General features: G+C 42.5%; 3 protein-coding genes across 15 annotated transcripts; 1 reads left to right on the top strand and 2 right to left on the bottom strand.

Annotated features, from left to right (window-relative positions):
- Positions 1–43,064: 43,064 nt before the first annotated feature.
- Positions 43,065–48,037, bottom strand: BAMBI (BMP and activin membrane bound inhibitor). The gene is made up of 3 exons (XM_072854543.1): positions 47,653–48,037; positions 44,298–44,588; positions 43,065–43,852 (listed from the first exon to the last, which is right to left on the bottom strand). Exons 1-3 carry the CDS (start codon positions 47,726–47,728, stop codon positions 43,434–43,436), a joined length of 786 nt encoding a protein of 261 aa, XP_072710644.1. The 5' UTR covers positions 47,729–48,037; the 3' UTR covers positions 43,065–43,433.
- Positions 48,038–78,236: 30,199 nt separating this feature from the next.
- Positions 78,237–141,499, bottom strand: WAC (WW domain containing adaptor with coiled-coil). Of its 2 annotated transcripts, none has more exons than XM_072854529.1 (14): positions 141,388–141,499; positions 140,578–140,614; positions 138,954–139,149; positions 115,007–115,113; positions 114,108–114,223; positions 113,537–113,649; positions 111,748–112,056; positions 101,366–101,611; positions 99,201–99,323; positions 98,019–98,167; positions 92,517–92,635; positions 84,642–84,828; positions 80,869–80,996; positions 78,237–78,457 (listed from the first exon to the last, which is right to left on the bottom strand). In XM_072854529.1, exons 1-14 carry the CDS (start codon positions 141,402–141,404, stop codon positions 78,388–78,390), a joined length of 1,917 nt encoding a protein of 638 aa, XP_072710630.1. In that variant the 5' UTR covers positions 141,405–141,499; the 3' UTR covers positions 78,237–78,387. The 2 variants fall into 2 exon arrangements, with proteins under 2 accessions (XP_072710630.1, XP_072710629.1); XM_072854528.1 differs by lacking the exon at positions 141,388–141,499 and adding an exon at positions 140,752–140,886.
- LOC140648481 (microtubule nucleation factor SSNA1-like) lies at positions 140,681–143,339 on the top strand. 12 transcript variants are annotated; one of them, XM_072854538.1, is made up of 3 exons: positions 141,268–141,406; positions 142,261–142,419; positions 142,734–143,339. In XM_072854538.1, the coding sequence occupies exon 3, from the start codon at positions 142,801–142,803 to the stop codon at positions 143,143–143,145; it is 345 nt and encodes a 114-aa protein (XP_072710639.1). In that variant the 5' UTR covers positions 141,268–141,406; positions 142,261–142,419; positions 142,734–142,800; the 3' UTR covers positions 143,146–143,339. The 12 variants fall into 12 exon arrangements, with proteins under 12 accessions (XP_072710642.1, XP_072710643.1, XP_072710639.1 ...); XM_072854536.1 differs by having other exon boundaries at positions 141,330–141,469; XM_072854533.1 differs by lacking the exon at positions 141,268–141,406 and adding an exon at positions 141,560–141,699.
- The last annotated feature ends 840 nt before the right edge of the window (positions 143,340–144,179 follow it).

The raw sequence follows: 144,179 nt of genomic DNA, 5'->3' as shown, positions 1-144,179 counted from the left end.
TCCCAGCAGTGGCACGAAATAACTTATGAAAATGTTTTATCTGGAACTAAAACTAAATCTGGAGGTGAAAAGACAATCAAAAAAGCCATAACGTTGAGACTCCTGAAATAGGAAACATCTGTCTGTGGAGGAGGCACTGCCTGCCCTGATAGTGAGCAGTGGTGCGAGGAGGTGCGTGCCCGAGCCGTGGCTCTCTGCAGAGGGCTGGGGACACAAGTCACCTCACTTGACTTTATATTTTCTCTTCCTTATTTCCCTGGAATCCTATACATGCATGACTGTATGTACAGTGCTCTACATAGTCCACCAGGACTATACATGCCCAACAGAAGCAGAAAGATGGGAAAAATGAGAAGGTGCCAGGTAGTTATTCGGGAATCCCATCAACAAAATCATTATTCAGCATGGGAAAGTGGTTTTGGTGTTTGGCTGTGGTGACACATTGGAGCTAGGGGGAGCTGGGGCTTCCAGGTAGGCTACAAAGAAAGCCGGTCAGAAATAAATGGATCTTCAGTTTATGATAGGCAGCAGGAGAAATGGTTCAGCTGAAATCCATAAGGTTTGGAAGGCCCTCAGCTGAAACTGAGGTTTTCAGAGGTGCAAAGAACATAAAAGCAAAAAAATCATGCAGAATAGGCAAAGGAACAAGAAGAACATGATAAAGAGTGGAGAGGGGAAAGCTTATGCAGAAGGAAATGGGCAAGTTTTATTTTTGGCTATATGTTTCACTGTAGAGAGCAAACACTACATAATGGACATGCTAGTGCTCCAAAAACCACATCTCAGAGATACCATTAGCTCAGGACGTTCACAGCATATATAAGCTGAAAAAGACAAATATATACTTTGTGTAATCACGGTCCGAGTAAAGACTGCAGAGACCATTACCACACCAAAAGGATAACCCAGCCAACCACAGTCTCCTAGGTTATAAAAAACTGCATTCAAGAAAGTAAATTAGGCTCCATAGAGCTCTTGAAATGACAGAAATGACAGAAAAGTGAAAGCATTTCTGAACTGAAGGGCCAAATCCTGCCCCGCCAGTCGCACAACGCAGTGTGAGCTATGCATAATTATCTGAGAACAGAAACATAAAGAACAAGAAAATAATGCTGTTTAAAGCCAGTAATTGTTTCCTATGGTTCCACAGAGCTGTGCTGAATAAAATGCATTTGTTATATTATGACAGTGGGTTACAGAAACCATAGTAAAGGAGGAAAATGCAAGAAGATTATATGTTGCAAGAAGACATAGCTGCAGTAAAGATGAACATAAAAAGCAAAACTGAATAGAGATCTAGAATTTCTAAATTACCCTTGGCCCAAATGTCTGGCTTACCACTGAAATAGTATAATTATAAAGCTGGCATAAAACAGGACATGGATCTAGTTACTAATTTCTTACTAGCAATAGCAGCAAAACAGTTTCTGCCAGTAGCGGGTCTCTTGACAAAAACCTTGTGTCTTCTACATGATGTGACCTATGGGGAAAACTGGTTTTAATCAGGCAAATCTATAAATGGTATGCAGTTGTGGTCGCTCCTCTCAGATGTCAAAAGGAACAGAGGAGAAAGTGGGGGAAAGGGAGGGGGGATCTTCACTGTAATTTCTGGTTTAACACTTTGCTTTCTCTGAAATGCACAGTGGAATTTGTAGATTTAGGAGATGGCCTTTGTCATGCAGGCCAGTGATGGCAGCAGTGTCACCTCACAAGCCAGGTGAAAAAAACATAATAATAAAATAAAAACTCTTCCTAGTAGTATTGGTTTAGCCCCCATGCTCCATTTAAGTTTTGACTGCAAATACAGGGGTCTTTTCATGGCTGCAGTTCTGAACTCAGTCACTCTAATCTCTGTTTTCCAGCACACACTTAAGCCTAAGCACATGAGCTACACTACTAAAGTCAATGGCACAGCTCCTGTGCCAAGATGTTAAGCATGTGTTCAGGTGTCTCACTGGGTCTCTCCAAAGAGCTGGGACAGAAAATAATCCCAAATAGTTTTCTTTCTCTGTGGTAGGCATCCATGAAACAGCAGTCAGTGGAATGGTGTCAGTGAATTAACATTTAAATGTCTTACACCATATCATAGTCTATACACAGTTTAAGGTTGTGTGGAGATTTTTGTCTAGCCTTTTTACCAGTGAAAAATTGTCTTCAACAAAACTGGCCTTTTTTGCCATGTTTCTGCTTTCTACTGAGATGTTTGAGCTTTTGACAAAAATCTGAACCCCTGAAAACCTAATAACTTGGCCACACTGAAGAGTGTACAGATTATGGTTAAAAAAAGCTTCTGATCTTCTGATGAAAAGACAAAATTTTGTGCGGAGCCAAATCCCAGTCATTCAACTATTGAGCTGAACTCATTTCCTCGGGCAACACACAGCAATCAGATTAGTATTAGAAAGGCATAGCCCCTTTCACATCAAGCAACCCAGTTTTAACCACAGTTTTGCAAACCTGTGATCTATGCTTGTATTTAAAATGTTATTTATTTATGTGTATGTATGCATATTGTGTATGTATATTTCCCCGTTATTCTGCCTTGTGTATGGTGAGGACCCTGCACTTGCCCGAGAGCTGCCAGGGTGCTTCAGCATTTATGACCTGTGATCCAGAGTGGGTCTGAAGGTCAGTAAAGGCTGGGTGAGGAAGCGGTTCACGTGACAGCCAGTTTGCCATGATTGCTTGTTGTGCTGTAAAATATTATGAAACCTCCCCATTAACTCTTCTTCTCCACACAGGGCCTACAAGTGGTGGTGAAAGCAGCTGTGTCGGAGCACGGGCGCAGGCAGCACTTGTCCCTCCAGCTTTTCCAAATGGTTTTCTGAGTAATGTCACAACATTGCTGCAATGTTGAAAAAAGGTCACCAAGGCTGACAGATAATGATTTTTCAAAAGCAAACAAAACCCAGGAGTTGAAGAAATGCTCTTGCTCTTAAAAAAAATTCCACATGCACCTCCACAGCCTTGCAATAAACGAGGTCATTGAACTGTGCTTCGCTAGATGATGGTATCTTGCCAGGCTGATGGACAAAGGTGATCCATGACTGCCTCCTCCCTCCTGCGGTGAACAAAACAGGCAGAGGGCATTGCAGAGGTCCAGCAGTGATCACCCCACACTGCCTGCATGTCCCATCCCACTCTGGGTAGGGTTCTAATTTTGTCAGGACAGGCAAATTAATTTCTTCTAGATATTATTGGCAGAGCCTTGCCCCCGTGGTGCCCATGTGCCTGCAGCCTGGGACTGTCCATTTACAGTGCACCAAGCCCACAGCCCGCTCCATATCATCCTTTCTTCCAAAAACCCTCGAGCCTGTTACAGACATGCATCCATAAAACAACAACAACAAAAAAGTAGGTATCTATCCCCCAGCACTCGACACAAGTGAGAGAGAGGAATTTGCTTCCACGTCTCATCATGTGGCTAGGCACAGTGTGTCTAGCAATAAAACCTCACACACGTGACCTGTTGCACATGCATATTCTCACCGTAAGACCAGAAATGCACTGTAATGTGATCAAGGGCGTTTGGGTTTTGGTGACACAATAAATACAGCTGTTTGCATGACCAAGAAAAAGAGGAAGAAGGAAAAAAGGCTCTGGTATAAGTCTCAAGTACTTCCAGAAAAGAAAGCCTTGCTTGGCTCTTCCTCTCTCGTACCTACCCCGAAACAGAGAAATAGGCAACTTCACAATAACTCCTGAACTGGAGCACAAACAGCAGATCAAGAGCTTGTTTTCTTTATACAGCACTGATTCCTTAATTCTTACTACAATGCTCTATCACCAAATCCTGCCACAGACCTACGGAGCAGCAGCCTAACCCTTGACTGGTCCCACTGCAAGTTACTGTCCCCCATCAGGCATAATAGCAAAGGAACGAGTGGGATTACCCAGGGAAGAAGACCTTTTGTGAATAAAAGCAGCAGAATCTAATCTTTAATACAGATCCCCCAGGTGGCATCTGCTCCCTCTCATCAGCTGAATTCTCAAGTTTGCAGTCTGTATAAAAAAGGCATCTTTTCAGTCTCTCATTCGTTTGCCCAGAGGTGTCATTCACATCATTGCAAAGACCAGGTTGGGAGTCTTCAAAGGAAAAGGTTTGTTTAAGCAGAAAGACATCTTTTTTTGTCCGATGCTTTCAGATAAAGTGATTGACATTTTTGGCTTCTGCTTAAAGTGGAACTTCAAATCAGGGAAAGAAGATTATAGAAAACACACTCCAAACAGTCAGTTTCTAAAAGATCCCCTTTTTATTTATTAAACAAAAGTAACTTTTTACTTTTACCCAAACCTAGTATGGAGTCATTCTGTGTACCATTGAAACCAATCAGACGAAAAAATACTTTCTGCCAGAGCTGGAAAGTAAATTCAGCTCACCAAGAAAAGTTTGTTTCCACAGGCTTTTGAGCCTCTTATAAGTTACATTCAACCTTCCCTCTCCAATTATTATAGACATAAATTACAAGGTGAGCTAAAACATGTAGTCCTTTTTTAGAGCAAAATGCTGCGGTTAGCTCTCTTGGTTGCTGCTGAAGAATAAATTGTATCATTATAGCCTTCTTCTGGGTCTTGTTATTCTGACTTTTTGACTCTCGCTAGCTGCAGTCTATACAATGCACAACTGTATTTGTTCACAAGGAATGCTTTGGTTCCTTTTGACTTTTTCCTTTCCACTTCCTAATGGTTTACATGTAGAAGCAGAGCTTTTGAAAAATTACCTAACACATACTATGTTTAATGAGTACTTTTAAACATACTTCAGCTACAAATCTTATCAGCTGATTACTTAACCTTTGTGGATAGGCTAAATATTTTCTTCGACACTTAAATAAATATGATACATGGTTCCCGTGGAAAGCCTAATGAGAAGGAAGTTGGTTTTAAACTTAAGTCAAGACTTTTCCTTTAATTTATTTTATCAGTATTTTTTTCCAAGTGATCAAAGCAAGCAGTTTGTATGGCAGACCTAAATTGTTAAAAGAAAAATTAAGTACTAAAATATTAATTCTGCTGTACTTTATTTGGGGGATGGGAGTTGCATGCCATCAGGAAGGACAGTCAAGAATTTGCTGCACACTGAAGCACATGGTATGAGGTGAGAAGTCAAAATCCTGGTGTCTCTCAAGGTGGTTTTAAATAGTGAAAATCAAGATGTGTGTATGTCTTTCAGATTTCAATAACAATAAAACATGTATATAAAATGCCTAGCGGTTGTCCTGGCTCCCCTGAATGCCTTATGAACAAAGCCTCACTCGAGAGCATCAGCCTCCATGCATCAGCTTGAGTGGCTGGCAGTGGGCAACCAGTCTGTCAGGGTCACGTAAAAGGTACATGTGCACCTGTGGTCACTCAATAGACACGGGCTGCAGCGCTTGCAGACACTTCAGATGCGGCGTGGGACCACAGCATCCCTCCTGGTCCTCTGCTCCAGCCTGGAGCAGGGCACTGGTGCTCCACAGACACATGAGATGCAGGTGCTGCAAGGTGAGGGGTGGCTAAAAGCACCTCCTGCCCCACATCTGAGACCTAGGTACGTATGACAAATGCACTCACATGCGTACACCACCACATATATCACATGGTGGATATCCACATAACACTCGCAGTGGCAGGAGAGGGGTGGCCCAGGGCTCGCCAGAGCAGGAGGCTCCTTTGGGGCACAGGTCCTTTGATGGGGGTTCGCAGCCCTGCTCCCCAATGCAGCAGCAAGAACTATCAAAACCATCCATGTCACGGATCTTCTTTTCTGCTTGAAACCAAAACACAACACACACGCAGAAATCACCCGGAAAGCACGCAAGAGGAAACTTGGGCTTTATTCTGGGATGGAATGAAGAAGAATGTGAAAACGCACTGACGTCATGAAAGAAAGAAGTTGAATAGGTCAAGAAGCAGAGATGTGAGCTTAAGGAAATGGCAAGGCACACAAGAAAAGATAAGGGAGATTGTATAAATAAATAAGCACACAGAAAGTAGCTGAGAGCACTGTGAACAAAGCCTTACTCATGAGCTTGGGTTTGTAGTCCCTTTTCTGCCTGAGAGCCCCTAGAAGGTTTCAGAGGAGAAGTGGACCCTTTTAGAAATTTCACATAGGGACATCGCTGTATAACACCCACAAATTTGTTTTCCTTTGTTGCCTTTTGCAGATCAAGCAGAGGGGGCATGCAGGCATCCCCGCTCTCTCCCCAGGTGCACAGACCCTCAGCTGGAAGGAGTCCTACTTTCATAATTAAAAATGAAAAGAAGCAAAACAGCAAAAATGAAAATAAATAGTACAAGCGAGGCTGGCTTAGCATGCCTTTTGTACCCCAATCTGTTCGGAGGAGAGAAAACAGAGAGATAACTGAAGTAGTATTAGTTCAGTTGTTACTGGCAGCACATGTCACCTCAGCTGAGAAGCTGAAAATTAATGAGCGTACTTACAGAGTTTTAATTACTGTTCTTAACTCCTGAGTGTAAACTTCATCTACCCACAGGGAATCTTCTCTTCACGGCTAGAGATAGCTGTTAGAGGCATGTAATAATCATGGACTAGGTTTGTATCTTTTCTACTGTGGTTGCTTTAATTTGCAGTGACATTTGTTAGATCATGTATTTAGAACCACAATAATTTTTACATCCTGTGTGCCAAAAGCAGATACATACATTGTACCTGAAGCTAGGATGGTAGTGCAGGCTGATGTATCCCAAACCCGTATACTCACTGTGCTTTATCATTACACTGAACTTGATCCAAGGAAGTAAATTAGAAGCCAGTTCATGTTTATTTATAGTGGTCAACTGAAAGATGTGGCAGCAGAAAAGTCAGCACAGACTCTACATCTCACCAGTGTCAGGTTGTGTTGGTGGTTTGCTGGCCCATATGTGTGCCTCCACAGCTCCTACTCTTTGCATTAGCTAAAGTCTGCTTCATGGACAGTCCAAGGGAAAGTACAACATTCTAATTTGCCCTACCTGACTCAGAAAGTATAATGAGGTGCAGAAGTGATTAGTGGGTGGTATTCTTGGCCTCGCATCACTAGTTCTTGGTGTTCACCCATAGAACAAGAGGGCCTTCATGTGCCCCTGGGAAGAACTGTCAAGCTGCAAACACTTATCAAAATTCATTCTGCAATGAGCTTGCAGGCTCAACAGAAGCAACGCGCTATGTTTCAGGTATATGGAAATCAACATCGTGGCCTTAGTAGTGCTGGGATGGGACCTGGGCAGCAGATTTTCATTGCCCCTAATTTGAGACAACCCGGGTTGAAAAAGCTGTCCCCTTGCAGGCTACAAAAAAGGTTATGTGTGTTATAAATGTCTTCCAAGCTCCATGGACTAAATCCCTGGTTTGGAAGTATTTTGAGGGAAGGAACAACTGAAAACATAGAAACAAACTAAAACTGGAACAAAATGCAACATAACCCTAACAAAGGCAGCTTCTGCCTGTCTACCAGAATACTCTTATCTGATTTAACAGACAAAGGAAGTATGCGAAGATGTCATTTATCTGGACTAGAATAAAACATTTGATACCCTGCCAGATGGAAACTATTAGTTCAAGTAGAGAAAGTGGGGATTAAGATAAGAATTGCAAAGTGGTTAAGGAATTGGCTAAAGGGGAGGTGACAACAGGTTGAGCTGAAAGGAAGAAAATCACTAGCAGAGTTTTGCAAGAGTCAGTACCAATCCTATTTATTTCTTTAACAATTTTGGCACAAAAGAGTGTCTAATGAAACTTTCTGATGACTGAGGTTGGGGAGCCTTGTCCATACTGACAAGCAGCAGAATTTTACCTAAGAAGAGCCAAATAGTCTTCAGAAAAAATAGACATGGGGGGAAATTTTACTGTATAAGGTAAAATGGTGTGCGCTTAAGAAATCATGAGTAGGAGCTTGTGTTAACCATGTATGTGATGACAAGCCAGCAATGTGGCCTGACCACTGGAAAAGGTAAATGTCACCTAGAATGAAGTAAAGTATTTCCACTACAGGAAGGAAAGTATTACTGAAATCAATAAATGCCAGGCACTGGCAGGACCTCATCAAAAAGACCATGCCCAGTTTTGGTCACCAAGGCTACGTGGGTGCTACTAAAAGAAAACATGCCAGGGACTGCTCTCTGGCTTGGAGGCCAAGCAGCATGGCACAGAGCATGTCTAAACCTCTAAACCCTCCCATCTTCTCAAAAGAGTCAAGCTCAAACTGCCTTTTAGGAATGGTCCCTGGCCTTTGCTAGCTCCAAAATCAAGCCCAAGTATTGCCTGGGAGAATGCTAACTAATACAAGCAAAAAACATGCAGACAGTAGATCATGTGAAGGTGTCTTTGGCCTAATGCCTTGCTCTGTTTAGTCTTCTGGAGTGGACCTCCCCCAGTGTGCCCAGGATTTGTGCTGGATTAATGCAAGCTGAAGAGGACGGCTACTAGGATGAGGGGAAAACTGGAGAGCATCTTAGAAGAGATGAGAAACACTTGTATCATCTGGCAACACAGATGCTGAGAAAGTAGATGATTGGCATAAATAAGAACTAGGAGAGAAATATTTAAACCAAAAGACAACACTCGCCATGAGTAGATTAAGAGAGGCATAACAAGCTTATCCATTCCTCCAGCAGAGCAGAGTGCTGGAGCAGCCTCCCAGAGGAGATAGATTTGAATTTTAAGAAGGAACTTGTAAAGTTTTTTGTAGCAGATATCCACAGCAATCCAAAGGTATATAAAGGTGATGCATGCTGTGTCATGATATATTACAGTTTTGCCCTGCTCCATGGTTTGAACTCTCGTTGCCTCCCTCTAATTTTCATACATGCACAAAACAAGTCACCAGTTAGAAACCCTGGTACGTCTCTCAGAGATTTCTGAGATGAGTGAAGATAAACTAATCCATATTCATTCTGCCCACTTCTGAGTTTGCACCCTTGTACCCATCCCGTGCCACTTCTTTACGTAAACACAGATCATTGCAAGCAGAAATACTAGAAAACAGGTCTTAACAAGGAGATCCACAAAAGCTTTAGTTGTGCCTTGTTGACTTTGTTCAGCTAGTCCAATTTCACTAAAGAGCAATTAAATAGAAAGGGAGCCTAGGGAAGCTTATCTTCTTCAGGAAGCATAGCACACATTTTTTATGAATCTCTCAATGGTAAGTCTAAAACCAGACAAAGATAAACAGGAGTGGGGGAAGCTGTACCTAATGGCTCACACATTAATTCCAGCTTTGTCTTGTTTCACTTATATATAGATACAGCTGCATAATCTACTCATCAGCTAAGCTGAGCCTCTCCTTATATTTCTAGAGGTCATAACCATTAGTTATTCCCATATCATAACTTAAAGTAGCTGTAAGCTTCTTCTAGGCTGAAATTTGTAGATCATCCTCTGCTAAGTTAGCAAACTGACTCTGGACTTCCAAGTGATGCTCAACCATCCCATGTATGAAAAGACATGGAAAAATATAAGGACTACATAATTACCCTGACTGGAAAGCCACAGTCAAAGACCACGTGGAGAGCTGGGCACAGAGCTCTTCACCTGCCTGGTGGCATGTTTTAAGTCTCAGCAGTGTTGTGGTTCCTCAGAAAAACAAAACTTTTGTTATGTCGGTCAGGGGCAGGGGAGGAGGCTGGAGCAGACTGCCTGGTCAGCCAGGCATACACACACAGAGGAACACCTGTGTCTCAGAGCAGCCACAGAGACTGAGGAAAACCCAGGTGCAGCTCCTTGCCCTTCTTCCATCGTATCCTGGATGTGTCCTCTCTCTCCAGAGTTCTTCTGTGGCAAAAAACTAAGTACATAAATCCAGCCTGGAGCTGAAACACCTTCTGCTTTTTCAGAAGTATCACTGAACACAGTATATTCCCATTAAAGCAAAGTAGTTTCAACAACAAAAACAGAAAAGATTCAACAAAAAAAAATCCTCTAGCTGCCAGACTTTTTCCATTCACCTATAAAACCCATCAGGGAAAAAAGTTGCTATTTGACATTTAAATAAGAACTCTTCCCCTGTGATGCACTGTGGTGCAGTTACAAGGGTGTAGTCAGACATTTGCTAAGTAGGCTGTAGTTATAATTTTTAATTTCCTAGAGGCAACATTCCCCTTCACCTCCCCCAAACCCAAGTCTCCTGTATGGCAGTGTCATGGGCTGTTGCCATGCCACCAGCCAGCCACTGATCTTTTTTGAGAACAAACGTGTACTTATTATGAAGATTAAACTGGTGACACCATTTATCCACATGCCAGACACTGAGGGTATAGCATCCCCACGTTGCTTTTGAATGACATTAATCTGACCTGGCCTGACCACACTCTTCATAACAGCACAGTTTCTCCCTAGCCAGAACTGGAGCTCGGATGAATTGCACTTTATTCACTATAAAGCCCTGAGCCTCCATCTCTCTGCACAGAACTTTCTGAATATTTCCTCTAAGTTTACGAAATGTTTCCTTGTTCCCAAGCCACAGAGAAGCTGGTGGGGAACAGGGGGGTTGCCGGAATCCCTATGGCTGCAGCCTCCAGCGCCCTGTAAGGATGACTTCTCATGCTCTGTGATCCTGACCAAAAACCTTGCCAGGTTGGGAGGTCTCCCTCAAGACCAGTGGATTTTGGACCTGCACCTCACAATGTTAACTGTGGAAGAGGAAAGTATTGTCTGGCTAACAGAAACAAGTATAGGGCTATGTTTTGGATTTGTGCTGAAAACAGGGTTGATAATACAGGGATGTTTTAGTTGCTGCTGAGCAGTGCTTACACAGAGTCAAGGCCTTTTCTGCTTCTCACCCCACCCCACCAGCGAGGAGGCTGGGGCTGCACAAGAAGCTGGGAGGGGACACAGCTGGGACAGCTGACCCCCACTGACCACAGGGCTATTCCATACCATATGGCGTCATGCTCAGTATATACAGCTGGGGAAGAAGGAGGAAGGGGGGGACGTTCGGAGTGATGGCGTTTGTCTTCCCAAGTAACCATTACACGTGATGGAGCCCTGCTTCCCTGGAGATGGCTGAGCACCTGCCTGCCCATGGGAAGGAGTGAATGTATTCCTTGTTTTGCTTTGCTTGCACATGCAGCTTTTGCTTTACCTGTTAAACTGTTTTTATCTCAACCCACGAGTTTTCTCACTTTTACTCTTCTGATTCTCTCCCCCATCTTGCTGGGGGGGAGTGAGCGAGCGACTGTGTGGGGCTTAGTTGCCGGCTGGGGTTAAACCATGACAACGGGGCAGAAGGAAAAGGGAAGAGGCAACAAGCCAAGTTACATAATGCTCAGATGCAGTTTCGCATCCAGGAAATGTGAGATCCTCCAGCCACAGGGCTGACAACATTGCAACAGAAGCCACGCATCCTAATACAAATGTTAGACAACGTGTTTCTATGACCTAACTTTCTTTCAGTCTTCCCACAAAACCACAAAGAGTAGGGGGAGAAGAGTTAACACATCCTCTTTTAGGTTTCCTTTAACAAATGTGACAATGCATCACTGACTGAGAGGCAATTACAAGTGTGATGGATTGGTTCGAGAAAGCCAAGCCCTGTATCTGTCCTGTCTATCTAAGTCCCACAGAGCCTCTCCTGTGCTAAAACCTGTATGGAGAAGCATTAGCTTCCACAGGCATCAATCAGGATCCTGCTGGGTGAACTGGACCTGAAGCAGCAACAGCAGTCCCCAAGTCTGACACTACGTGTCTGCATGAGAAATCAGGGGCTGGTTCCTCCTGCCACCAGGGTGGAAAGGAAGAAGAGACATCTAGCAAGCCCCGCAGAGAGGAACAATGTGCTCTCCTGGCTGCCCTCCATTGCCCACGCCTCGCCGGAGGAGCACACTCGCTGCCCTCCCCACCAGTCACACAAGGGAAGGGACAAGCCGGTCCCCAAGGTCCAGCCTTGCATGCAGTATCAACCCCAGGAGTTATTTATAGTCCCTCGGGAAGTGACAGGGGACGTGGATGTGAATGGGAGGGAGATTCAGACCAGATGTCCGCAGGCCCTTTCCAAGCAAGCCCGCATAAATGTGCAGCACAGCTCGCAACTGGAGCTGCGTTGTGTCAAACCACTGTGGTTACCCGAGGACCAGTGTGATAGCGTCAAGCCAGCAATGGAGCAAGAGAAAGGATTCTTGCTCGCTAATTGAATAGGGGCCTCGACCAAAGGAGAACAATGCGCAGCGCTGGGGCGGCGGGGCTGCATTGTGAGAGCCTCTGTGAGGAGCGGCCACCGCTGCCAGTCCCATTGTTCGGCGCTATCTCCATCTGCTCGCGGGCCAGAGCTCCTCACCCTCGCCCGGACCAGCCATACACATCTCCACCGGCCACCTCTACTGAGGGCAGCGAGTCCTCGCCAGCGATGCTGCTGGACCTGGGTGCTGATGGAGGTAGAGCGCTCCTTCGAGCAGGGGATGTGCTCCTTGTGTTTCCAACATCGCCAGTGAATCCAGAGCTCTTACCACAGCCTTATTGTTGCTGTTACTATGAGACCAAGTCCACAATAACTGCATTTTTCCAGTGCTGGTTAGAACAGATGCACTTTGCCAGCAAGGGATTTTGGTTTTTTCTTTTTAAAAAAAAACTTTGCATGTGTTAGATTTTGTTCAATGGAATTAGAGGAAGGTCCTCAGCTGTTGAAATCAGAGTAACGCCACTGAAGTCAACAGAGTGCACGCTCATTTGTGCAGCTGAACCCTGGACTAGAGTTTTACCAATGAGCAGCTGATCAGCATACCATTAAACCGATCCTAAACTTGAAACCAAGAGACCAGTTCCTTACTAACGAACAAAAACAAGCAGCAAAAAGTAAAACAGGGAAGTGAAGGGAGCCAAAGGAGGGGAAAGGAGAAGCCTGCTGAGATAGGAAAGCCTGGAACCACCTTCCAAAAACAACCCACAAACGATGCTAAAGAAACTCCCCTGACATGCAGCTCTATCACTCAGCCCCTTTGCTTTTTCGGTAAATCCTTACCCCTGACCCATCTCAGCTGGTGAGCATAGGCTCATTGGGGCTGCCTGGGCTGGCGTGAGGTGAGGCACAGGATGAAGAGCAGTTGCTCAGCTACACTGGCTCAAGACAATGAAGGACTTTATGCGACATTCAGTTACACAAAACCAGGATCCTGGAGTCCTTTCTAAAGACCTGGCATTTAGCCCATCTGTCACACAGTTTCAGGACATATTGGAAAGCCCAGATAAAATTTTATTCTTCAGATAAAATAAGACATTTAGAAAAATGGAACTGAAAATTCAATAGAATAGGAGATGTTGCAGAGGTTTGGAAAAGTTCCATCTGCTTCATGATCTTTTCTAAATTTTCATGCAGCTCTGCACTGCCCTGTTAGTCAGATTCAGAAGCAGAAAAGCCTCCTTAAAAAGGCTGGTTAATTACCATGTATCTCACAAAGAAATCTGTTCTTTCCCAGCCAGTTTCCAGGTAGTAGAATTAAATTTCTAAATTTAGTTAGAAATGTATCTACATTTATTGCAAGCTATGCCTAATTTTGCTTCCCCTTTGAACAAAATAATTTCCTTCCTTAGAGTAGCACTTGCCTGTACCCAGGACTAGGCAGACATGACAGTTTTGGCTGAGTCTTGGAATTAATTCAAAGCTGATGTGAGATACCAAAAATGTAGATAAACAGAGACTAAAAGAATTAAAAAGCTAATGCTCTTTGCAAGGAAGCAGCTCCACGTTGCACCCAAAGACTCTGAGGTTCCCCCATCCCTACTGGTTATGCAATCTGGTTTGAAGAAACAGTCACAGGCTTGGAAGGAGATGGTTTAAATAAAGCAGCTCTCCACTTACAGGTGTTAGTTCTTCCCATTCATGTTTTGCATTCTCATTACTCAGAGGAAAAGGTGAATTTTCCTGCTGGAGAAACCGCAAGGATTAGTGCCAAATCCTGTCCCAGCAGGATCTGGAGCAGGTGCCCCCAGGTGAATGCAGGATTCCTGGGTAGGGGGTCACCAGGGGGAAGCAGCAGGAGACCCCCTGCCAGCTGAGAGCAAGTCACTCCCTTCACCTCTCATACACAGCTGCTCATATTCCTTATTCGTTTCCACCCTGACTGTCCAGATCCAAACATTTCCATCCTGGAGAGTCTGAGTATCCCCTGGAAAACGTAATCCTCCCATGCACCCTCCTAGCTCAGCACCTCAGCAATTCCTTAGAGCAGTAAGCTCCAGGAGGCCGAGTATCATTTTTGTACCGAAGTGTTTCCCTTGTTAGTTTTATAGCTGTTGCCCTTTAGATTAATTGAGTGCCACTGGTCTAATGCAAAGAAGCAAAATGGGAGTGAACTAAGGAGGGCTCTCAAATGGTCTTCTCTACAAATTCACTCTAGCCACTCTTGTCCTCATTCTTTCAGTCCATTTACAAGCAGAAAAGGTGAAAGCCCACCTATTCTTTCATCCTCCACTCATGTTTAGAAACTGCACTCATCGTAATGCTTTGCGAAGTGACCGTTCCCGTATTCCTCTCCCCCCCGCCCCAGTTGCTTTCTCAGAGGTACATTATACATTCAGGGAATTCAATTACCTTTTTCCTGACTGCCTGTTACAGCAGTTGTAAACGTAAGTTGTAAAGGGGCACTCTCCAGCCACCGAGCTTCAGCCTGCTTCGGAGGTGTCGGGGACCAAGGTCGGCACGCCAGGCAGCTCGTGCAGCCGCTCGGGACACCGGGCCGCAGGCAGTGCGGGCCAGGGCAGGACAGGGCCGTCCGCACCACCTTGTCAGCTGGGGACAGCTGGCTGAGAGGAACCAGCACTACACATTCAAAAAATGCTGTAAGGGGGACATTCATCCCAGGTTCCCGTTTCCTGATGGTTTACTTCAATCTTTTGCTGGCATTACCTCTCTTTTAACTAGCAAATCAGCTAATGAATGGATCTTTCCTGTGTGTAGCCCCATCAGCTCATTACACAGCATATACCCCAGTTATGTTTATCCAGCTTTCCCTTCCGGTCCCATTTGTACTGATACTTTCCTTCTTGGAATAACAATTATTAAACCACTTGGTGCCTTTCATGGTTAATTATTTCCTTTCTTTAACACAGTCTGTCTTCAAACTGTAAGCTCGGTCTTGAACACACCTCAGCATCCCCATTTTCATTTCCTATGAGAAATAATGTTGAATAGTCCTTATTACTGAATTACAGAACTCTGTCGCATACATTTCTTCTGCAAAGTTTCATCATCTAGCAATTTTTAATGACCAGTATAAGAACATTTTCTGTCTTTTTGACCTGCCTTCCATGCAGGTAGATTTCCTTGGGTTTTGTTATGTTTCTCACCTACAAGTTAGAAGGTTGCTGCACTGAGTTTCCTGTCATATAACTGAAGCAGGTAGGATAATCACATTAAAGAAATAACTGTTATGAAATGTGCAAAATTTGAATGTGTTTTTTGGCCCATATTTCATTATTTCATTATTTTTACGTATCAAGTACCGTTAAAAATTAACCTGTGTTTACTGCCCTCCCCCCAAAAAAAAGATGTCTCTCTCAAAAATTCTTTGCCGTATACAGTTTTTGTCTGCTTCAGCTCCAAATATTACAAAGAAAGAACCGAATCCTGTCTTCAGTTATCTCTGTGTGATACAGGGCAACAGCACATTCCTTAATTTAATAAAATAATATTGATAAGTACTGAGATGGTGTACCTATTTTGCAAAGTTATGCCTAAGGCTTTGATCCATTTTAGTCAGATGAAGTGTGTTACACTAACATGCTTAAACCAACAGAGCCTGTTTACATTTCCAAGCTGTAGGAGGAAACTCTAGTAGCGCAGAGCACGTTTTTATAACTGCAGTCATATTAGTCCCAGAGACACACACGCACACTTGAACTAATGCAGAAACTTGTGTAGATATGACCCAAGTAATCGCTACTACACAAATTTTGACACCAGCATTGCTCTATGTCATAGGAATAACAGGCCAATCTCTTACCCACTGACCAATGTATAGTCCACAATGGGAAGAGAAGATACACTTGTCAACCCATTATAGTGCAAAAGTTACACAGAAACGGAAAAACTGGGATGAGTTTTCCAGCATTTGGAAGTAACTCTAGATTCTGCTCTAAGTTAGGAAGGATGATGTGCATATGTTTACTTGCCGCTCTTCATCTTGTTACCTCTTCCCCTACTGTGTGCTAACATTAGGCTTTCTTCTGTAGGAGTTTCATTTATCACATAATCCAAGAGGTAATAAGAGAGGAGAAAAAAAGATGTCCATATAGTCTGTAGCCTCTTCAGCAAGACTTCAAGAGACACTATTCCTCATTACCTTTACAAAGAGGAACTTAATGGTATGCTATATCCTTCCCAGGGGATAATCCCATGCCAAGGGCAAAGCTGAAGGCTGCAGTACATCACACCCACCTCTATTTCTCTGAACAGCAACCATGTGTACTAGCACTTTTCAAAAGGGGGCTGCCTGACAAATGCACTTCTCACCGTTGCATTTCTTCAGCTTCTTCATATCAGAATTTCCAAATACAAATTTCAGCTAAAGACCCTCTCAATAGCTACTTCACCTGGCTCCAGGCATTCACTTAGAAGGTGCTTAGCACCTTTGGGTGACCGAATCCTTCTGCCAATGGATTTTTTTCAGTTTTATTTCACAGACCATCTCATCAAAACCAGTGGAAAAAAAAAGATGTACTGCACAAAGGACAATGGGACAGGTGAACACACCAGCAGAAAATTCAGCTTTCTTTTCTGAGAGCTCTCAGCTCAAAAAGGTGCCACGTACTGGAGAGGTCATTGTAAAGGAAGGATAAATCTGGCAGCCAGTGCTTGCAGTCATTCTCCACAGGCAAGGGGATGTTTGCCCTTCAAAGGAAGGAGTTGTTTGTAAAGAATCCTGCTAATGACACCTAGGATAATCAGTGCAAACAGGTCTTTCTACTTCTGGGCTCCATGCCATCCGCTCATTCAGAGGTCGGATAGCTGAAGGCAGAGCACTTGAGGGCTTTGCTGCTTTGGAAGGTTCAGGTGGGAATATACCTCAGGGATGGGAGGATTTATGCTTAGGGAGAGTGATCCAACCTCTCATTTGAAAAGCATGAATTTAGCAAACCCGGACTCTGTGGTACTGTATGTTAAGTAATGACTGGCTGCAGCCCTGAATTTCTTAGGAAGTTTCCCCTCAGACCTCTCTCAATGAGTGCTTGCCTGTGTGATAATGAGGTGAAAACTGGCTGATGGTCCACTTCTGCTGCTGAGCTTGTAAAGGTCCAGTGCAATGGGGTCCTGACCTGCTTGATTGGTATTTCCACAACATATGTTCCTAAAAACAGCCTCCCTTCTCCATGTCTAGTGAGCTAGGTGCTACACAGATTAGTAACCGTGCTCTCAGCGGTACTGCATGATTGTGTGTCTCCAGGGACAGTATTGTCTACTGATGTTCAGAGCCATGGACTGCTCTCTCCTGTCACTTCATTGCCACTCATCTGGCACTGTTTCCTGCTAAATGGTGTGTCTGTGCTGCAGGGGTCAAGTGCTGTTGGTGGCCTCACATTGAAGAACTGTATTTGGGCACCTGAATAAAGGCTCAGAAGACTGACTGGGCACACCGGTTGTGAGACTCTTGAGCCTTTGATTTCAGGCTCTTAAGGCTGAGGAACTTTGTTTCCAGGGTCAGTAAAGCATTTTGGAGCAAGCAGGGCATGGAGCAAATTCCCAATAATGGAGTATAAAGCATCCGAGATATAGTGATATCAAGAAAGACAAAAGAATATCTTTGTTAAGATCAGGGATTTAGTCCTGAATACCAAAATCCTTTGGGAAAAAAAAAGCAGCGTAGCTGCTCTTTGGACCTTCTGGAAGTGTTTTACTGGTGAGAGCAATTCCAGACTCCAGGCTACATCAGAAAATCCTGGCCCTTCAACTAAACTAATTGACTTAGTATTTTGGCAATGTGTTTACTCCCCCCTCCTTCCCCTCTTTTACTACCTTTTCTATTTCAATGCTGTAAAACTCAACTAACTTCTAAAAAACAAATTCACTTTTTTTTCCAGTGTTTGTTAGACCTTCTCCACCTAGTTAATGACTGGCTGGAACAGCAGCAAGGCCAGGAATGCTTCATGCTCTGGGCACTCACTAATTGGGTTGTTAGCAGAGTAGAAAGACAGGAGGAGATGGGGAAAAGCACTGCTATTATAAGCCAGGGAGTGTAAAGAAAAAGAAAGTGAAATAAATATAGAATTGTTATGTTAGGGAAATTACGGTTCTTAACGCCCTATTTTTCTAAAAAAATAGCTCCCTCGGGACATCTTGCAAGCACTAAAAACAAAATAGACCAGAGGTATAACTGGCTTTATTTTTTATAGCAAACTCAGAAGAAAAAAATACATTTCCTTTTATAAAACAAATCATCAGCCCCAACCCTCCTGCCACTTGGCGACGGCTGACACTGAGGCCGTGAAGAACCACTTACAGCATCCAGGCTCCGTTTGGGTTAACCGGGAACGCTGACCAGCAGAGCCCTTCCAGATGCAGGGCCAACATCAGGTTGTCTGTACACTCTCACCTGTAGTTCTTACAGGCTGAGTGACATGGTGCAGGGTCCAGCCTGTTATTTTTGCACTCCTAAGACTCAGCAGCTTCTTGCAGATGAAGGAGCCATGCTCCTGCATGCCAGCCAGGGCCACAGCAGCATCTGCATGTGCAGTTGCAGGAGAAGAGGTTTAAGCTCTTTGGAGAAGGGGCCACAAGAGCCAGCAGAGCAGCAAGAGCCGGCGGTGCAGGGGATGGGTGAGAAGGGTGCAGATCTGCCGTATTTGCAAGCTGCCAGCACAGTCACTGTGAAAACGCATGGCCGCAAGCAGGTGCCTTGGGCTGGCACTGCTGGGGAGACACCAGACAGGACGTGTGTAAAACTTCAGGAGTAAGACAGGGTGACAGATTGGTTCATGCCACAAGAAGCACACAGCACCACGGCGCTGCGGAGCCAGCTGTTGGAGCCACCAAACCCCCTTGCCCACTGCACCACCACCCCCCCAAGCTGGGGTCCTTCGCCCCGAGGGAGCCAGCCCTGGGGCAAGCCACGCATGGCCACCAAAGCAAAGGCTTCATCCTCTCCCTCTCCTTCTCATCACTTGGCACCAGGAGGCCAGCAGGGATCAGGACTTGTCCAGTCCCATCTGCTTACCCCAGCCTTCCAGGAGGCGCTGCGCAATGGACTTTGTGTACATGTGTCTATAGGCTCGTGTGGCTGTAGGTGCGTGTGTCTATAGGCACGCGTGTTTATTGCCAGCCCTCCCCGGCCCCTCTACGAGGTGTGAATTTCACCTCAGGTGAATTATTTCTCTGGGGATTACATAACAAAGTGATTGTGAAAATACCATCGTCTGTGTTATAGAAACTTAACAGAGCCCCTGGAGTCTTTAAATTAAAACATTGCACTCAAGTGCTTTTTGCCATGTATCTCCTCCTACACAGGGCTCATTCTAGTTTGAAAAATAAAAAGGCAGGACAGCTTCCTACAGGCTTTCAAAGAGAAGATCCTACCCTAATTAACTGTAATCTTGTTCAGACGGCATTTTCCTTCAAGATTCAAAGACTAGCAGGGGGCTGGGGCTAGGCAGAAAAGGAGATTATTAAAACTTTAATAACATGAGCCTTTGAACCTTCCCAAATTCTTTACAATTTTCTCACATCTCTAACCCAGATGTCTGCATTTAAAAACTGTGCCAACAAACATGAACTTTTTGTTTACGCTTTTATATCTTTCAATGAACAGTCTCTTTTAAAATGATAGGAAACATCATGCTTGCAGCTCGCAAAGCAGGATGACAAGGCTAAAGATGAAAAAAAAGAAAAAAAAGAAAAAAAAAGAAAAAAAAAAGGAAAAAAAAAAGACAAAGAGGGTTTCGCAGGCGCTGTTTCCACAAGGTGAAGCCATTCCGGGAGGCACGGGTAATGCCTCCACAGAGCTCCAGGCAGAGTTGGAAAAGGGTAAGAAATGGTTTTCCTGTTCAGTAAACAATTTTAAGAGTTCAAAAATGTTCTCATGCAGCATCAGAGCATAGCTGAGACCTTGGGAAATTTTTTTGAAAGAAAAAAAAACCAAACCTCTACACGCACCTGTAAAAAAGTTCTTGTAGAAGTTAGCGCAGTGCAATGAGGGCTCCTGCGACTGAGATGTTTCACCAGAGTCATGGTAAGCCCTGAGACATGATATGGGCAAGTTTCCTTCTCCGTGAGACTTTTATTGCTTATCAAGGGAGGAACAGCTTCAACAGCAGAGCCGTAGAGAGGCACTTCCAGCGGCCCCGGCATGAAGGACCAGGGCTGCAGCCCTGTCCCACCAGGGAGCAATCAGACCCACCCTGCCAGCGGTGTTTCTGCAGAATGACTTCTGTCCGGGCTGGATCTGAGATATTTCCCTGAGTAGAATTTAGTCAAAGTTGGCACACTGCCATCCAAAAGCTTCTGATACAAGGAATAAAAAAGCCCTTCTGTCCAAATGTTCCCCCATCAGCTCTGATTGCAGGTTCAAGGGAAGGACCAGACTCTCACCCCAGCTGTAAGGTCCCAAACCTGATCTAACGCTGCAAGATCTCGCCAAACCTTATAACAGAAGAATAAAAATGGCAGCTATTCTGGCAAGCACTGCACTCCCAGCTTTTCCAGAAGCCTAGGAGGGAAAAAACCTTTTCCTTTCTACAAGGATTGCCCTGGAATCCACTAGCCAACAAGTCCAAGTCATCATAATCGCTCCAGCTTTTGAAAACGAGTGGTTGTTCAAACACATGTATTTGTTACGACTTGCTTCCCGATCCCACAGTAAGAGCAAGGGAATGAGCTATTCAACAGCCAAAGGACACATCAGGCTGTCTAAGGACACATCCAGCTGTAAATCCGTCCTGCTCCCCCATGCCCGCAATGGGGTGAGCATGGACAGGCACCCTCCAAACTCCAGACTGGTCCCCACGCTGCTTCTGTCAGAAACATTTATTGCTTCACCTTTCGCTTCTGGTTTTTGTTGTTTGAGGGACAATGTTTTTAAAACCCAAAGGTCCCTAACGAAAGGACTCCTTGGCAGAGCACATGCCCTGCAGCCACAGCTTAATGCCATTTTTGGCCCAGGGAGAGCTGGAAATGGCAGAACTCACCAACGCTCCCAAGAAAAAAACTTCAAATGGACAAACTTAAACAAAGAAGGGAAATTGATTCTTTTAACTGTTTCCTTCAGAATGTGATCGATAAAATATATCCACCAGTTACCTGTAAAAATACCCTTTTGTCATTTTTATGCCAGACAAACCAAACACACTGAGGCTAATCAATGCACCCGAGCAAGACTGAAGTGGGAAAAAAAGGCCATGAGTGCTAACTATGTCCTTTCTGATTTCTCTAAGCAGAATTGCACATGTACCAGCAACCAGAACTGCAGCAGGGTTTGAAAAAAAGTGTTGTGACTCACATCTCTATGTTTGGACTGTTCCGAGTTCAGATCCCAACATGCAACACAATAACTCATGGGTGCCAGCTCTAATGTGGAAACACATTTACTAAAACAGTGTCATTGCACTCACCCAGCTACACCCAGGATCCCCAAACCCTGCAGCTCAACTCCTGGCTTCACTGTGTTGTCCCCAAATTCCCCTCCTCAAAGGAGGGATAATAGTACTTCTTATGACAGGTCTACAAGGATAAAGAAGTTCAAGATCCTGGTGAAGTGTTCGGTTGCCACAGTGATGGGTCTGTATATATCCCCAAGAGATCATTCTTTCTTTCATGTGCAAGACAAAATATGTTGAGAACTGCAGAACCACCCAGGAGGTCACAGCTGATGAAACGGTGCTTTATTTATCCACTTACCACAGGGTTGCCCGTGGTGCAGAGCCAGGTAGCTGGTGCACACGAGGCGCAGGGTCCTTGCTGCTCACGGCGGTGGCTGCCGAGGTCGGTGGCAGAGGCAGCGTGAAGGTGACCTGAATGATGTTTGAGCTGGAGTGGGGATGTCAACGTTTGCTCCTGCCATAGCTTCTGCCTTTCCTTTTCACCCCCTGCAGCTCCTCTGCATCAAAAGGAGGGAGAAAATACCTCTGTGCCCGTGACAGGGACGCCAGGCCCTGCTGTCTGCAAGGGAAGCGAAGGGCTGGGAAAGTCACAGCAGCAGGATTCGACTGAGAGCAGGAGCGGAGCATTGCAGCAGCCCCGTGAGAAGCCCCTCTGGAGGCACGTGGCCGCTCCAGCAGCCCGGGAGCCTGCGAGCCCCCCAGACCCTCTCCCCGCAGGGCAGGAAAGATGGAGCTGGGCAACACCCCACGGAGGAGTGCGAGCTAAAACAGCTTTCCATGCACTCACCCCAACAACAGGAGCACTGTCAGGCCTTAAAGAATGTGGATTTTGTTTTGGGTTTACTGAAGGTAAGCAACTGCCCAAGAAGTATTGCTAGGAAGATGTCACTTGGGTCCTGTGGCTCTGAGGACATTATATCTGCTTAAACAAATTCATGGCTGGCGGAGAAAGAAAGGATTATCTTTTCTTTCTTTTTTTTATGTTGCTACTGGATATTACACAACTTGGTGCTGAATTCCTTACCTCTGGCTTTCACTTTAAGTGACTCTTCCAGGCAACCTCCCAGAAAAAGGAAAGCTCATTTCTCAGATAAAATGCATGACCCGCTCACGCCAGCCTACCCCATTTCGTACCGTATCCCCCTTAGTGCAAGACATTAAGGCAGGGACAGGCAATCCAGTCCAAGATTTATTCTGCTCTAATCAGCCCAGGCTTTGAGAATCTCCTTGTGGATTTGAGCCTGTGTTCAGTAGCTCATTGACTGCTGTTTTAATACCGAAGCCTTTCCAACCCAGCTGCAGTAATTACCCCCACGGAGTATGAGGAATCTCAGTTATAAACTAGCTGGCAATCTTGCAAGAATATGTCTCCTAGAGGACTTCAGGATATTTCTTTCTGAAGTTAACCCTGTTAAATCATTCCTAAGCTGTCTTCAAATAAAGAATGAACCTTCAGAGTAAACCTTGCTTTGGTTTTAAACACTCTCTTTTCCCTGTAAAAGTCAGCTGATCTTTGGAGCCTTCAAATCCCTCAAAGCTATTTCACTTAAATAATCTCTGAAGTTCTCCTGAAATGATGCAAACATTCAACAGGAAAGCTTAGGAGTGACAATAAGAGCTGTTAGACTCTAAGTCAAAGCTTAACACAGCTTGTGCAGAGAATATGTCCTGTTATATTCAGCCAGGCAGGATACTTTCACTCGGTTTATATCAGAGAAGCTTTATTGCACAGTAAACTTTACATCAAAGCCTTGGCCAGCAGATCCAAATTCAGCTCTTGGCATTTGTGTTAGGCCAAAGTTGGTGCAGATTTGCCCCTGGGTAGAAATGGCACTGGGCTGTGGAGCCTCTCCGCATTAGCTGCGTAAGCCCAGTCTGGCTCAGAAGTGACTGTGACCCATTTGATGACAACCTAGAAGTAGCTGTGGAAAGGTGTGATGCCTGAAGTGCAAGCAGCCAAGCGACAAAAGCCATGATACAGCTGATACCCTTGTTGTCACTCGCAGGGGAGAAGGGATGGGTGGGGAACAGAAACCTGTATGATAATCTGTGCCCTGCACTCCTGGAGGCAACTCCCTCCGGGCAAGCACTGGAACCCCATTGGCAAGCAAGAGATGATGCCACTCAAATCTGTGTTGTTCTTTCTCTGCAGTAACACAGCTCTTGGAGTCAAACACCACTTAGAAATGTGCACCAAAGGCCAGTGTGCTGGGGCAATGCAGGACGTAAAAGGCAACTAGCACAGAATATTCCTTCAGCGGCAATTCATACTAATAAGGGCTTTTTTTAAGTCCTTTTTGCTTTGAACAAGTAACTATAAGCTAAACAGGGTGTCACCTAATCCCATTGCTGAGTCTAGTCCCTGCATGTATAAACTTGACTAGACTGGGAAAGACCCCTAAGCGCTCTGGGCTGCCTGCGAGCACCTGGCAGGAGGCAGTGGGGTCTCCAGGGATGCCCATGGAGGGAGAGGCTGCACAGCAGAGGGTTTCACTGCCACAGACACTCTTAAGAAAGAGCTGGAGATAAAATGGCTTCTTCCCAGTCAGGCTGCTTCTAAATCCAGCCATGGTGAGTTTGGCCATTTATGTTTTCAGATTGTCATACAAAGAAATGAAAGCAATTTAAAATTACTCTTTTCATATTTCTCCAAGTGAAAAAAAAAATCTGTATTTTTCAAAACGTACCAGTTAGTTAGTCACCATTATAGCAAATTCACCAATATCAAGGCCAGGTAATGTTACTGTCTAATGGGGAGGTAATGTTATTGTCTTTCCCAGTACACTTTCTTAAGCTCAGTCCCACAGCATGCTCCACGAGCACAGCTGCCCTCCCTGAGTTTGGGCAGACTCTATATGGACCTGTGTCTTTTTCCCATTGGTGGACTCTACAAAAATGGCAAGTTCCTGTGCTTCTTAGAGATCAAATTCAGACGTGTCAGGAACTCTGCAGATTTCTCCAAAGCACCAGGACCTAGCAAACTGCAGATAAGAGGGATGGAACGCTGCAGTCTGAGTACTTTCGTATCAGCTTCTTTCTTAAGATGGTTGTACTTTAGGTCCATACAGCTCACATCCATTGACTGTGGCCTAACAGCACTGAAGGACTAAGAACTATGTGCAAAACCTGGCGGCTACTGTTTCTTTTTCTACCACATTTAAAAACAAGCATTAGATCACACAGAAAATTGAATCAAAATAAGATAAAAACTATTCCTAAACTGTCAAAAGCTAGCAAGAGGGCTGCAAAATCCATATTCCATCCTAAATTCCTTATCTTGTGTTAAGAGACTATTCATGTTGCATCTACAAGTGGCATTAAGCCTGACAAACCTGAACCCGAAATAGTATAATCCAATTTGTCCAAAAGCAGCTGGGCTAACCAAATCAGAGTCCATCCTGCCACCCCAGGAAGGCACCACATTTTGCCTCCGCACCGAGCACTGTGAGACCAGGACAGCTTTTAGCCACCCTGGAGGATGAAGCCAAGGTAGCCCTGAGGCTCCTCAGCCCTTGGCTGCACTTGTGCTGCTTGCTCATCCCACCCTCGGCTCCCTGCAGCTCCGCAGCAGAGGATTAGCTCTTTTGCTCAGTGGAAGAGCCTCGGCCACTGCCAGAGACCTCATGGCAAGGAGCGAGCTGTCACAGTGAAGCTCTGCTCGTGCTACAGCCCCCTTCCACCCCACCTGGCAATCTGATTTTGATTGGGCTTTTTTGTTGTGTCACGTCAAGTCTGAGCCCAGCCTGTTTAGCTGGTTGAGCCCTGGGCTCAGCCCCATGTTCACAGGCAGAAAAGGCAGATAACAGGCAAGCTCAGCTGGAGCAGGAGCGGACCTCTGCTCAACCTGCTCTTGGTTTGGTTACATACAAAAGCTGTATATGATCAAACCTGTCCTCTCCCCAGGGTTAAACAGGCAACAAGGACTCTCAGCAAGGGCTGTGGACAAGAGATGGGCCCTGCAGAGTCAGACCATAGTTCCAGCTAGCATGGTCGTCATCCCCTGCCATCACCAGGAGGGGATGCAGGAAGGAGCAGAGCAGACAGAGCTCCTGCTCCAGGACAGCTTGCCAACCCCCAGCAATCTGCCACTCACACATGTCCTGAGCTGGAGGCAGTGTCCCTTTATTTCAAGGGATTTATCTTCCACCAGCGTGTCTAATCACCACTTGAGCACATGTAATCACGACTGTCCCTGCAGCAAGGAGCTCCACAGCTTGAGTACGTAACTCATGGAGAACCACCCCCTTGGCCTGCCTTGAGCCTGCCGCCTGCTAATGCCGGTACTGGGAGAGACGGGCAGCACCTGGCCCTGTTTGCTTCTCCCATGAAAATAAAAGAGAAACCCAGGAAAGCCAAAACCGGAGTGTATTGAAGAGCCTAGTGTCAGATGAAGAATGCCAAGGGGAATACAAGCCAAAAAGCAATATCTGGGGTGCTGTTCACGTTGACCTCCTCAGACTGTCAGTCCATGTCCCAGTGCTGCTCATCTCTACCGGCTGAGGGAAAACACAGAGCTGTCGTTCACATGCCTTTCTTTCTCAGAGTGTAGGGAAAATAATGCCTCTATCATGGACCACCACTGAGGGACTGGGCAGCACAGGAGTATTCGTCTGCAGGGTCAGGGCCACCGGCTCCTGTTCGCAGGGACATTTGAAGGGCTTCATGCTTCAGTTATGACCAAGGAGAAATTGCAATATTTTAATAGAAAATGGCCTAATAGCTCTCCTTGGCTGGAACAGCACACAAGAAAAAATGAAGAACAAATAATAATATATGGTTGATAGAAAAAGGTCCTGAAAGGTGATTAAAATCTTACTTTGTGGGGTGTCCAGCCGCAGTTATCAAAGCTCTGTAGCAGGCACTGCTGCTGAGACTGAACTAGGGAGGTAAGTCACCAAATCGGCCCAGTTAATTATCTTGGCCCTGCAGTCGCTTTTTGTCAAAGTCAGGAAGGTTTAATTCAACACGCCAAATACCCCTTTTTATGTCAAAGAACATCTATCCTGACCTTGAGGGATGGTAGGAAGGGGAAAGATATTTTTAAATTAAAAAAAAAAAACAACAATTAAAAGAGAAAAACCCATATACACAAAGGAAAATGCCTTCTGAGTGAATTGAGCAGTTCCTAAGAGACATCTTGGAGCAGCAAGGGAGCTGGGTAATCTTTAATAAGGGAATTCTTCAGAGACTGGAGCTTTGCTTTGGTTGCCAGCTGCCTCCTGGGGAGAGAAAACACTACGGAAATGAAATATGACCTTGCACAGTTGTGGCAGAGTATTTCCAGTCCTTTCCCTTGTCCATGTGAGTAACCCTTCCTTGCGTAAGGAGCCCCATTTAACAGTTACCTGTATGGCAGCGCTTCATCACAGGTGACATTGCTGCAGTCTTTTACTTAACACACACAGACCTAGAAGCTCTAACAAAACTACTTATTTTTTCCCCAAGACTTGAAGGACGTAACCAACCTATAGCATTTGCTCAGGGCATCAGAAATTCTTGCAAGTCTGAGTTTTGAGGTGAGCCTCTGCTCTCTCTGCCTGCTCACCCATGGCGTGCCCTCCCAGAGCAAGCACGCAGGGGGAGAAGGGTGTCACCCCGGCCAGCCCGTGCCCGTGCCACGGAGCTAACCCCGGCACTGCGGCACAGCCCTGCCCGCCTCTTGCCAGGGCAGCACGGGAACCGCGGCACCTGGCCCCGGCAGGGGCAGGAACCCCCCCCAGCACACGTCCCCATCCTTCCCCCAGATGCAGTCATTCTCAGCAGTCTGGTTTTCTCTTTTTTTTTTTTTTAACCATCTTGTGTAAAATAATTAAAGGCGAAAAGCATTCCCCAAATAAAAATTTCAACAACATTTGAGGTTCCCCACTTTAATCTGCACCCCTCCACCAGCCAAGACCCTCCTATTAGCACTGTGCCGGTGTGTGATTTCATTAAATGAATAGCTGATTGTAGCCAAAGGTTGATTACAACCTTCCCTGGGCTGCTGCTTTTTTTTCTGTTTGTTTTAATTTCAATTTCCACAACTGGTAGGAAGCCCCTTTTTTGTTCCTGCCTTGCTCCACCATGATCTGTTTGTTCCCAGTCACAGATTTTTCCCCTAGTGAACAGAGGGCTGGATAACACTCGGGTGTAATTCCTGCCCCAGTCACATGTAATTTGGTACAGAATGAGTAAATGTGCTTGTAATTTCACCTTCGTTGCCGTGCAGCTGTCTACCGTCGGGATGGCGGCACTGTCATACCATTACTTGTTTATCTCCTGGAGGTACAAGCACTGCTGGCAAGCCCCTGCCCATCGCTGTTTATGTGCAAGGAGCTAATATCATAGCATTACAGTGCCCCTTGGTGAAACTGTAATTAGGCAACGGCTGTACTTCACTGCTTGTGAGCACTCCCTGTCAGCACAGCCACTGGGTGCTTTCCAAACTGCTACAGTTTCAGGCCCCAACCTGAAATCCTCATTTCAGGAGGACTTTTACTGCTGCAAATCTCTCAAGTACCTCTCCGAGGCCCTGGCTTGCACGGGGGGTGCCGGGGCGTGGGGCTGGACTGGGCAGGGCTGGCAAATGCCAGGGTGAGCTTCTCTGCTCCGTGGGCTGTGTGATGGCAGGACAAGGCATCGGAGGTACACAGCGATGCTCATGGGCTGAGCAGGCGGGGTGGGGGGGTCCCAGCAGCAGAGGGCCAAGCAGGCTGCTGGCCCTGGGAGCCGTGGGCACAGAGGCTCAGCATCCAGCAGCGCCGGTGCCAACGGGTAAGGGCTGCAGGAAAGGAGGAGGGGCTGAACAGCAATGCCCTTTTTGTCAGGGGAGCTATTTTAAACCATCTTCTTTGTGGGTAGCCCTTTTGGCTCCCAAGTGTGTCTGAGGCAGAGGTGTAGAAAATGTTGGAGGGCAGAACATCAGAGCAGCACTCCAGGAGGACAAAGACGGTCTGTCTGTGCCGGAACACAGCCTTTCACAGGACTAAGAGGCACACTCACACTTGCTCATCTGAGACTAAGGGTACAAACATATCCAAGGCTTCTGTAGCTACCTCAGAGCTCCTGTTATTTAGGCATTTATTTGGGATTTTTCTTTTTCCTCCAACACCAGACATCCCTCTTCTTGCACAATCTCCATGCAAGCCACGGAAAGCTGCATGGCCCTGGAGGACACCAACTCACAAGACCCTAATAAAACAACGCTTGACTGCTCCAAACCACTGCTTTTAGGGCTACTCAGATGTTAGACAGATGGACAGAGTATAAGCAACTTATACTTGGGAGAAGAGTTATTGGCACGAAGAGGGTCAGTAAATATGTTGTCTACGGTGATAGGGAGGAGGAAAGCCAAGGGCAAGGCAGGGACAGACTGCATCCCCTGGGGCCATGGACTGTAGTCTCAGGGGTTGCCTAGTCTTGGTGAAGCGCCTCTGCCTCCTTACCGGGGCTCATGCCACCAGCTGGGCACCTAACAGCCCCTGGCCAGGGCTGGAGGTCTCTCCTGGCTGGAAACAAGGGCTGGGAAGTTGGAGGGAAAGGGTAGACCTGAGCCCTTGAGGGGCAGGAGGGCTGCAACCCCCCGGCCCTGCCTGGGGAGCCCAGTCCCCCTCTCCCAGGGGATGCCCACACCAGTGGGACATCTGCTTCCCCATGGCCACACTGGGCACTGTATGCACTGACACAGGGCACGGGACCTTCACACGTGTGGTAGTCCAGCTTCAGCCACAGCTGACCTCGTGGCAAGCTAATTCCCAGCTTTCAAAAGCCTGCCAGATTGAGTTTCCTTTGAGCATTCACTCTTAGCAGTGATGTACATTTCTGGCATATGGGCAATGTGCCTGGCTGTCCCGATAAAATATGTCTATGCCTTCCCATCTTCAGCAGAGACTGAAGGCATTTTCAGCGTAAGGCAGAGCTGCAGCAACTTCTGCCTAAACTAACATTTCATTTCCTTGCTACAGCTCACTTCTATTGTCATCACTTTCATGCCTCTAATTAACTTGCATCTGTTTCGTGTTTGAAGTTTATAACACTTGCCCACTTTGGCTACAGTAGTTTATAACCCAACGCTAAACATATGTTCATGTTTACTGCACACTAGCTCTGAATCCTTTGACTTAGCATTGTATCAGTTCATTATGCCATTAATGGAGAGCCTCTGAGACAGGGCTGAAGCCTTTAGTGGCAATAAATGGGGGAATCGTTTGGAGATGGCTGAAGAGAGGTGGCCAGTGAGGACATGCCTGGCCTGATGTCCGGATGTGTTGAGCACTTGCCACCCACCCTGTAACCGCTGGGATTTTTAGCACCTCCAAACATGAAACCACAACAGCTTTCAGCAAAACTGCCGTGTGGATCTCCAAGAAGAGACTTAAATCCTGTGCCATCTTGGCTCCAGAAGCCCTCAGCACGTCCATCCTACTTTTAAACTACGTGCCCATTGACTTTGCATTAGGGCTAATGAGGTCTTCAAAAGGGTTACAGATGGCCAGGAGGGAGGGGGGGTTGTATAATGTACCATATCACGTATATAATGTATAGCATATTGCTAAGTAATACTTAACACCTGCCATAGCTGGAAGGTAACAGGCTGGTGTCCTGGCACCAGCTGAGGTGAATATTAAGGTCCAGTTGGCCATTCAGACCAGTTTTACATTCATTAGCATCAGTGGAGCTACCTCTGTTTTCCACCAGACATGATAAATCATGCCAACATCTGGCTGAAGTAAGCACACCGCCTCTTCATAGCCTGAGCCATTAAGGTGATGCCTAGATAAATGTGTTTATTTTTCATACAGATAACAGGATGCTCCTTAGAGCTAATAAGTATTTACTTTCTCTTACATTGCTATTATCTCCCTCATTGAGAACTGTAATTAGCATCATTGATCGTTTGTGTAGTTTGCCTTCTAATTTTTTTGTGTGCTATGGCTGACTGAAACTGCAATGTGCATTATGTCAATACAGGAAAAGTTATATTTGATCTCTGCCTTTACATTGTTTGGACTGATCTACCTGGGAGCTGTGCATGAGCTGTTCCTATGACACACCACAATACTTTACACTGTACATCCAGTTTAAAAGGGACAACCATACATTTTCCATCCAACAAAAATACCCTCCCTGCTAATATTATCACCAAACACTTGAATTAGCTGCTCCCACTTCTCTCATGGTTTCTTGATGGGGATAGACAGCCAAATCCTGAGGTTCTTGCTGGGGCAAGTTTCTATCACCAAACCAAAGGGCGGGTGGCATGCAGCTCCTGTCTGGGGACCCAGAGACAAAAGGACCTTCCCCTCGCTCTCACTCGGCACAGGCACTGCTCTCAAGAGGTGGTTTCACACCGGACATTTTCTGCAAGCATGTGATCTCTTGCTGCCAATTAAAAATGTCACAAGAGTCTTCCTGTTATTGACTATGTACAGCAAGGATTAAATAAAACCACAGCCATGACGCATAAGGAAATGCCCACTCATAGAGCCTGAGATGCGGAGATCAGTGTTGTCTTGCTGAAGTCAATGCCACAAAGCTGGTTTGTAGCAACAGATATCTGACCAAGCATCTCCAGGACTGCTGTTCTTCCTGTTTGGGAGAAAGCATCAGTTTACATCCATCTACAGTCATCCATTTTTTTCAGATAGCAAGAGCTACACAAATAATAGATTTACAATAATAAAATCTGTACAGCAAATTGGCCTAGAAAGTAAAATCCATTGCACAGCTTTTATTTTTTTTCTGGCTTCCATACACCCACGTAGGAGCGAGCACACGCTGACAGAGTCACGCTGTGAAGGGCCTCTGCTTTCCAAACAGTCTCCGAGAGGAAAAGCCATCCCCAGCACTCAAGCCCTTGCAGAAGGACCTCAGCACCCCCAGAGTGTGGCTGGAAGGGACGTCAGCTCCTTCAGCATCCCCCTGCAGAAAGGGCCATCACTAACACCAGACCAGGCCAGCCACAGCATCACCTAGCCAAGGACGATCCAACCCAAAGCAATTAAGCTTTGCTTCCCCTCTGTACCTGGCTGTGTGTGCCTTACACCCGGACTGCTTTTCAGTAGGAAGCAAACTGAAAGAGAGTCACCCCAATTTGTGCCACATTCACCTGCATTACTTCCTAACCTATTAGAAATCTGGAACAGGGAAAGACTCCTTATTTCTTTAGTTTTGCTTTTCTCTCATCTTGTTGGATAGGAAATGCCCAGACTCTTCCCTAATTTGGCAGAAATTCAATTCACCTAGTCTCAGACCTTCAGAGCAGAGAAGAATCCATTAAGCTCATTTCAGTTTGTCCTAGCAACGAATCGGTATATGGAGACATGAAGAAAATAATTTTGAATTACTTTTTCCATTATCTAGTTCTCACTTGCTGCCATTTCCTGTTTGCCTAGCCTGGCTTCTTTATTCTCCTTGCGTCCGGCCCATAGCAATTATCTCGATATCTAGGAAAAAGCATTAGGTTTTAAGATCTCAGGCTCCATTTTGACAAAGGCTTTGCAATCCAGAGACACTAAGGGGAGAGGATTAAACTTCCATCTGTTTGCCTTGAGGGGGCAAAGCAGAGAAATCAGAGAGAGGTTTCCAAAGATGCTCGTGTGATAACATTGCGCACTCACTAGGCAGGAAAGTCTCAGGTAAGACATACCTGCTTGGGAGTCATCCCAGTCACCAACTGTTCCCATTCTTAAAAATTCACTTTATACACAGCAGGCTGGGAAGATTCCTTCAGATCCCTTCCTCTGGAGTGCCTGATTGCCTCTCTAGACCCGTGCCACCTGCAGCTACAGTTTTTCGGACAGGAGTGAGGAAGTGGTCCGATCCTTCACGCAGCACGAACTGAAGCACCAGCGCAGCGTCTCCCAGAGGGAGCAGAGATCCCACGGAGGAGCAATCCCATCCCTTCGTACAGGTGAGCATCCCATAGCACAGCTGCAGCAGGAAGGGTGGCAGGACCACCACCTGGTCCCCTGCAGCACCCCAGTCCTGGGGCCACTGCCCCCAAGGAGAGGGAGTGCAGGAGCCGCTGAGGTCTGGCCCCTGCCCCGGGCGCTGGCACTGTCCCCCCTTTACAGGGACAGAGCTGAGTGGGGCCGTGACTCATCAGCCTCCATTCCCCTACCAGTGGCTGGTGACTAATTGTATTTACTGCCATTCTTTGTGTTTTGGGGAAAACAAACATAAACAGGCTTAACAGTAATTGTTGCTATGTCTCCACTGTTTCCTCCTTTGACCAAGTAGGGGTTTTCCCCTCCACCCACAGTTTTAGAACAGCATTTTAAGTCTTTTTTCTTATTTTTAAGAAATAGTGTGAACATTTCTTGGCTGGTGGGAAAAGAAGGAAGGAAACTCCAAGAAGTCATTTCTGATTGGGTGCAGACCCTGGGGAAAAGCTTCTGTAACCTGTCTACAGAAGAGGGCTGGTCTGCTCTGGGCAGCAAGCATTGCCACAACGCAAAGCAGATCGCTTCCCAGTACCCTGGAGAAGTCCCCATTGGCTCTGGAAAGATCAGCTGTAAGGCTGACGTCTTTAAGGACATGGCCCAGAAACACAGCACCCTTGGAAAGAGGTCTCCTGGCAGGAACATCAAGCATCTCAAAGGCTGGTCTGGAGAACCAGCTGCTGTCACACGTCCTTGCCTGGGAGGCACTTATGTTTGTACATACCCACATACCTATAGTCCCTTGTACATGTTTGTACATAAGCAGGTATCATTGCACATAAGTATACTTAGTGGGTATCTGGAATGGACCTGAAAAGTCCTTGAGACGTGAAGTCTTCTCCCTACCTGGAGAACATACGTATTGGCCAGAGGAAGCAGGGAGAAGAGCAAAGGATGAGTGCAGTCAATTGGACAGGGCACTCAGATAACTCAGGTTCTATTGAATATGTTATTAATTATATAAAAACATTACACAATTATAAAATAAATTATATAGTACCAATATATAAATTAATTACATAATTCCAGCCTCAGCCAGAAGACTGAGACAATTTTATTTATAAGTTTTATAAACACATATTTTTATGTATTTTAGAATATGTATAACCCAGAGCTCAGCAAGTAGGACACTTTCCTGAGAGACGGGAGACCTTTGGTCAAGCTTTCACTTACGCAAAACCCAGAGGACTGTTTAGTGACAGTAACGGCAGTGACAGTGACAGTGCCCCGGCAAGGCAACCCGACCCAGGCTGGCCCTGAGCAGAGGCTGCCAGCCTCTGCAGCCTGCAGTTAGGCATTTAATTCCAGGTTTAAGCTCATCTCTGTGCTCTGCCTGCAAGTTGGCCTATTTAAGGAGCTGAAATCTTGCTGTGAGAAACCTGCCCATGCTGGGCACCCAGCGGCTCCCGCTGACATGCAGCCAGCTCTGGCGATGGCTTTGCCCCTCTCCGGGAGCTGTGAGCTTCGTGGGGTGATGCCTGCTGCAGTGCCCGTGAAGCACTGGGCACCACGAGGCCCAAACTCACGCAATCCACAGACGTTATGTACGTGTAATACAGCATCACCGGAGAGCTGCGTGTAATTGAGTTGAATTCCGCGCCCTTCATAACACCGGCTGCAGCCGTCTCATCGGACACTTGCCCAGTGCAGCCATCCGCAGGCTGCGACCAAAGCCGGTCCTTCACCCTCTGCACGGGTGCTGAAGGCTGGAAGCCAACTCATCCATGCTGTATTTCAGTGCTGGGATGGGTTCATTTGTTGCTTTTTCTGCTAATTTTGTATAGCATCCTGATAGTCCTGATAACGCTATTGCCCACTTTACACATCACATCACAAGGCCTTGCTTATTACTACAGCTGCAGTTGTGGCTATTTTCAGGGAAGAAAATAGATTTTGCATGCTCTTGATCTTCCCTTTGTGCCGAATCCTTCCACTTTGGCCCAGGCAAAAACTCCCAGTCACTTTCTCTGGCAGGACTCCACTGTCCTGTTCTGAAACCTAGTGTTTCATGGCAATTACTCTCCAATTACTGCTATTCAATGGTTCCAGCTTTTTAGAAAGCTGTTGGAAAAAAATATCCCAAAAATCAAGAAAAAATGGGTTTAGTATCTGTAAGTCCAGGTGGGCAACTTTTACTCAAAGGAGGAAAATGGCTGGTTGTGGAGGAAATCAGTGGGATAAGATAAGTAAAGACTGGAAACTATACCTATATATTGTATTTCCGGTATCGTATTCACTGAATCATATAGGTAGCAGATCCCTGTAATCTTGCTGCTGGATGTTTCTATCAAACAGTGTTGGGACAAAAATCCACTGAAAGGATCCCCAGCTGTGATTAAGCAGACATCAGGCCATCTGTCCTGCAGCAGCGCTTTCCTCAAGGACAGACGACTCAGGAATCCCAATACTGGCAACTACTTACTTACAAATTTGTCATATGTAATGAAATACCCTGGAAACTATTTGCGAGCAAACAGTTCCCAGGGTATTTCATTACTCATTACAAATTTGCAAATTGTTCGTGAATGATCAAATATTAATATGTAGATAGGGTGCAGTATCAGAAGAGATCCAGTGTTTCCATAAGAGATTAGCCATGTTCAGTGGGCACCCGCTCGGTGCCGTACTCAGGACGGTTACGTCAGGCTCATCGATTGCCATTTAAAAACAGGAAATGTCACTGAATATTTGGCCATGTATTGAAGATTACTGGGCCATTATAATCTGCTTGCGAAGGTGCTGATAGGAGAAAGTCGAATGCCTCCCGCATGCGAGGAGACGCTCTGGGAGCACAAAGAGCTCCTGAAGCCCTCGGGGCAGCGGGTGCACTGGCTCCAGCACGCCTGCAGCCCCAAGGCGGAGCAGACTGTTTTTCTGATACCGTGTACATAACACTCCACCCAAGCCTCCCTGTGTAAATAGAAAATAAAGTCAAATTATGGCAGTAAAGAGTGGATTACACTGGTGACCGGGAGTGCTTGTGTATGTTCAGCCATAATCTACGATAAGGTGCTTGCCATAAAATGCCTCCTGGAGGCAGCTCTCCTGGAAGCTGCAAGATGCCAGCAGAACCACCAGCATTTCGCTTCACCCAGCGGGGACTGCAAGGGGGGGACTGGGGAGTGGGTCGGAGCTGCTCGGGACTGCAGAAGTCCCCGGACGGAAGGGGTCCCTCTCTCTTGCAGGAGAAAGACAGGAGCGTTGATTGCCACCAGCAGATATAAGGGGACGAAGTTCGTTTCAAAGAGGTAAAGGGTGACAACCTTTCTACAGACAGAACTGTCCCGCAGTCAGTAAAGCACAGCAGTAATTGGGACACAGATAACAGAGGGTATAATGAAGGCAGAGGTTACAGAACCCCACAACCCATCCATACTGCAGCAAAAAACTGCTGTAAAGCAGTTTTAATGCTAGCCTATAAACACAATTAGAAATGTAATGCTTTGGTATAGGATGTTTTTAAGAACAAAAACTTAGGGCAAGTTTCATTGGCGTTATGATAAATAAAAAAAAGTCTGAGCAGGTTCCAAATTTGGTGCATTTCTTACAAACAAAAAGAAGAACTTATTTCTGTCATCCGTTGATGCAGAAAAAAGTGTTGTCAGCTTCTGATATAAAAGCTACATGAAAAATCGCTTCCAAGGGAGTTGGTTTTATACTTTTTATTTATGAAGAGGAAGACCCTGGCATTTGGACCTGTCCCGTCCCGAGGTGAGGCTGCTCGTCGGTGGAGGCTGGCAGAGGCCGGCTCCGCTCGCCCATCCAGGAGCCCATCGTGGGGGGACCACGCTCCCGTCCGCCCTCCCACCGGCAAGCAGGCAGGTGGAATTGGGTTGGAAGAAACATAGTTGTGGCTGTCTCTTACAGTCCCCCTGGGGAAAAAAAAAATCAAATAAGGGAAAGGTTATTGCAGACTGATAACAGCCAGGGAGGCTGGGAACGGTACCTGTTGCCAGGGAGAGTTTGCTCCAGCACAGGCAGGGCCCCCTGTGCCTCCGGCCCTGCGGGGAGAGGTCGGGGAAAGGCATCCAGGGGAGGGAGGGAGCCGGAGAGGAGCACTGCCACTAGATGAGGAGCTGCGGAGAGATTGCAGCCAGCCAGACGGGGGGCCCAGGTGGTCAGGGAGTGAGATTTGAGGAGGGGGTTTTGTGGGAAAACCATTGCATGCGTTCATGTAATTAAAACCTTCGTCATCAGGCATGTGCGCGAAGGAGGTGAATTATGGCTGAGCGCGCAGCTTTGGGCACTTGGTAGCCTTCAAGAGCTGGTCTTCTGCAGGCTTAGCAATCATGTTGTGATTTCTTGTGTGCAAAATAATAAAAGGCCGTAGGTGATGGGAAGTTTTTGCAGAGAGAAATGACAAAGAGCAATCCCACCAGCAGCGAGACTGCTGCAGAAGCATCCGCGTTTCCGCACTTGCTGCTTTATGCTGCTCTTGCTTGTGCCAGGAGAAAGCACGGGGCTCCTGCGTGGAGGGGTGGGAGGATGGAAATGCATCACCCCACGGCTGGAAATCAGTCACATAAAGCCGCGGTGCCCATAAGCACAGGGCACGGATGGTGTGGATTTGCCGGGGAGCATTGCTTTGGGTTTGGGAAGCTAAACCAGGTATGACTTCAAAACCTTTAAAACGTGCCCCCTCCTGAGCACAGTCTCACCGTGCATGGGAGCCAGCCCAGCACCCCGTGAGCACAGCCCTCCTTTCCTTCATGCTGTCGGGGTGCTCCTCCCCACACCCCCTGCGGGAAGAACCAGCTGCAGCCCAGGACAAGGCTCCTGAGCCGGGTGAGAGGCTGCCCCTGACGAACACACATCCATGCTAATTTGCACCCCGGATCGTGTCCAGCGTGGGCCTTCACTCCCCCATTGCCTCCCCCAGCCAGGGCAGGTGGGCCACCGCTGTGGGGAAAACACCAACCCGATGACCACCAGTAGTGTGACTGAACGCTGGCTTTGCGGCATTAACTCTCAACACCCCCCCAAGATTTAACAAAGCTAATGCCATGGCAGGAGGGACCCCTCCGGAGCCTCCTGCAGTTCCCCAGCGCCGGGCCCGCTGCGAGTGCAGGTGCCCAGCGTGGAGCTCAGCAAAACCCTGCCAGCCGCCGTGACAAAACACCCCCCCTGGGACCGGAGTGAATTATGCACATCCTTAAGTATTTGCAGGATAGAGGCCTTAGTTCACTGGGTTAAAATACCAGAACAATATAAAACACCTCTGCCTCTGGAACCCACTGCACTTCATAAAAATGCTGGGGACCCTGCTGGAGCTAAGCCATTGTTGATAGCCATAAAAATTGGGTTAATAAATCTTCTCCCACTGATGAAATAGCTACTTCACAGCCAGAACTAAACAAATTGAGCATTTCAAAGCAACCTGCTTGACACAAGCCCTGATTTGCACACAAATGCGAGAATCCCCACCGCCCAGCCTGGGCAGGACCCTGAGCCCGCACCCTTGGTCCCTCCCCGTGGTCACAGCCAAGTGCCAGGAGGAGATGTGCTGCGCCAGTATTTTCCTCCCGACTGACAGGAAGGGGATTTGCCTCTGCAACCCACAGGCTGTTGGGGTGAAACGATCCCAAAAGCAGAGACCAGCCTGGCGCACGGCGGCCACGCTGGCTACCCCCACCGGCACTGCCGGGCTGACGGTCCCCTGCCAAAAAGTTCATCATGATGCCGCTTTTACCTTTTTTTGGTTGCCCTCCTTTTAAAAATGGAAATGTAATTAAAAGAAAGGCAAGCGCTCACCCCTTTTCACAGACACTATCCTGAAAGTTTAATCTAACACGTAAAAGAGCAATTAAAGAAGAGGCTCCGTTCTTAACAAGCTGTCTCAAGTCAGTATTCTTAAATGCAGCCAAGAGCCAAGAGGAGGGAAATAATATATTTCACTAGCTTATCCCAACTGCATGGCCATTGATACATCATAATAGTGTGATAACTAGAATAGAAGGAGAAAAAAAATACTCTAACATTCCAGTTTTAATAAAAACTTCTCAAAAAAGAAAGTCGCACCCTAAATTCATGCCAGTGTCTTTTTTTACGAAGCCAGGGCTGACTTGTTCTCTTCCCTCCTGCCTACAGGGAAGAGAGCAGGGCTGGGCTGTGGGGCAGGACCTGCTTCCAGGCAGAAATATTCAGTGAAAAATTGCATCTAAATATTGATTTTCAACAGAACTCACTATTTGCTTAACTGGATGTTATATATTTGCCTAGAGAATCACACTGGAGAAGAAAAAGCATGGCTTTAGGCCCTTTTAGCAACAATGGATGACTTACTTGGAAACAGTGATGAGCAAATCCTAAATTTTTCAAAGCCATTTGATTTGGGGCTCAGGTTTCCTGATAACTTGTTAGGATTTGGGTTTGTGAGACAGGTGTTTGGCATTTCTAACTCCCTGCTCCCTTTAGGAGACATCAAACCGAGCATTAAACTCCTACGGTCTTGAAAGTTCAAGTCAAGGTGGTTTTTGGTTTGCTTTTCCCCCTGAAGGTCAGTTCAGGATTGAATCCCTCTGTCAAGGTTGGCTGGAGAGCAGAAGGCTCTGTTAATCTGCAGGCACTGCGGCTCCCTCCTGGCTTCCTTCCCTTGCAGTTTGTTTTACTTCAGGACTCACCCCCTGGGATTGTAAAGGCTGCAGACGAGGGTTAGAGGTGAAACAAAGAAAACGAGGTTGGTTGTTTATTTAGAGGGAGCCAGAATTCGTGATGTTGGAGACACTGGGCCCCTCCCAAGAGATAATTGTAATTTTACAGCACCTCTCCACGACTTTTTTTTTCCAGAAATAAAATACAGTGACGGATCCAAAATACCATTTCCCCGAGTAACTCCTAGAACTAAAACAAGAAACAGTTTTTTCCTGCAAAGTGACCAGCCACTGGAACAAAACAAACATGCTTCCATTGATCTCCACGTGAGAAAGCATCTGAAAAAAGAAATAAAGACAACTTTGCCTCCTTCAGAGACCTTCTTTTATTGACTCAACTTGTGCCTTATTATGGAGGTCTTTTTTTGACCATAGATCTTTTTTCCTTGGGAGATAATCTGCTTACCCCCCTCCTTTTCAATGAGAAGGCCAAATTTTGCTTTCATTTATTCGCTGTGGAACCCCACTGACTGGTAGCTAACAGGCACATCCCATCCCACATGGGCAGCCTGGCGATATATTTTCCCTGTTCGTACCTCATTTTAACGATCACGACAGCAGCGAGGGAAGGTGCAGACGCATCCATTACACCTAAGGAAAAACTTTGCTCTTTCCCCAGGCTTTTCTGGGTGTTTGCCCTCCAGGGCAGCATCCACTTGCAATGAGATCGCTGGATTTACAACAGAGCAAGTGGTTGTACAACAACAAAAACTGGATTCCAGGGTCCTGATAAGAGAAGGTAAGCCGTCCTGTGACCAGAGCACTAATCCGGGGTGAATCCGCTGGCGTCAGTGGCTTTACGCTAAAGACACAGTGGGGTGAAAAATGAGAGTCGGAGCTCAGCTCAGGCAGCCCAGCTCCAGCACTCTGCTACCAGAAGTGGCTGCTTACTTTCAAGCTCTCCACACAGCCTGTAATCACCCAATATTGAAACCAGATTTACAAGCTCTTTAGAGGAGGAGAAGTTTGTGATTTCCAAAGCAGACGCATTTGGTATTTCAGAAAAAGGTCAAGCCCCCTGTGGAGTAAGAGGGTTTTAATAGAATCAGTTCAGCAGGAGTTAAGAGGAGACATACCAACCCAGCGGCTCTCAAAGCCCGGAGAAGCAGAGACGTAAGAAAAGCCACAACCATTATTGTTTTGAGGAAAGAATCAGCAAAAGAGAGAGGCACAGGGGAAGCTAAATTACATCTTGGACGTTTGATTTCATTTATTCCAATCCGAGAGACTTTTACAGTTAGAAATAGAGAGGGTTGTCCTTCTTATGCTCCAAGGCTTGCTGCGGTTTCAAAGAAAGGAGTGTTTGTTATTGTCTGCAGGGGAAATCTGAGAGTGCGTAGCACAATGACAAATCCAGGCTCCTAAGTCAAATGCATTTTAAAAGGATAGCCATCACTTACTGTCTCACCTCTTTGGCCTCCAGACTCTGGCCAGGCTCTTCAGCTATTAATGTTTGTTCCCTGCCTCACGAGGTCGCATGCAGTGGGTGTCTAGGACTGCCTTGTTCCACGCCGGTACAGCACCCAGCAGCCAGGAAGCCCATGGAACATCACTAAGGTCCCTCTTTGTCACAGGAACACAGGTTTTCTAAAAAGTGTAATGGACAGCTGGTGTTGCTGAGGTCTGCAGGTAATATAAGCAGCCACTACAGAAATACTAGTGATGCAGATGGCTACTGCTTGCTCCGACACCCTTCGGACTCTGCAGTCAGTAGTTTCAGTGAAAAGATTTGGGGCTCATTCCGTAACTCGCATAGCTGCTGCCAGACAGACACCAGAGCTCATAACATAGTTTCCTGAATATATGGGCTTTAAAATAAATTGGAAATCCAGATTTAATCCTTAGAAGACTCAGCCCAGAAACTTCTGGGCCATATCAGCGACCACACCTAAACTATACGTACTGCACCAGGTAACAGAACAGCCCCGGGAAGTGGCAGCTGCTAACCCGAGTGCCATCCCCAGCGACTCTGTGGCCCTGCTCCCAGGACTGTAGGGGAAGGCAAACAATCTCTTCTCTTCTTTAAAACATCTTCACAGCAAGGGGCCAATTAGAGTATCCTGGTCTTACTAGCCTTTTAATGGCAAGCATAAATAGGCTCTTATGTATTCAAATGGGCAGCAAATGAGTGGTGAAGGTCACAGGATGCTTAAATGACTATACAACATGCTCCCTCAGATTTCTGGAGAAAGCACTTGAAAGGTTTAGCCATCAGATCTTCTAACTCGTCTAAGTCATCGGAACTACTGGTGCAGCTACGCCTGACAGTATTTCAGGTTTGTCTCTTTCAGCACCAAGTTCCCAGCCAGTCATTCCCAAAAATAATACACTTGGCAGAGCAGACAACTGCCCTAGACTTTCAGATGAGTGCAAAGGAAGGGCAGAGCTCTTATAGGAAAGCAGCACTTTGAAAGGTCAGCCAGAAGACCACAGGCCAGATTCCAACAGCAGTTGAAGCCACGTAATTTCTTAAACTTTATTTCTTAAACTTTAGCAGCAGAAAAAGGTAGAAATCGGAGAACGTAGTTCTCGGCATTAAAAGTAACTCTCCAGGCACTTTGAGGAAGTAAGAAGAGTCAGCAGCTTGAGGTACATAGATGACACTAATCCTTCTAAACTACACTTTAATATTGCAAGCATGGGCACGGTGGGACCTTGGCATTGCCAAGGCTCTCGCTGCACTCAGCCGGTAGGAGTGTTTAACTGTATGGGTAAGTTTGCAATATCAATTCCTCTGTTTGCACAGCCAAGTGACCAACTTATCTCCAACAAGCCTACCACATAGTTTAAGTGTACTTTCAGGAACACCAACATGTGACTTAGAGGGGCAAGTTTCCCTTGCTTACACCCCTTTGCATTTCAGGCTGCATGTCCCAAAGCAATTTACCATAGTAAGCCATATACCAGATCAGAGCACTGCTGCAAGGTGGTTGTAACCACGTTTGTGCCATTGCCTTTTCACTGGTGGCAGCAGTAGGGGCTCAACTTTACAACCAGAGCAGGAGGCAGAAGCATTTCTAAAGCTATTTAAAACACAGATGAATACTAGACTCTTGCCAAGTTTTATCTCCTACAGCAGCATTTTGGACACTTTTCACTATGACGTGACATCTGCCTTTTAAGCAAGTCTACTTTAATTACTGCAACAAAGTCTAATAAAGCAAGAAAAATAAATACAATGAGCTCTTTGGATAATCCAGAGGTTTTGTTTGTTTTCAGCAACTAGGCATTGAATAAATGAAATGATCAAGTGAAGCCAACTAGCTGAAGGAGTAAGAAACAACTAAGTGCACAAATACTGTCAGGGAAGAAAAGCCACCTATACAAGAATAGCATAAAGGAGGAGCCAGAGATTGAAGAGTACACTGTTGATTCTTCAGTCCCAAGAAGTAGCAGCATGTGATACTGAGTTACACTATAGAAGAGCAAGGCAGATGTTTTCCACTGTACCCAGAGGGGTTATCAGCAGGAAAAAAAAATTATACACAGCAGAATAGGCATTGTGGTTTGGGGGTTTCCCTCCCCTTCCCCCCCAAAAAAAAAATTTGAGAGTAAAAGGTACAAAAGGAAAAAAGACCACAGAAAACAAGAATTGTGAGACAAGGGAGGGAGGAAAACCAGCTCTAAAGGATTAGGAGCCACTTTCTGATGTGTTTTGCACAGAGAGAGGAACCACTTCATTAATAGAGAGGAAGAAACAGTTATCACAGAAAGCTGCAGAAGAATTCACCCAGATTATGAGCAAAATGCGATAGCCAAGAATTGAGGATGTGGGTTCACTGCTACTTGAAGTATTGAATGATAAAGCTGCCACCCTCCTTCTGGAATAACCACCTAATTTCCCTCACAGAGTAGGCAAATACTCTTGTTTTCAGAATCCCATTGTTATGCACAGCATTACCATGCATACCACCCTGATTTGTTTCCTACCACCCCCCCCCCCAAAAAAAATCGTTTTCCAAAACAAAAAGTCACAAGCAAGTTTCAGACAAAATATATATATTTAAAAAAAATCTTTACAATAAGTCAGGAAACATAGGAGCTTGCATACAGTTTATTATAACTCAGTTCTCAGCTCCCTACAGTTCAGATAACCCTGGTGACAGTGTTTACAACTTCTAATTCTTGCTTTCATAACTTTAAAGCAAACAATACATTTGAGTGTATTTTACTCTGTGCAAATAAGACAACTTTTGGAATCCTTCAGAAGAAATATCCAAGATTCTGTTTGCAGAGGTCCTTTGTTTCTCAAAGATGATTTATGAGAGTTTTTGTTTTAAGATAAAGTGCTCCTGTCCAGCAGAACCCAAAGGCCTTCAAGAGTTCAGAGAGTAAGTTTAGCTCAGATTAAAAAATAATTGGTCATACAAATTCCAGCTTCCCATGTCCGCTGTACATTCCCCAGTGGACTAACGACAGAATTTTATCATTGCTGAGGTCTGAATGTCTCATTTTATCACAGGTCATGCAGCAGTTCTCGTGACCAGTCACAGGCACCATGCATTCCAAGTCCAATTTTGCCACCTGCCCTTTTTTTGAATGATGTCCATGAAAACTATAGTGCAAACGGGAGAGCATTTGCTGTCGTTGATCTTGCAGTCTCTTATTTTCACTCCTGAGCATCCGCAAGGCCAGCATGATAAGGAGCACCAAGATTAGCCCACCAGCTATAGGAACAGCTATTACAGCTGCCCTGAACCATAACTCTTTCGAAGAGGTCAATTCCTGCACCTTGGTGATGAGATTCCTGCTGCTGTCATGTTGGTATCTGCTCCCTTGTCCTGTGAAAGGGAAAGATGTGAAGCTTATTTCAGTATGAGCAACTGGTTTATATATAAGCAACTCCCTTAAACACCACACTGACAAGTTGAAGGAGCCACACCTACACGCTCTGCAGTATCTACAGAAAATACTCCTATAAAGAAAACGATGAGTTTCTAAGGCTGTTTATAACATGGAATTTCTTACCCCGATAGCTGATTTAACTAGGAACGCCACTGCTACTGCTTCTTAAAAGCAATGTCAAGTTGACAAGACAGACCTCTAATATTAATGCAGACAAAAAAGCTACTCAGCTGAGATGCTCCCCTGCATCCCAGCCACCCACTTCTCCCTCTGGTGTCTCTACTTACATTAACAACTAAATCAATAGCAGACATACAAGGTTTTAACTCTCACCAGCCTGATGGCCAGAAGAGATATTTCACTGAAGCTTCCTTGCCCTACCTGAAGTATCACCCCTGGAAGGAGACAAAACATCATGTAGTCCTCTGTAATTGCACATATCTTCATGGCAGCATTCCAATGTGGACATGGTGGTGGTGCCAGAGTGGTTTTGTGCTTGTTTGGCTTGGCAGATGTCAGCTGTGCTTGCAATAGAGTCCAAGCAGCCATGAGTAAGTGGGGAATGTGTATTCTGAGGATCAAGCAGTCTGGAGAAGCAGGCACTAAGCTCAGATTTGCACATGTAGCCAGTTGCAACACAGTGTGCAGCATCACAGTAGCATCTGATTTCACCTACAAAATAAAAATTGTGCAAGAAAGGTAAGAATTTGGTCCTTTAAGGACACCTCATCAGGTACTCTTATTAGCCACAAGCATCGCACAAACAAACTCAGTGCCACTTTTGGGGTACTCCTCTAGACTGTAAATCCACGAGAGCAGGGGTTGTTTCCTTCCCATCACTGTACAGTGCCTACCTCCTCATAACCTTAATCCCTGCAAATGCCTTGGGGCACTTGCTTTAATTACTAGTACTATAGTCCTTTGAATTAAAGCAAGAACATTTCACTAAAACAGGGATTGGGGGAGGGCAGAGAAGGGGGGACGAGGAAGGTCACAGTGGCTTTTTTCCCCCCCCAAGGTAAATAACTAACAAGACCATTTTATAGCTATTTCCACTCACTGTCAGCAGTTGCATTAAACCACATTTAAAATTAAATCCCAGTTTTAAAAGCAATACACACCTTCAGTCCTATAAGGAAGTCACATCTATGTTTTAAACCATTACTACAGGAACAGCATTCTATTTTTATAAAGGTAACACTTCTTTTAACTGGGCATAAGTACACAACAGAAATACTAGGTTTAAATATTTGTGAGACAAATGAAAAAAAAACAGAACTGCTGAATTGTTTATTACCTCTCAATACCGTGCCAAAATTTAAAAGGTTTAACTAACACCTTATAAAGCTATTAGCTAGAACCGTTACCATCTAAGTCTCCCAGTCAAGAAGGTTTTTACTGTGTGAAACTGGGCAACTATATGTAGTTTCTCCAGAAAGAGAAAAATTCTTTAAGTAGCCATTCATGCAAAAAGGCTTTTTTATCAGTATTATAAAACAGAAACAGTGCAGTTTATAATTAATCTGTTCACCAGAGTCAATGTCTCTCAACTCAAATGTAAAGTTATTAAATGGGGTGACATTGAGGGGCTAAAAGCTCCCCCTCACCCCTCCCCAATTTTGCATGCAATCCAACATGCAGTCAAAAGGGGAAACACTTAGACTGAAAATCCTCTACCGGCTCTATGAAAAATCTCTCAGGAAACCTCAAAAATTTCTGAAGGAAGCGATAAAAAAGTTCCCTTCATAAAACTCTTCATTTTGTGCTCTCCAAACTGCTCTGGTACGAATTATACATGTCCAGTGCTGTAGGGAAAACTTGCTCTTTCTAGGCAAGTTGCAACTCAAACATAATTCAATGTGCCATCGATCCAAGGTTTAGGAGGAAGCCAGATTTTGGAGCCATCCTTAGAAAAGTGGACTTAAAACTACTTCTAATGTGCCTGATGTACTTGCCATCATAGTGGCACCAAGGCTTTCAAAGTCTACTGAATTGTCAGATGTCTTCCTTCTACAGTCTGCACTTCAAAAAAAAAAAAATCAATCTAAAGGCTTCCCTGCTGCCACCCCTTCTTATGATGCTTCCTACCACCCCATACCTAAAAAAGTATTCTGAAAGATGTTAAAAGTCATCCCAATCAAGTTAGCTTCCCCTCTTCAGCCCACCTTAATACTTTCCCCAAAATGCTACTGCGGGCTCCAAGCCTTGAAGTTCCCGCTGCTCTTTAATAACTCTGCTTAATAGAAGCCAAATGATGGAGTGTCTCAGTGTCTCCAGTCCAATTCCCTTGGGCTTTTAGACCAAGTAACCTAATTTTTCGTGAATTCACACACACTGTCATCCAGCGTGCTATGGAAAAAAAGACTCAATTATTTTCTAAGTATTCTATGCTAGGTCTTCCCCCTACCCCCTCTGAAAAAATAATTTTCATTATTTTCTCACTATATGAGAGTTAAAAATAAGATGCAAACAAGGAACAGCACCAGAGCTGACAGTCCTTTCATGCGTCTCAGCACAGCACGGGAAGAAAGTGAAACAACACACATACTTCCATTTTAACTGTTTATACAATCACGCTTAAAATTCTACATTTTGTTGACCCAAGACAATCTCATAAACAAAGTCTGACAGGCTAGTCATCAGGTTAATTCAACTGCTTTTTAATTAAAGCCACGTTTTCAGTGAAACAGAATGGACTTTGTATTACTGTATTAAAACTGTATTTCTGTCAATTCATAAAGTTTCTTCCTGTGCTATGCAAAAGGCCAGAAAGGGTATTTAGTATTTTGAAACAGTGAACAATGCCCTTCTGTTCCCTCCTCTTTCTTGTTACTGTATGTAGCTATTAAAGAAAAATGTCTGCTTTTAGTCAAGATGGCTACAGGAGAGACTGCAGGCTTCTCTTAAAGCTTTTGAAGTCAACAGCAGCCAGAAGTCTGTGATCCCCTAATTATATCATTATCAGGCACATAGTTTCAGTATCTGCGACTTCACATCACTCAGTCACTCCCCGTTCTGCCCGCTTTGATGGGGCCAGCAGGCTCCCCCCTGCACGCTGCAAGGGCTGTTATTTAGGGTTAATTACAGCCTTCCTTCCAAAATAAATAAATACCGTCGCACATCACCGCCGCGCTAACTTCTCCCTTAGCCTCCTCCCCGGAGCGCGGCGATTAGAGGCAGCCGGAGGGTCGCCCCTGCCCGGGAGGGCGCTCCCCGGGCGGCCAGCCCCCGGCCCCGCGGCGGGCGGGTGACAGGGCAGGGCGCGGCCGCCCCGCGGCGCCGCGGGCTCGCCCGGGGCCGGGCCGCCGCTCCCGCGCTGACAACCGCGGGCCCTCGCGCTCTGACCCACCGGCACCGGCGGCCAGGTGGGAGGGGAGGAACCGGAGGGGACGGGACGGGACGGGACGCGCAGCCCCGGCGGCTCCCCGCCACCGCCCGCCAACAGCGGGGCGGCGAGGGGCTCCCGAGGCAGCGCGGGCCCCGCCGCGACCCGCTCCCGCCGGCCTCGCCTGGGGGGCGGCCGCGGCACCGGCCCCGCCGCGCTGACACCGCAGCCGCCTGAACGGCTCCCCCGGGCCAGGGTGCCCTCAGGCCCCCGCGCCCTGCTTCCCTCAGGCACCAGGCCCCCTCAGGCGTCCCGCTTCCTCAGGCGCGGCTCCCCTCAGGCACCGCGCTTCCCTCCGGCGCCGGGTCCCCTCCGCCTCCCCCGGCCCCAGGTCCCCCGCCGCGGCCTCACCTCTGGTGAGCAGGACGGCCATGGCGCACAGCTCCAGTTGCAGCCAGATGAAGATGTAGCTGGAATGGCGATCCATTTACCCGCCCGCCCGACCCGCGGCGCGGGGCCGCTCGCCACAGCCCGCAGCGCAGGCACGGCCGAGCCGCCGCCGCCCGCCCCTGCCCCGCCGGCGCACCGAGGAGCCGCTCGCCCGCGGGCAGAGCCGTTGCGCGGCCACCGCTGCGGCGGGCAGGGGGGACGGCCGCGGCGCTCTGCCTTGCCTTCCCCTTCCTCCTCTGCCGCGGCGGCGGCGGCGGCGGCGGCCCCGTCCCCAGGAGCAGCAGGAGCAGCACGCTCGCAGCTGAGACCCCGCGGGCCGGCGGGCGCTGCCTCACTGACACGGCGGCGGCGCCTCCCGCCCCGTAAATACCGCCGGCGCCGGGCGCGGGCCGGGCCGCCGCGCCCCGCCCCCTGCACCGCCCCGCCCCGCCCCATTGGCTGCGCCGCTCGGAGGCGGGCGGGGCGCGCCGCGGGCAGGGCAGGGCCGCCCCGCCCCGCCGCTCCGCCCCCCCGGCGCCGGCGGCCGCGGCCCCGCGGGGCGAGCTGCGCGCCCGCCCGCGGCGCCCCCGGGCGGCGGCGGCGGCGGCTGCGGGCGGTCCGGCTGCGCGGGCCATTAGCCCCGCTTAATTCAGTGGTGGGCACTAAGCGCCGGGCCCCGGCCCCGGGCTGCGCGGGGCTCTGCCGAGACCGCCATCGCTGGCGGCACGGGGCGCCCTCAGTCGCGGCATTAGTTCCGGGACTCGCCGGGGCCGGTAGGGTGGGCCCCGCGGAGATCCCTCGAAATAATCCCCCTACGGAGGCAGCAACGCCCGAGTTGCATAAGCAAACGTGATGGCTCTGGCTGCAAGCTTGGCAGGGCCGCGTCTAATGAATAGACAGCACTGCAAACCCCTTGCCTCACGATGAAAGGCAGAGCCGAAATTAAAGGAGGCGAATCCTCCCCGTCTGCGCTCGCTGCCCCGCGCTCACGGCGCTGCCACCGGGCCTTCGGCGCCTACCTGCTGCCAGCCCCTCCCCTGCTCCTCTGCTCCTGACACTCAAGGCTATACGAGGATGCAAAAGTGTTGCAACACCCGGGATGCTAGAAGCTTCACTGCAGCCAGGTTTTTTTTCCAAGGCTGTGAAAAACCTACGTTTGGGCTTGATGCGGCGCGAAGCTAAGAGCAACTCGGCTGAAACCAGGGTGCGGCTGCGGTCTCCGTCCCACCGGGTCCACGCCACTCTCACGGCCCGGGATGCACCTCCCGCTCGGCCCCCCGCGGTCTGCCACGCTGCTGTCACGTCCCTGCAGCAGCGGCAGGCCCGTGGGGCAGAGCCGTTCGCAAATACAGCCCACAGTAACTCCGCTCTCCTTCCAACGTTTCCTTTCGAGACGCAGCTGTTGGGGACGGCAGCTCAAGGTGATGTTCCACCTCCAGGCTCTGACACAGCGCCTGTAGGTCGTGTTTAGTCTGGACAGTTTTCCTTCACATGTCGGTCCTGAAAACAATGTGCCCTGTAGTTAAAATTTCTTTGCTAACTTAGTTTTCTCCTTTCTGTTCTCACTACATTTTGTAAGCCTTGATTTTTACAGCATTTGCACACCGACTGTTTCCCATTTATGGGCAAAATGCTTTAAATATTTGGGTCTGCAGCTAGTATTAAAGCTGTTGGATGATGTGTAGATAATAAGTTAATAGCAAAGATTACTTTAGAATTTTAATTTGAAATGTTTTGTGAGTCTTTAAAGTCGTTTCCAGTTCAGGACATAATACCTTGTGACAGAGACATTCCTCCCCTGAAAGAGAAAGGAGGAAATATGAAATCTGAGATTGAGATAACCCCAGTTTACTTTGGCAGAGAGGAACAGACTGGATCTCGAGCTAATTAGTGCTGATGCCATCACACGTTATAATGGTTTTACTGCGAGTCTTGCCATTTGCATATGTATAAGATAGATACACATGTGCTGCACCGCAGTCTTTACACTTATGTTATACATATTTGCACTCCACCACAAAGTAATTTTCTAATTCTTGTTTCTGTTTAGAAATTACAAAAACAGCGAGATCAGCCAAGCCATATCTCCCACTCTGGCACCAGCTATCAGACACTCATTTGCAAACATACGAAAATATCATTCATTATAGCTTAGAATCATTATGGCAACATGTGCAATTCTGTTTCTTCTGTTCCTACCACTGGTGACAAGCGCATTTAGCAGATCTCATTTGTTATATGCGATACCGACAGACTGGAAATGGCTTTTATTCATGGAGCCACATTACTGCACTAAGTAACATGAGAGACTCCCTGAATATTATAAACATCCTGGCCAAGGGAGCATGGACAGACTAACCAGAAGGCAATGTGCTCAGGATCAGTTTTGAGCAGCAAATTTCATTGACAGCTGTCAAGTTTGAATTGTGAGCTACAATTTACTGTAAAAAATTGCTAATTCTGTATGCTACAGGCATGCTTGAAGTGCCACAAGTGACGGAGGGACTGCAGGGATCACTCCCCAGCCTTGGTTCCCCCCAAAGCAACTGATTTAAAGACCCTTTTAGGAACCTGTGGACCAAGCCAGGGTGCCAGGAGGGTTTTGACTGACTTACTGTGTGTCCTTGCTTGCTGGTAGTCTGCTCAGGGAGCTGTGCAAGGATTGCGTGGGGTCCTCTGACAGACCATAACGTAAACAAAATAATTCAGCTTCTGCAGTGCTAATTCGCTTTTGTTTTAGAGGCAAGAGCAAACAGGGCCAGATTGGCCTGTGAAAAAGGGACAGGAGACAGACCCAGCACAAAGCAATAATAACAACATGTTCTGCAACCAGAAGGAATGTGGGATAATGACTACAAGGAGCCATCAAGGAAAGCATCAGGAGCCCGAGGCCGCATGACGTGTCTCCAGCAGCCCTGGGAGAGCAGCCTGGAGCCTCCACTGGTATGGACTGCACAGCCCCACGGAGCACAGGGCTGCTCTCTCCCACCAGATACGGCAGAGCCCTTGGAAACCAACACGAATGAAGGACTTGGTTGCAAAATCAGCCTCTGGGCACCTCAGGGAAAGGGACTGCTTTGGGAAGCATCTCACAGGAGCATGTTCCCCTCTGCATCGGCTCAAGATTTTGTCGCAGATGCAAAATTTATCTTTAAGAAGATGAAATTCCCAACCAAAAGAAGAGATCTGTCCAAAGAGGCTTTGCAGGCCACTCAAATGCTGGTTTGCATCTTTTACTTCATTTCACAAGCCAATAGTTGCAGTGCTAAGTTTCTGCCAGGAAGACTTAAGAATCGATGAGTCCTTCATAAATACCAATTCAAACGAGCATCCAAGGTCATGAACTATTCCAGATCGGGGCTTCTCCTATCAGGCAAGCAACTGCTCAGCGCAAGGCCTGCTTTCCCCTACAATCACACTCAAGAAAAGGCCCTCTGTTTTCCACCAGAAGCATGCGAGCAGTGCAGTCATGCAAGTCTCCTTCCTAATGTGAGCTGGTAAAATCCCTCCAATGAAATCCCAAACCACATCCACCATCTTCTCCAGAAAGCTCCAGGTGCTTGAGAGCCCCAGCATAGGCATGAGAGGATGACTGGCATGAGGGGTTTAGGTCTTTCCTAGATCAAGGAGGAAAATAAGGCAAGCCAAGACAGAGGCCAAGCTGGCAGCACTTTCTGAGTACATTACTTTGAATGAGAGAAAAGCTCCTTTCTGACTCTGGGGGAAAAAAAAAGTCAGCCTCCTCCCTTTGTATTGCTTCTTTCATATATTCTCTTTCTCTTTTTCACATGAATTGGCATCAACGCCTGTCCCTCCTGCTCCTGCCTACTGCGTATGTGCCAGCAGCAGCAGTGTGCCTGCAAAACTGACTAAAAGGTGTTGAAATGTCAGCCTGCAGGTGCCCCTGATTTAAGCAACTAGCCCTAGAAAAACAGTTTGCAGTGAAAAGTAATTCCTTCATTTGGCAGCTTCAAACATTATCACAAATTCTTCACCCTTCTATAAACTTGCCTGGCATGCTGGCAACTGGCCACCACTTCCCCCAAATGTTTGGATGTAACCCTTTGGTCTACCTCTAACAGCAACTGTGTTAATGCAGTATTCTCTGCCTGTTTGAACCCTTCCACCAACCTCATCCCCCATCAAAAAAATTCAGGCAAAAGAAATGGATAACAAGTTGAGATTGGAAATCCATCCAAGTTCACCTCTATAGTCAGGGCATCATAGCAGCCCTGTCCTGGGGAAACCTGCATTCCTCAGGGAGCTGAGGATTTGCATGTGCATGCTGGCATTTGCCAGTACGGCCACATAAGATGCTGACTTCACTAGCAAGGAAGGGTTAGTACTGCTACACTGCAGTCATTTCAAATTGGTGTCAAAAGCAATGTTCATGCACCATATCCCTTCTTTTTTGCACCTTGCAATTATGATTTGGCTGAGAATTTCTCATTTGGAAATGATATGAAGTAAAAAGCATTGGGACTGTTAAAGCATATTTGGAGCAATATGAATCAGAGTAGTATTTTCTGTTAACTGCTCAACACTAGCCAACAAACAACTTTCTTTTCCCAGTTATTTTGCTAGCATTTTGGATATGATACACACAAGCTAATTCTACTGAATTACCTTTATTTATGCTGATTATTGCCTTTAAAAAATAATTAAGGCTTAAGCTAGCATAGCTATGCTCAGCATAAAGCCCAGGGGGCAGGGAACATAATATGACTCTATGCAATTTCTTTGGCTTCCCACTTCTGGGGCTGGCCATGGATTTATTGAATCAAGTAGCCATTTCAGGAGCTAAGACTACGCAGAGCCCAAAGCCTGGCTCCTTCCCCAGCCGCTCCCCTGTGACAGACAGGCTGCCGAGCAGGTTCCCACAGGTGAATAACTCCCAGGGAGCTTCATCCCTGTAACTGGGGCAGTTCAAAGGGGTGGATGAGGCCTGCACACTACACTCACTTGCTCACTTTCAGCAGCAATTAGCACGGCCCCAGTGAAACTCAGTTTCCTGCAAACTGGAGGAGGGGAGCTGTGCTCCAGAGATGCTCAGTGATACCTGTTCCCATAAAATAAGTAGGAAACAAGGCCAATGTCTGCTTAGCAGCATCCACCTTGCCATGCGCATGTGGTATGTCATCCAGGTGGCACCAATCTGCATCCCCCCCAGACACAGGTCATGAAAAAGAGACACTTTTTAAGGGGCCCAAGAAAGTGAAGCATTTCCTGCCATGCTCATCGGTTTACTTTTTTTCATTCAAAACTAATCCTCCCTCCCCCAGACGAGCTGCACTCCTACTCCTCCAAATCAATAGGACGATTTGCATTTATCCTCCTGGAGGCATCGCTCCTAGGACCGGGGCCAGAGCGATCCAATCGATAGGGGGAAGCTGGAGCAAGGCTGGAAAAGAAGCAGCAGAGAGATTCCCCCAGGGAGAAATGCAAAACACTGGAGAGAGGCAACAATTATTGTAATTGAAGGTAATGAGGCCGAGGCGCCAGCTCCAGCTCTGCCTAACATCATTCAATACAAAGTGAGACACACATGAAGGAGACAGCCCGAGCCCGGCTCGCCCCGCCGCAGCCCAGCCCGGCTCCTGCCTGCAGCCACAGCCAGCCCTGCCCTTTGCCACAGCCGCAGCTCAGCCTTATCTCCCGCCGGCAGCCTCCGCGGCTGCAACCCCTGCCTGCTGCAGCGCAGATGCTCCCGGTACGGCTCTGCCTCCTGGGCTGATAGCTCAGCAGCACTGGAGTGGACGCATTTGGAAGAGTCACTCTAGACCTGACTGGGCTTGGGGTCACGGAGCCCTCCTTTTCCTTGCCGTAGGAGACTCCTGCGTCTGTGGCATCTTCAGTGTATTTATCCTCACTGTGCACTGAAAGTCACACACCGAGCACCAAATCGCTCGGCCAAGGAGAAATGTTGTCCTGCCCCGTGGCAGGGCAACAAATTCAGCCCTAGCCCCTTAACCTTCATCGCTCCTCTGCACACCCCCCTTTCTGCCATCCCAGCCCCTCTCCTCCGCAGCTTCCCCGGTGCGCAAGGATAGGTGGGGGGAGCCAGCTCGCCTGCCGGGAGAGAGGAGGGATGCTGGAGAGGAGCTTCTGCTGCCCTGCGGCTTTCCCCTGTGACTGCCTGGGCACGGCATAGTGTTTCTGTACCTCTAGCACTGTACCTGGCCTGCACATTTGCTGATATTAGAACAGAGCTCACGCCAGCTTTTGGCAGGTCTTTAAAGGAGACACAACTGCGTTTTCACCTTTGATTCCTTATGCACAGAGACCCCCCTCGCAGCTTCAGTAGCCGCCCGGGGGGGGGGGGGGTGTCAGGAAGCCGCCACCACCGTGACGGACTTATTGAACCCTCCTTTAGATTAACGCAGCCGAGGCCGAAACGGTGGCACCGGAGTCAGAAAGCCGGTAAGCAGCAGCAGCAGCCCCGGCCCCGGCTCCCCGGGCCGGCGGCTGCGAGCTCAGCGCGGGCACGTCTTGCCCTCTGCCGGCAAAGCCAGCCCTAGCAGGGAGGTGCCGGAGCCCTAGTAACTGGTCCCGTGCAAATGCAGGGCTACAAGGTGCTAGATAGCGCTACGGCTGCTTTTTGAACAGGAGGATGCAGCTGGCTGCAGGCGTAGCAGTAAGTAATCCCATTGCCAGAACAGCTGGAGCGGTGCCGGGCCCGGTGGTACACCGGGCTCCTAGCCCCGGCCGCATCCTGCATGCAGGAGTTAACGTCCAGAATTCAGCTATCACCTTGTGAAACATCCACATGAAGGTGTTACATGTCAGAATTCATAAACTGTACCTAAAAAGTCAAGCACCACCTATTAGACCTGAGTTATCAGGTGTCTAGAGATAAGGTATGGCAAATATTAGGAATTCACTTTAGAGTCCAAGCATGAGAAACCATTAGTTATGTCCTGACACAGCACAACATGCACACAGGAAAGGAGATGTAGCACTGGAGTCATGACATGGCCAAAAAACCCTGGAAATTGAATATCACTGTAACAGAACATACAGTTCAAGTAACATTTATTACAGAAAGCTATAGTTTGGACATAGGACATCTAGTGAAACAGTCACGTAGGCCAGGCAAACCTCTTTTGAAAAAAAGAGCCTGTTGCCTTTCTAAGGAAGCATCTCAGGCTCTTATTTGCACATGCAAGGCAGTCTGTCCACAAGGTCCAATCACAGATGCCAGTTCCTTGGAGGACTTGTACCCAGCAGTCAAAACCCAGGATGCTCTGCAGGGGCTGGGGGCTACGCAAGGCTGTTCTCTGCTCTTGCAAATAACTATTGTCAGCAGCCCCTCCACAATGGCAGCTCTAAAAGCTTTTGATGCAGGTAAAGAAACTCCCCAGTGATATGTTACTCAGTATTAGTCAATATTTATTGCTCAACCTCTATTTTCTGAGCTGCACATTTCAGAGCCAAATGCCAGAGACAAGGCAGTCAATGCAAGTCTGGAAAGCCTATACACATTATAACAGACTGGAGTCTCAGCTACTTAAGTAGGCAGCACTCTGCCTGTTTACACCAAGCTCCAGTTCTGACAGGCATTTGCAAATGCAATAGAAAAGGCCAAAGGCAGAGCTAGACCTCAGAGCATGGACCAGCAGCTTCAAGAAGATGGGTATGTATCTTAATAAGACCTTAATAACTCAGCCCCAGAAAGCTGCTGTTTGAAAAAGAAGTCAGCAGGACATCTAAGTACAGACATGCAATAAGAATAAAACCTTAATTCTCACTTTACCATGAAAAGCAGAAGGGACAAGAGTATTTGTGAGACAGGGGACGTGAGGAGCTGTGAGTCAGTAAAGGCTGTGGACTAGCTTAAATCCTAGGAGCATGTGGTGGTGTGCGCTGGGCTGGCCCGGGAGGCCACGAAGGGAGAGTGAGGAGGCTTCCCTCCTCCGGCTCTAGGGCAGGATCAGTAACTACATCAGAGACAGCTTATAGTTCTGATAACTGGGAGTCAGAAAAATTGTAAAAAGGGGAAATAACAGGGGAAAAGGAGCTGCAACGAGCTTTGGCAGATATGCGACACACCAGAGGCATTGAACGCCCCAGCTGCTGGGCAGGGCAGTATCTGAAGACCCAAACCCACCATCTCTGGTGGGTTTAACCAGGGAGGGTAAAGGTGGTCATATCCTCAGCTTTCTGCCAGCCCGCCCTGAGGGACTCCCGCCCTTGTGGCAGGGACCGCAGAAGGGATCACCCATCCCTGCCATCCGCAGCCCAGCACTGAAGCACCCAAGGAACAGGTTTGAGCACTGTCCTGTCACCCTCCGATGGAGAGGATAATCTCAGGCAGAGGAGAAGGATACACAGTTCTTGCCAGTAACATCTAGAGATGCCACAGGGGTTCGTCTGTAGGAGCACTGCGATATCAAAGGCAGATCAGGCAGAGGAAAGGATGGGTGGAGGGAAGCAGAGTGTTGGCAGAAAATAATACCAAGTGGAATAGAAACTCAAATTCCTCACAGTCCAAGGCCGAGAGGCAGTGAGGGGGCTGGGGATATGAGTTGAGAGAGCTAATAATCCTGGAAGGGGGAAGAAGTGTGGCCCCTATGTTTTCATAACCACTAAAGGGAAGCATTCAAGACACATGAGAGTTACACAGGGCTAAAAGCAAAATTAAGAAGCCCCAGAGTAAGAAAGCAGTTCTGATTATTCTCAGGGCATCCTTTATAATGCAGACTATTGTATAGCAGAGCGGGACATTAAACTGAGGTCCTCCCCACAGGTAAAGGCTTGCAAGGCAGTAGTGAAACATGAGAGTTAAACACGCTGGAGGTGGGGAGTGGGAAAGTGCTGCCCAGAGCCCCACAGCCAGTGCTGCCATGCAGCCACCCCCAAGCCTTGCCTGCAGCCTCCAGCTTCACGTCCCTGTGCTGCAGAACGCGACTGGTGCTTGCCCGCTCCAGGCTGCCATCACCTCCCTCTGCCATACCTCCAACATTCTGCTCTTCCACTTTTTTGTGCTCACTACTGTCACCCATTTAGGGAGGGAACAGTTTTCCTTCACTTATTATTCCTCCTTTTTGTTTATAGACACAATGAAGTTATAGAAAGGAGGTAGTGAGAGCGGCTTTGTTGCAGTCTGAGAGCCAAAGTGAGCTGGGCTGTGAGGATAAAGCTCCTACCTACCAAAAGCAATGAAGACGCTGAATTATGGCCTTCAGCAAATATACCAGCCTGCCATAGACCGTGACCATACTGGCCAACCGCTTTGTCTTATCTTCTTTGCCTTTGGTACTGATGGTAGGTAGCACTGTGCTGCCTGCGCCTGCTGCAGCCCTGTCTGCCGCGCTCCCCTATCCCGGCAGGCAGGACCACGGGCTCCGAGCGGCACGTCTGTGACCGCCTCCTCTTTCAATCAATTCGATCATAATCTAGTTCTCACTTTTATCTTCACTATCAGAGTCCGAATGAAACAAAACTATATCGATCTCTTTAAAGACACGTTCCGTCTGATATTGTGTGTCTTTAGCTCTGCTGAAGACCCTGGCAGGAAGACTGATAATGCACAGAAGAATGTCCTTTTCCCTCCTAAGTGCAGATTTTAAACTCATCTTGTTCTAACCATGGAAGTAACGGAAGGGCTGGTATTAGAAGCCCAATTAAGGGAAACTGCTGCTGAACACTTAGCAACCAGCTATTAGGGTGGCAAAAATCAGACACAAGAACCTGCATTAATTAGTATCCCTGTTGCTAGGCCTATATACTTGCAATTCTAAATAAATACAGGTTATATTCCTCTGAATTGCATTCTCATAAATGAAGCTCTGTGCCAAGGGAAGGAGGACCCTGTGAGCTGCTGTTTTCAGAGCAGGGGCTGCAGAGGGGAGCACTGGCACTGTTTCATTCGACCCAATCTCTTTGCCCTTCCTGAAATCCTCAGGTTAAAACAACATCAGTTAATTCATGACACAAATGCCAACTGAAACACTTCTATTTCCAGTAGCAGAAGGTGCCACTCAATTCAGCCCCGAGGAGCCTGGCACGGGATTTCTCAGCCTGTCTGCCCGGCAGCTCTGCCTGTCCCCCTTGCCATGGCAGAGGTGGTACTCAGGCGCCCAGAGTCACCTTGCATGCACTAGACGACATTTTTGTACCATTAAAGCAAAAGGGGAGCTCAGTAGGAGAGTGAAGGAGAGACAGAAATAGGGGAGAAGGAGAAGGGAAGGTCACTCCCGAAGATGAGAACAACACCAGCACCAGCTGAAGATGCTCAGGGCCTGCGGGTGGGAGGCTGGGTGTTCTGCCAGGTGAGCCTTCCTCCGGAGCACCGCACACCTCCTCCTCCTCCCACCGCTCCTGGGGAGTTAGCAGACCACTCCACATTTCATCCCTTACGTTAAGTGATTTACTGTGCAACTACTCCTTCTCCCCTGGCCTTCACACCTTCTCCCCCACACCCATTCTCTCTGGGGAAATATATTGAAAATGTATACTGGGACTCTTGTGCCAGCTGTGAAGCTGTGTCATGTAAAGCTGCATGTGATACCGTTTCAGGCTGCTTCCCTGTCACACGGGGGCTGCCAGACACACTGGCTGGCACGGGCACACTGGGCAGCAGCAGGGCTCCAGGGCTGCTCTTTGCTTGGTGCCAGCCTTGTGCTCGGCGTGAGGCTGGGGTTACTCTCCCCACCCCAGCAGAGGTGCTGGGGAAAGTGATGAAAATATTGCTGTGGTGGCAAATGGCGTGGAGCTGCGAATAAAAGCAGATATTTGCACCAGAAACATCACGCATGGTAGGAAGCTTTCTCAAGTATGCCAGCATGCAGCGTGTCCTACGAACGGCCACACTGAACTCACCTGATCTCACCAGGATGCTTTTGCTGCAGAGCCAAGTCGGCCTTTTTCCTGTCTTCTGAGCTCCAGTCTGGTCTTTGTGAGGACTTTGTGCCATAGGCACTGCCAAGCAGCTACCCAGGAAAGAGGAGAGCTCACATTAAAAGTTGACCTCGAGTGTTATTATGGCTCCTGCTTCTTGCAGGGTTAAAAGCCCACCCAGCCAATGCTGGCTGCTCCAAATCCCAGGTGCTACATGAAGCCATCTGTCTTGCCAGCTTTGAGCTGTTTTCCATGGCAGGGCACATTGCAGGACTGAACTATCCACCCCTTCCCCTGTGCTGGTGGGCTCCCAGGTAAATCTCTGCTCTTCACGTATGGTCAGCACCAAAGGAGCTCAAGATCATCCCTACTGACATGCTCTTTAGGCCTCTCCCCAAAATCCTGAACTCACCTTTGCCTCTCCTCTTGCTCACACTATTTTTCCTGTATTTACACATTAAGCTAGAAAGTAGCAATGGGAAGATAGTACTAAGCGGTTGAACAAGGTGAAGCACAGGCCAAACAGGCCAAAATGGAGACGACCCCGAAAAGCTAGCGGGGAGGAAGGATGAGAAATGAGCCACCAGAGCAAAAAGCAGCGAGCGGATCCGAGCACGAACCCCGCAGTGAGAAACGCTGGCCCCGGCACCGTGCTGAAGGAACAAGGTGAGACGTGCCAGGAAAAAGGGATGCGGTAATGAAGGCTAAGGACATGCTGACTGACAGGCACTGGCACCGCCAAACATCCACACGTGAAAAATTGTCCTTGCGGTCCTCTCTACTGGTTTGCAACTTGAAAGCCGACAAGCCCAGCTGGCACTGCGGAGGTGCTGGGGAGAACCGGGGATGAGGCGTGGGGGCAGAGGGAGTGCAAAGAGGCCGAGATGCACCTGAAGTCTGAGGAGCAGATGTTTGGCTGGTGGCAGGAGGGCAGGAGCCTTGCAGGGACACCCCCTGTGCAAGACAGTGCTGTCAGGATCCTTCTTCTCTATGGAAAGGGGCCCTCTGCGTCCTTCTGGGCAATTCTGCAACAGCACTCATACTTTCATTCCCAAAACATGATACCTTGCTCCAAAACCAGATCGTTATTTCCAGCATGCCAAGCTCAGGATTTTTCACCGTGCCCAGAAAACAAGCCTCCCCATGGCCTACTCCATCCCTGACCATCCTGCAGGAACACTTGGATGAGGAATATCTCACCGTGGCTGACTGAGTTTTTTCCTTTCTGATTTCAATGACATAATTAGGAAAGCACAAATGACATGGCTTTTTCAGAAAGCACCTTTCCTCTTTGCTGGCACATCTGGAGCAGTCCTCCACACTACGTTTGTGTCAGAGATTTACTTCATTTGTGTTGAAAGAAGGGGTTGTCAGAAATCTGGAAATGGAAGTTGTGCCAGGGTCCTACCTTAATCCTTAAAACTACACAGCTGCCTCAGACTCCCTCAGCACAGATTGCTCAAAAACGCAATGGTATGCAATGACTTCCCACCAGAAACCAGCAGGGATTGGCAGATAATATGTCAGGAGATACCCTCTGCTTATAAAGCACGTTTCTTCCAGAAGATCCCCAAAGCCCAGTACAAAAAACAGCCAAAATAATTAATTCTTGTAATATTTGATTAAAAGACCTGTGCCTTCTCAGCTGTGGTGCGGGTGACAATCCTGAATAGAAATGCACATGCCAACTCTGAAGCAAGTGAAATAAATGGCAATTGATTCTCTATAAATTGTGAAACACGTAATTCTGTCACCAGCCCCCATGGCTCTTATCACAATATTAAACTTCACTGGACCATTACCAAGAACAATCCTATAGCTGATTCAGAAAGCACAGTAACTAGTTCACAAGCTTCTCGTTTCTTCCAACCTTAACAATTAAGACTGGGACTCTTCAGGGGAATTTAATGGCGCTAAGCTCCTGTTTGCCACAGAAACACTCTTATATATTACCAAAGAGCAATGGTTACAAACCAGGTCTGAATGTTGCAGACATGGGAAGCAGAGCAAGTCATCAGTAAAAGCCCTGCAGCACCTACAGCCAGAATGAGTCAGTGAATTTGCATGCCCAGCAGTAACACTCATGAAAATATCCCTGTTGGAAAAATCACACTTACTTCAACAGATTGTTTTCCCTCAGCAGAAGGCAGTGAACTGTGGACAGAGTGCTATACTGCAGGAGTCCAGTAGACCTCAATACACAAGACCATCTCCTCTGGTTTTCTCTTGAAAAGTGCCCTTACCAGAAAAGCATTAGGAAGTACTAGCCATATCCCTGTGGAAGTCATCAGACACCATCTTGTTTGACCCCTTAAGAATAGAGGAAAGGAACAGAAATGAACCGTATTTCTCAATCCAGCTTCAGAAAGCATTCAGTTATACAAAGTGCTGCCCTGCCCCACACTGGATTCCTGCTCCAGTACATAAAATAACGTGCGAGACTTGTTCAGCATCCAAAATTGAAGCCATCAAGTTCTACAGATGTTGGAAGTTCATTTATAATCATCCAGAAATGACAAGGGAAGAGCTGCAGGCAGCAATAAAGTATCCTGGCATACACTATCACTTCAGAACCAAGGAAAAAGAAAAGTAATGGTTGATTAAAAAAAAAAAACAAGCATGGGGAAATAGGGCTAGGAAGGGCCTTAAGAGGTCATCAAGGCCTTTCTCCTTGTCCAGAGTAGGATCATGCTTCCCTACAGCAGATACTTTTCCCACATGGTCTGCACTGGCACCCAGTGCAGGGGCCCCACAGCTTTCCGGGGCAGCTCTTCCCACCTCTTACTTACTGTATCTTATTATAAACAGCAAACCAAGTCTTCCTTGGTGCAGCCTAAGTCGCTTATTCCTTGTACTACCTGCCAAGGACACAGAACACATTTTTCTTCTTGCAACAGCCCTCTATATATTTGAAGATTTGCATATTGCATGTCCCCCTCTTTCCCCCTTAGGCTTCCCCAGGCCAAACTACCCCTGTTTTTTTCAGGCCTCTCTGGCAGGTCATGTTTTGGAGACCATTGTCCTTGTTCTCCTCCAGGCTATTTCCAAACTGCAGTCTACAAATATGGACATCACGCAACACCTCAGGCCCTCCTCACACTAAGGGGAGCAAGGAAACCTCTTTGCCTGATTTTGTGTATCTTGCAAACTAGAACATGGTTTATACCTCTGAGCTTGCTGCTTTTCTGCAACAGCGACACACTGGGACATATCATTAAAACCACTCCCTAACAAAGACGCTAATCTCCCTGTTGCAAACGTAGGGGCTACTCCAGAGGATGTTTCAGAGTAGTTGTCTAGCTAAGGCGGTCCAAATTTCTTTGCAGGAGGAGACTTTGCTGGCTAGAGAGGGAGTTTGGGAAGACTGGCATCACTAGGCAAGCCATGTTTGACAGATAGGCCACCAGTGACCACATTCAGCTCGTGGTCCTCAGGTTGGACTCTCGGACAACCTGCAATGTACTTTCTGTAGGCTGCTTCCCCAGCAGCTGCTCCCCAGCCATGTTCCTGCAGCGGGCTCTCCTGACTGAATGTGCATATTTTTTCTTTTGACCGATGAGTTTCATCCCGTGTTTTTCCAGAAACCTACTTTGCACTTTCTGTACACTCCTACCTTGTGAAAGAAGAGATCACATTTTAGCCAGTATCGCCTCTTACTGCTTTTTCTGTTGTTCATCCATGCTGGAACCACTTCTTTTGGTGCTCTTAGCACTTTTTAAAAAATATTATTTAAAGGAATTACTGGTTTTGCTTAATTCCTTTTTACTTTAGGCTTCCTCCCTAGAATTGCCTACTAAATCTGATTTTACTCAGGACTTTTGTCTTTAGCTTGCTCTTCTCTCACTTTGTATTCCTGAGCAGTACAAACATTACCTTTTATCCATTCACTTTTATCCATCCACTCCACTTCACCTGTTTTGCTCTACTGGTTAGACTCAAACCTAGAATTTCTTTCTTAATTAGTTTACATACATATAAAGATGGAAAAAATTCATTTTCCATCTCATTCATATAGATAGGAACATACACATATATGTATGAAACTCATGGCAACAAGTGCTGGAATTTCTCGCCACTCTGCATCCCACTCATCCTTTCCCAGCAGGCGTGCAGATGATTATAGCCCTCCATGACCACCATGCTCTGTGCTTTAGATGACGTCGCTAGTTGCTGAAAGGCAACCTGGCCCACCTGATTTTCCTGGTATGGCAGCCTGCAGAAACACATACAGCCATAGCACTCCTTCTCCCCCCTTTTGTCATCAGTGATAGAGCCAGTAACCCCCTGTGAAAGCAGTGGAGGGGCTCCCAGCTCCGTCCTTTGTATCTTATTTGGTAATAGCCACACATTGCACAGAGGTTAAGGTTTGTGGTGTTTCCTTCCACACCAGTGACGGTTGGTCCTCACTTTGTGTTCAGGCAATGATCTAGTCAATCTTCCCTACTAAGGAGCAGGTACGACCACCAAAGCAGTGACTGCTCTCTCTCTGCAGAGCAGTGTTACCTCTCCCATTAGTGATGTTGCTGCAAACCTCCAACGTCCTAGCTTTTTCTTTTGGAGGCTTCTACATCCACCCTACCTGGGTCTTCGGGATGATGGACCTGTCTCCACCTGACCTTTCCGGCAAGGGTCTTTGAGATGATGGACCTGTCTCCACCTGACCTTTCCAGCAAGGATAACACCCACCTCTTGCAGTCTGCTTCTACATAAATTTCCCCAGCTCTACTCTCCACACTGGATGATGTTGTTCTCCTCACCCTCAGCAGCAGAAAAATGTGAAGTTCAGGCCTTGGTAACCCAGGCCAGGATCCAGGCTGAAGCATGGCATGTTTGTGGTGACTATGTGGGCCCGAGCCTCACGGCTGCAGGTCAAAGAAGATCTCCACTCCAGCAGCTCTGTGTTTCATCGCTCCTTCCTCGCAGATTGTGACCCAGCCCCAGCCGTTATCTGTGTGAAACTCCCCCTTGTTGCCCCCTTTTCACTCACAGCTGCTGGGGCTGAGGGTTCACAGAGCAGCCCCAGCCTGGCTGCCTCCTGCTCTCTTATTAGGTTGCAAAAAGAGGGCAGAGATGCTACCTCTCATTAAACTGATGCAGCTGGAGAAGCAGCAGCAGATGGCCCTGGCTGGAGGGATTATGTGGCTGTGCTGGGATTCCCTATAAACTCAGCTCAGTCAGACCAGTTTTCTCATGATCTGGAAAGACTAAAAGAGAAAGAGTCTTAAAGCAGGTGAAGAAGAGGAGCATCAGAGCTACAACAAAAACCCTTCCTTTTTTTCTGAACAAGGATATCGCTTCTGGCTGCCAGTGCAGCTTGTCTCACAACAACCAAAACTGGGCTAACTGCACCAATTCTAGAGATCAGCTCTTTTCACTCAAGATTGTCTTGTCAGAAAGAGAGCTGAGATTCACCTAGGTGAGCCGGTCTCTCCTTTAAGTAGGCACCTGTATACGGGTAAGAAAAGCCCAGCATTTCAGAGAGACATTTTTTTCCTCAGCATGCACACCATTGGTTTTGTTAGCTGTTAGTATCTGTGTTAGGCATTAAAAACACTAACATTCAAAAGGAGGCAGGTAAAAGTTTTCATCTGTGTCATTTTAGCTATTTTTCTTATCTGGTTGAACACATATTGTCTATTTTCAATATATCTGAAAACATAATGAGGTTGGTTCTTCCCGAGTTGAACATTGTGAAAGAGATGGTAACTATGTCCCCCTGTTTCTTTACAGTCAGTTCTTCAGACAGTTCATGTTTTGACCTACTTGAGGGCACCAAATTTCTCCAGTCTCAGAAGGAATGGGTTAAGATCAAGGTTATATCTCCCTAGCCCAAATGTGGACAGGTGGCCAAGTGTCAAGCTTGCCAAAACAGGGCCCTTTCCAAACTGTGTTTATTAGTTGATGCTTTAAAATCATTGCCAAAGCAACAGGAATAAATGACTCAAGTTTGTGTCTCAATGTCATCTCAGCATTGAAAGAAGCATTCCTACATATTTAAGTCAAGAGACTTCTGTCAAGTCTCCATACTTTTTGATGTCTCCAGAAACTCTTTTTTTTTTTTTTTTTTTTACTTGAACATACCACTGAAAATATTTTGTAATGTGCATCTGCACTTCTCCATGGTACCCAATACTGCTGTTTTGGTACCTCCACTGCAGGACCTGGCACCTCCGAAGCGCTGAGCTCTCAAAGGGAGGGATTGCTGGAGGATGGGGGTGGGCTAGGAAAGTGAAGGGAGTTTGTAGAGATGTCACCGATGGGTAACTTAGATAAAGCTATGTGGGCACATGGGGTCAGCATGCTTCCATTAGGAAATCTACCCCAAAATTCATGACTTAGATGCATACTCCTGCTGTTCCCTTGGAGGAGCAAGTGATAGAGGGAATTTTAGAAAGGCTAATTCATCTAATGTGCTAAGCTGTTGCAGGTACAGGCTCAAACTGAATAATAATCAAGCTAAGATACCTGCTTATCACAGTAGCTTCCCCTTTCCTTTCCCAGTACTTTTAGTGGCTGACAGTGCATCTTGTTTGATAACAGACTAGGCTGTGCAGAGTGAGGGCCATTTCCTAGTTTCTGAAATGCCCCAAATCCTTTTTGGGACTCAGAAGCAACTATTTCCTATTCTCAACTAAAATTATGAGGACCTTTCTCATAATTCCTCCCAAGTCTAGGTGAGTTTTTACTCAGCCTGAGCACTGATCAACTGTTGGCACAACGCAAAGCCACAGAAGACCCTTGTGACCCTTTCAGCTGCTATGGCATGGCTACATTCGACCCATGAATGAACAGGTAATAGACAGGATCTCCACCCAGGAAAATGTTTTCTTAATGCTAGACATGGGTTTATGGTACAGAGGAGGTATTTTGGCAGAGAGACGAGCCTGTGTCCAAGCAGATTTGGGAAGTCAAACATACAGGAACCAAGTCTCAGTTCTCACATTAAAATCAATCAATTAGACTTCTTAATCATCTCATTGCAACATTCTGGTTGTGCTGCCAAGCTGAGCTGGTCAACAGATTTTGTTTTCCCTCCAATATACCCTGGGACTAGCAAAACAGGGTACAACATCCCACCTCTTATGGCAGCTGCCAGGGCCTCTTCCTTTGTGAAGACAGACAGATGCAAAATCGGGCCAGAGAGCAGAGCAAAGAGAACGGGCAGTCACAGCATTCCCATCCTCTTGTCCAAATTTTCTGCCTCCTAAATTGCTAAGGCCTGCAATCAAATGAACTTATGCAGCCCTGTAAGAAGCAAGGGACACTTAGACAGAAATGCAGAGGAGAGCTGGTGTTGGAGCAACAAGCAGTGCTAAATAAGAAGAAACATCCAAGAAAACAGCGCAGCCTAGCGCGGTCCAAGAGGACGGTCCCACTTTATACCCAGTATGGATAGTCATCAAAAACACTTTCAAAAGCACATATTAACCTTTCTTCAAGAAACGAGGAATGCCCGCGTAACTGCTCTTCTCCATGAATCGAAGCACCTTGTGAAAATGTCTTTCTGGGAGGCACGCAGCCTGCAGTCCCCCTTTCTCACCAGCTTTGCACTGTGAAAGCACCTCCAGCAAGTGCCAGCAGGAGCCAGGGCCTCACCCTGACAGAGGCCAGACACTGCCACACTCTACCTCCAAGACTTCAGTTTCTTACTACACAGAATACCTTTGGCACAGGTCTTTTACTGCCGCTTAAGGCATTACTGTGTGAATTATCACTGCAAACATCAATTAAAAATAAACGAAATAAATCAGATTGCAAAATGATGCCTATGGAAGAAAAAGGAAGGAGAGGTTTTCTTTCTTAGGTGGTGTTGCTCTGAGTAGAGATCTCATTCAAAAAACATTTGGAAGAAAGTAGCTTTGGACCTGACCCTGCAGGGTCCCGAGCAGCATCACCTCTCTTCGAAGCTGAGCAATAAGCCATAGCATTAGTATATGGCGCTGTGATCAAAAAGTATTCCTCTGTCCCTAGATACCTTCAACCCCACGGTATACCCTCTTGTGGTCAGAAACTACTAGCTTCACATTATTGTTTTTCGGCATGGCACCTCTGTAATGGGAGAGGTTGCAGCTGTGCCCAAGCATTTGGCTTAGCTTAGCACAGCGGGAGATGCTGGAAGCAGGGGGTTAACATGTCAGAGTTACCACAGCCCTTCAACTTCCCCTTGCAGCCAAATGCAGAACCTGCCAAGTGCTGCGTTCCAATAAAACGCAACTCACACAATCTGTAAGTGTAATAAAATAGCTGTTAACAATTCTGTAACTCTCTCTCTTTAAGCTTGTAAAAGCCTGAAGGTCAGCTGGAAGTCAAGCTGCATTTCTTGGGGAGGAGGGCAGGCCAGTCCTGGGTGACCGGTTCCTGTCCTTTTACCTCGTCCCCTGGGGTTTCTGAAGGGCAAGCACCGCGCCTGGAGGGGTTTTTCTGCCTCACTCCCACTACAGGAGAGCAAACGGAGCAGAAGGGTGCGTGACCAGAGGGGAGTGGGGCCCGAAGGACCTTGCCGTTTCAGAGCTGCTCAGATCTGTCTCCCATCAGCGGTGACGCTGAGTGAACATCTTCTCGGTTTGGTGGTTTGGGAGAAACAAGCTGATGGTTTCCCTTCTCTGGGCTTGATGCTGGAGACGCTCAAGACCCTGGAGTGACAAGAGAAGCAAGTTCAAACCCTGTCCTTCCAGGCGGGAGCAAGTCTTAAAATCGCCCGGTGACCTCCAGGCTCACTGGGGTTTAGGGCCGGGTACGCAAACCCAGGCACAGCGCTCCTGCAGTCTTGTGTGTCGGAACGTAAGGCCACCGATCAAGGGAACAGAGCGGCTTTGCCACGTACAAAAGTGGGGAAGCAGGACGGACATGGAGAGGGAGAACAAGGGTAGGGGAGGCATAAAAAATTCATCACCAGTCTCTCATCACAAGACACTCCATTTCTAGTTTGGCAAACCAACTGAATTTATTTGTCATCTCCAGGGTCAAAAGCCTCCTCACTTAATCACCGAGATTTGGAGGGACAGAATGTGTCAACACTTAGAGTAAAAACAACCAACATGAAAACAATGTTTTCTCCAGTAATTTCCCAACTGTGTCCCCAAGTATATCAAACTCTTGAAAGAAGCACCATCCAGACAGACCAGACAAAGGTCTGGCTGAGCAACACGGCCGGGCAGCCCTGGTGAAATCAGCAGTCGTTGCAAAATGGCATAACCCGCTCCAGTCAATTAACAGTAGCAAGAATAAAGCCTACATGGCTGGAACCTGTTGTTGTTTCAACAAATGCTATGTTATTATATTTCTATTATATTTTACATTAAAACTCTGTTTATTTCAGCTAAGAGAGGAGGGGATCAATGCGGGGCGGAAGTGCACTAACCTGCAAAACCAATTCAAACACAGGCTTTAAGATCAAGCATCTTTTCCAGGATGATATAGGAGTACCCAAAGCCCTGCTTCTTCCTAACAGGCTTTTGCTTGCCATTATTTCACAGTAGCTGAGGCCAGGGTCTCTGGCGGCAGATTCGGATGAGCACTGTGAGGAGGAAAGGTGAGGCTGAACACCATGGCAGGCAGAGCATCACTCTTCCCTCCAGGTCCTGCACGCCCTTGTGCACAGAGGAAATTCTAAGGTATAGACATACCTGCAACACTCACACACACAAAGTACTGACTTTTAAATTTTGTTTTATTTTTAAGAAGCACCCTTTAGAAACCCCATTCCCCAAAACATCTTTTGCAGAAAGGGTACAATGGCAGCTCAGATAACAGTAAGAAGCACAAGTAGAACAAAAAAAAAAATCATGAAACACATTCAGTTTTTCACCCAGCCTTATGTCTTCAGTTCAGCTTTAATCAGGAAAAAGTTTGGATTCCCTGGGGGTTTGGTTACAAGAAACCAGCTGTAGCACTGGAAGAAAATGGAACTTTTCCAGAGGGAGCTGGTGGGGTTTGTGTCTGGTGAAGAACTGCAGAAGTTCAAACAATTGGCCTCAAAACGAGCCTCTGTGTGCTCTCTTCTGGGAAATACCATGGAAATACGATTAAAGTGTAGGTGGTGAAGAGAAGGGGAAACCGCACATTAGCCCAGAAAACAACCCCCTGTGATGTCCCAAACAAGAGCTGGCATCCCTTTACCTTTATATACTAGCTCTGCAGGGGATACCTGCCCCTGAGAGGATGACGCTTTCGGCTTTGAGATAGCACAACCCCTTCTGCTGCTGCTGCTTTGGAGAAAAACGCTAGAAGAGATGAAACCAGCCCCTAGCTAGCCCGTCCGTGTGCAAGCCCAGCAGGAGCCCCAGGCCCCGGCCCCGCACACCGCGTCTGGCCGAGCCGCGGCCCGACCCGCCGTTGGAGCGGAGGTGGCGGGGAGGCGAGGGCCACCGGGCGCAGAAGAGTGCGATGGAGGAGGCAGGTGGGGCGAGAGGGACGGGGCAGGGGGAGAGGCCTGGACCCGGCCAGGCCGGGCCCCGGCAAAGCACCGACACCCGCTGTGGCGGGGCACCCATCGCCCTCCCCGCTGGCTTCGCCTAACAGGGAGCTTTTCTGGTGCGGTCCAAGATGTTTCGGGTGCAGAGCACCGAGGGCTGGTTTCTGACTCTGAGGCGTAAGGGCTGACAGTCACTAAGGGGAGAAGTAACTTTCCTTAAAGCCTAACACACGCGCTGCCTGCCAAGCGCTCAACGAGAGGTTTAACAGGAGGGGGGAATAAGGGAATTGCCCTTAGACAACAGAAGGACCTTGGGTTTTATGAGACACTGACCAAAGGAGGCGAAGGGCAGCAGGGAAGCAAAATCAGGCAGAGAAAGATGAGGCCATGACAGTCAGAACTTCAGCACGAAGATCGTAAGACTGCAGTGGATGGTAAAATCCTACCTGGAAGAAGAGAAATTGCATGAGTGAAATGTCACAGCAAGACACTTTTGGCGCAGGGTATTACGTGGCCCGAAGAGGGGACACAATCTGTGACCAAAGATTCACTATGACAGGGCGTAGTAAGGACCTTAAGAGATGTAAAAGTGGGGGTGGGAAGAAAAACAAGCCTCAAATATTAAAAAGGAAGAGTAACATTTCAAATAAAATGGCCTGGATCATTCAAAATGGACAAAATTAGCAGATTGGTTTCTCAGTTCAGGGACGTCTCTTTAAAGCCACTGCAGCTTACTTCTGCATTGATTAAAATGCATTAATAATCCCTGAGTTTTAGATTAATATTGAAAAGCAGATTCAGTTAAAACTATTTCCTGTAATTCACAAACGTCCTGTCACTCATCCCAGGAAATTCCACAAAATGGAAAAGCACACAGAAAAGATGGTATTCAATGAAATTGAATCCAACTTCAGTGAAAACTTCAAGCCTGTGCAGAATTCAACTGTGCAACAAAATGAACAGGCAAATCTGATTTAATTTTTAACGTTTTCCTCCCCTCAGGAAAGTTATAGATTCTCACAGCTTTTCTGAATTTAGGGGGTTTAGGATACACTGTTTATCAAGACATTCCTCATTTATGTTTGCTTTGCTTGATGCATACAAAAAAGATCAAGGCGTTACAGAAGTGCATCACAACTACATTAGATTCCCAGGTAGAAATTCTCTCTCTTGAATAACTCTGCATGAGTGAATTAATCCCTCCCACTCTAAAGAGAAAAATCTCATAACCCCTACTATGAAGAGGTACAAAATATGAGGTTATATGAATATTTCTACTTGTCAGCCAGGGAAGTCACTGCTGAAAAACTGTGTTTAACAATTTCCCTTGTGAAAACTCTTGTAATAATCCAAATCCCACCGGAGTTCAACAAGGCAGTACAAAAGAGTAGAATGTCATTAAAAATATGAAATTTTTTAAAATGCCTATTTAAGAAGAAGTTAATGACAGGTTTCTTTTAGGTGGTCCTCATCTAAAACTACGTATAACTGTGCAAGCCTGAAGTCAGTTTAAGCCTCTCTACATCTCGATGTTTTCATACTAGATCCTCCAAAATCTAGTGCCCATGGCTGGGCATACTGGCTGTGAGCAGAAGTTATTCTTGTGATATGAATATCTTACCTAAAAAGAGTAACAGCTACTTGTGTCAATGCATGATAACGGAAACCTGTTTTCAGACTACAAAATGCTGAATAGTCAACCTATAGCATGCCTGAAGCAAAGTCCTTTACTAAGTACTATCCAGGGATGATGTTTATCATCCCATTCTCCACTGCATGAGACAGGTTTTTGTGAAACTCAGAGCACCATTACGCTTTACCAATGCCATGAAGATCAGTCATGTGAAACTGCAAAAGCACGTAGCAAACTCCCATGAACCAGCTACCAAAATGTTGCCTTCTGTTCAATAAACTATTCCAAATTATACCTCTAATCCCAAGTAGCTTGGAACAAGGGCTGCCATTTCAGGCAAAAACCAGTCAGAAATCTACACCTAACATACAAACTCCACTTAAGCTTCTATTGGGTCAAGGATGATCAGTACTGAAACTGGGCACTAGAGAATTAAACAAGTTCAAATATATTAACAATTAACAGAGAAAGCCATGCATGTTAGCTAGGAGAAAAATACAGAGGTTTAGCGGTTTTTACCAAAGATTATTCTAGGTGGGAAATCAGAGCCCCAAAAATAGCAACAATGCATTTTAAACAAAAGGAACCAGTTTCTAGAGGAACAGGGGTCTGGCCTGGCATTGCCAAAATGAGATCCAAGTGGGCCGTAGTAACAGTGCTCGATGCAGTTCAGGGGAGGACTGACATCCTGCTGTGCTTTTCTGACCCCTCATTTCAGTGGTTCTCTTGCTCTGACCCCCCAGGGTTGCATCCCTTGTGGGTGCCAGAAAGACTCCTGCACCTTGGAGCCTCCTAAGCTACTACAGCACTAAAAACTCCGAGTCAAGAGTGCCAGCTGAAGCAGCGGCTTTTTACCAGGTCATGCACTAGTTTGTCTCTGCTGAGCCGGGAGCAGCGCTGGACCAGCTCAGATACGGTATTCTCCCCTGAGCAGGCACCAAACACAGCTTCAGCTGCCACAGAAGTGAGGCAGATTGTCTGGAGAGAGAGAGAAAGCAGAGAAAGAGCCTGCATCCCTCCATGTATCGGCACAAAGCAGAGCTCTGCCAAGCACCCGAGCTGGCCTGTGAACCGTGGGAGATGCCCAGCCTGGCAGGCTGCTCAGCACCCACAGTAAGGACATGTGCTTGCTCACAAGGCTCCCGCAGAGGAGCCTGCAAAATCCTCACGGAACAACTAAGGAGTTCAGGAAACACTCCAAACTCCTCAGATGGCAGATGAGGACAGCTGAGCTGATTTTTCCTCATTCTTGAGAGAGGTTTGGTATCTAAAGAAACCATCCAGGGCGAGAATAGCAGCTCAGTGTTAGTTTAACAGGGAGTAACAGTTGAAGAGGAATAGCATCTCCTTGGAGACGCTCCTCCAGTAGGTATTCCAAACCTATTAAGACACACTGTTTGTTTTGGGATGGGTGCTTTGTTTTAAATATATTATTGAGAACATGGTTGATAATTACACTTTTAGTCATGCTTAGTTGAAAATTCATGTAGCAGTTAATAGGGCAGTTTGGTTGGTTGTTCAGCTGCACAGCAGGTAAACATTCATAGAGATGAAATTTTCAGATGAAAGCATACATGCATCCAAACCCCAGAAAAACATGCCTAGCTTGGAGCAGTCCCCATGCCCCCAGCCCTTCTCTCTGCACACATACCTCAGTTTTACGAGCATCTAGCCTTTACCATTTGAGCTGCCCAAGAGTTACTCTGACCTGCCCTTCAATGCCAGAAGGTGCCAGCCCTGCCCTTGCTTTTACCCTTGGTGTGAGCCTCTTCAGCCTGTGAAGTCAGCAGACACATTTACCAGGCAGGTTTCTGCTGGGGCTTTGCTCCCTGAACTGCTTCAGGGCTGGCAATAGGGACTCTGTAGGAGCACATCACCAGGAGCAGGGAAGCAATAAGGAAGGGTCTATTCTTTTTGCAGGGAGCTGGATGTCAGATAAGCTCTCTCACTGTGTGAAGCCTCACCCTCAACAAGCAATTCTTTCAGTGAAACCACCTATGAAGCAAACAAGAGTCCTTAAAGATTTTGTCCTACCACTGTGTGTTACATATATGCACTCCGTGCAGGCACGTGCACACACACCCCCCCCCCATCCCTAATTGTTCTGGTGAAGAGATGCCAGAGGACACGAGAACAAAATATACAACAAATTAATTATTTTATTTTTTTAATTAAGTAACATTTGGATACCACCCTAGGTCAAAGTGAACTCTGTGAAATTTTACCCTAAAAAAAGAATAGTATCGAGAAGTTCAGTTATTCGTGCTTCTACTGGCAATGTTATTGCAAGCAGAAAGGCAATTTTATTCAGCAATTGAAGACGGGGACATGCCATCAGGGGTTTAATAGCTTTCCCATTTAAAAAAGATAGAAGACTTACTGTGGAATTGAATCCCCAACAAGAAAAGTTCAATTAAACCTTTCAAAATGTGGAAGAAAGAAAAAGCCTTTACTCCGAGGATGCAGAGCAGCAGCTAAAGGAACCTGGATGGAGCTGACGGACATCAGAGCCCCTTGGCACCGCCAAGCAGTCCATACTTGCTGACAACACATTCACCTTCTGTAGCACCATCTGCCACGGGCTTCGGTCACTTTGCCAAATAACTCTTCCCAGTACACAGGCTTTCTGCTGCTAATGAGGACGCATCTAGCAGAAGAACAGGAACCCCAGTCAAACTCCAACAGCATCCCAATTACACTGAAAAAAGATCCAATCACAGGTTTTTGGACAGAGAAGCATGTAAGATCTTGACAGCAAATCTCCCTGGCCAGGCAGGAGAAAGAAGCTGTTCAGAGCTCTGAAAGGCAACACGCTAACAGACGTCCATGTGCCAACTTTAGAAATTTGGGAGGAAGAGAGGGAGAGAATCAATTTAAGTGACTTGCACCATTCTAGCTACTGGTGCAGATGACCGTGACAGTATTATCCATAATTAATTGAATTTTCTTGTAACATACAGTAAAAGGGAAGCTGAGCATAACCAACCATTCTGAGCTTCACTATGTTAACGCACACTTTTCACTCAGCCCAGACTCTGAGATTTCAAACTGGAGCGAAGGGACTCATCTTTGATCATAGCGCTGCACACAGAAGTAGATGGCATCCCTTTGCCAATGCTCTCTGGCATGTGTGACTAACAGAAGGTGACAAAATACTGTCACACGTATTGAATAACTGCTGCAAAGATAAGGTTGTTCAAGCCATGTTTGCAAACCTGGCATGCAAAGTCTGGTATATGGAGCCATGTAGTACAGCTGCCATATGACCCAGCAGCTCCAGGCAGGACCTGTCCGGGATGCAACAAGACTTGTCAAGTGTTACTAGTTCCTGTGGGAGACAAAACCTGACAGCTCATTCTCTAGAAAGTCCTAGATCAGTTGGGTTAGTGCCTTTATTAGGGAGGAGAAAAGTGCTTCATGACTTCCAGATCCTCAGCTAGCTGAAGACCTGATTGGTAGAAAGTCTACATCAGTCCTTTCCCTCACATAGGATCTTCAAACAAAAAGCCATGGTTGGGCAATACAGAAATCTGTAGCAAGGAGCATCTTCTGGGGATAATTCCAGCCGAATTAGTACAGCAGCAGCAACACAGGCATCCAGGAAGGTTAGAAGAATAGAGCTGGCGCCTACAGCTATGAAAGACTGAATCTATCCAAACATCTGTTGTAGGAGATGAAAGAGATAGAAGATAGGGGAACCTAACAGATATCTGAAAAGTCATGTGCAACTGGAATACAAAACTGTATCACAGCTGAAAACAATTTTCTTTGTGAAAGAAGTCAACATATATATGGATCTCCGTTGCAAATGAAAGCTTTTGCTTGACTAACTGCAAAAGAAAACAACTGCCAAAGAAGAAGTTAGGCTAGGCAAAGAAAGAAATTCCTCCTACATCAAAAGCTCTGATTCTTATGAATTAATATAAAATAAATCCAAAAACCAAAACAAAACATAAAAGAAACCCCCACATATCATTAATCAGGAATTACGGGCAGAAGAGCAGTGCTAATGTCAATGAGATGGCACTTTAGCTCAGAATATTGCTCTGCAAGAAACGTTCAAAAGTTAAGGCAGTATTTTTAAAACATCCAGAACTGCCTCATTATCATCTTACGTCTGTAAATGAGATTGTGTTTTGGTGAGGACAGAATATTATTCTAGGAACAGCAATAGGGATGATGTATTCACAAAAATGTCCAGCTCCTAATTCCAAGAACGGACTTGAAATTTAACTATATATACAGTAGTCAAATGTTAATTTAGGGTTAGAGTAAGTGACTGCCCCTTATGCAGCTGCCACATGAGTACGCCCAAAGCACAGCTTTTTATACCCTTTCTGAATATGTTAATTGCAACAGTAAAGACAGCACCGGTGTCCACCAAAAGGTAAGATGCTCATACCAAAGGAGATACAATTAATAAAACAAGTCCAAAAAGGAGACACTATGTTGCTGCAAGAGATCAGTCTAAGCAGGGAAAGTTGACCAAAGTTGAGCAGTTGGCCACAGCATCCTAGGATCAAGGTCAGTGAAAAAAAAAAATATGCAGACCTTCAAAGATATAAGAGGCCTTAATAGTGAGGAGAAAAAAAAAAAGTGCAATTGTAAAAGCATTAAATGCAGGAGTCCCTCGAATCAGTCACATGGTTTTATAATCATACTAAGCCCCTCCTTCTGCTGCAGTTCCTTGAGCATGCCACCACAGATGATAAAATACTATCCATTTGCACTGCTTGCAGGCTCAGTCAATCTCTTAGGTAATTCTAAAGACCATTTATCTATTATATGAAATAGCTGCTTAGCAAATGTGTAACAGGAAAACCAAAAGCAACATATGCAACAACAGTTCTTTCATCAGTTTCTCATCACTATTCCTTGACCACCCATATCAAGTAATTAACAGAGAAAACACATCCCACAACTCCAATAAACACTTTCTGAACACCTGCCTAAGAAGAAAACAAGATTTGCCCCAGAGGAAATTAACTTCATTTGACTTGCAGGTATAGAATGATCCAATAAAGCCCCTTGCATTAAACACTATCAACTACATTTGAAAGGACAGCACCAGCTTCAGGATGGGTAATAAATGATGAGCCAGTAATCTAGTAACAGGTCTCAGTACACCTGCCCATTTCTTTGTTGTCCAGCTTCAGATAGTGGCAAGCTGCCACTCCTCAGCTAATAGCAGCTCCAGGCTTTGGAAGGGCATAGAGGACAGGGGAGGAAAGCTATCGCACGGTGAGCAAACACAGAAGCCAACAAGCTTTCAGTACGCCACTTGATGCTGATAAAGAAGTAGCCTGTATTGCGTTAGTTAGGGAGGACATCACCTGAAGAGAACGTGTGTGTGTCTGTATGATATATGTGTATGTATGCATGTGTTTTTAAGGGGTTAAAGTAGCACGTTAATCCTTGTTACTCCCAAGTAATCTGTGACCATTTGTACATTATGAAAGTTTTCATGTGATAAAACAAACTAGTACTCTTCAGGCTGGAAGCGAGACTTTTCTGTAAAACAATGCATAATAAGATCAACAGGCAGCAGCTAAGCATATAAGAAAATTCATTCAAACCAGAAGTTAAAAAAAAAAAAATCCAAGTAATTTTCTACAGAACAAAATTGACTTATGAAGCTCATTGATACAGGATGTTATAGAGGGCAATATATGAATCAAAAGGAAGCAAAATAAGCTCGTGGAAAATAGGCCCAGCATATCTATTAAGACAGAACCGACCTTTGTCTCAGCAAGTAACTAAACAGCAAAATATCAGAACTAAGGACAGCCACTGGTGAAAGATCACCTGTACATCCATCCATTTCATGTGCTACTTCCCTACACTTGGGCAACCTCAAGACCATGAGCATTACAAGAAATAGGACGTTAGGCAAATACAAGTCTCAGGAAGCCTTCTGTCACTGGGTCTTGGGTCTCGAAAACTGCAGAAACAATGTACGTTAAAATTAATTCATTCAAGATTATTCCCAGTTTCTGAGCAAAACCAAACATTTGCACAATATGAAACACAACAGCACATACTAGGTTAAAAAGTGAGGAACAATTACAAGTTAATCTGTCCTGATTTCTGATTTTTTATTGTTAGTTATTTCAACTTGTTCCATTTGCAATGTCTTGTTAGGACAGAGCATTCAGCTTCCACTGATGAAAAACTGCTTTTAAAAATCAGTCTGAGCCCACTCAACATGAGACAAGGCAAAACAAAAATCAAGTAATGTTTCTGGTGCTGAAAGACAGTATTTTGTAGGAACAAAACATGTAGCATCACATGTCAACACCTTTATCATTAAGTTCTTTTTTTAATCCATCACCTACAATCTTTCTTACTTAACGGACTACTGTAACATATACACCTCTGCAAATGTTAAACTAGTACTGCCATCACTATTTTTGTTGTTGTTTTTAAGCAAAGAAAAAGTCACGTTTATTTTGTAGTAGCAATAGTTTCTTTTTTATTTTTAATATACTTTAGGAAACAATATACAAAGCTGAGCTTTGCCACCATTTTCAAACAGTGGGTTGCTCCAATTACACAAATTCAGCGTTTTGTGATGGTTAAGAACAGCAGTCAGCACCAGACTTAAACAGTTAGCTACAACACAAACATCCTTCGAAATGAAATGTCATAATATCAAGACAGGTAAACCAGGAGTTAACATATGACAACTGTTGGGGAGGTGACTTAAATCATTCTTGTTGAATTTTATATTTCATTAAATATTTTATACACATTTTCCTGTTTACAAGTTTTAAACAAAAGCTCCCTTGAGGAATTATTTAAGTACAAAAATGTTCAACAAGAACAGTTCTAATAAAAGAGTCCCCAAACAGACCAAATTTTAATATGTGTTGACCAAAGGAAATGAAAACCAGTGTTTCTTTGTTTTAACATGTTTATTACAACAGATACAATTCACATCTGACTAGCTTTTTTTTTTCCTCTTTCCCCTCCCACAACCATGTTAACATGTTCGTTGGGCTATTTCCTTATATTTGAGCAAGTAATGTACTTTCAGCACACATGCCCAGCAGTACTATAAGTCCATTCTTACAGGGTGCAAATGGAAATACGTTTCAATAATTTATACAAACAAGTGAGTTATGCTCAATCACTGCAATTTTAAGCTACTGTACACAGGAATGAAAAGATTATAGAAAAAGTGCCATAGCAACAGTGCCTTAAGAAAAGAGAAAATTAGAAGCATTAAAAAAACTGATAAAATCAGATTTAGGATTTCACGGGGAAATGGAACACAGAAAATGAAAAACATTTCTCTGTAAAACAGAAATGGAGAAGCACTGCTCTCGATTCGGTGCAAGTGTGGAAACAGTTGTTTCATGATATTTTGTACATTACCCAAATTGTTGCAGCCTTAGACACAGATCGCCTGGCGCTTGCATTGAATTTTAGGAAATGCAAGATTTCTGAATGATAAATTAACTAAAAAAAAAAAAAGCTAATTTTGCAGACAGGTTTACATGTAAAAGGCTAGGTATTTAGCCACCTCAGCATTGATTAGTTTTGGATGTCTAAGCTCTGATACACATGGCTTCCCATGGCTTCACTCTACAAAACATATTTACAACGTGAAGAATACATCTACAAGAAATCTACATTTCAAGGGTTTTACAAATCATTCTTGTATCTTTCCCCTGAATTTGACTCCCTCCTGTCCCCTTCCCCATGTCAACTTTTTTTCTGCCCAGCTCAACGGTCCAAAGTCTACTCAAATGCAGCTCAAAAGTGTTAAGACTGGGCATCAGTTTAATAGTTCCTGTACTCAAAACCATGTGCAATTGTTTACAACTTTTCACACCATGAAGGAATTCTGATTCTTTAGCTTTTCAAGTTCTTTAATTTGTTGCCTCAAAAATAGTATCCTGCAAGAAAAAAGAAATAAATTAGTATAAACATTTCCATTACACAGATATTAAATAAGTATCTACACAAGTACTTGTACAATTTCAGTGAAAGACACCAAGCTCCTTAGCTCTATTAATAAAATTCAGATATTTTAAAATTAATTCCCAATCTGTTCAATCACCTACAAACACCGTATGCAGATGCAGAGACCTGCCATGTTTGATACCTTTGTTCAGAAAATTACATTGCTATATTTCATTATGACTGACACACAGTTATGTTTAAGCCTGTTCTTCACTCGAATTTAACTCCCAGAAAAAGCAGGACACTGGAGGAGTACAACGAGTAACTGAATATTCTTAAGAATTGTATTATGCCTGTGTCATGCAGTTTTCCAGACTGTACCACCCAAAGTGCTCAAACTTTTTTAAACAAGCACGTGTTCTTCAGGGTGCAACACTTTCCAGTATTTGGCTCTGTGGCTAGTGGTAGTCTCTAGTTATGGCAAGCTCCCATCTCAAAATATTCGATCTTTAAAAGACATCAAAGGAAAAAAAGTTGTAACTACACCTGACTTAGAAATAAGTTATATTGCTAGCAATTCCCTTATACATTTTTCCTCCTTCTACTGAACTGACATAAACAATATTGTGATTAATGAACATTTGGTTTACATAACTGTTTCCCAGAGTTTTAATGAATATTTTGAAACAACTTTTCATGATGCTGAAGTGTAATGCAAACATGTGCATGAATTAAGAAAATATTCAGGGAAAGTTGAAGTTTCATATAAATATTCTAATAAAGTTTGAAGCAACTTTAATCGATGCAGAAAAAACATCCACTTCAGCAGACTTTAGTAGGACACTTTTCAAATATGTGCCCAGTTCAGTAAAAATTCATTTTCTACTGAAAGGCAGGTGAAAAAACGATTAAGATAGACACACTGAAAAAAACATTAAACTTAAAAGGCATGGGCATATAAAATGTCAATGAAAAATGCCTTTTCGCATGCTGTCAATTATGGTTAAAACAATATACTCGCTTTGACCAGAGATAAAGTTCCCTCTTAGAACAAATTTGAAAATAGTTCTCCTCTGTGCAAAAGTATAGAAATATCATCATCATTCAAATGTACTGGCTTTGATAACCCCATCCTTTGTGAAAGCCTCCCCCCACCAACTTGTTACTTATGCCATGTATTCCACGTCTTTGGGATTGCAGCAAAAATAAAAGATACATGTTATCATAGATTCAAAGTCATAATAATCATTATCCATTGACAGCTTAAGGATATACAGTGTACAAGAAACAAGGTGCTGTTTAGTGAGCTGAACAATGACATTTGATGTGTTATTTCAGATCAAATGTGCACCCAGAGACAGAAATGAAACCTTAGGAACTGAAACCTGTAAGAAACCAAGCAGTTAGTTAAATATACGGCAGAAATTGTAATTTATGTAATGAAGTTATAAAATAAAATTTCAGAAAGAATGGATATTTCCAATTCTTTATTAGGAAAGATTTACAAATATATTATACTCTAATTCTGATTAAAGGATTGTTTTACTAACTGCCAAAAAGAATGAGCTTCTAGAATAAAGCTAGCTATTTAAACAGCATGCAATGCTATTAAAGCAGCTTAAAATAGTGAATCAGAGTCACTGTATTCAAACTGTAGTGTGACTTAATAGATGGGATAACATCATTCAGAAAGGAAACACAGTATGAAAGTAGATTCAGGATCACGACTACTGGTAAAAAGTTTCAGCATGTATTGTAAGACTAAACTTTTCAATCTTGCACAACAATCTTCAACAACATGGTTGTGTATTGCTTCAGTGATACACAAGACACCCGCTATTACTGACTTAAGAAACAGAAGTCTACTTTGCTATAATCAACATCTCACTAAAGAACCCCAAGATCTTCTCAGACGCCTCCTACCTAAGTAACAAACATTAATTTTCCCTTAGCTTGTGATAACAATGACACCTGTTCAAACTTGCTCTAGCTTTAGACCTAACAAATGTCTCATGCAAACTGTAGTGTTTAAGACCAGTATAAACTGTGCAGATGTGTACCCACGTGATCTATGCATCACGCACGGATATTTTAGAAGTATGCTGAACTGGTGTGAGTTAATCAGTTTTTCCTAATGCACTAACGTATCAGGAAAGATACTTCTTTTCTAAGTGGAAATACATACAAAAGTTGTGTATCTGGTTCTATCCACTGGAGACTAAGAGGTACCTGTGTGGGAACAGGTGGAATGTACACAGGGAAGACAGCTTGCAAAACTGGCAAGGATTAGCATACTTACAAAGTCATCAGTAAATATAGCTCATGCAAAACAATGCCAGAATGGAAATTCTAATACCACCTTGAAAATTACCATTTTGAAAATAAACACAGAGCACACACTTACCTTTGCTCACGCAAAGTTGCTTGAATTTCACATACTCGAACTAAAGACCTTAAATTCTTTAATTCAGTACAAATTTCTGACATATGGACACTTCCCATGTTATGGGCTTCCTCACGTAATCTTGATGCCTGCAACGGTTACACATAAAGGTTAGGATTTTGAATCACGCATTGGAAACAACTGGCTGTAGCTAGAGGATTGCTAGATGAGTGTGTCTTGAAGCAGCAAAGCACTCTAACTTCAAAAGGGAATATTAAATCAGAAGTACGTTAAATTCTCTACAAAAGCCCATTTAGAATCAGAAGTGAACAACACTGGCTGCCAAGAGATTGTCTAACCTAGGCCCATGCTGAGGCAGAGATGGTTTAGATTTCCTTGATTCTAACAAACGTTTACCCAACCATCTTGAAAGATGGTACATGACACAGTTCTGAGTTTCCAAAGTAATCTGTTCAAGTAGTTAAAAGTCTCTATGCACTATTTCAATGGCAGACAAGTTTCCCATCTAAATTAAGCCTTAGTGACAAAAATAATTGAATGCCATCTTCTTTCCAGCTACCTTATACGGGGAAAAAAACCTTTGCAACCCTTTTCAGGTGTTCCCTTCCAGACAAACTCCATTATTTTAGTATCCCCACTTAGTCAGGTGGAGACAAGCAGAAGTGTAAATTTAGAAGGCATGACCTATCCCCACTTTGTGCATTTCTTAAAGTCTTGTCACTGAACTGGATATATGACTCCAGAGAACTCCTCAACAAACACCAAGGAGACTAGTATAATTACTCTGAGGTCCTGTGTATCACACTGCAATAAGGAAAGAGGACTTCTTGCAAGTGGCACACTGAAAAAAAAATTGTTTCAAATAGATCCTTCTCTGCAGTACTACTGTTTAGCAATGTTATTCTCTGCTTTACTGGGTTTGGCTGGGATGGAGTTCATTTTCTTCATAGCAGCCCATATGGTGCTATGTTTCAGATCTGTGACCAGAACAGTGTTGATAACACACCAATGTTCTAGCTATTGCTGAGCAGCACTTACACAGCATCAAGGGTTTCTCACTCTCTCCCTCTGACACCCCCCCCCCCCCCCAGCAAATAGGTTGTGGGTGGACAAAAGGCAGGGAGGGAATGCAGCTGGGACAGCTGATCCAAACTGACTACAGGCATATACCATAGCATATAATGTCATGCTCAGCAATAAAACTGGGGGGCAGTTTTCCAGGGGTTACCATTACTCAGGGACTGGCTGGGCACTGGTTGGCTGGTGGTAAGCAACTGCTTTTGCATCACTTCCCCCGCCGCCCCCCCCCCCCCCCCTTACTTATTAAACTGTCTTTATCTCAACCCATGAGTTTTCTCACTTTTGCCCTTCCCATTCTCTCCTCCATCCTACTGGGGGAGAGTGAGCTGTGTGGTGCTTAGCTGCCTACTGGGATTAATACCCATCATCTGCTTAAGTACTTCTATACTTGATTTTTCCTTCCCAAAAATAATGGTATTTAGCACAGGTCTTCATCAACTTCTGGCATTTCTCCAGTTCAAAGCAGCACTTTGTGTTCTAATTCCCTACATTAAAAGTTTTCTTTTCTGGAGCATGTTGACATCCAGGAGTACCACCCTGGTCTCCAGTAGGACATCATTTCACGTGTCCTCCCTACACAACTCCAAAGCCTTGAGACTGATAGCAAACTATCAATAAGAACTTTCAAAGTACTTCTTTTTAAGCTGACCAGTCACCCATCTTAAAGTAATCTCACTTAAAAGGCCTTAAAATCATTTTTGCAGACAAGATTCTTGTTAAGAGGTGTTAACAGTCTTGCTGCAAATCAGGATATAACATTTATTGCTCTCCCATATTACCAAAGCCTGATATTTTATCAAAAGAAAAAAAAAAACACCACACAAAACACTGACATAATTTCTTTCTAAACAGTCCATGCTGACTGTTAACAGGGTTTTCTTTTCAGATGTTTGTAAAAAGGTAAATTCCTCTTTTTTTTTCTGCTTAGGTATTGTTCAATACTCAAAGTACCTCTACAATTACTGAGTTGAGACCACCTACAATTCCATTTCTCACATTCCTTAAAGATAAGACAGTTATGTTGACTACTCTCCAATTAACCACATTACTGGATTGTTTTCCAGTTTTCTACATTAACTGCTTCTTATGAGTTCTGCGAGATAACTGCTAGTGATTCAAGAATTGTTTTAGCTACTAATTACTGTACAGTATATTTCTTCAAGTCTGACTGCTTTAACATGTACCTGTCCTGGCTCACCTAATTTATTTACTTACTTATTTTTCAGTTTACTCTGGCATGTGCTCTTATGCCCTAACTTCAATTTAAGCTATGCATCTTGTCAGAAACCTGAAGAAACCAAGGCACTGCATATTTTAGCCTCTCCGCTTTCATCTAGCTTACCTTCTTCACTGTGTATTGCACCTATACTTTCATTCAGTTTTTTTTTTTATAGCAAATATCTGACTTAAGCCCCTCAAGAGTTACTATTCAAAACTGGTCTATAAACAACACTGTCACGTGAAATCATCTGAAATAGCAGACAGGACAATACAGCATGTTAACACTTGGCACAAAGGTAAAAGTATCCATCTGCATACATCACCACCTAGCATTAGCTGGTTTTTTTGATATCTTTATTACTGATAGTGGGGAAAAAAATTACCTATGAACCATATAAATCTGTATTTTCTGCATTAAGATATGTGTCAGTTCAGTACACAGTGAAAATAACACTATCAAAACTATGCGCCAAGGCCATAGAGAGAAGTGGCTGTGCTGCACCATTTCCTTAAACACACATTCCACAGCAATGGCTCAGTCATTTGACTCTGTACAGGTTGGTAATGTCTTAAAATTGAATTGAAAATGTTATTGAAAATAAACAAGAACCCCAAACAGAGTCCAAATGGCGTATCAGTCTAGACTGCACTTCTAAGAGTCATCCTGCAAGTTGCTACCCAAAATCCTCCAGTGTAGGCTTGAGTCAGCATGCAACCACTCTTCAAAAGACCAAAGTAAACCGGGCTAGGCAAGATTAATATCCCACACAGACTGTGTCAGAGAGGGTTGCCTGCAAAAGGACTTGAACTAGACTCAACCAATACGGCTCCTTTGACTAATACATTCCAAGCAGCTGACATGCATCCAGTTTCGCTGTATTACCACAACAGGATAGGTTTCATGCAGTTATTATAAAATATGGATGGCAATTCTACTGGATTTCGCATTATGTAAAAATAGCCCAAATTCAGTCTGAGCCCTCTACATCATCTTAAAAACTGGGTACAACGAACAAGGCAGTGTTCCTTTTTCACTGTGCAGAGCTAACAACTCAGTGACTCAAACTGTGGAGTAGTCTCAAATAGTTTAACTCTGTCACCTAATTCATAACATTTTTCACATAACAAAGATATTATTATAAAAATTTGTTGACATTTATGTTCTTTGTAAATTTCAACAGAACTTTAGCAGTAAGATAATAGTTATGAGGATAGCTATTAATCTGAGAGAATTTCAAAAGCACTGGTACTTTAAGCGAGACTGAAAATACTCAACTGCTAAATGGCAATCACATGTAAAACCTGCAGGTCTGGCCTAATCTCTCTCCCCTCTCCTCTTTTCTGGCTAAGGCCAAGCATCAGGGTTTTTTTAAATACTTTTAGTTCCTAGGAAAAGCAACCTGTGTACGAAAACCAGATTTTAAGGTACACATTTTGCACTCTCACAGGGAGCAAAGCAGAAGTGTACTCACCTGCTTTTCTGCGTGATCTGCAGGCCAGCCTTGAACATGCTTTATAAGATTTTCATTGAAGTGTGCTGCTAGCGTAGGTGTTAATGAACAAGTGGGTCGTACAGATGTATTTTGCGGTGCAGGTGTTGAATTTGATGCACTAGTGCTAGAGGTATGATTTGGACCTGGTGATGGGCTTCTTTGACTACTAGAAGAAAGAATTAAAAAAATAAAAGTGAGCATTTAAAAACATATGTAAACCTGTAGAGAAATAAACACTTTAAATTCATTGCTTCCAGCCACAAAAATACGTAAAGCATTTAAACCACAAGTAAATACTTCTGGTAGACCAAACCTGTGCCACTTTTCCACAAACCTCCTACTTGTATGGGAACTGTTTGAGTGCTACAATATAACAGGGGTTTTTTTGTTTGGTTGGTGGGGTGTTTTTGTTTAACTTTGATAGCCACTCAAGAGATGTAAGCTGTGTCTACATTTTAGTGTTGGATAGAGAATATATACATGGATGTTCTTCCTTCAAATAGCTGCAAACATAAGATTTTCAGTAATGATGTATCAGACGGAGTCAAGCAGGTTTATTCAACAGAATATCGACAAGTGTCACAATAATCATTAAGTACAAAGCCTGATGTCCTGATCAAAAAATATAGCCATATGGGCTTTGAGGAGTATAACCATTTACTAATGCCAAAGCACAAACACCTAGGTGACTTAGTGATACTGTACATCCACACTTAAAGCGCTCAAGAGAAGAAAAGTTTCACAGGAGCAGTATGTTTGTAGCTACCAACTTGACTGCTTTACTGGAACATATTCATGCTGCCATTTTTCTGGTTGGTGTGTTAACCTGCTGGAGAACAGATGCATGGAGGCATGTTCAGCTGATATGTGTGCTCTAAGATGAATCAAAAACTCTGTGCCTTGGACAAAGCCTTTGACTGTCCTCTTTCAGATGTCCATACAAAAGCAAACACAACATTTACATTATCTGAACACTACATCAATACACAGCTTTTCCAATTCTACTTTGCAACTATAATTCTTGGTCAAAAACTTTTCTAATTTTTACTAAAAACCACTCATGTTGATCTTGGTGTAGCAGTCTTTTGTCATCCACAGTGCTCAAGATTATATTGTCTACAAAGTATTCTAGCCATTGCTTTAAGCAATGTTGTTTTGTTTGGGTTTTTTTAACTGCATTCGTCTAATAATTACCCTCTCACTCCACTTTACAAGACATTTTTCCTCGCTACCTCATGATGCTCCTTCATGTATGGGAGGGGCCTTCTTAAGAATCCCATCTCTTTATAAAAGCCTATTCCTGCTACAATGACTAAAAAAGGTGGGTACCGCTTAGGTAAATCTTTGGTAAACTGATATGACTGACTAATCCACAAGAACTCCTGTACTCCCAACTTGCAAATAGTCATCCTCCACCTTACACTTGGATGCTAAGCTCTCTAGGTAAAGTAGTAGGGCTTTTTGTGTCACTTGTATCACTTCTCTCCTACAACCTGAACACCTAAAATTAAGCCCTATGAGCTACAGAAGTTTCCCCCAAAATATGTAAAAATCACCGATACTTAAATTTAGTTTCCACACGTCCAGAAGCCCAGGTATCAGGGCTAGCATGATCTCTCATATCATATGGATCCAACCACATCTGACACAACTGCCAGAGCTGCAGCTACACAGTTCTGCTACGTGTAAGATTTCATCACCATTCTTCAACTTTGTATTATCAGCAACAGACGGCTCCACTGTGACTTTCACCAGCATCAAACCTGCTATTTGGTGTATCACCGTTATCAAACAAAGGATCAGAATGTGGGGGTTTGTCTCCTCCTTGCAAGCACTGCTGTCCAGGTGATCTGATCTTCTAGGAAACCAGAACTTGCGCTGGGAGGGGTATATAACCCACAGTGGGGAAGCTCAGAAGCTGACGTTTCAGCACATGCCCTCTTCTACTCCCCCATCCCTTGCAAAACAAGGCCTCTACACTCTTACTTCCCTTTCCACCATTCATGCAATCACTTCCATCCCCCACACACTCACAGAGAAGGGCTCTGTTCTGTTCTATTTTGCTAAGAAGAGGTCAGAGCGGTGCTAGTTATCCATGCGAACGTGGACAAGGACAGGTCAGGATGAAAACAGTCTGCTCTGTCCTCTCCACCCTTGTAAGGGAAGACAAAGGAAGCAGTAATCTTGAGCAGGACAAAAGAACATCACTAGCACCGTAACAGTGATAGTGCATCACAGTTACTATGTTCTTTGGCACTACATATACTGAGAAATAGTAGTACTAATTGTGTAAGTACCTAGCTATTACTCGTAAGATTATGTTTACAATCACTCTCCCACTGGCAGCAGCTTTTCAACACAGGCCATAATTTCTCACTATTTCTTAAAAACTTTCTTACTACTTGCCTGCAAGTGATATAAAGTAATACGAAGAAAAAACAAATTTGAGAGGAATCTTAATTCATCACCTAACCTACCCCCTTGAGGACTGAAAACACCCTAGCATAATGCAACTACCTTTACAGTCCAATGCCAGCCATTGGACTGTAATCCTAATCACTCACACTTGCAAAGAATTACAGCAGGTTTCCAAACAAACAGCCAACAAATTAGGTACAGCACACTGCTCTGCAGCATCAAAGACTTTAACCTCATTCCTTTCAGTACCCCCAAACTTGTTTAAAAGCTTAGAATATTAAAAAAAAAAAATATGCAGAAAGATTTTGGCAGGCAGCTTTGTTAGAGTTGTATACATAAATTTCCCTTGATTTCAGGCAGCAGAAGTTGCAAAAGGGAATATATGATATAACTGGGGGGAAAAAGAGGTTAAGGAACAGGTGGATTGCCCCTCTACAAGGCAAGAGGACCTAGAGACAAAGGACATTAAAAAGGCCAGGATAGTTGGCACCTTTTTTTTGCCTGGGTTTTTACAGGTATGGTCTGCTCTCAGGCCTCCCACATGCTCACATCAGCAGAGTCAGTGGGAGTAAAGTATTACCTATAGCAGAGGAAGAAATTAAGGAGCAGTTAAGCCAAATGGACATATGTCCATGCAACCAGATGGTATGCACCCAAAGGTAATCGGGGAGCTGGCCAGTGTTACTCAGATGCTGCATCATCTTGAAGCAGCATGGTGAGCAGGCAAGTTTCCTGATGATGGGGAAAAAAGAGCAAATGTTAAAGCCATCTTCAAGAAGCACAAGGATGACAACCTGGGGAACTGCAGGCCATTTGACCCTAGTCTCTGGGAAAGTTATGGAGCAAGTCTTCAATAGGTAGACTTGGAACTGCCCGCCTCTGGAAGGGGTTCCAGGTACATGAAAGACCAAAAAAAAAAAAAAAAAAAGAAAAAAAAAAGAAAAAAAACCCCAAACCACACCAGCATAGATTTACCAAGTGGAAATTATACCTGACCAACCTCACTGACTTCTACAGTGAGATGACTGACTCAGAGGATAAAGGGAAAGCAGCGATGTTGTTTACCTTGACTTCAGCAAGGCCTGTGATATCATCTCCCATAGTACTGTTAAAGCCAAACTGTTCACTTATCCAGTCCATATTCCATGTGTAAGGTGGTTGGAAAACTGAAAGAACTGCTGGGCTCAAAGGCTGCAGTCAGCAGTACAAAACCAATCGAAAGCCAGTGAGTAGTGCTGTCCTCTACTGATTAATAGTGGGGCCAATACTGCTTAACATTTTTGTTAAAAACCTAGACAGTGGCAGACAGTGCACCTTCAGCGAGTTTGTGGATGACACCTACTTGGGGGGAGGATTCAATACGCTGGAGGGTAGGTTGTTATCCAGAAGGACCTGAATGGGCAGGCACGAACCAAGTTCAAAAAAGGCAAATGCAAAGTCCTGCACCTGGGGTGGAATAACCCCGTGCAACAATACTGGAACAACCCCATGGAACAGAACAGGCTGAGTGGGTAGAAAGCAGCTTTGCAGAAAAGGACCTGAGGATCCTGGTGGACAAGTTAAATGCGAGTCAGCAACGCATCCCTGTGGCAAAGCAGGCCAAGCACATGCTGGGCTGTATTAGCAAGAGCGTGGTTGAAGAAAGCAATTCCTCCCCTCTCTTCAGAGCTTATGCGATCCCCACAGCACCTGGAGCACCGTGTAGTGGGGAGCCCAAAACCAGGCAAGAATTAAACTGGCACACCAAAAGAATCCAGCAGAGGACCACACAGATGACTAGGGGGCTGAAGCACATGCCATATCAGGAGAGGCTGAAAAAACTGCACTTGAAGTGATGCACTTCATTCAGTCTGGAAAAGAGAAGGCTGAGGGAAGGGGATTGAAGGATCTTCTTACTGTTCTTAACTACTTATGGGGAGAGCAGACAGCCAGACTCTTTTCAGAGATGCATAGTGATAGGACAAGAGGCAGAGACACAAGTTGCAGCAAGGGAAATTCTAGTTAGACATAAGGAAAAAATATTTAACCAAAAGGGTAGTCAAACATTAGAAGATTCTCAGAGATATTAAAAAAAAATCACCTAAACAATGCCTTTAGCAATTCAAACTTGCCGGTCCTACTCTGAGTTGGGGCTTGGACTAGATCACAACTAGAAGTCCTCCCTTCCAACCTAAAGTATTCTATGTTTCTATGTATTCATACAGCATCAGCATACTGATGGTGCAGAGAAAGGCTACGTTTATTAACTAAGTAGAATTGAGGCATCACTTTCAATGCTTATGTACTCCTTAGTTCTAATAGGATCAAAGTTCCCCTACGAATTGTCTCCTCTTCATTTATCAGCCTGGCTTCTCTGACTCCTACTTCATCAGTAAAAATCACTAAACACATCAGAAACATTTCAGGAAAATAAATAAAATCTGTGGGTTTCTCAAAAATAAAGTTGTATCTTAATTATGAATAAAACATACTGTCACAAAATATCCTAGCACTGCTATGTTAGCAGCAGGGGGAGCTATGAATGCAGCAATGACAGACAGTTCCAAACTACTGCTATATTTTTAAATGCTTCAATAAAGCCAAATACCTGCCTTAGCTGCTGGATGAGTTAAAGACTGACTATGCCACAGGTAATGGATTGCTTCCAGAGAGGCAAAAAAACATCTGTACAAGAGTATGAAAACAGGATGGTTCTAAAATACACTACTAAAAACTACAAAATCTTACAACCTAAAAAAAATGGGAGGAAACACCTCCCTCTCCAGCAGTTTTGCATTTTCTAAGGTGAAGGAAAAATATTCCCAGTCCCTTCTAGAAATAAAGAGAAACTAGCAACCTGATGAAACTATTAATTATGGAAGCACTCATTTAGTTCCATTTTTAAAGCAGCCATAATTCATGGTGTGTCTTTGAAATCATCTCTTACAAAAAGACTCACCGTATGCCTACATTGCATTAATTTCCTAACTTACCTGACTGAAATGTTCACAACTTTGAAGTTATCAACAGCTATTCACATATTTCTTAGACAGTGCTTCCTCCCAAACATGTTAAAAATAATTTTAGCTCCATTCGCTTAAAACTTTTAGTGATAGTAAAAGCAAAGGAAATGTAGTTGTAATTAACTTCTGCACAATGAATGTGTATTTAAGCTGTAGAAAAATGCAACCTTAATTCATTGAGCCTCTTTTTGGACCACCTGTCCACAGTTCAGGTTGCTAAGTTGTTGTTCATTCCTATAAAAAAGTACAGGGAGTTAGCCCCAAGAGCAGTCCCCAGTCTGACTGACTGCTTTCACCTACAAAGGAATAATCTGTTCTATTCAATTCAGAAATACTGCCCAGACACAGGAAATCTTTTGCGGATGAGTAAATCTACATCTGAGCTGGTTCACTTTCATTCAATTCCACTGCACTGAACAGAAGAAAATACCAGTCACACAGGTTTTTCCAAATCACCTGTTCCTTAACCTTCCTTTTTTTGCAAATGAGACACTTCCAAAGAAACAGAAATGCATGAACCTGTGATGCACAATATACCACTGTCAAAAACGTGTTACAATTTGAGAGGTATAGGACACTAAACAATACTAACATTGTCACAGTATCTTTGATATTAGGCTGCACACTCTATTTGTGCACTGCCTCCTGCACCTCCTCCTCAAATACGCGACGGTGCTACCTGCATGACCCCTCTGCTTCAATGGTACAGTTGCTGGGACAAACTCAGCTTCCCTTCTCCAGCAAACTGCTGATGCCAAGCAGAGCAATGGTTTGCAGAGGGCCAGTAGATCCCTCAAGGGAACTCAAGGGGGGTAAGGGTTATGCCAGAGTAGGAAGTCCTATAACCCAAAGGCGGGGGGGCGGGGGGGTGTGTCTGTGAGACACAGTACAGTGTATGGATTTGCAGGCCAAACGCCCACCACTATCACTTCACACAGACTCCAGGCCATAGTGAATGTTTCCAAGAATATGACTATCTTCCTTAGCAAGATTTCCTATGGGAGAGGGTGATCAGCAAAGGACAAAAGGGCCTGTGACAGAGCTATCCCCCCAAACCTCCCCACTCCTTATAAAGAGCTCTAGTCCCCTTATTAAAAAGGTTTAGCTGGTTGCCAAGTATAATTTTATTTTTGGGACTGTAATTCAGAAAGCTTTAAACAGCACCATCCATAATTACTAGAGACTGGAGCTGGTACACTACGTCTTTATTCTACCCATAGAGGAAAATGAGTTGTAGGTTAGACACCTGCCCAAGACTAGAATCAAGTGTCTGTAAGATAGGCAACATCAAAGACTCAAAAACTTGTGACTTGCTTCTGTTTGTACCCTCAAACTGATCAATATCACAGTGTCTCCAGTAAAGCCAGTCACTGGGACAGGACTGCCAAGCAAACAAACAAACAAAAACCCCACCCCGCAAAAAAACCCAAACCCAAAATAACCCCCCTCTCCCCACAAAAACAACAAAAACCAACACAGGTTTGAAACTCTAACAATAAGTTAGCACATTGATGACATGTAATTGAAGGTCCTCCTTATTATTAGTCCCAGAAGGTCAGATTAAAGGACCTCACCGTTTTATGATCTGCAAAGCACGACCATGTAGCTTCAGGTATGCTGACAAGGAAAGAGTATTGTGGGGTTTTTTGGGTTTGGTGGGGTTTTTCTGGTTTGTTTGTTTGTTAATATCATACCACACACCTTATTCAACCACTCTAAAAATCTAGCTTTTAAGAAATGCAACACCTTGTAGGTTTACAGGAATCCACTGCGATGATGCACTTTTTAAAAAGTCAACCTGCAATCTCCTCCTGCCACAGTTCTAGACCATGACTCCATCACAGAAGGATCTTATGACAAATCTTTGGTTACTGCCCCTGGAACCAATATGGTAAAGTGCACAGCATCCTATACAATGAAAAGCCCATCTTCCCAAAAATTTCAGACAAGATACAGATTCTAAAACCACCTTGTAAATACATGACTAAATGTTCCTATCATGCAACATCTGAATAGGTTGCAATGTTGACAAAGAAGTCTGGCCAAGAAAAAGCATTTGTGAAACGTACTTCATTTTTTTAGTATTTTTCAGTAAAGCAGCAAAATCGCCCGATAGACAAAAGTTCTTACTCATTTAAACTCCAAACTCAGAAATCACAATACAAGGAATCACTTGTAAAACTGACTCCAGAGTGACAGGGCAGAAATATTAATTCTATTTTGCTTCTGTAAATGGAACTCTCATGGTGGTCCTAAAATGGAGAGTCTATCACATTAGCTCTGTAACAGAGATATTTAGCTGCATCCCTTCAGCAGAGTTAAATTGTATGTTCAATAAATAGGCCAAAGAAGAATCCACATATTGCAACACATACAGCATACATTGCATCCAGAGCAAAACCAGAGGAGAGCACAGAGGAGTATTTCAAGATACCTTGAGCGCTGAAGACTTCGTGGAGAGGCAGGTTCATGACCTGCCTGCTTGTCAGCTATTACTGGCTGCTGAGGTGCTGCCTGTGAAGCTGGTCCTTGTTTAACACCTGGAGTAGCAACCTGGAAAGTTCAAAACCTCATTAGATTTCCTCCACAGTAAATATCAAGTGTAAGAACCAGACAAAACCACAGAAATTACAAGTTACAAGACCACTGGGTTTTTTTGATACAAGGTCTTTTGTTGACAGAATTTTTGTACTCTTCACAAAGTGTTTTTTTAAAAAGTCACCTATAGTTCCACAGCTGTGATAGACAGCTTTTTTTACTAAAATAGAAAGAGTACTTAACAGACATAATAGAAGCAAATTTAGAGCCATCTGACTTGTCAAAATATTGCAAGTTTATTAGGTACAATAGTTCAACCCAATTTCATTTTTGACCCTATCTTCCATGTGAGCACCAAGCTCATTTTCAACCTCAGAAGAATTGTTCATTATCCAAATAGAAATTTTCACTTTAAAAGTTCCCTACTTGAAAATACATTACACAGTGTCAAGAGCAGAATTAGGTCATAAGGGTATAACAACATCTCTATGAGAAATGGAAAAAAAAAATCTAAAGCATATTTATCAGTCTGCTACTTCCCCTTTTTAACTGTTCTGTCAGTTCTAAACTAATAAATGACTAAAAAAGAGAGTTGCCAGTAGCTTTTTGCTTTTCATTTGTAGTACACATTCACACTGAAGATATTGACACCAGCAGTGAGATACGGTCTTTTTTCTGTGAATTCCTGAACTACAACAGGATTAGAAGTTTGGGAATATACTAGTGTCTAAGTTAAAGTAAATGGAGTTCAAGATTTTCTTTTTGCCCCATACTCTGCATATCCCTGTCCCTTTTAAAGTATGTACAAGAGAGGAAGCAGATCCAAAAGTTATCTCCCACTCTGGAAAATCAAGCTAAAATTTTAAGAAAGAGGGAGGGACGAAAATGGGGTTTAGGGATCCATAAAGACAAAACACATAAATCAGGCAGCCTGTCTGGCATTTACTGACATCAAGCTGGTGTAGATTACTAACTAGGTCATCTGAACCTTCAGAAATTCTCAGTTTCAGAAACAGACTCGTGTGAAACAAACCACAGATGGCAAGTCAGACAGTATCTGCTAAAGTAAACTAAAGACATAAGTTCATTTATTTAAATATACAGGACATCTTAATGTAATCTCAAACCTACTTGTATGTCTAAGAGGAAAAGCCACCTTTTAAAATTATAATCAAAAGCCAAAACCAGTCTGAATAGCACATGAAAAGGTCATGGTTCTGGAAAGATACAGCAAGATCATTGTAAGATCACTCAGGGTTTTGAAATCAGACAGAATTACACAGTCGAGGGGGGCAAAATAGTAGCAGTTCATAAATTGATTTATGAAAAAAGACTACCCGAGTATCTTAATGAAATGCATGACATGAAGAACTTTGTTATCCATGCCTGAATTTTGCTCACCCTGTGAGCAGACATAACAAAAGGCTGTTTGAACAGAAGGAACAATTTCAAAAGGAAAGTCCATCAGAGAGAATACAATCACCTTGCAGATCCCAACTGGAAAACTAACCAGCTCCTTGGCTGGTAAAAATGAAAATAAAAATAGATTGTAAAGAAAAACTGGGATTTATGAGATACGTGAGCCACAAAAACTCTTAACTATTCCCTATTTTCCAAGTGTTTCAAAAACTGTAAGTGTACCAGGAACAGAAAAATAATAAGGGCTAAATAAAAAAAAAATTCCATAAGCAACATTCTCACTGAGCTTGACAGGTCTGTGTAACATCTGCTTTACACAGTTATTTTGCAGAAATTCAGAACAGTTTCTAACCATACAACACAGGCACAGCTAAATAGCAAAATCTGATGCCTAGGATCCTGGAGTCTGTGACACCTGAGCTGCCGTATGCATACATCACACCTCCAGGCAGACATACCAGCTTGAGCTTAAAAGCAGTACAGGCACGTTCATGCAGTCCTAAGTAACAAGCCCCACGGTGCAAATGGCACTAACTGTTCCCAGAGCCAGTCCAAGTATGTGGGCATCTGGCACTGGGCTCTGCTTGCATGGTGCCAGTTCAGCTTTGTCTACGCCTGCTGCATAGAAGCACCCTAAGCCAATGAGCTTTTGCTCTGAAACCAAGTGTGTCCTGGCAAAGCACCACATCTTGATTATGCATAATCTACCTCAAACTCTTACAACTGGATAACCTAACCTGACTGACATATCCAAAGGAGTACTAAAACAGCTGTGCTTACACTGGAGCTATTACCACCTAAATTCTCAACTCAATCCCATCTTACGGAATTGAATTATGTGAATACAAGTTCTTTCCCTACTGAACTGGAAAAGTATCTGCTGCCGAACCAGAATTTGTTACTTCTGGGACTAACACACAAACAATTCATGTTAATATTTCAACAGCTCTGTTGTTAGCACCAGATTTGAGGAACACAAAAACCAAGAAAAGCTCCTGCTGTCAAGCATTACTACTAATTCCGTTTAGCTGATCTGTGAAGCTACTTGACATACCTAGAAAATAGAAAGCTTTTATGGTTATGATATCCCAGTGTAGTAAGAGTTTTAACTTCCTCACAGAGGAAGGGGAGTGTAAACTTGCCAATGTATATAATAACACACAACAGTGCATCAGGATTAATGGCGTTCTGAAGCAAAGACATTATAGCTTAGAATGAGTAACTCAGAAATTTACTACACTTAACACTTTGATTGCAACCACATTATATATGCTTCAAAAATAAACCAGATGTGCAATCTCACCTCATTGTGGTGCAGTCTTAAGGAAAGATGGATTAAAATACAGTAATTGCAAAATGTGTCATGGTATGCTCATCAAAATACAGACATTACTACTTTCAGAAGAACTTTTATATATATATATATATATATATATATATATATATATATATATATATATATATATATATATATATATATAAATAAAACACACAATACCCTCCTTTGAAAATACCAGAGGTGAAATCCTGCATGCCAGGTCACTAACTATAGGCAATCACAGAGCCCTGCATAAGTGGAGATTCTCGTATCGAACAAAGCATAAAATAACAAACTATTTTGTTGTTTTTTTGAGGAGTGGAAGCCTTGCCGTAGTTACGATTTGCACTAAACTCAGATCAACTCTTCTCAAACTGCATTTAGCCTTTAAGTTTGTTGCTTCTACTGAAAACCTGAGGGAAGGCTTATGTGTCCAAAAGCATATTCAATTATACAGTTGGTCTACCAAGACAGATTGGCCCTACTTACAACACTTGGCTTGCCTTCACTTTCTCTTAAGGCATAGTTTACTGCCACACCACCTACTTCATAGGTATAATGCTGGCCTTGATACTGGGTGAAAGGCAGTGGGTTCAAGTTTGTCTGCACAGTTCTAGAAAAACATTTGTAGCAGGATGATAAATACTAAAGAAGCTAAGTTTATAAAACAAGGATAAATGTCTTGGGAGGAAAAAAAACTCCTACTGAGCTGTCCTTCCTTCAAGTCTTTTTTCAGAAAACACTGTAGATAAAGAAAATTGCAAAGGATAAAGCTTTTGCCATGTTTATCATATAGCTGATAATCAGAACTTTATAAAGAGTAGATCCAGATCTCTGGGTTGTAGAGACCAGAAGAGATCAACTTCCAGTTACTGACAGTAAACAAGAAGATTCTTTTTCATATCCCAGGATCTGAAAGTGCCAGACATCTCCCTTCTTTGTTTCAAGTCTGCTATTTGATAATGTCAATACTTGTCACCTAGCTATGGGATGTGACCACATAGATTCAGGATGCACTCCAAGGGCAGAAACAAAGACAACAAGCAGGATTAGTCCATGCATGAGGCTTTCACAATTCACTGTACCATTGTCAATCACAACAAACTGGGAGAATCAGTTGGTTTTCTTTGTACCCATGAAAAAATTCCCATGTAAGAAAATGAGGCATTTAGACTAGAATGATGAATGCAATCTGTCCTCCTGAAGATAAAAGTATTCCTTAAAGATCTTAAAGACATAAGAGGTTCTCTTCCAAGCAGAAAATTGAAAGAAAGATGCCTTTAGCTAAGTGGGGGGTAGGAGTATATGGAGAACAAGACTGGTCTTAACCCAAAGTCTAGAGTCATGCTTCTTATTCTGGTATATACTACATACACCAAGCAAAGTACTGATAAACCGTGTTAAAATCTGAGGGTCTCAGACTTGAAGGAAAGATCTGTACAACAAAGAGACAGGACAAACTCCCATTGCATGAAAACAGCAAACCTCTAGGACAGGACCAAAAACTCCTCAACAGACTTCCATTTTTGACAGACAGAACACCACTGTAAACTGCTGATTTATTTATTTTTTAAATTTTTTTAAAAACTTGCCTAAAAGGCATAAGAGTGTTATGTACAGCAGGTCTACCTATCACTACAAAGCGATCCTGAATGTAAAAGGTTACTTTCCACCAGAGGGTGCAAAACAATAGCTCTGCCTTCAATCCCCTTTAGTAACAAAATCCTCCTTCATAATAGGTCTTTTAACCCAGTAACTCTTGCCACCCTTGCCCTATAATATGAATCACAAGTCTTTAAACAAGGAAAAAGAAAAACCCTTAAGTGGAAGTTTGTCTTGAGTGCCTCTAATTAAATCTACTTTCCTCACCTGTACACAGCAAAACAGAGGCTCTGATCTGCTGGACAGAGAAATTCAATAAAGAAATAAATAATCTCAGCTTCAACCTTATTTATTCCTCAGTATCACCACTTGTATGGAATACTGAGCTCAGATTCTGCAAAAGACATTTTTCCTTTGAAGAGTGACCCACTAGAGGGATCACACACACACCAAAAAAAAAGTAAAAAAGACAACTTTGTTTTCTACTTCATCCTTAGGAAGAACTTTAGGAGCTTATTTGTTAGCTTCAATTAATGTTTCCTAGTAGTCACTGATCCAATTAATGAATTCTGAATGAATGGGGGCAGGAAGGGAAAGGGACATGTTGTTATTGACCTTGTAAACACCTACAACATTTCTAAACCAAATTTGAGACTATATCAAGTCAAATTCCCCAAGAATTTCTCTCTCATTCTAAAAATCTTTTATTGGCTAAAGTCTAGAGAACTGTATCAGCTGCTACCTTCGGGGTAAGTTTTTGTTTCCATTTAAATATGTTAAAATACTGGTCTCTTGGTAATATCTCCAGACAGCATCTGAGGCAAGCACAAGATTTTCTTCAAGAACAGAAAAGTGTACTAGAATTCCATGCTAGAGCTGTACTGCAAAAATACAGCTAAGTAGTTGCTTCCAGTTGTTTCCGTGTCTATTGGGAAATATAACATACATATTCTATCATCCTATATATAAAGTGCTAGCACATGGATATATAGCAGCAACACTTAATATTACCTATAATGGTTTCTTACTACAATATGGCGTAAATCAAAAGGAGCTTACCTTCTGTTGCGATGATACCGGTGGCGTAGTCATCAAAGGTTTAAGCGGAACGGTGTTAGTCTGAGGCGTGCTTATTCTTGGAGATACATATGATCTTGGCGATGAGGCATCAGATGTTAAAGACATTGGAGACTGATTAGATGGCTGAGCTGTAAAGAAAAAAAAAAGGATTGCTTTTAATAAAACCATATCCTATCTTAAATGTGAATTAGATTTACTTTTGGTATTTTGCAGTATGCTGTATATTAGATAATATACAAAAACATACTCACCTTGAGACGGTGCGGGGGGTGAACAACTGGAACAATCAAATATTCAACAACAATCCTAACTAAAGAATTGTATTTTCCCCAAACCCTCCACTTCTAAAACTTGAGGGGAGGGGGAAAGATAAGAAGCTATTATGCAATGCTTTTTACACATCAAGAGACTGAATTAGTTTCATTTGTGGTTCCTATTTTAGAGTACTCAACTTCATTTAACTGAAAGAATGCATGTACATTTTACTATAAACCTATTCACCCCTTCTAGGCATCTACCAGCAGTTCCCCACTCATGTTTTAATTACTGGTTAAAAAATCAGCATTAGCACAGTACTGCTTAACTACTCAATAACATGACTGCATTTATTGTTTTGCTTTAAGTTTCTAGCTTTATTAAGTTACAAACCAGAATGTATCGAAGATACCTGAAGGAATATCTTGCCTGGAAGCTGAAAAATACTATTTACAGAAGACTACAAAACCCCCCCCACCAGAGAGAATAAACTTTAAGAATTTAAGGCCTCCCTCAAGAGTCACAGTTGCACAGTATTACAAAAAGGGTGTTCAACCAAGGAAGAGCTGTGTTTTATATTGAACATTATATAACGTCTAATTAAGGTTCAGAATAAATTGAGAGGGTCTCGCACATGTTTCACGTTACTCATATAGAGTTAGTTAACATACAAAGAAAATCCCAAAAGGCGAGACAGAGAAGCATATTTACTTAGTTGCATGTCAGCTTCCTGCTCCTCAAGTAACAATTTCTTATCCTATCTTTGGAAGAAGAAGTCATTCGACATCCTCCACACCAGACAGCCAAAGATACGACAAGAGACAGCTTCTGCAAGTTTCAATTGTATAGGCCTTTATAAAATGCAACATAACAATTTTATGTAAGTGAAAAGAAGACTCTGAATACCTTGCGTAGACAGTTGTGCAGCTTGAGAAATTAGGGAAGTGATATTGAAAGCAGATGGTCCAGCAGTAAGAATTTTATGGAGTATAGACTGCAGAGAGGCTTGTGTCACAGCTGCTGTTAGAACTAAAGACAAACATTCTGTTTTACTGGCAATTCTAGAACATCACTTTAAACTGTTCAAACTGGCTAAATACATTTAAGCCACACTTTCTATCAGATTTTGTTCCTATAGCCACAATAGACCAAAGAGCCACCTGAACTATTTTTCAATTACTTGAATTCAATTCATGAATGCTTGGCATGTCTAAGCAAGTCCTTTATTTAGTAGTTTTATCTTTGAGACATACACTAAAAATATTATTTTAGAAAATAACTTTAACTCTTCAGCTTGACCTTATGGATCAATAATAATTCTTGTAAACATAAAGAGAACATTTGTTCAATTTGTTATTGTAGTAAGCAGAATGTGTGGGGTTATTTTTAAACTACAATAATAAAAAAAAAAAGGGAAAAAAAGCAGTATCACTAACTCACTAAAAGAGATAGGGGGGTAGACTTCCTGTTCAAGAAAAAAGAAAAGATCTTTCAAGTTAAAAATCCAGACACTCAGTGTTTCTTCTAAAAAAACCAAAACCAACTCCCCCCCCCCCCAACAACAACAAAAAACCCCCGCACAAACCAACCAACCAAACACACACCAACAAACCTTATTTGTTCTGGGTTTAGCTGTCCCATCCCCCCCTCCTCCAGTAAAAAATTAATCATTTTCAACCAACTGTTTTAATACTGCACTACACAGGAAGAGCATCTTACAGTATGAGCCGACAAGACCTAGCTTCTGAACTAATCTTTTCAAAGAGGTCTACAGGCTCTGTGGGATACTTCCTGACCATACACTACCCATATACAAGTCTGAAAAAACTGACTCACCAGCACAACCACAGAACAACTCTGCATCATGTGCACAGTAAGGGCAGTCCTGCTGTGCAAGGTGAAGTAACTCTGTCCATGTGGACCTGCTAGCCAGACCCGTGTGCCACCGGAACAATATTAAAACACTCTTGTTCCAAGACAGACATAGCTGCTGCTCAGATATGGCAAGAGAAAATGACTAGGAACTTAAATTGGCAGCTCTCTAATAAAATACAATCAGAGTCTTGACTGGACCTTTCACTTTTTAACACAAACAACCACAATACTCCTACTTTTTTAGTCCAACCTAGTGCACTACAGTTTTAAAAGCTTCTCCCTGCACAGGAAAAAACAATAACCAACTCACTTATTAGTACTGAATGAAGCCATAATACCTACTGATTAAAAGGAAGTCAATTAACAGCTTTTCCTTATAAAATTTTACTATTTTGACTTTCATGGGTTGCACTTTTAAAAAGTTAAAGATAATTAACTCTGGGCACTACATGTAAATGTTTTGCTTCCTATTTAAATCGGTGATCAGTGCACAAGAAGTTCAAAGAAGAAAAAAAAAAATCCCACACCACTTTCTTCATCAGTAACCTGCCACAGGCAGACACCACATTCGATAAAATTACATTCAAAATGCATCAACTCTACCTGTTCTTGCAGAGAAAGGCACTATAGCTAGTTCTAAGCTTTCTTCTAACAAACTAGGCCAACGTGACAAAAATCTAAGGGATACACCGATTACACGCACACAATTTAAGTTGCTAGCAAAATTACTGATATGCTACCTTTGTTCAGAGAGGGTAACATATTCCACTAAAGAAAAAAAGTTGATAGGCAACAAGATTTAAGAATCCCTAGAAGTTTCAGTATTTGCAAACACATATTATTAGAATAGCAGCATAAACTACAGAAAACAAAGAACACTGCATGAAACAAAAGAACAAAAAGCTCTCACTAAATTTTGTGCAACAGATGAATGCTGATACAGCAATTAAGTCACTAGTCTCAATTAGACTGCTCACATACATCAGCATTTATTAGCTTAACAACCTTAAACGTTCCTTGGCTAATTTAAAAAGGTTTAACAGAAAACAAACAAACAAAAACAATCCCCGCTTTATCTAGGCATTCATTTATTCACTTTTCATTTAAAGTAAGGCTCACATTTACTACAGCTTAGTATCTAATAATACACTAATATGTGTAAATAAGAGATTACATCAACTTTAAAGAATCCTTACCTTCATTGATTTTGGATATATCTACGCTAGAATTATTAAGCTGCAAGGTGGCTTGCAGTGCAGGCAGCAGCTGTCGAAGGAGATTTGGGTCCTGAAGTAATGGAGGAATTGGTGATTGTGGGACAGGTGAGACAGGAACTGTAGGAGCAGATGAAGCAGGCGCAGAAGTTGGATTCAGTCCAGAAGCAGAAGATGTAGAAGGAGTTGTGCAAGAATGGGATACAGATTTGTCCACAGATGCAGACTCTGAACAGAAGACAAACAGTAATTTTCATTTTCCCCAATATAACCTGACTTCTCACTAGTACAATATCCATAATAAATTCAGAAGATCAAACGCTTAACTATCATTACAAGAAGAAAAAAACCCCCATGAATATAACAAAACCTGAAAATATTTGATATCTACTGTAATTTAGGCTATTGAACCTAGTATTTATTAGGAACACACACACACACAAAAAGTCTTTCCACTTCAAAGTATTGGACTGAAAGCTGCCAGTATTACAAACGGGAATTTTTTCCCCCCTAGTTTTTAGGACAAATGTGGGCCAAAAATTCCTTAGTGATTTTTTCTTTTACTGTGCATATATTCATATTCTATGTTTTTACCCACGATTCCAATCTTTCTTTGGAAAATATACTATGAACAAAAACCTTATAGTCCATGGACTTCACAGATAGGCTAATTTGTCAAATTTGAGGGGAGGGTATAAGCCATATTTCAGTTACTCAAAGACCAGACTGCAAGAAGCTACAAAATAAAGACCAAGTCTATATACACAATCCAGCTACATTGCTCAGGATTCACAGACAGGATAATGAGCTGTACTAGAAAAGAAAAACAAGAGCTGTTAACATCCCCACAGCACAGTGGAAAAACATCTAAAAATGTATCTGCCCATAATTAATTTCAAACTTATCAGCTTCTCCCGAAGCATCGAGACCTATATCCTTTTATTTTATTAAATCACATTTTAGCAAATATCAATACTTATTATCCACAGAAATGCTTTGTACTTAAAGTCACTTATACCGTATGGCAATTTGTTCTAATTAATGTGAGTTATTTAATTACTTTTAAGTTTGACTTCCAGTTAACATGGAAGTTTCTCCTCCAGTCCAGTACTGTGAGAAATTCCTGCATTGCAAGTATTTCCACTTACTAGAGGTGTACCATCAGTCACTTCAAATATCTTTCCCTTAAGAAGCCTGGACCACTATATTTCAATTTTAGCTTCCCCTTCTCTCATCCCCATTCAACTCATGAGAGACCTCTGCCCCCAAATTTAGTCAAGACTAATGCCTCCATAGCACCAAACAGGTTGGATGAAGTGTGGAAAGATGGATATGGATCCAAGATCTCACCCAGGCTGCTTGCCCATAATATTGAAGACCTGGATTTTAAACCCACCTCAAACTGGGCAGAGAATGGCAACCTGGATATTCCACATTTCAGGCAAAAATCCAAATGAAAGCTAATATAACTGGCTGGGAAACTCTTTCAGTCTAAAGGTGTGTGTGGTTTTTTTTTTTTTCTTTGGAGAGGCAGTCAAGGTAAGAGGCAGCTGACTTTCAGTAAAGAAAGAAGAAAAATGAAAACGTCTTGTTTTGTTTTACTACGTAAAAATAAAACGTTACAAAATTTCTAAAAGCTTTTGTTTTCCCGAGAGCTTTAATTGTAACTTTTTAGACTAATTTGGAGAAGAACCCTAAAAAAAAAAAAAAAAAGACTGGAGTATCAATATGTAAATCAAATAAGATTAGAAATCTCAGTGAAAAGAAAGGGGACTTCTGCTTCCATGCAGTTACCGTAGAAATACTTCATAACAGGTCACAAATACTCCAAAAAACCCTTTTCCAGTCAAGTAGCTGAGATATCTAAACCAAAAAAAAAAAAAGCTGAAGAATCTAAATTTGACAGCTTGCAAGGATGCAAACAGCTACGGCACACAGACATATTTTGATGTTTCAAGCAAACTTCTGAAAAAAAGAGGCAGCCTTATCCAGTTACAAGCTCCTCAGGACAAGGGGTTGGCTTTCAGTGTATCTGTAAAGGGACCTGGTCATTTGGCCAGGATCTTACATAAGATGACCTTACAAAGGGACAAGAAGTGTTACACAGACTGAAGAGGAAAAAAAGCAGTTATAAAATTTTTATATGGTTTTCAGTAACATGTGGCTAGGACAGCTGACTAGGTATTAGCCCCTCCCTTAAAACAGTAAGTCATTAGTAAAAGTCTCTGCTATAGAAGTATTACATACAAAATCTTATGTTATGGTGTTCAAAGTAAACTTATTAAGACAACTGCAAGTCAAGACACAACAAGCAAACAATCTTATCCTACTAAACAAAAACATGTAAAGTTTAAATTGAATTTGGATCTGTCATAGTCCAAATAAGAACAATGAGATACACTGGCAGACAAAGGCAAGGGAATTAAGCACAATAGGGCATATTAGTACTTAAATGTACAAGTCTCCTACTGTGCAGTTTTGAGAACCATACAAAAAAACCAAACCAAAAACAAACAACAAAACACCCTAATTTAGAAACAAACAGAAAAAATACACTAAGCAACTGCCAGCACTAATTTCAAAACATATTTAATGTAGTTAGGCTTATCTTCACAGTTAGATTGAGTTATTTTAAGTAAAGAAGCAACTCACTACTATATTATTAATTCACATAAGTAATACCTGAGCTTCAAACCACACCACCATACCAAACAGCTGGAAGTATTTTTCACCCACACTGCAGTTTTGAACACAAAATAAACTGAATCAAAACCAAACTTGAGCTAACAATACAGTGAAGACAAACCTTAAGACCAGTTCTGGGTATTTACTCATTTCTTGAACAAAAGGACTCAAAATATGTAACACAAAACCCTTGAATTCCAAGAGGTCTGTAAAAGTACTTTAGTTTGGGTGAGCTTCTCTGCTACAAAAATGCATACTGAATTACATCAAAACAACACAGTCCAGTTATTTCTTTTTAGATAATACAGAAAGACACTATTCTGTAGCTGTATTATTGCATTTAAGTACATTACAATATATCTGTGAAAGATATTTTTTGTACAATCACCCAGATTAAACACCTAGAGAAAACGATGTGAAAAAATGGTGTCTAATGCTAACATTCTGATCTTTTGAGATGGTTAACGTTACAAAACCAATAGCCCAAATGTTATGAAAGAATACATCTCTATGATCATGACCATCTACATATATATCACATTATAACTGTGTTATTTAACATCATAGAGGATGCAGAGTACAATGAATGCTCAGAGTATCACTGCACTTCACAAATTAAGTAATTAAAGTTATTCACAGTGAAATAAAGGGTATAAACCTGTTTCTGCCAAAAAAAATGTAAAAAAATATTTGTGGAAATACAGGTATTTCTTGTTTGTATTAAGTAGCCTAAATGGCTATTTTCTTCTCTACAAAGGGAAATTCCTTTGTGATGAAAACAAACATGCTAAAAAATACAGACTACAGATTAGTTCTGTATAATCACAACTTTCATTAACTTAAACTAATCTATCTTACTCCACGGCTTCCAGACTGGATGCTTGATTTCACAGAAATAAACACAAGAAATACTGCCAATAAACAAAGCCTCTAAATATTTACACATCCATTTTTATATAATATAATTACAAAGGTTTAAAACTGGTTTAATTTATAATGCTATACAGAACTTGCAAGTTTTGCCTTTTAAGTTAACACAGCTAGTCAAAACTCCTCAAGATGAAATGTCTGTTTCACAAAAATCCTCACATATCACTCACTGGGGCGTGTGCATTTCCCCTGCTTTTTCCACAAAGAGAAGCAGAAACTTCCCACTCCCTCCTTTTCCTCCCTAATTCCCCTTTTCTGATCTGCTTTGAGAGACTCTTTCATTGTATGTTTTGCCACACAGTTTACTGAAAAGTTTACTTTTAAACATTTAAACACTATTTCCTACTTTCTAAAACATTTACTAGGATTTTAAAAAAATGCTTAGAATTATACAGTCCTGTAATTCTTAAATGCATTTGAAGCTTCAACCGTCATGAAACATAGTCAAAATGAACACAGTATACTGAGAAAAGTTAAATATCTTTACAAATTTAAGTCCTTTAGATTTACAACTCTGATACAGTGGTCTCTACACCTGTGTCAATGTAAGTTCACGTTCATTAACGAGCTATCTACAGTATTATTGCAAAATAAGGCTTTTGATTACATGGCAGTCATTCATAAACCTAACTTGAACCCTTAATACATCAATCAGGCTAATTTTGAACCTACAACTGAAATTTTACAAGCAGAAAATGCAAATTTGGTCTGTCTCTTATACAAAAAATATTATTAAAGAAAAGATGAACTATGCTTCAAGGCCTGCAAGAGTCTTAGACTATGACTGAAGTTGCCTGCTGTTGTACAGGGCAACTCTGCAGCCTTTTCATTGTCGACACCAGTTTCCATACAAATGCTATGCAAATTGACTCTTCAACCTCACATAAAATTTCAGCTATTATCATGAAAGTCTCAAGGAAAACTTTTTAAATAAATAAATAAAAACTAACAAATTATTATTATTATTAATAATAATATAAAAAATAATAAATAAAAATTAAAACAAAAGCAGAACATAGCCCACTGCTATCTTTTGAACTGTTGAAAACTTTGTGAATTAAAATTTACATTTTACCTCCTCCTCTGAATAAATAAAAAAATAGATTATTTTTTCAATTATTTTTTGTGATTTAAAAAAAATATTACTTTGCACCAATTTTTCCATCATAAGCTGAGCACATTAAAGTTTCAACTTCTAGAGCTTTTAAGAAAACTTATTAAAAAAATCCTTTTGCTTTATTGCAACAATATGAAAATACAGTATGCCTTCTGACAATCATGTAAGCAATCTAATTAGATGCAGCCTACATATAGAACTACAATATAGAACTAAACAAGTTTCTGGACCATCAACTTTAATCATATGGGAAAAAAATGAGCAAGAAATAAAGCTATCAAAGAAAAAAAAAAAGGAAAACAAAGTAATCAGATGGCAACACACAACAAAAACACTTAGATTAACTTAATGTGAAGAACTATGAATTGGTTTTACATTAAAATGGAGCAGGAAAAAGCCTTTTTATAATGAAAATAATTTTTGAAGACCCCAATGATTAGGAAAGAGCTTTCTATTCATAACCTGCTCTGCTGGAGTGTGACCTGCAACTACATCTTTTGGACAAAAAGGAGAGAAGTCCGAGTTACCAGGCAGCATTCTCTACAAGAACCTGTACGAAAGGTGCATTTTTGCAGCAGGTTTCACAAAGAGGTATCTGACCTGAAATAAACTGGAGGCTATTACTTGCCCCAGAAACATCATGTCAAGTCAGAATGGAAACATTACACTGCATATTTCCAGGCAGTGTGGATTTTTTAATAATGAGGCCAAGTAATCCTTTCAGAAAAAATACCACATATCATTTTCAGCAGTTGTGCCACAACGTTCTTCAATTACAACCTAGATACAATAAGGCAAACGCTTAGCTTCTCAGAGTTTGAGGCAGTATATTAAAATGCTGCTCAATCTTGCTGTTACCAGTCTCTGCCCCTCATGACACAAACCTTTGCTCCTAAACAAACAGCTGATCCACTAGGGAATCTCATTCTGAAAGGCAATTCTCAGCCTAGTACGTTACAGTTAAAATAGTTATTCAGACTAGGTCTAACGCAGGGGGATGAAAAACAAAGTCTTTTGACTGCTCAGCTACTCTGTTTCAATGAAGAGCTCTTCACACCAACACTTCCACTCCTCTCGTGCCTCAGTCACCCTGTTCTACCCGCTGGAGCCCTCTAAGTACCTGCTCCTAGTACTTGCTCACTCCCTTCTCACCCACGGTGTGCTGAGTTATTCAGGCATATTAGTGTTACAGCGAAGTGAATAGGGAAAAAAGAAACAAAAAAAGGAAATGCATTTTTTGTGCAACAACTTCCTTCACAGTCCTCCTCCTGACAACTAACATACCAGTACTCCGTATACAAAGAGTAGCTTTAAAATACCGCTATATATAGCTTGCTCTTATTCTGCCACGTATATGGACAGATGATTTATTTCAACAAAGATTTTTTTTTTAATGACACGGAAATTACCCACTTACTGTTGACTGGATAATTCCCAAATTATCAATGTGACCCTTTGAGTGTTCCAATAGCTTTTACTACTGATGTAATTTTTTTATGCCATTAAAAACAAAGCCAATGCATTCCAAGTCCTTCAAATTCAACACTACAACATTACCCAATCACTCTATTGTGAGCTTGAGTTGTATCTTTACTCTGCTAGCAACAGTCATGCACGTGTGCTCTCACAACATGCTCTCTGCAGGAGGAAACCTGCATTACAAAATTTTCAGAAATTCAATGCCTTATTGCCCCATAAACCTCACCTCTGCTATACTGCTTAAACAACCACCACCTAGAACAGCTAACTGAACTGCTTGACTTACTGCTAGTGATTAAGAACCGTAACACACTCATCTATGCTGAAGTACCTTAAATATATAGTCCACCAACTAAGTTCTCTGAGCAGTGACAGTCACATTTAGCTTTTTTACATAGTTCAGTTCTGATCTACTAAGGACCTTAAGCCACAGCAAGATATATAAATATTTAAAAGCAATGCATTTTGTAAACACATTTGGCCAAATGAAGCTATGGCAACAACAGTAACTGGGTTCTCAAATACACTCAAATTCTCTGTAACGCAAGAAATTCCTTATTTTTCTCATTTGGATTACTCCAATCTTAAAACTGAATTTTCATATTTTATCTCTGCTGCATAAATAAATGTAACAGCAATGCTCAGCAAACAAGTATAAAGTACTGGAAGAAACCTCTAACAGTCTCGCTAGTGTAATTTTTTCTAACCACTGTATGAATTGAGTAATACAGGTAAAACTGCAAAACTCAGCCAAAGAAGATGCAATGATAGCGGGGCAATGTTAATAACTGACTGCTAAAGACTAGCAAGTGTTACAAGTAAGAAAACCACAGGGGTGAGAAAAGGATGAGGAAGAAGCTCAGCTGTCACTGACCAACCACTTTAATCCGTCAGCATCAGGTTCACAACCCACCCAGCGTTGCAGTGGCCAGCTTGCCGAGTTCTCTCAGAAAAATTTCAGAGTATTGCTGCACTAGAAACAGAAGTGCTGCCTGATGGGACTTGGAGGAAAGGTGTGAGAAGAAGTATCCTACAGACACACTGTTAAGATACGGACAATACAACATTTGATTCAGTAACTAAATTAGAAATAGGAAAATGTGATGTGCCCTACAGATAAAGCAGCCAAAAAGTAGGAAAAGCAACCCCACACTTTACCTGCATAAAGCACTCACAGTGAGCACAAACAGAAGCAGCAGATTCTGACTGGAACATTCAAACCAAAGGGTAGAGGTCAAATAGTTCCCCAGGAACTCTCCACTACTGCCAGCCATTGAGGGCAGAGGACTACTGCTAACAGCTGAGCTATAGTTCAGCCAGGGATTTTATTCAATCTCCTTGTGGGACTACAACATACCCCTGCAGCAAAAGAGATTGAGCTGAAAAAAGTGGTGTTGTTTTTTGTGGTTTTTTGTATTTTGTTTTTCACAGCTATTACTGCATTAAAAAATACACACTAAGAACAGAACTATTAAAACAGTGGCACATATATGCTGGCATAAAGCTGCCAGCAACACATTGAAAAGAAGCAAGAACTCATTTAGGCAAAGACTACTGCACATACTATTCAGTCATTTGGACCAAGCTATTTTAATAGGCAAAAAATACAGCTTTACCTCTTTTTAGAAAGAGAGAGGGATGGCACAGCTAGCAAACAGAGAAAGATCAAGGGCTGTTTGCTTTACTACTGTAAAAATAAACCCCTCAAACTATTTTCCAATTTTATAAAGATACTTTTAGAAGATTGTTTGAACTGAGTGTCTCAGGACAATTTTTTTTTTCCATTTTGTACAACAGCTACAAACAAATACTCTTAAACACCGTATACCTATAGTACTACAGGTTCACAGTCACCTCAGGGAAAATGAGTAACAGAAGCAAACTATCCAAAAACATCCCAATGTACAGCACTGCTTCTTCCCTTCTTTAAATTTAAATATGTAAAATGCTACAGAAATTATACTGGTCAAATTTCTTATTAAAAAAAAAAGAAAGTCCAACATTCACAAAAAAAGAAAAAGGCAAGACTATTGAATACACTTTTTGAATTATCTCTTATCATAATATAAGCTGCACTGAATTTTTCTGTTTCTGTAAGAAGAGAGGTATTCAAGCAACACGTGAAAACTCACGTTTTCTGGAATAATTATTTCAAGCCTAACATTCATCTATTCCAATTCTTCAATTACTTACTAACTTTCTGTAATCCACCCTGTCTGAAGCTCAGGAAGTATTATATTTGCTCACAATGAAGTGTCATGAAACACTTACATCAATGAGGCAAGAGTATTACACAGAATCTATCCATTTAACTCATATAAACTTAAAAAAACTGCATAGGAATACAGAAATTAAGTGACTATTTAATACGGAACCATCCATGGTAACAGGGATTCTAAAGTAAGATTTACAGTGTCAAGACTGCCCTGTGTGATCATTTTCACTATTCATACCCAATTGTATGTTCTCAAATTTATGTCGTATGTAAGAAATACTAGAGCTCCCTGCCAACATTTGTAGCAGCCGTCACAATGGGAAATTCTTTCTATTGAAGTATGATTCAGTTGCTCAATTTAAGTGGAAGCAACTAATAAAGGTATGCAGTAAAGCAGGGAAATAATATATCCAGTTTGAAGTCTGATCACACACCAAACAGGAATCAAATACATGCCAGAACTGAGTAATAATAAGGGTTTTCTTTAAGTATATTTTAAAGATAGTCATGAAAATAGAGAGGATATGCTAAAGGAGAGAGAATACTTGACATGGATGTTTTGCACTGTCATGTTTAAAAGTGCATCAAACTGCAACCAAAACATAGAGGCTGAACTGAAGCAGGTAATTATGCTATTTAGTACAAGATCCATGCATAAACTAGTACACCTTACTTCTTGCTTTACTGTGTTGAATAGAAAAAGGCTTGCTGAAAATCTTCTGTTCCTCTGTAGTTTATAGTCAACATTCATGTACCAGGTCACGCAAAAATTGCACAAAGTCTCAAGAAAAACATACAAATTTCTTTACGTGCATGATTTTCTTACATTGTGGTATTTTACAATGTATGGTATTGTCTGGATATTTTGGATGGCCAAGTGCACTTATCTCTGTGCAAAAGCTGGAATTCTTTAATAAAGAAAACTGGAAGGCAGGAAAGCAAACGCGGAGTGTAAGACCAATATCAGATCCAAGTCTTTTTGGCCTTCTTTTTAGCACTGCACTATTCTTCTGTAACTAGACAGACTTGCAAATATCAACAGGGCAACAAGCCATCTTTCAAAAAACAATCCAGTGTCATACTAGTTAAGCAGTATTTTAAATTAAAAGCAGACATGTTTATCAAAAATTACTCTTCCCCTCCCAAAGCCCCCAAAATAGAATTTTCTTATACGTTACTCTCTAAGAACTCAACTATACCAAAGTATCACACTATCACTAGTAACATACATTTCCATTCTCACAATCTTCTTGAGCTCTTCTTGCCTAATAATGAAGTAAATCCAATTAAAATATAGACTTTTGAAGAGTCACATACAATGCACAGTAAAGTCCTGATCTTCACTTGGTGACTGTAAATGTTTCGGGCACATATTACACAGAAATACAAACTTTCAGCAGCTTTAGAACTGAAGATCCAGTATATCACAAGACACAGATCAGAGCAGAAGAGTAGCTGTTACAGACATGTAAAAAACTCTTGCTTTCTGTAAGAATTGCACTTGTGTTTATGGAAAAGTTTGACACTGGCATTCCAAACAGTAACAGCAGTTCATAAAATATAATGGTGCAAAATTACTTTAAAGTGGTATAACTACATCTATGTTAAGAACTCAAATAATGGCAAAGATCCAAAACAACATGAGGGAGGACAAAAATTAAAATACATCCTACTAAAATACGTCTTTCAAATTATCATTTGAAATTATAATTTACAGAATAAGCCAGTAAACAGCAAATATCGCAGTGTCAATTTGAAGTGTAAGATACAGCAAACATGGTTTAAGGGGAAATAAACACATCAAAACAGTAATCAGGTTCTAAGCATACACAATCAACAGGAAAAATATCTTTAAATTCTAGAACTAACACACTTTGAACAAGCAATGCAAATGCAATGCATCATCGTAAATACCAGAAGGAATTTCATTAGACATACCTTTTCTCTCTGTTTTCTGTGCAGGGATGGAAGATGTGGATGTAGGCAGTTTTGATAAAGTAGATGCTCCATTAGCATCAAAGGATTTCTTTGGCTGGTGATCAGATTGTAGAGAAAATGGACTAGGAGGAACAGTGCTTGGGGTAGCAGTTGGATGAACCACTGGTTTGATGGGATGCTGTACTGGAGTAGAACTACTGTGAGTCTCTGCTCTTGGCAGTCTGTAGTCTCTGTCATTGTGCCTGCTTGTTTGAGATAAAATATTCTGTGGGAGCATACTACTGGCGTCACTGGAATGCTTGTCTTCCACTTTTTTCAGGATTCCCCAAGTAACGTTGCAATAAGAAAAAAAGATTAAATTAGAAACTTGTCTAAGATTGCAGTGACTTTGATTAATACAGCTGCGCATCAACAACTAGAGCTGATTGAACTTCTTATGATTAAAAAAAGCCTCAAGTAGATCAGCATCAAAAAAGGCAAAATTTAATTTTACTCACTGACAAAATGCATTTTCTCTGACCTTTGCTTGATTTAGAGTTCCAGTTAAGCACTGTGTTTTGATGAAAGGCTGCTTTATAACAACTGTTAGATTCAAGTTAACTTTTGAAGTCTCCTAAAAATTCTAAATCAAAATCTATTATTTCCATCTTATATTTAGCGTGAAGAGATAATTCATGCCATTTTTCTTTTGTTCACTGAAAATCCTGAACATTGAATATAATTTAATAGTTTCAAATTCTAGCCTTCAAAGAATTCCACTTCAAGTCACTTGAGTACTACTACAAAGAATTTACTTTCGGTTGAATTAATTCAAGATGACTATGTATTAAATGAGTGACTAATCTGCATTTGTCACACGATCATAGACTTTAAAATATGCTACACAGGGAACATACCAAGCAAATATAGAGTAATTCTTTTTACTGATTCTTACATTTTCACCTGTCACAAAAGAAATAGTTACTGCAATATGCATTTCTGCTATCTTTTTGTAGCATACAGTATATTTTAGCATATGCAATATGTTTCAGCATACACAGAAAAACAGCCCTTTATACAACTCTGTCTTGTCAAGTCCCAAGCGCGGGGGGGGGAGGGAATATGGATTAATACTTCAGCTTCTACTTTTAAACCACCCTGAGAACTATGCTACGAATTTACTCAAACTACATCAGCATACAGAAGGAGTCTCACAGTACAACCATTTCCCAGAAAAATTGACAAAGACTAAAGCTATATATCAGGAAAAAAAATTTCAAGTAATATAAATTCATAGTCCGGGAACGGCTTTGCTAAGAGTATTGGCATGGTAAAAATACGCTTTCAATAATGTACGCAAGCCTATGAAAACTCTGATATCATAATCAATTAAATTAGCTTCTTACTTTCACATGTGAAATCAAGGTTTTAGAAGAGACCTCTGCATCTCTATTTTTAAGCTCAGAATATGATATTGACAGGTCTCAATGATCATGACAGCCCAACTATACCATAAACTGTTCAAGTTCTTTCAATAACTACCTATAAAGCTAATTAAATTAGGCAGTAAAAGCTGCAAAAAGGAGGAGTACCATGAAAAGCATTAAGCAAGCAGTGTATTAGTAAAGGCTCAAAGTTATTTTAAGAAACAACATTTGGGAGAGCTGTCTGTGCTATCCACTTTGGCCTTTTTATATAAAAATGTGAGAAAAACAGCTAAGGAAAGGGATTTTTAATTTTTTTTAAGTTTGGAAAAGAAAACAGTAATGCAAACAAGGCAAGAACATATTACTGCAAAAAAACCACATACTTCCACTGGCAAACCCACTGGCAGCTGTCGCCTGCATCACCTCTCTTCTGTAATCCCTATCTTTTGGAAAACTGTTAACTGACATTTTGCTTGCTTCTTTTTGTCTCTGCTCTCTGAAGAAAAGAAAACACAAGTTAAGTGAGAACTTACATTATCTAATAAAGCACTTTCTATGGGTGAAGTTACATGAGAAGAATTAAACTATCCTAAGAGCTTTCTCCTACAGATGGGGTAGGCAAACTCCAGCCATTGCTTCCTTACACCAGTGCTTGTTGAAGCCTCCAGTATTCCAGTTCAGCTCACTAACATTGCAAAAAAAACCCCCCGAAAACCCAACAAACAAAAAACCACCCCACCAAAAACCAAAAACACAAACCAACCATACTTCCCCATCCCTCTCTGGATCATCAAGGGATAAAATAGGTGCCAGAGGTCACAGTAAGGATAGGAACACAGTAGACTTGCATCACAATCTTTTATAGCAGTAATCTATTAGATAAGCTCAACTGCTCTCAAATGAGCTTTAAAAATATTTGTTCTTTACACAGTGAAAACAGACACACACATATACCTTTCCAGCCACTCTTTTGGTTTTTCCCATTGTGAAACTTCTGTTCGGCAGTTGTAGTAGTACTTTTTGCCTGAAGAGCTGATGTGTTCAGACCAATCATCCGCAGAATCATAAGCCTTTAAAATACAAACAGTGTTGGACGAAGGACTACTTGAGAGTTGTAATATACAAATCAAAAAGCTTCCACCATTTTTAAAAGTACATGGCATCCTCCTATGTACCCATATTACAGCTTTCCATTTATACCATCTCTAAATGCCTGTTTCATTTTGATAGTTTAAAGATGTGACCACTATGCTCCTGTTGCACTCTGCAATAGTTTCCTCTGTTTTATTCCCATCAACCCTGAAACAAAATCTAACAACATGTTTAGTGGGATACAGTAACATCAATAACATTAGTTTTCTGCACCTTAAAACTTCCTCAAAAATCATTAATTATCTTTTCAAAAATTTTCTATACTTCACAAATTTATCTATTCTGTTTCCAGTGCAATTTTTAACAAACACCACCCTAACTGCTAAAACTTGGATAATAAAAGTGACTAAAATTCACAATGTGTAATTGCATCTTGAATAGGTAAAAGCATACTGACTTCTCTAGATTTACCAACAAAGTTCATGGAAAATATTTCTCTCTGTATCTACTTCATTTAAATAATCTAGTAGTTTAAAATTCAAAACAGGTACCTCAAAGCTCTAACTATTATCAGTTACAATAGTTTTACAACATATAACAACTGCATCTTGGGTTTACAGAGTGTTTATAAAATAAAGGCCGATTCTGGAAAACTCAGTGAAGCAGGGAATGTACATGCCGCCTGTTTTAGACAAAATGATTAAATTATAGTGTGTATGAATGGGGTGACACAGGGATGAATACCAATCACAAATACTCACTGCATCAGAAGTTTTGCTTGGATTATTGCTGGGATTAGAAGAATGTGAATTTGAACTATGAAGAGCACTGTGGTTATGTGAATTTTCTTGTGGAGAGTAACTGGTCCCTAAAGGAAAAATGGAAGACTGTTCAGCATGTATGTTTGCAAAGAAATCAACCATCTGTATTCTAAGGAGGTGGAAGGGGCAAGGAGAGGGGAGGGGAGAAGGCAAGTTGTCCACAGCCTGGACCACAGCATAGTTCAGATGCAGAAGTATTTCAGGAGACCATACGCATATTTCTTTTTCACACAGCATAAAGCTCACTTTGCCCTTCTAGTTACAATAATGCACTATGTCCCTTCACTAGTCTTTCTTTCAAACTTCATTCCACGACAAACAAGAAGCCTTTATATTTTTTGATGGTTGGAGGAGTCCTAACATGTCAATTCAGAAGAGACATTTTCTCAACATTAAATCAGAAAGTTTAAATAGGTTTAATCAACAGCCTACACAGTTAGATAAACAAAATCAGGTTTTAAGTTCACTGGAGCAATGCTGTTTTCTTAACCCTTTTGAGACTACTTGTAACTGGTTCTAGGTAACTATTTCTTTATGCATTAGATTATGCATTCGTTTATGCATATAGATTAAATTAATTTTCCTGCACCTCAGTCTCTGCAATATAGGTACTGACATCTAGAATACCAAAAGCAGCATTTCCCCAACTGCCATCTGCTTCTGGCCTCCTTAACAACTGCTTCTCAAGGTAACCCAGTTTTCTTCCTTGCCATGAAAACACTTGAACACAAAAGAACAGTGGGGAACTTTGGGAAATGAGAAGGGAGATAATTCTCAACACCTTTTACGTCTACATTTGTGCCTAAGCTCAAGTCACCAATTAAACCTGAACAGTTCTAATTAAACAAGGCCATCGATTAAACCCTTTGCAATCTTATTTTAAACATCCTGCTCTTAAGGCCTCCCATTCCTCAACAATTTCTAAGCAAGTAAAAACTCTTCCAGTCTTCTTTATATGATTTCCTCTTCCTAAGTTTTAAATGTTCACATAAATCACATCAAACTAAGAAAAATAATTTTCTTAAACATTTCAGGGAAAAACATAGATATTCCAAATACAACACTCCCCCACCTTTATTTTTCCTCTGCCTACTGAAAAGTTTCTAACTACTGAGAAGTTTCTAAATACCCAGGGACACTACATCAGGTACCACTAGCTTCACATACTGTATAGCGATCTAAATATGAAGTCAAAGTGCTTTGGAAATGGCAAAGGTTCTATCTTATGGGCAACAACAACAAAGAACAGTCCACTGATAGTGGACTAATAGGTGGGAGTGAATGGAGCCATTAAAACAAATTTTTTTTTTAAGTCTTCTGAGAATCACACACTCAGAAGATGACTAAATGATATATCATGGTGCAGAATGGGAGAGATTATAACGCAAATTCTATTTTCTGAGCCTTCTGACTACACAAGCGTTTGCAAAATTACTATTTCAAACTTCTTCCTCCACGCCTCTAACCCTGCAGGTTAGAAAAACAGTCCGTCAAAAAAGCAAAGAGGTACACCATGACTAATCTGTTTAGTACCCTACAAAGGTTAAAGGCTGATTTGCACACACATGAGTTATTGCAACTTGAACTATCAGTAGCTCTGAACCTTTTCCTACACTATTTTGGCTAAAACCATGTGTCATTCTCTTCAAAGACCTGGCGGTAAAAAAAAAGGAAAAAGCCTTGTCCTCAAATACAGCTTTCCAACAGCAAGACAATTAGTGCTACACCAAAAGTATCTTGCATGCTCAGAGCCAGGTGGAATGACTTACCATGGGGGTAACTTAAGCTGTCAAACCAATGCTCACAACATCACATGCTTGTGATGCACGAGTAACAATAAAAAAAATTGAGCTTCTAGTGAATGATGTGACTTTACACGTTATGTACATTAGAAAATTCCAAAATTTAGACTTTAATATACATTGATAAAAAGACACATTTAGTTCCCCTAAACATATGCAAGAAGTATATTATAATTACAAGACTGTACTCAGTCACACCAACAGTCTTAATTTTTTTTTAGACACTGATTATGGAGTGAGATAGCTGTCTAATATTTTCATATTAATCATTCTGTTAAGTTTTTATTTATTTACAATACCCTTCCCAAACTCTACTGAGATAAAATCATTAAATTTCTTCATGTATTTCTGTAGGGTACTTAATGCAGACATATTAGTTCATTTCTACTATGAGGTAAAATCGTCTCCCTTTTTAAAGTACAAGATGAAAATTTACCAGATGGCTTGTTTGAACAGTTTGATATTAGTCACTTCAAAACTTCTGAAAACACCAATGTAGTTAATTTACTGTAATCCCATACCATGGATGCAGTAACACTACACTTGAGTTCAGCGTACTCAAGATGTAGTTAGTGATTTTTAAATACTGTAGTGGTCTAAATACACTGCCACAGTGAATCTAATCTAACACGCATTTTCCAAACCTGAGTAAGAGCCAACAACATACGCATTAAATCAATAAAATCCTTTAAAGCCAACTCTACCCAACCCATAAACAAACCCCTCAAACTCACTGAGCAGACTTTCAGCCCCCACGTGGTTTAACAGCTCAGCAGCATCCCCTCACCATTTCACACTGTTCCCAGCCCCAGTACTGAGTCACAAAGCACCTCGGAGCAAGTATCAGAGCAGCTGCAGCAGTCACACCCACCTACAGCTGGCCCCAATAGTAGGAACACCTCCTGTGCAGGAGTTTCTTCATAAGGAGCCCCTGGGCCTCTCTGCACTGAGCTGCAGTCCTCCTAGCAGAACTCCCAGGCTGCACACCCATAGGCTTGCCCCAGGAATCAGAGATCCTGCCCTACCTGAGCTGGCCTCAGCTGCATAAAAACTGATCACAGTTGCTCCAGCAATACCGATGGCCTTGGGTTGCCAGGACAAGCTACGTGGGCTTTTACAAGGGTCAACCATAAATACATATTTGGTGGTGTCTAGGACAATTACACTGTGTAATTACAGGTGCAGGTTCACCCCTATACCTCCGTTTTATTTTATGCGTAATACTGCTTTACATTTGGATCAGTACCCAAACTTCAAGGCAATGAGCATATGAAAGGGCTGCCAAACTGACATTTGCTGTTGGGGAGCTTCCAAGACCAAAGCAGATGATGCTCTGGAGAACAAGAGTTTTAGGCACTTCATACAAGTTAAAGGCTTAAAGATCATATGTAAACACCAAAACCGTATCACCAAATTAACCACATACTAAAACCTTGCTGCCTCAGTATAAAAAGGTACGTACCTGCATGGCAGTCACCTAGGAATTCTGACAACCCATTGCCAGCTCAGGTTGCCAGGAAAAGTTGCTCAAGATCTTTAAAAGGCCACCACGTTAACACGGTATGCAGAGCGCAATCTGCAAGTCGAGGTCTACCTCTAAAGAGAAGAGGGGTTTCCCTTACTTGTATGCTAGCTTTCACCATTAGCAAAGCCTAACCTCGAGCCATTTTAAGGTGGCTGTGACTTGCAATCAGCTCTGTGTCTCCCAGCTGCATGCATGGCAAAGCAGATCATGAGAACAGGATCACTAAGATTAGTCCGTATCCCAGAAACAGGCCTGATAAGGTAGACGGCACCCTACTGTGCCTCGAGATGTTCCCTTATAGCACTTCTCATCCTTTCCTCTTACAGTTAGACCTTCCTTACTAGTCCACTTTCTTCAAGAAAGAGGGGCAGAAAGACTTGTTTTTAAAATGCTTATTAGCATACCTCAAGATTTAGCAATTGCAAATATACATCTTCGATGCACCATAGGGAAATTCATATTGTGTTATAAATTCTCCAATTCAGTTACAGAACTCCCCGTGGAAATGTTTACTGCACCATCACTGTGACTTTCCTCAGCTTAATCATTATTTCGGACACAGTTAAATCTGGAAAGAGCTATTCCTAACTGGAAGATGGCCAAGAAGGGCATCAGCACTACAGTTATATAAAACTGTAGTGGTGCAACCGTCTGAGCAAGCCTTCACTAACACTATCTCTGCTGATGAACAGGTCATAGGACAGGTCAGAGTCAAGGTTAAATTATCATAACTATCTTCAAGTCTTTCAAATGAAAATCACATCTTCGTCACCAATGCATGAAAATCAGCAGAAAGCATGGTTCTGGGAACCAATTCGAAAACCAGGCTGTGACTTAATGCCTACTGCAGATTTGAGATTCTGCCACGCAAAGACTCACTTTAACAACGTTTTTGTAAGTAGTTTCCAGATCCAAGCTGCTGAATCTCAGACAGCTTGAACTGCAACAAGGCTTCAACACTACGCTGGACTTGGAAAACAGACATAACATAGGGTGAAATAAGAATATTCCATTTTGCAACACAGACAACTTTCTCTAGTAATTAATCACATTCAATTAATGTCTTTATTAACACCACTTCAACTCTGTGAAATTAAGAAAAGATGAAATTCTGAGTTAGCTAAGGATCAGACTGCTCTAATAAAGCAGCTTATTTCTCTCCCTTCTCCCCTGCCATCTTTCAAGAACAAGCAGAAACTCTTTCCTTTTCAAAACCTACCCACTTATACTAGCAACTACAGCATCCATTTATAACCAGCTAAAATAAATTTTCTTGCTCCTTGATTAGAAGAGTCAAATACATCACCATGCCATTCCACACCGTCCTCTGGCATCCAAGTGTCTTAGCCTAATTAAAACTCTTTTTAGCTCATAATATTATACAGTATCATAAACATAAAATATCCAACTGAAACGCACAAATCAGAACACTGAGACACATTAGACTTATGTTCAAAAGATAATCTACAATTCAGATCAGCAAACAGTAAAAAAAAAAAGCTATTTTTCATCCTCTTCAAACAAATCTACACTGAGAAATTAGTAAACAAGTTCACATGCCTCCGCTCACACCCAAGATTTTAGCCAGGCACAAATAGTAAAATTACAGTACTTGCAGTAGTACAGTATAGTGTTGCACTATACAATAGTTAACTTTATACAGTCCAACATAGATAGAGCATGTATGTTTCCTTCAGTCAGACAAATACCTTGTTAATATCCTAACTTTCCTTCTGTCCATAATAAAAAGTGTCAGTACAGATAATACAAAGGAAAGTTTACAAATGCTCACCAGCTGGGCAAGAAGCACGAAAAATGCTCCCTAGCAATAATGAGTGCTGTAACTGGAACTCAAAGGCAGTCCGCCCCCTTCACTCCCTCCAGAGGGAACAGGGATTCAGGAAGGGCTCTACAAGAGTCTTCTTTTCGGTGCCGAGAAACCAGGCATATGGAAAGAAACACTGGGCAGCAGAAAAGCAAGGAAGTTCATTCGACTTGGTTCAACTCCATACATACTGTTCTATGACTCCACGTTCCACCTCTTAGCTAATACACAATTAAATTAATTAGAGACAATATTAGAACTTGAACTTCCTCAACAGAACAAATACTGCCCAACTGACAGACACTAATTATTTGATAACAGAGAAAACTTAACAGCAAGATAGTTCATGGTAGTGATAGTTTATGGGGATAACCAATTAAGACTTGTTTACACAGTGAAAATGATAGAAACTTATCTAGGATAAGCCTAAATTAAAACATCTAAAGTGTATTTCAACTGACATCTTTGTTACCTCAGTGCAAATCTTTGTGCAGAACACTTTCTAAAGTTCTGCACATGGAAGGAAAAAAAGTAACACAATAGGAACACAATACCCAATGCCTCAGCAGTAACTGAACAGCCTATCATGGACATTTTTATTTGCCACATGTAAAAGTAATAAGACAAAACACAATTTTTATTCACTGCATTTTTATGTGGCCTGCTGTATTGAAATAAAATATGGCTGCCTTCCATAGGCAACTAAAAGCATAAAAACTTGCAATTTTTCAAGCAGAGTAATGGCCCCAGAGAATACACCAACTGCGCAGTAACATTTTCCAGAAATTAATAACATACTAAGTTGAATGCACAGTGCTCTGCCAAATGAAAGAAAATCTAGCCTGATCACTGTACTGCCCAACTGCCCAATTACATACTCATTATGTCCCCCAAAATAAAAGTTTTATACCAGTCAACAAGTAGCTCTATGAGCAAAAGAGCTTACAAAGCCTCATTTCCTTTCCCTGCCCTCCTCTCCTACTGTATCTCCTATCCAGGGCAGCAAAGTCTGTGCTGTTTCGTAATGTCTGATTCACAGGATAATCATCCCAATGCACAGAAGTTTTCATCTTTTTCTGCAAGTTACCATTCACACAAAATTTCATGGAAATTAGTCCAAAATGTTAGTATAAACAGACCAAGAGTCATACATACATGGAGTGGGACAAATGACCAATAAGGGATGAAAATGATACTGTATGCATACAGTTTTCTTCATAATAGAATTCTTCTTCTAAAATGGTAGTAAGAAAATGACATCTCAAGAAGGAAAAGCCAGGAGCAGTAAACCAATGAAAGTCAAGGACTTGTATTGTTTTACTAATTAAATACTCAAAGAACGCCAAGATAATACTGATTATTAAAATGAAAAAGATTAGCTTCAAATTTTATCTTACACATTGCATAAGGTAACAGTAGTTTGCTATTTTGCTGTCTTCTGCTTACATTTTTATTTTTAATTGGATCTGCCCAATTTATTTCAGAAACTGAAGTTTAATTTTAGGAGAAACAGTACAAACTGCTCTAGAAAGAAAACCAATTATCTGGCCATCAAAAAGGAAAGCAAAAGGCAGTAATAAAATGGCTCAAATTAAATTCAAACTTCTGAGTTCTCGCATAACAATTCAGTGATTTACTACTCCAGCAACTAACAGGCAGACTGTTTTCCTACGGTTGTACTTCAGTCTAAGTGGATGTAACAGCTTGGGTTGTTCTCATTGGTAAAGCAGATACAAACTTATTTTTGTCCAACCATCCCCTTCTAGTTTGTTCCTTTCCTTGTTATAGCTACAGCAAAATAATTAAATAATTTGGGGGCTGTTTTCTTCTTCCCCTCAGCCCACCTCCCAGTAGCAGGGAGAAATTGCTTTTCAACTCATACATAACTTTGAAAATGATCAGGGTCACTGAACAAAGTCCACTGATTCCACTGAGTTTGTGGAAGAGCCAATATTCAAATGTCCCAAGTCATATCCTTCAAAAAAGCCTAAGGGATGAAACATGCATTTCCACCGCACTCTAGACAAATCCCTACCAACTTTCTTCTTCAAAGAAAACCAGTACATTGGCAGTTTTCTTTGTATCTCAACCATTAAAACAAAAATAAGCAAAAGACTGGACAAATAATTTTACATCACTGTAAAAATGTTTATTCTTTATTTCAGAAGAGCAGTAAGCAACATCATTTGAAATAATTTGCCTGTTTCTCCTAAATTAAGGCAAGTTCCAACCAGCTTCTAAAACTTTCTGATAAGAACACCTTAGAAAGACCCAAAGCTTACTAAAGTAGATAGACTTCAATTTGTTTAAAAGTATAAGTTGAATTTACATGAAAATAAGAACTATAGGTGGACAACAAATTCTTCAGATTTACATTTTTCCTCCGTTTGGGTTCAGGTCATCTAATAATACTGCTTTACATCTCTAAGGCACCTTTATTTGAGATCAATTGACTTGAAAAAGCAGCTTAAGCAATTTTACCCATGGAAAATATGAAAAAGTACCATGAACTTCAGCAACACAAGAGTCATATTCCTAACTCTCTAACTGATGAGCCCGGAAGATCTCAATGTATTAAACAAAAAACAAACTCCCTGCTACAGCATCACTGATGACAGTCAATTTTAAAATCTTTTTAATCTTGTAACACATATTAACGTTATCACATTTGTATTCAGTGGAGGACATTCTTCTAAAACGAAACTAGACGTAGTTGAGAATAAAGCCAAACTATGCTTTCATTCTTGACTGTAGTTCAGAAAACATTTACATCTCTAGTACAGTGTAAAAGAGTGCACAAGAGAGGTTCTTCTGTCCTCAGAAATGCGCTTCATAGAGAAAGGTGCTTTTTAATTATTATGACACACAAAATGAGATGTGCTAAACTGACAGCCAGAATGCTTGCCATGAACTAATAATGATATCTTAACTCCAGCGTGGATCACCACAGCATATGGGCAATAGACTGAATTTCCCCCTTCCAAGCCCTCCCCAGAGATACACCAGGAAACTCAACTAACAGCCCTCCCATGAACATACTGTAACACAGTACTAAGAGACTCAAGTTCTGTAATGAAAGTCTAACAGCACTGCAACGATGCACTATCCCACCTCAGGCAACTATACTTCCACAATCCTTATCAACTCAGAGTAAGCAGAAGACTGACCGCCACCGGTTCATGCCTCAGATTGATCTAATACCTCCTCCTCAAAAGATAACTCCACTACATAAATACAGTAAGACAGGTGTGAACAGGATTTCAGGTTATGTCAAATAAAGTATATCAAGGTTTTAAAACTGAGTCATAAGTAGAAACTAACGTTATGGCTAAGTACCTGATAATACCAGTTACCACAAAGATGGAGAAACTGCTTCCTTTAATAGAAAACAGTGTGCGTAGAAGTATATCCAGTGCACGTCACAAAAAACCGTTTCACTTCTGTCAGATCCCCTGAATCTCCATTTCTGCAACCACTGATACACATTAAATGTCAGTAGATAATTCCAATTTTACAAAATTTTTATCTCAAAACCCAAGAAAAGGAAAAACTGGAGAACTTAAGACATTTCTAAAAGATGCATTAGTCATCTGGGGTATTTTGAAATTATTACCAATACGCACATGCTCAAATGCTTTCTGAAAATTACACTTAAGGGTCACTAAAACTGGATAAACAAATCCCTTAACATTGGGGGGTGGGGGTGGGTGTGTGTGTGTGTCACAATTTTTACTTTTCATTCAAGGAGCTTCCCAAAGAACATAAAACAAATACACTGGAAAAAACACTGATGTTTAACAACTTACACTTCAGTGACGTAAGATGGCAATTGCTTAAGTGCAGACACTTTCTAAAAACTGGGTTTTCCAATGTTTTGAGATTGCAAACAGCACAGTAATACTATGAAAGACTGATACATCATAAACTGGTCATCACTGACAGAAGTTTGAATAAAATCAGAGGTCATGCAAAACAATTTCTGCTTACAAAGGAGGAAAAAAACCCGAAAACACAGTGGCCAGAATACAGCTCTGAGACTACTCCTCCATTTTCTACATATCAACAGCACCAACTTAGTAGTCCCACTCAGAAGCTCCAACCAATTAAGCAAGGTATGACAACTTAATCTCCCTGACAAAATCATCTGAGCAAAACCAAAATTAAATAAGAACGAGGCTATGTTGTTTAGCAACTCTCTAATATTTCCATATATTAAAAGAAAATTATAATGTAATTTTCTTTTAATGTTTTGGGAATAGTTTCTTGGGGACAAAGAACTTTAAGCAGAAGATTCTGTCAGCGCAACACCTGCAGGAAAGTTTCCATTACTCAGTTTAAAATAAGGAAGATGAAGTTGCAGCATTGTCTGAACATAGGTAGTGCTATGCAGTGGCAAATGCTTGCAACCTTAATCCCATCTTAAAAGTTTCCTTCATTTCAATTGAGTGTGCACTATTCAGAATCAGCAACTCTACAAGTACATGGTGTTGTAGAAAGATTAAAAAAGGAGTCTCTATTACAAAACACTACTGCAATCCTGCAAAAAGGTTAGTCACAGACATAACTATCACACTTACATCCTTAATAAAAAGGCTGTGGCAGAATCAATGCCTAACCACGTTAAAAAAAAAAAAAGGCAAGAACAAAAAAGACACTATCTCCCTTCTTAAATGTGTCTTAAAAATATTAACTGTAAGTTGCATTATCTCAAATTTGTATCTCAAGATACATCAAATTTAACTACCCTCCAAAGGCATCCAGAATTTTGTCTCATTCAGTTCTATTCTATTTTTACTTTGTAGGCTAACACAAGAAAGCCTTATTTGTCCCCCAGTTACTTAATAACCATATCTGACAAGAACCAAACTCCACTTCAATACAACATGACTGCTTAAGCACTATTAATATTTGCCAGTTGAAGAGAACTTTGCTTCTCTTCTAAGGCTACAGCAATGTCCATGAAATTTTTAGTAACTCATCAGAAATGAGCAAGCTAACTTGAAAATATTTAGTATTAGAAGCAGCAGTTGCTCAATAAACTTTTACATGGTAACTTGTGAAATAATTAGGCTTACACAAACGACTTTCAGTTCAGGACATGCTATACCACATATATATTTATTACAGTATAGATTTGCAACAAGTATAAGGATTTTAATTTTATGCTTATTTAATCTTCAACTGGGAATTTTTTTTTAAAAGAAGAGATGCTAACAACATCCTGAAAAAAAACAAGTCAAATCAATTTCTGCCGCATAAAAGTTCTTCACTGAAAAAAAAGGAATCCTGGTGCAGGGCTTGAGGGAGGAGGCGGCAAGCAAGGATCCACCTAAGAATTAGTATATATAATGTTGTGATTTTAATACAATGGATTCATAGCCTTAGTTTCAGGCTGGATGTTTAGCACAGCTTAATAAAGGTATTGTGCAATAGAGTTTTCAAATATCTAAAGCACAGTAGGTGACAAGACAATTCTTCCCTCTTCCCATTAAATAATTCTTAAATATATACTTAAAATTCAACTGGTCTTTCCTGGAATTTCCTTACTAGAGGAAAATATGCCTCTCCACAAAAGCTAAAGTTATGTTTACAAACTGAAAATCTATTTTACAATTGTCTGGTTGCCTAAATGTCTCATTGTATCTCCCTAGTTAAGTAAACACTCTCAAAAGGACTATACAGAGACTGCAACCATTAGTATAGGCAGTGTTTTGCCAGTAAAAGAGGTGAACTTTACTCGAACTTGAAGAGGATCATATTATTCCTTGTATTAAATCAAATAGAAATAGTATTCTTTCAAAAGAAATGAGCGGTTTTGAAAATTAAGTCTGTGTTAACCTGTCAGCTGCAGGTGTCTGAATGAGGAACTACTCAAACTACTTAACTAGAAGAGATCTGAACTCCCACTGATGTTATTCAAGGGGGACACCTGACGTGAACACACCATCATCCAGAAGAATGTAATTATGTGAAATAAACACAGCAGAAAAAAAATAGGTAAAGCGCATTACCTAATTTGTACAGAAGAGTTTATGCACAAATGTGCATTATTTATAATTATATGCCTTAATAAAAGAACTATTCTTTTTCCACATTTGGGAGTGAATAGGTATGTTTGAAAGATAATAAATGAGATGAGCAGGGCAGATCACAATTTCCTTTCCCTGGTTTTGCTACTGATAGGTATGGATAATTTGTAACTCTGCTACTCTAACAAACTCAGTAACAAATCTACCTAGGAAAGCACTGAGGAAGACTGTTGCTTTGGAGGACATAAAACAGCATGACATTTAAGAAACCTAGGAAACCAAGGGAGAGGAACTAATCTGTTTAAATGGAATGGAGCTGTAAATATTGCTTCTTAAAAATATTTAGAGAAAGCCCAACATGCCTAAATATATCAGATTTCTACGATAATACGGTGAAATATAGAATGTTTCTCTTCCAAAAAAATAAGCTTAAAAATTAATCTTACTAGGGATACTGAAATTCTTATAGCAACAGATGTAACAGATTTGAAAAAGGGGCAGGAGGGATTTTTTTCAAAGTTTAACTATGCTGAGATCTTTTCCATAAGAAAGTGCCCAATGCTGGCAATTTAACACAATAACTTAGTTTGAATCTACTAAAGTCTAATATTAACATGCCCATTACTATGGACATTTTTTCAAATTACGTTTTCTTTTAACAAAAAGGCTGATCTTCAGATTCCTTTAATAAACAGATCGAAGAACTGTCAAAACCAACATTACTAAAATCTCAAATCTTTAGGGACAGTTACAGAATAAATTTGAAGCTCTCACTTCACTAAAACAGGTCAGAAATTACTCAAGTTTTTACTAAAAAAAGGTATATTTTAGCAAACATTTCTATGTATTAGCTGATAGCATTTTGCTTCTGCAGCTATTAATGAGCATGTTCACAGTTTATCTTTTCACAAGCTTTTCTCTGGGAGACAGCTTCTCAGACAAAACAACTGTACAGAGTAATGACAGCACCAGTTTTGAAGTACACTCTTCAAGGGAAAATAGCAAGTAGTAGTAAATCCAAGATGCACGGTATTTGGGATTAAAAAGCACATAAAAAGGTGACACAGCTAAATACATTTTCTTCCTCATTTCATTCATTGAAATGGAATTCCTTGAATTTATTGAAGTGATTCAACATTATTCCCCTTTCAGGACCCACTAGGTGGGAACTTCTATTCTATTAGCTGAGCTCTTTCCACATGTAAAAGGAGTGCCTCCAAGCTCCATTCCTCCCCACAGAAACACTGCAGCATGTGGGGTTTTGATCACCTGCCCATGAGGAGGCACAGACAAGCCATTTTAATTTACACTTTGAGTAGCTATGTCAACTCTCTAAAAGTAAGAAAATGGTAAGAAGGAATTTCATGTTCTCAAATGAACTGGACCCACAAAACAAAGAACAAACAAAAAAACAGACAAAAAACAACAGCCCACACTGATTTTATAGTAGGAATTTCCTGAGCCACAAAATCATATGCCTTCAACCACTGCCTCCTAAAAACAGAGAAGGTATGAACTGATCAAACACATGCAACTAACATTTTCTAACCAAATATATAAACATATTAAATGATACAACGTTTTCATAACATACAGCTTTTTCTGCATTTTTAAAAATGAAATATCACAAATATTTAAAAACCAGGAAAATGTAATTTTACAAATTTCTTTAAAATTCCTTTATATTTTCTCCCCAGTAAGAAGCCATACTAGTTCAACCACGATCAGGCTTTATTATTATTATTTTCATTCAAAGTAATGTTAGTTCAAAGTTAGTAAAATTACTACAAAAAGGATCTGTGACTGATTTCAATTCAATATTGGCTTATTTAAGATTTAAATAAAACTGGTTTAATCTTTACACAAGTAGAAGTAACCTAGTTTATCCTGCTTCTCATCTCATCCTGTAGCCATCTTAGTCTCTAAGCCCAGATCTGTTTCTCACATTCACAGCCAAAGCTAAAGCTAAGGACAGGAATCAGAAAAATGGATAGCAAGGAACCACATGTCACTGTCAAGCCCTCGTCCTACGTCTAATTAGCCTCTCTGCTTCCTTTATGGTCACAATGAATTACAAGAAAAATATCCAGATAGGTCAGCAGACTTCATATGAAGGCAAGGAAAAAAAAAAACTGTCTACAGTTTCATTCGGTTAATTAATTGTGTATCTTGACTTTATTATCTTATATATTTGAAAGCTGTCCTGGCGAAGACTGGTGACTATTTAAAGGAAAGCTTTATTTAATAAATGTTACAAGTTCTTTCTACCTGTAACACACCTCTTCAAGAAGTTCTGCAAGACACAATAATAATTTATGTTGAGTGAAAACTTCTATATCAGAATTCAGAATAAAATATATTCTAAATCTGGTTTTATTCTCAGTACACTTAAACTAAAAACTTAACTGTAGTAAATAAGAAGAAAAGATGTGGAAATTGAAACAACAGAATTTGATAAAACTAAACCAGTTTTTAAATGTAACCCCATAAATTTGGAGGAAGGAAGGAAAAAAAAAAAAAAAGAGAGAGAATTTTAGCTTCATTATTCTCCAAATTCATTTCACATTATCCTGCATAAACCTGATCTACACATGACCAGTTTAAGGAGTACAGCCTTTCTCAATCCCAAAGAGAAATCTTTATCTACAGAAGTTATCAACTACTCTCCAATTTTCATATTAACAAATTTAACTTTGAAATCAAATGTATGCTGGAAGGTGGTGAGGAGAGAAGGGAAAGGCCTTATAAATCACTCTAAAAAGCATGTGAGGCAAGCATGTCAACCTTTCTGTAACAAATTCTTCCGGCAAAGAAAACAATAAATTTAAGAAAAAATTTACGTTGTGTCATAAGCAAATTCTGCAAATCTAAAACAGCAAAGCAATTTCAAGACCCTAAAGATACTGTCCAACTAGATGAAGCTGTGTAGTTATGGCACATCAGTGAAAAACATCAAAAGCCTGCATTAAAGTGGAAGTGTGCAATCACCTTTGAAGACATACATGCTACACACTAAGTCTGGTATAAATTGTACTGAACTGCAGAAAAATTCTGAACAATTTAGATGGTAAGAAATTCCAGAGATCAGATCATCTAGATTATATTCAATCCTAAAAAGAGTTTTTAGGATAGCTGCTCCTAAAAAATAAAAAGCACGTGCTGATAAAGCACACAGAACTTAAAACTGTACCAGTGTAGCAGGCACCTGCAAGTACTAAATTCTACTGCCAACAGATCCATCATAGTTCCACCTGACCCAACAACAGCACTCAAAACAACATATTCTCAATGACTGAAAATCCTACAATGCAATATGAAACACATTCACAGGTTCATAATCCTCACATGCCATGAGCCGAGATCAACCACTGGGGGGGGGGAAGTTATCACAGGAATGCTACTTACAAAGTTAATTAACAATTTTTAATCCCTTTCAATTTAAAGTCCACTAATCTACAACATTTAAACTAGAAATATTCACATTACTGTTTTATCTATCAGTGGACCTCTGATCAACTAGTTCAACTTTCTGCATGAAACGAACCTTAGAAAACTGTCTTTAAGTCATCCAGCTTCAAAACTTCTACCCCTGTAAAAATTATCACAGTAAGTCACTCCAATTGTTACTAGCAACATTAAAAATTGTGCCAAATTTCTGTTTTCTGAATATTTAGGTTAAGCTAACTGGATCTTGCACCTTTGTTTGCTACATTCAAGAACTCGTAAGTATGCCATTTCTTTTCCCTGTAATTATTAATCAAATAAACCCATAATGTTTTCTTTGTAACTATACCAACAGTTCTTCAAGACTCTCCTTCTAATGCACGAGTTTCAATTGCAGTAATTTTCTTGCCTCTTCTCTGAAAATGTGCAGTTTTGCATACTTTCTGAATTGTGAGAATCAAAACAGAGACCGTATTCCAGTTGCTGTCACATTAGCACTAAGAGGTAATCTCTCTAGTCCTACTTGATATTCCTGTGTTCATATAACCTTTCTGGCTAACACTGCACTCAATATTTATGCTCTTAATTGTGTATGAGTTTCATGTCTGTTTTAAGAGTCATCACTCTGCACAGTCTGTAAAGTCTTACACTTCTTCCCATAATCTCCTTCCTGTAACTTTTTACACAGTGGACCACTTTTACATGTTCCTGTAGATTAATTACCATTCTCACTTCTGCACAACTTAGCTAGCTCTATACTAGTGAACAGTTTTTATTATTTGTCATTCAGTCTCAAATTACTGACAATGTATAAATGACCCTATGATTTCTTCCTTGTAGATAAAAAAAAATGTTCTTACTTGGGTCCAAGAGCAAACCTATGCACATTTAAAAAAAAATAAAAATTGGATGATCACAAGTTTTATAGTTTTGGGATCTATCAGTTACCAGTTTTTGATCTATGAAACATACAATGTAAACAATGTTTTCTTAGTTAAAGATCTCAAAATATTTTACTCAGTGGCTAAGAATCACCTATTTAATGTCTACCCAAGATAGCAGGTCAGAGAAGTTATTTGACATGTATCAGAAAATTAATGACAAAAGTTTAGATAGAAAAAAGACCTCCTGAAGATCCTGCTGCCCCTCAGATACTGGGAATTTAGCTCTGGAAACTAATTGTTCATATTTCTGACTGCCTTGCCCTTGTCATGAAGCACTTAAATACTGCATTACATCTCTCTTTTTGAGTGATGACAAAAGCAGGATATTAACATTTTTATCATACCTCTGCTGTAGCAACAAAGTAAGTTATGTTTTAAAATTGGGGCAGAAAAATTTGCAACATTAAACTTTGACATGCTGTTTCTTTGCAACTCTTCTCATTACGGTAGTCACAGTAAGGAACAGAATGATTATCCCAAAGTAATATGGGGCCTAATCAACAACGGTCTTTAGGCCTCTTGTTTTCCATTCATTTCAAACACAATATAACATTGCTGCATGCATGGAAACGTAAGTCAAGGCCACAAAAGCTTACCAGACATCTCTCAACCCATCTGATAAAAGAGTGAATAGTGTGGTCTCTTGTCAGTCATCTGCTCAAAAATTTGTCTCCCTTTCCAGTAACTTGGAGGACAGACTTTCCAACCGGACATTATTCTTGAATACTGCTCCAGGAGTCTACTTCTAGTCAGTAGGCAAGTACAATTTGTGCCTTAAAACATGCATCTCACTTCACAAGCTTGAAAGTAGGGAGAAAAATTAAACACTGCCCAAGAGGAAAAGGAGGGATGCAAAAGTATGTAGGAGAATTCCAGGCTATTTCACTGTTTAGTTTTTGGTGGGGTTTTTTTGTTTTGGTTTGGTTTTTTGGTTTTTTTTTCCCTGTTGAAGGTCTGAGAAAAAACTTTCTGCAGCAGGAAAATAGGTGAATTACGAGATTCAAGAGATGTCTCTGAATAATTTAGAAAGTGTTTAAAATTTACAGGACCAGCAATTTATTTTAGAAGCTTACACTTCAGAAATTGACGTAATGTTGTTGCCTATATATTCATTACCATAGACTCTCCACTTATTACAGATGAATGAATTTCAAAATACTGTTTCACAAAGCAACACTTCCAAAAAAAATTTCAATAAATAAAAATTTTAGCCTACAGTATAATTCTAAGATTACTCCCTGTGCATACAACTGCAGGCAGAAAGCTCTGATATCAGAAAAGGGATAAAATATTCAGCAAAAATTTGGTAAGCCACAACTGCTTTGGTTAGTATTTTTTAATAGGCAAAAGTACTGAATGGATACAGGTTAATGTCAAAATCTAGACATGAATTCCCTATATGATTAGGCTAGTGCTTTCAAATGGAAAACCACACTATAGTAAAAAAGCAAACCTGCACAAAATGTGTAAAATAAGCAAAAGAAGCCCAGAACTACACAGCATTCTTTTACTACTAGCAAAACATTACTGGATAAAGGAACAGCTAGTGAACCTATATGCTTTTCCTAGGGTAATTTTATTGTTAAAAGCTAGGAAGTCTGTTAAAGGTCTTCAAGAAAGGAAACAGAATCTTCTAATATCAAAGTTGACTGCAGGTGTTCCCTGCTGTAAGTACAACAAAGTTTGGTGACCCCTTCATAATTCAAGAGAAAACATTAAAAGGATAACAATCTTACTCAATATAAATAAATACTTCTCTCTTTTCAAGCGCTACATTTAAGTCCAAAAAGGATTCATTTTTACACTACAACAAACTACTGACAAAGCATAAGCCTAGAAGCATCGGTGTTGAGAACTGCCATTCATTGCCAGTACAATTTTTTTTCCTTACTGAAGAACTATATAAGGAACAATTTCTCTGTACATTGAGAGGTTTTTCCCTGGAAATACCTATGAAATTGTATAAAAGCCTGACTTCATAAACAAATGTAGTTAACACGGCAAGTTAGGTGCCATTAAATTACTATTTTCCACAGCAAAGTTATTACAGCATCACCTCCTCTCAGCCAAAACAGAGGCAGAGCTTTCTCTTCCAAGTCCTGCACAGTTTTAATGATACTTGGCTTACTCGATACTTTATATAGAATAGGTAGAAACAGCAGGGAAAACAAATGTAAACTGTCAATAAACAGTATTTCTCGTCTTAGAAAGCAGACGCGTCCCAAACAGTGGTTAAGGAACTAATTTTAATCGGTGGCGATTAGAAAATACAGAGTAATCCAAGTAAAAAAAAATAGATAATTTACAAATTGCTATCTTTACTATGGCCTAGCAGCAGGCAGCTCATCAGAAACTAACAGTTTTCATTGCTGCTTCTCACCTTCAGAAAAGTAACCCAAAAGTACACGTTTAATAGGCTGTATATTCCATTCCTGCAGTCAGAGGCTAGAAGCATTATGCTAAGAAAGCATGATGCTAAGTAAAAATCATTCCCTTAGGATTAGCTTATGTACCAAAGATAAGCAAATTTAACAAATCTTGTATATAGCCATTATTTTCCCTTTTCCAAAACATAAAATAAGCTTACATACAAAAGCTTACCAGGTCTAGCTATTAGACTGACTTGAACATGTTACACTTACAATCCAAAAACTAAGTTTATGAGTTCTTAAAACACTTAAAGATACGTACTTCCTTAAACAGATCAACCGTAATGGGAAACCTTCAGAGGACCTATTTACAGATCTGTATTTTATATACTAGCAAATAGAAGAAAGTAAAAATAATAAGTGAAATTGGAAGTTCCCAATGTCAAAGTCCTAACAGCAATGAATTTTGGGAAATGGTTGCAGCAATAGGTTACAAACGAACAGCACTGCTTATTGCCATTTGCTGCAGCTTCCATTTCGGATAAAGTCTCCCATTAATACACCTTTACTCTCACAACCTACAGCAGATACTTGAACTTCATGGAAAGAAAGAAACACAGTGGACTCCACCCACCTAAATGCATAAAGACTTAGCATTTAATCCCATCATATTAATATCACAATTCTTTCTAATATCAATAATATAAAATCAGGTTTTTACATCTTCCATCTTGTGCTTTTTAAAAGCAAGCTTTGCAGCTACTTTTCAAAAGCAATTTTGAACATTAACATTCTAAACCTCAAAATTTAAAAAAGTACATACACAAGTTATATCCTTTACTATGATTCTGTGATCACATACTTTCCAATTTCTTTTCTATTAGAGATCCTCACAGCAGAGTAACAAACAAAAAAAAATGGTTAAACAACTGATCCAGCAAAAACTCACTTCAGAAACATCACCAAATATACTGAGTAAATGTAAAGCTACTTTCTATCTAAAACTTCTGAACTTTTAAAGCAAACTTAAAATTAACACCCTCCCAACTGAAGGTACTAGTACTAGTGCGACTTGAAAGAAGGCTTTTATCAAAATTAGAAAACCACAGAAACCTACTTTTTCCATCTCCTTTTTTTTTAATCCAGAGAAAAGCTTCTAAGAAATTAATGATCCTGGAAGCAATTGTATTTATCCTAAAAAACAAACAAACCACCAAACCCCACCTCCTTTAGAGCCATCCAAACAGCCAACATTCAAGGAACAGGGGAGTGAATCACCTCTTTTACACTTTGGATGTTGGGAGGGGGTGTTCAAAGCATGTTTCATGGAAAGCCTACTCTCATTTGTGATGACAGACTTCTCTCATCCCAGCTTTGACCATACAGTTATAGTGAGGGAACAGTTTTCACAGTAATGAATAATTACTTTAACATTAACAGCAGTTAATACTAACTAAATAGAAAGAATCTATTCCAGCTTCTTCCTCAACCCTTTGCTATGCTTCATTACTCTTAGACTTCCCTCTTTCCACCTACCCTGCAATTTCCTCTTTCCAATGCACGTTGCCCAGGCAGCTTCCACTCTCCTGTACCTGCCCTAACGCCCCGTTTATTTCTGACTGCTGGTCAATGATCACGCTAATTTAATCAGCAGTTAGCCTCTTGTCCTCCTCTACTGCGAGGGTTGCTAAGACAGGAAAGAAAAGCTAGCTGTTTCCGGCTGTTTGCTGCCCCTTTGCTATGAGAACTCTGAACTCCTTCAGGAACCACTGGAAACAAAGCAAGCCAACACTTCATGACAGAAGCTCCCACCACTACTTCAATAAAACTAGGAAGTCATGATTTAAAATATTCTATTCAGTCTCTAATAGCAGTAGGATTTTGAATCTTAGAACTGTATTACAGTCAATAACAGTGGTCATTGACAGTATTCTTAATTGTCAATTAAAAAAAAAACATGCAAAAGAAACATTCACAAGAGTTCAGTTATATTTTGGAATTTAAATATCACAAGTTATAATCGAATTTAATGAAAATAGCCTACATAGCACACAATCCAGCAAAATATTTCATGCTGTGTACATTAATGCTTGACATTTGTTATTTTAAACAATTCAGTAAGATCATGGTATGAAGCAAATACTAATTTTCAGTCTCTTAAACATAAATGTAGCAAAACACTCAGTATCTTATTCACAATAAGAAACAACTGAGTACATGTGGCTTAACTTAATGAACTTTTTTGCAAAGTTCTACTATGTATCTTAGTCAGTCATTCTGCTCCATATATTTAAGTAGAAAGAAACATCCTTTTCCCTTTTTTACCAAGGGTTGCATCTTGCAATTTTTGCTCCTAAATAATATATATATCTCCCTTACAGCATTACCAAAGCTATCTTACTTACCTGACCTCTTTGTTTTCTTCCCTGTACAAAAATATCGCCTCATTTATGCATTTAAAAAGACCTACAAGGATCATCTATGCCCTCAGTCTGTCCATCCTCAAGCATGAGAACCCTCAAATCTTTGTACTTCCCTTTTTTCTTTAATAGAAACACTCTTCCACATCTACAAGGCCCTTCGTAGTTCTATTCCCTGTAAACAATGCTAGCTTTAAGTCCCTATTTGTTACTGTTAAGGAACTTCACACTTGAGTTGGTCTCATAATACCCCCTAATCTCTTCAAACTCCACACTTGCCTATAGCAGCTGACCTATAAATAAGAGATGCACTGAGGGGGGTAGCTGTTCATTATGCTTTAAACACTTGCATACAGAGACAATGTCCCCATGCACAAGGACCTGAAAGCAACAACAAAGTTACTGCAGTTTTTTGATATGCTGGATGTACAAGTACTCTTTGGAAACCAGGGATGTGACAAAAACTTGCAAGTACTCTACTGTGTTAAGTCCAAGGTAAACTTGGAAGTCTCTCTCCAGAGAAACGATCGTCTCTGTATGTAGTCTCTTTCCACAGAAACCATGCAGTAAGCAACTTTGAAAAATGCTTTGTTTGCACTGTATCAGTATGGAGGGCTTACCCATAACACACGTTTTAAAACCTTAATTGAAAGCAATTGAATTTCTTACCATGGATTACAGTTCTACAAACACAAAAGATTCTGCCATGAGCATTACAAAAATAAGCTGTAACAACAAATACCTTTATGTGGGTACCAAAGGTATTCAGAGGGGGAGGTTCTACCATTTTTGAGTTACTAATTTTCAATCAATTTAATTATAGCTCTTACATTTTATATGTGTACACTTAAATCTTTAAATGACATTTAGCCAGTTGTCTTTACTACAAAAAAGCGATCCAGTAATGACTAAATGAGTCCCAAGTATCAGCATGCTACATCACTGAATCTTCCTGTTTCACTTCAGAGCAAAAATTACCAAGAGATATACAGGACTGACTTTTCAAACATTGACTTGAAAGGGAGAGATTAGGTTAATTCAGCTTTATGTTCAGTAGTAATACTCCAGATTTTTGTTGTTTTGTTTTCTAAGGGATGAGAGAAAGAGAGATTGTTTGTTTGGGACTTTAATGCAGTTTGAAGAAATAAATACTGGAGATTTTTCAATTAAGTTTGTTTTGTTAAATTCAGCTCAATCATAGGAAGGCAATACCACCTTTGTAGTAGTTCCAAATCAAGCACCACTGATTTTAAAATAATGAAATGCACAACAATTACAAAAAAAAAAAACCAGACTTCCCCCCCCGAAGAGTATAAAAAGAAAGGAAAACAAGCCAGAAAACTACAGTAGCACCAAAGCCAATTAATACTCTTCAGTCATATTAGGACTTCAATGAAAAATTTTAGCAATTTTTTTAAATTTTTTTTTCTTTTCTCCACTGTATGTCTGCAATTGCAAAACTAAGGGAATACTATATCAATAACAGTACCTCAGTATAATTCAATAGACAGAGAACACAGTAAATTATTAGATTATGTCTTTTGCATACTAGCAAGATGCAAATGTCCATAATACCACAGCATTTCACCTATATTCTAACACCTACCTTCAATTCATACTGACAGAAAGATTCAGTAAATCAAAGACAAAGTTGATATCCTCCTGCTCACATCTGCTCAGCTTTGGTTTACTACATACAATACACAGGATTTAACACAACTTTGGTTGTTTTGAATATGTTTTAAAAAGCTGAAACTGGGGCCAAACTAACCTTACTAACAACACATCAAAAAAATCACTTATTTCCATTAAATAGTACAAAGGTTCATCTTTCAAAATTAGTAATTTCCCTCAGACTGTTGAAGCCTACTTCCTTCTCCCAGTCTATTAACAGACAATGTGCAAAGGACCATTTCAGATGAGAATAAAGGAAATTTTCCACTGTGTTAACAGCTTGGGGAAGGAGAAGGGACAGTGGGATAGTGTTCCTTCCACTTACGAAACTGCAAGTAATTAATTTTCCTTCATCTTTACTGTATACATCCATGCTTCAGGTCATTCCCCAACTATTAAATCCAGCTGGACTCAGTGAGAACTTCAGAATGCCCTTCCTATCTTAAAAACAGTTCCAACACACAAATAAGCAAATACACTCCCCATATAGAGCCTCATCCACCAAATGTTTTCATATATGCATAACTCCACTAAATGTAGCTCCACTGAAGCAGAAAGAATTACTGATTGTAGCAAAACTAAGCAGAATGGCAAGAATATGTAGGACAAGTATCTTTGGACAGGTGAACAGGAAAGAAGAGAGGACACCTCTGTGTCCTAAAAAATAGCACAGAATAGCAGCCTACTGGCCTTGCAAATGCATTTAATTCTGAAATTACTCTACTTTCAAGTATGATTAGATATAATGAAAATCAGTGTACTAACAAAAGATGCCTGTTTTTATAATCCTTCTTCACAATAATATCACATTACCAGTGGTCTACAGAGCCTCTGTATTAATCCAAAGGAAAAACAAATAGGAATTGTAAGAACACTTGGGTACCATAAACACATTTGTGGTGTGGAACTAGTATTTCCTAAAAGGTACTTACAGATATTTTCTTTATTTTACTTTAGCAAGTAACAATAGTGCAGCAATAAATATATCTGTACATCACAAGTGGTTAACTTTATATAGAAGAAAAAAGCACTGATTTAAAGCTCTGAGTTCTCTACTTGAATATTTCACTTTATAACTCCATACAGAGACCAAATACAGTACTTAAAAAACAGAAAACATGCTTCCAAATTCAGTCAGTAACCGGGGTTTTCTAAACTGCAACTGTTACCATTTTTTATTAAAAGGAAAATCCTACTCTTTCTAGGAAATGAGGATAGAAAATAACATCAGTTTAAAAATATTGGGGATATTACTACTGCCTATAATATCCTGTAAAAACACAAGAGGCTGACTTGACTGTGAACATTCTTCTCTAGGCTCCTGCCAAGAAAGGCTCTGGTAAGTGCTACCTTTGATTGTCATTGTTAAGAATTCTACACAGCAGCTAAATATGAAGAAGCTTTTTTTCACTTCTTATGGCATTTGGTCTAAAAGCAAGTAACTACACAGTATAGCACCACAATACATGAAGTTATCAAAAAAAAGTCTCTAAAACAGCTAATATTTATTGTTAGTGAAAAATCCAGAATGCTATTTAATGTTATCAAATGTTGCAGTATGTCTAAAAGTGAGACATATCATTTAAAAAAAAAAAAAAAAAAAAGAGAAGTTTGTTTAATCTTTGTGGTTATAAGAAAAAATACCACCTGTAAAAATAGGAAAATTAATAGGTGTTACAATGCCTAAATGATTGCTTCCAATGAAACTTGCACTTTGGTTTTACTGCAGTCTTCCAGGCACCGTACAAGGCACATCTAGTGTTACACTCTCATCACCTGAGTGATAATGGCTGAATTTTAATATTTATGAGAAATTAGTAACTGCTTAAATAAAGGTTAATTAAAGATAACTCACCACCATCCCTCTCTCTAACTCTGTGAGTATGCACACTTTTTGCTTTACTGTGCCCTGTGTTGTCACCGTATTTGTTTTCAGGGCTATCAGAGCGCCGCAGCATTTTATTTGGTGGTGAAGGATCTGTGGTGTCTCGCATCTTGTCATGACGGTGATCACCACCACCGGGGTGACTCTTGGATGAGTATTTAAGAGCCTGTAACAGATCACAAGAGAATAGGCATTTACATTAGCTATGAAGTTACAGAACTGGTGTTAAAATGTTATTTCTAAATTTTAGATCTCTTTCCAAAACACTTTTTAAAGTTAATTAATTTTCATTTCCTATTTAAACAATCAGCATTAGTCTTTCTAATTTTAATTACCTACATTAAAGCAACAAGTTCTGTAATTAGAACTCAAACCATTTTCTCCCACTATTACATGCAACATAACACTTGCTGTTAAGAAAAACCTAATTTTTCTATCTTTTCACTGATGGACTACACACTTTCAGCAGTAAGTTAGCCACAGTACTTCTGCACTTCTGGGAGAAGCCCAAGTCTCCACCTGGTATTAAGAATATAAACAGAAAGTTACAATGAATCAGTGTAAACTTTGAGTATGTCCACCATACTGTAGTCAAGGCCACTCAGTTTCACCACTACCTTGAACTTCTGCAAGGTTTTTCCACTACTAGCAACCCTGCAGCAGACATAATAAAAAATCCCTAGAATTCTAGGGGCCCAAAATATGTAATATGATGATTAATTTTGAAGTATTTAGCAAAAATTACATGTTCTGCCTCACTTTGACCTGCTTGATTCTGCAGTGTGAGCTTCTGAGTGGCAAATGTTTACATTTACATGAACTGTCACTGACAGCTGCCTTGGACTGTCAGATTATACTTCACAGTGATACGAATACACAGAAATACAATAAAACAGTTCAATTCTGTGCCCTAAGGAGAGCAGTATCATAACATACAGCATTCCCCAGATTCACACCCCGAGAACTGTTTTTTTCAGTAGACACAGCAGAGGAATACATATCCACCTTACAGAAACTGAGGTTATTGTCAGCAGCTTAAGGATTCGATGTTTTCTGAACATGCCTAGCAGCTGGCAACTGCAGAAACTAAGCCTTACTAGCAACCCCAGTTATTCAGGGTCTAAAACCATGCCCTGCTCAGGTTACAGTCCACAGCAGCAGTTTTGGGGAGAAGGACGGACTTGGGGAGGGGGGCGGGGGAAGAACAAGATGCCTTTTGTTTTTAAAAGGAAAACACTCACCTCCCCCTGGATCTCCACTCCACTGCAAGTGACCCCGGCTCGCTCTCCCGCCCCTCGTACCGTACCCTCCCCGACTCCTAGGCCCAAGCCCTACACGGGTCGCACTAGGCCGCTCCTCCTCGCTCCGGCCCCGCAGGCCTCAGAAGAGCGCCGGAGCCCTGTTCCCTCCGCGCGCGGCCGCCGCCGCCCCCCCCTCCTCTCCCCCCGGGCCCGAAACGGCGCCGAGGGACGGGACCGAGGCGTCTGCTGCACCGCGGCCTGCGGCGGCGGCCGAAGCCTCCGCTGGAGTAGCTCCCCCCCCCTTCTCCTCCCCTGCTCCTCCTCCTGGGCCTAGCGGCCGGCGCTTGAGGTACCTGGTAGGGCTGCGAGTCCCCCCTGCGGTCGTGACAGCTAAAGAGAAAGCGAGAGAAAGAGAGAGACGTTAGCGAACAACCGTTACCGGCCGCCGGGGAAGGGGGCCCAAACATGGCGGAGGGGAGGGGGAGACCCCGCGGGGCCAAGGGCCAGAGGAGGAGGAAGGGATTTACCCATCACTGAGTCTCTGCTGTTTCCTCGCATACATTACCATCAATGCCCGGCCTGTGTGTGTGAGTGTGAGGGGACCAGGAGGGGACGGCCGCGGCCGGGCCACAGGCGCCGAGGGGGGAGGAGGGGGAGGCAGCGCTCCGCCTCACCGCCGACCGGGGGCAGGGAGGGGGGAAGGGAGGGAGGGGGCGGCTCAGGCAGCTCGGCTGGGCGCAGCGCTCACGGGCCCATCTCCTCCGCGCACAGCGAGAGGGGAGACGCCAGCAACTCGGCTCCGCGCGCGCTGAGACACTCCGGGAGCACGGACTCCGCCGCCGCCGCCGCCACCGCCGCTGCTGCCGCCGCCTCCTCCCCCCGCTGCGCCCGCCGCCACCGCCGCCGCCGCCGCTCCTCCAACTACATCCGGGAAACTCGGGCGACGCCGCGCTCGGTTAACGTCGGCTCTTTTCGGCTCTTTCCGACACGCTCCGTCCCCTCTGTCCCCTTTGCTCTCGGGCGACTCTGCGTTCGGGAAACATCGGCTGCCTCCGCCGAGCCCAACGCCCTTCAATCTCTCCCTTCGGCAAACATCGGCTCGTTCCGTAACTCTCCTCCCTCCCACCGGCCAGCCCGCCTCGTCCTCCTCTCCCGAACGCTACCTGTCTTCGGAAAACATCGGTTATTTCCGTAGAGATGTTTTCACGCTCCCGTCGGGGTGGCGCCGCGTTCGGAAACGCTCGGGTATTTCCGTGACCCCTCACCCGGCGGCTCCGAGGCACTGCCGGTCGGAGCAGCGGTTGGCCGGGCGCGCCCGGCTGATTGGCCGAGGGGAGCCCCCGCCGTCCGGGGGGCCGCGCTGCCGGCAGCACCGCGCCTCGCTTCCCCGCGCGGGCGGGCCGGGCCGAGAGGGAGCTGGGCCGCGGCGGGGCAGCCGGCTTTCTCGCTGGGAGCCGACAGGGCGGGAACGCCAGGCAGGTGGGGGCAATAGGGGGAATTGCGAGAGAAGCGGCGGGGTGGGGGGAGCGGCGCCCGGCCGTGAGATAGGAAAGGGAAGGTCTCGTCTTACCTACCCCCTCCTCCCCTTCCGCCCAGGGACTTGATGTATAGGCAGGAGCCATTTTGTGTACGGCTCGTCTTCTGCGAGGAAGCGCTCGGCGGTGACGAGGTTGTTAAAATGTCCCTGGGGAGGCGGCGGCGGTGGGAGTCGGGCTGTGCCCTGCCGCCCGGCCCCTGCGGCGGTGCCGGTTTTCTCCCGACCCGCGGTGGCGGGGCTCTGCTGCCGGCCCTTGAAGAAACGCCGCCAGGCTGCCGCAGCCCCGGCCGCTGAGGGAGCGAGGCGCTGGCGGCAGAACGGCCCGGGCGCGGTGAAACCGCCGCCGGGGGGGGAGCTGGGGGTGTTGGGTGGGGGTCGGCGGGTGAGGGGCGCTAACGGCCGCCTCCGGCGAGCAAGCAGCTCCGCGTCTCGGCACACGCGTAAAATTGTCACCGCGGCGCCCATGAGTAGCCAACAGCGCCAGACCGGTTTGCTTCAGGTGGATCCGGGCTCTCTGAAGTGGATGCTTGTCCCTCAGTTTGCGAGGAAGATCCCCTTCATCAGAGGCCGAGTGGATGCCGCTGCTGGTGGTGACTGCTGAGCTTTCTCCTGGGAAAGGGCCATTTGTTTTTTTCTAACCAAACCCTCGAAGTCTGAGGTACAAAGCATCATATATTCAGAATGGTATTAAGATATTATAAAATATAATGGAAGTTTTTTGATACCAGAGTTGAGCATTGCTATGAGGGTATCATAGGAGAGACCAGTTTTCAGTAAAGGTATAGTGTAGATGCCGAATTTTGTCCTGCCCCTTTCCTGAAAAGTGAAGAGATGCGGCACAACTCAGAACTAGTGTGTTAACCTTAAACAGAGCATCTTTCCCCGTGGCTCTGTCTGTGCTAGTGTAGCATTATTCATGATAACTTTCTCACAGAATTTTTCTTTCTGTTTTTTGTTGTCTTGTTTTTTTAGAGTGTAGAAGGCTGTTGCTGAGGGGACTTCAGGGAGCAGTGGCAGAGCTCAGGGAGGGGAGTGGAGGATGACTCAGCAGGGAGCTGTTCTTCAGGGTTACAATAATGAGCTAGTGAAATGCATTGAAGACTTGTGTGTGCAAAAAGAAGAGCTGAACAAACAAATCCAGCAAGCAGAAGAGGAAAAAAATAAACTCCAGCATGAAATCCAAGTCCTGAGTGAACAACTGGAGTGTGTATGTGAAAGCCTGGCCCAAAAGGTAGCTTCACGGAATGAGCTTGATAAAATTCTTGCTGAAACTGAAGCTGCTTACATGAAGATTTTGGATAGTTCTAGAACTTTGCTTAATGTTCTGAAGAAGGAAGTGGGAAGCTTAAAGCATATGCCAGAACTGAAAACCAATGTAACGTGAAACAGTCAAATGTTTGGACTCCACAGTGCTAAAATTCCACTAGGTGAGAAATGTGTTTAGCCACAGAACCTTACAATGACAGTATAAGCAGAGAGGGATTTTCTTCCAACTTTTCTGTATGTTTTATTATTATTTTTAAATGCGCTAGACAATAGATGAAATAAAGTTGCTGTTTTGCTGTTTAAAAGAAAAAATCTAATTACTTAAACACTACAAACCTATATTGCACGTAGGTAGTTGAGGCAGATGTGAGGCTGTCGATTTTGTCATGGTGATGCTTCAAGGCTATTCTGAAGACAGGAAAAAAAAATCCTGTTTTATTGGTCAATTTTGGATGGCTACCAGTGAATTACTGTTTGAAAACTAGTGGGTGCAAGTAGATCAGATACTACTTGTTCTCGCTTTACAAATGCTTAGGCTTTACTGTTAGGGACCAAATGGAAACCAACGATTTAGCTTCCTCTAGGAGTTTGGAGTTCTGTCTGATGCATGCACAGCCCCTTTTTACAATCATCTCTTACTTACCTGGAATAATGGAGAGATAAGGTGAGAGAACATGACTAATGCAGGGCGTTGAGGCTTAAACTGTAAGACTATATATGGTTCATGGATCTTCTGAAGCCATACAAATGCCTTGTTTAGAAAGGAGGCATACTATAGTGAAACAGGGTTTGGTGCAAGTGCATGCCTCCCACGTGCAGGGCACAGCACTGCAGGCAGCTACACCGTGTGAGCTTGGACCAGCGAATCCGCTTACGGATAAGCAAAAGATGACTGTATTTCAGTAGTGTCTAGAAGTCCTGAAAAACTACTGGGGTTCAGTCAAAAATACTAAGAGTTAAATACAAGGCCAAAGAAGATAATCTTGGCTAAAAACCAATAATAGAACTTTTGGAAACCTTATTTTTAGCGCCCTTTAGCTCTATGCTGATCTATTAAATAATTGTAATAAGATTGTAAAGAATAGTGAACAACTTAGAATGGAGAGAAATAAATACAAATGAAAGTAGAAAATGAGATTAGAGGAAGTTTGC

The sequence above is a fragment of the Ciconia boyciana genome, chromosome 2 (genome assembly GCF_034638445.1).
Source record: "Ciconia boyciana chromosome 2, ASM3463844v1, whole genome shotgun sequence".
In the NCBI taxonomy this organism is placed as follows: Eukaryota; Metazoa; Chordata; class Aves; order Ciconiiformes; family Ciconiidae; genus Ciconia; species Ciconia boyciana.
This window is presented reverse-complemented; position numbering and strand designations above follow the sequence as displayed.

Coding starts and splice junctions, on each gene's coding strand:
- LOC140648481 (XM_072854541.1), top strand. CDS start 142,801: ATGACTCAGCAGGGAGCTGTTCTTCAGGGTTACAATAATGAGCTAGTG.
- BAMBI (XM_072854543.1), bottom strand. CDS start 47,728: ATGGATCGCCATTCCAGCTACATCTTCATCTGGCTGCAACTGGAGCTG. Junction 44,589..47,652: donor GGCCGTCCTGCTCACCAGAG/GTGAGGCCGCGG, acceptor TTTATTTTGTAG/GTGAAATCAGATGCTACTGT. Junction 43,853..44,297: donor TTCCAGGGGTGATACTTCAG/GTAGGGCAAGGA, acceptor TCCCTTTCACAG/GACAAGGGAGCAGATACCAA.
- WAC (XM_072854528.1), bottom strand. CDS start 140,792: ATGGTAATGTATGCGAGGAAACAGCAGAGACTCAGTGATGG. Junction 101,612..111,747: donor ACAGAAAACAGAGAGAAAAG/GTATGTCTAATG, acceptor TCTTCTGTTCAG/AGTCTGCATCTGTGGACAAA. Junction 99,324..101,365: donor TATATCCAAAATCAATGAAG/GTAAGGATTCTT, acceptor GTTTGTCTTTAG/TTCTAACAGCAGCTGTGACA.